Source organism: Mytilus californianus, unplaced genomic scaffold (assembly GCF_021869535.1).
Source record: "Mytilus californianus isolate M0D057914Y unplaced genomic scaffold, xbMytCali1.0.p SCAF_51, whole genome shotgun sequence".
In the NCBI taxonomy this organism is placed as follows: domain Eukaryota; kingdom Metazoa; phylum Mollusca; class Bivalvia; order Mytilida; family Mytilidae; genus Mytilus; species Mytilus californianus.
This window is the reverse complement of record NW_026262703.1, coordinates 785727-908793: the sequence shown is the minus strand read 5'-3', so window position 1 is coordinate 908793 and position 123067 is coordinate 785727. Positions and strand designations below refer to the sequence as shown.

General features: G+C 32.0%; 1 protein-coding gene and 2 long non-coding RNA genes across 7 annotated transcripts; 1 reads left to right on the top strand and 2 right to left on the bottom strand.

Moving 5' to 3' along the window:
* The first annotated feature begins 4975 nt into the window (after nt 1–4975).
* LOC127703822 (protein spinster homolog 1-like) lies at nt 4976–44572 on the top strand. Of its 4 annotated transcripts, none has more exons than XM_052207897.1 (12): nt 4976–5333; nt 8154–8356; nt 9297–9448; nt 13760–13826; nt 28084–28220; nt 30912–31040; nt 32085–32280; nt 33260–33325; nt 37139–37237; nt 37916–38096; nt 38486–38576; nt 41120–44572. In XM_052207897.1, the coding sequence occupies exons 1-12, from the start codon at nt 5078–5080 to the stop codon at nt 41133–41135; spliced, it is 1593 nt and encodes a 530-aa protein (XP_052063857.1). In that variant the 5' UTR covers nt 4976–5077; the 3' UTR covers nt 41136–44572. The 4 variants fall into 4 exon arrangements, with proteins under 4 accessions (XP_052063857.1, XP_052063859.1, XP_052063860.1 ...); XM_052207899.1 differs by having other exon boundaries at nt 38486–38587; XM_052207900.1 differs by having other exon boundaries at nt 38486–38594.
* Nucleotides 44573–72581: 28009 nt separating this feature from the next.
* Nucleotides 72582–74667, bottom strand: LOC127703795 (uncharacterized). Its single transcript, XR_007983046.1, has 2 exons — nt 74586–74667; nt 72582–73486 (listed from the first exon to the last, which is right to left on the bottom strand). It is a non-coding gene; the product is annotated as an uncharacterized LOC127703795 (long non-coding RNA).
* A 25771-nt stretch (nt 74668–100438) lies between these two features.
* Nucleotides 100439–112027, bottom strand: LOC127703810 (uncharacterized). Of its 2 annotated transcripts, XR_007983057.1 has the most exons (6): nt 111947–112027; nt 107624–107929; nt 106907–107013; nt 104669–104858; nt 104199–104303; nt 100439–100932 (listed from the first exon to the last, which is right to left on the bottom strand). It is a non-coding gene; the product is annotated as an uncharacterized LOC127703810 (long non-coding RNA). The 2 variants fall into 2 exon arrangements; XR_007983056.1 differs by having other exon boundaries at nt 104669–107013.
* Nucleotides 112028–123067: the final 11040 nt, after the last annotated feature.

Below are 123067 nucleotides of genomic sequence, written 5' to 3'. Positions count from 1 at the left end.
TTTTAACGTGTGAAAAAAAGTGGACTGGTAAAAATGTAGGGGTGGGCGTCATTGACTCAGGGGTTCACGCATATATATTAATTGATGTTTTAGTTTTTCGGAATACCGGAAATGGTTAGGAGTTTTTAAGATTTTAAAACTGAGCCATTTTAGCGAAATTAAAAAAAAGTCCGTTTATGCAGTAATTAAAGAGTTTTTTTTTAAAAAAAATTCCTATTTTAAACAGCAAAAAACGGAATTATTATAATCTTATTATTTAATTGCTAAAATATTGGAACAAAATATATTTTATCGTTATCAAAATACAAATTGAAATAAAAAGAAAATAAATTAGAGAAAAACAAACTGAACCTTAAAGAATCGTTGAGATGTGTGATATGCAGATATGAGATATTTCATTTTTGATAAATATTTAACTTATTAAAATATTTGGATTGTTTTACATTTGTCATTTCGGGGCATTTTGTAGCTTACTATGCGGTATGGGTTTTGTTCATTGTTAATTAAAGGCCATACGTGTTGAAGGCCGTACCTTGACCTATAATGGTTTACTTTTATAAATTGTTACTTGGGTGGAGAGTTGTCTCATTGGCACTCATACCACATCTTCCTACATCTACATACGGTGACCTATAGTTGTTAATTTCTGTGTCATTTGGTCTCTTGTGGAGAATTGTCTCATTGGCAATCATAATCATACCACATCTTCTTCTTTTTTTTTATATAAAGAAACCATACTTAATCTTATTGCAAAATACTAGTCAACCCTGGAATTTATGACGAAATTTAAAGGCACCTTTTAGGTGTGTTAAATGCAGAAATTATATGTCATATCGAAACAGTTCATAAATGAATATGCGTTTGAGTCCTTAAAATAATTCTATAGATATGAAATGATTCACAGACACTGAGTGATATTCTATGGAATTGAGGTGATGAATCTCTATTTATTTAGAACGTATGGTCTATGAAATAAAAAAATGAAGTCTGATATATTCCTCGGTGTTTGGATAGAAAAATATTATACTTAAGTTACTAACGATATGTGATTGCGAAAATATTAGCAATTGTCCAAAGAATTATAATAACAGGAAGAGGAATATTATCTATTCCAGATTATTTTATAGAATTAGAGATGAGTATGTTAATTTTTTATAGGAAAATGTGCGAGTTTTCCAAAGCACGTGTGTCGACTACTCTCTCCAAAAAATATAGTTATAAATGGCATAGTCAATTCTTTTGTTTTTGGTATGTGACCCCTCCCCCGCAAAAAAAAATAAAATAAAAAAATCAGATTTAAAGTTGAAGCAGATGGTGCACAACTTCATGTCCACCCTAAAAAAGAATCAGTGCAAGTTTCTGGGAATTCCGTCAATTTGTTTTCAAGAAGTCGAGGCAATCTGTATTCATAAGCGAATTTAGAGTGTCTAGTTGACAGAGGCCTACAGCGTTTTAGGCGACAAAATAGGACGATATAATAACAAATTAGACAATACAAAAACGTTTGTATTCATAAGAAAAAATAGCACAACTTTGTAACAAATGATTTTTTCTTAAAATCAATATCCGTATTCAACGATGATTTTTAAATTGCGTACTGGATATGAGCTATACTGAATTGGCACAATTATTCCTGCTTCCCTCTGTCTATCTCACACTCGTATAAAAACAACAAATTAACAACTTTATTATATTTTGGCTAATTTACAAAAGGACATGTTATGAAGTGAAAATGTGAGATTTGTTTGAACAAACTGATTTATGTATAAAGTTGAGGTTTCAAACTGTTTCTACTCTAAATACCTGTTTGGAGTTAGTTGAAGAAATGACGTAAAATCATGCATCTTTATAAAACAATTATCTGATCTTTCAATCCAAACAGGCATTTAGGTTCACGGTTGCATTTCTTTTTTTAAAGAAAACAACTTGTTTTGTTTTTTGCATACTAGCATACCATGTCGTGTAGCATCTCAGTATCCCACTATATATGTCATTTGATCATATGTTAGATGGGAAAGCAGTACTGTAATGTTATAGTTTAAACTGCAGTCAGAAAAAAATTTGAATTTATAAAAATGTGCAGTTCAAAAGATATGCAAATTGTGTGGAATTTAATAATGTAGTCTTTATAAAATATCTCTGTAGCTAAATCGCTTTGTGGGAGTTTTAGTTACTGAATTTGCCCCACACCGCCAACCACACTCGACCAAGAAATCAGTTAACTTTGAAAAGATGACACTTGTCACGATAACTCTCGGTAACCGTTTATATTTTTCATATTGCATCATTATGACCCCTACATTAAAGTTGCATGGGAAAGACAAATAATACTAATTAGCACCATTTGAAATTTTGGTGCCTTTATATTTCTTAGAATTATTGTCTGTTTGGTTGCCATGGCGAATTAAGGAATGTTACCGGTAAATAAAACACTTAGACAATTCTAGGCCGGGCAGACTAGAAATTTACAGAAGCTGAAGACTAATAACATAGAAGCTATGCATTTTCAATATCCAAAAGTTAAAGGTCTAAGGTACATGGTGTATTTGTACTTCTGACGTAGATTGTTATAGTAAATTTTACTGATGATAATGTTGAAATATGCCTGCATTTTACTTCGATGTAGTGTCAAAGAAAAAAAAAATCGCGCGAAAAAGAAGTGAACTTACATTTTAAACAATTATATCAGCAAAGGTTTATTTTCTTAATAAAGTACTCCAACTCTGTTATCACTACCCATTACAAAGGTATTTCACTTGACCTAAAATTTTGATTTTCTAGAAAATAAAATGTGAATTTTGAATGTTATGATATTTTTAAAATATAAAATAATGGAATCTGAATCAAGCGAGATAATATACCCCATGTGTTTTATGTTTTATACACATATAAGAACCAAGTATTGGACTTAAAATCAAACTTAATATCATTTTTATATACATATGCACATTCATGGCGCTACAATCTGTCGATACCTGTATCTTGGCATTGCACAAGGTCATGTTTTTCTCCGACTGTTTATGTTTCTCGTTTCTCAGTTTTATATAGATTAGACCGTTGGTTTTTCCGTTTGAATGGTTTTACACTAGTAATTTTTTGGGGCCCTTTATATATAGCTTGCTGTTCGGTGTGAGCCAATGCTCCGTGTTGAAGGCCGTACCTTGACCTATAATGGTTTACTTTTATAAATTGTAATTTGGATGGAGAGTTGTCTCATTGGCACTCATACCACATCTTCCTATATCTACTTACACTAAATCCATTGGATGTTGGATTTGCACTGATTGATAATTTAGTATTTGATGCAAGATTTTTTTTATTAGTTGCTATTGGCTTTGAACTAGCTGTCAGTAACTGCGAGTAATCTCTCAGATCTGTACTTAGTGTTTTTTTGTTGTTGGGATGTATAAGTACCCGTCCACGTCCACATTGTGTTTTTGTTAGATGTATTTCTATTTGTATCAATCTGATGAACCTTTTCAACTGATTTTTATAGTTTGTTCTTATGTTGTACTGTTGCACCACTGTCCCAGGTTAGGGGAGGGTTAGCTCCTTCAAACTAGTTTAACCCCGCCACATTAATTCTGTATGTGCCTGTCCCAAGTCAGGAGCCTGTAATTCAGTGGTTGTCGTTTAATTGTTGATGTGTTACATTTTGTTTTTCTTTCATTATTTTGTACATAAATTAGGCCGTTAGTGTTCTCGTTTGAATTGTTTTACATTTGTCATTTCGGGCCTTTTATAGCTAAATATGCGGTATGGGCTTTGTTCATAGTTGAAGGCCGTACGATGACCTATAGTTGTCAATTTCTGTGACATTTGGTCTCTTGTGGAGAGTTGTCTCATTGGCAATCATACCACATCTTCTTTTTATATCAAACACGATTTACCCAACTTTCTCTTCACAGAAAGGATGTTACCTAGTCCAAAAAAATTTTGTTTACCTCAAAATACTGTTGCTGGGGCAGAGATGCAAATGGACAGACCAATATCTTATCTTTAAGCGGATTTCTTCAAAGGAATTTATCGAAATGCACCTTCAAGATCCAAAAGCATTCGCACATGCCAAAAAAATCATGAATGTTGTTTTGTGACTATTTGTCCCTAATTAAAAATTAAATTGAGAATAGAAATGGGGAATGCGTCAAAGCAGGAACATATATAGATATACTGTTCCCAGGTCAAAGAGACAACAACCCGACCAAAAAGCCCAAGGCCACCAATGGGTCTTCAACACAGCCGAGAAAATCCGGATGCAATGCATTACATCTTTTAGCTCCATAATGTAACTTGATAAGCACATTTTTAAACAGAAATGCAATTCAGTTGCGAGACTAAATTTAAAGTGAAGAACGCAAGATGGTTTTATTTTATTATTTCGACCACAGGCACTTGTCCCTGAAAATAAAATCCTACAAAACCTTTTTTTTACATAAAGGTATAAAGGATTTTTTTTTTCAGAGACAAGTTGCCTGTGATTTCGACTATTTTCACAAGTTCGGAATATGTTTCGATTGGTTAAATTGTTTAAACTTGAGTTTAATTAGGGAGGTAACTGAGAACCTGTATATTCTATATAGGAATGTTTAGTATTTCTCTTTTTTTGTATTATAACAGGGAAAAGAAAAGTATGCATGCAGTGACCCCACTTTTTCTTTTAGTTTCTCCGAGGCCTATTGTAAAAGCAATTCTGTCATTTATAGTTTTCTTTCTATTCACATACAAATGCCCACCCCCTCTAAATTTTTACAAAGTGGGTAAATTTTTCACAATTTGTAGGTTAAAGAGGTGACCTATTTTTTTGTATAAACCAGATTAAAATCTGCCCATACTAATACTAGACACCAAATTGAAAATTTTAAGTAATCAGTTGATATCAATTATCATTCTCAAGTGCCAATCTCAAGTGGTCAACATTTAATTGTGATCCGTATTTCAGGATACTACCGTCATTTGTTTTTACTGCTACATAGGATCTACCTACTTCCTGGTCATTCACGCAAAAAAAATCAGTTGACTTCTTTTGAACTGTCACAAACCAATGAATCACCAAACTTTTGTAAACATTAATAGATAAATGAGTTTAGTAATTACACCAATTGACGATACATTTCAGCTCGATGCTATGCCTGTTGATGTTTCAGATACAGAGCCGATAGTCCAGAACAACACGATAAACGAAGATGACAGGATCCCAAACGTGACAACCACACCAGAACCGACCATCCAGTCGGGGACAACATCTGACATAAGTAAAGGACGAGCTTTTGTCACAGTGGCAATACTTCTCACCATTAATTTGTTGAATTATATGGACAGATATACTGTTGCAGGTAAATGAAGATTCAAGAAGGTGTTTTATTAAACAGGTTGGGACCAAACCCCCTATATGCCATAATATGGTCACAATACACCTTATCGCTATTCCCACTTGACTCTGTCCCGCTCGAACTTTTGAAGTCATACAACAATCACTTTTCCATTGTGGTGTCAGATGTTTTCTATTATGACGTCAAAATTGTACAGGAACTTGTGTGATGTCCAGTAATGGCAGAAAATAGCGATAAGGTGTACATGTATACCTGCATAGAGTGATTACCTATCTACTGTTCTACAGAGGGATATATTTGTTTTAGACTTGATTTAAAGCAGGAAGATGTCAAAAGTGCATTTTCCAGTTATATTGGCTATAATCTATAGCATTATACTAGGCATTAATTATTGCACTTCATTAAAAATTGGGATGCCCAGTTTTCTGCCAAAGTGACAGAGCTTGCAATCTATTGTGTACCTATATAAACACCTGATCAACAAGGCAGTGTCTGCATGAGTGCAAGTAGCCAATTTGGCCTTTGTAGGCTATGCGTACCTGCATCTGGTTTATGAAAAAATATCATCGGATCGGGAATGAAACGTGAAATATACATAGAAATTATCTGTAATTTGCGGATTTTGTGAATTCAGTGAAGTGAATTGCAACTAATTTTTTTTAATTTATATAATTTATTAGTTAAAATATATATATGATAAACATTGCAAATTAGACAATGTTAGAAGCCCATTAAAGGAATAAAACTACAGTCCCTGTAAAAGAAAACATGATAAAAATTAGAAATTAAATGTAAATGCACATTTAAAGAATAAAATTATACTGAATTTGAAAAAAGCTATGTGAAAACTCGTGTGAAAATAATTTTCTAGTAAAATGCCAAACAGAAACCAAAATCTACTTTTCTCTAAAGCCACAATTGATTCGGAGTTTCTTTAATACAATTGTATGTAGTTATTTGATTGGTACTTTTGAACATATGTTTTCCCCACACATATGTCACATTCTTCCATTTTAAGACTTCATTAACTGAGAAAAGCTGTTCACTTGCTATATAAATATTAATAAAACTTCTGAGTTGTACTGATGTACTTTTCAATTTATTCACTAATTGCGATAATTTCACCATATATTTAACGTTTCATTGATCTGATGACATTTTTTTATAAACTGGAAGGGGGTACTCGTAGCCTACATGTAGGAATGCCAATTTGGCTAGTCGTCCCTGATGTAGGGTAGTGCAGACACTGCCGATCAACAACAACAGGGACAGTCGACTTTTAAATTTTAGGTTAAATCTAACTGTAGAAATCTGTTCATTGAGGCATAACTAGACGGAATTTACCTGATCATCACAGCTTTCAATTATGATGAACAATAGATTGTATATTCAGTCAGTTGAGCAGTAAACAAGACGTGCATATTAAATTAAGTACATCAATTCATTCATCCAATGTTGCAGGTTACTATTATAAGTAGAAAATGCACATTTGCCATGTTTTGCTATAAATCCAGTCTAAACAAATATACTCTTCTATAAAGGGATAAAATTATAGGGACAGAATAGTAACCCTTTTGGGAGAGTAAGGGACAAATATTTACGTTATCTTATCTATGTTAGGTCATGTCTTGTTTCAAAAGATTTTAAAATGCAGATGTCATACTGTAAATTCAGAAATTTTTGTGTGCATTTTTTATTGGGATTTCAACATGACAGACTAGAATTTGAGAATAATTATTGCAATTACCATGATTACAAGAAAACCTGCATACAAATATGTGTGACAGATTTAAGATTGTGAGTTCTTATTATTGCAAATACTCACCAAGTTATAATATTCACAATAATAAAAACCGTTCAATAAGTACATGTCAAGAATGAGAGCATATCAACGTGAAACAAGAAGTCTGTATACCACTTAATGGATTGCTTGGAAGCTTGTATTTTATCCTCAACACATAGTTCCCTTTTGCACTAACTTTTGTATTTTTATTTGATTATTATAGGGTTAACCCCGGTTTTTCCTTATCAAACCTCACTTCCCCCAAAATATATATTTTACCATATTAGCAAATAAGGTGTACTACATTTAATACCCAATTATTTTTTGGAAAGATTAGAACTATTGTTCCAAGTTTTTAATAAGGCACCAGCCTCCCTTACAAGAAGTAGAACAGGTTAGCTACTAAATCTACAAAATGTGTACACACTGAAATATAGTTCCCTATGATTCTCATGTCTGTGTACATATGCACATTTAGCTCTTTTTATCTACTGAAAAAGTGCTTATCCTTCTAAAGACATATAGTTAATGCAATTGTCAGCAATAGTGCTATATTAATGTTCTTTTTTGTACACACCATACCTAAATATGATTTGAGTTTATTCAAACTACTTTTCCAATCTTTCCATAAAGGCAACAGTAGTATACCGCTGTTCGAAACTCATAAATCGATAGAGATAAAAACAAATCTGGGTTACAAACTAAAACTCAGGGAAACGCATCAAATATATATACTTATCTTCTACCATGAGTGATTCCAATCACTTTGATTATTTTGAACTGATTGATTTGTTGGATTTGCTTTAAAGGTAGCAAAACAGATTCTAAATGAATAACATTCTCAGAAACAGGGGTATTTATCATGTTTATAAATATGTGACGTCTGCTCAGAGCATGTTAAGTTGGTCCATAGCTGTACCAGTTGAACCTTTAGCAAAATGTATATTCAATTGTTAACAGCTTTTCATTGCAATTTTAACAAGAGAATCGTATAACACAAAATGCCAATATTTTATTCTAGAAAATGAAATACTTTTTAGGTGTGCTTAACCAGATACAGAACTACTACAACTTAGGCAGTGCAAGTGATGGCCTGCTACAAACAGTATTTATTGGAACCTACATGATTTTCTCCCCTATTTTTGGTTACCTTGGTGACAGATATACAAGAAAATACATCATGGCAGGAGGCATATTTTTCTGGTCATGTGTTACTTTAGCAGGATCATTTGTTGACAAGGAGGTAATTAGATATATTATATATGAAGATGCACATATATGCATGATATGTATAGTAACATGTAACTACTTTAATTGAAAATATACAGGCTACCTTTTAGTCCGAAGCACCAAGTACAGACATGCATTATCTAAAAAAATATATCAATAAGTGGAAACAAATTCCAAATTAAATATTTAAGTCTTAATTTAAACAGTTTACATTACAAAAAAGGATAGCAGGGAATAAGGTATGTAACTTATTTTAACAACTGGCACTGCATTAGTGTTTTTTCTTTTCCTGTTTTTAGCTACAGAGAACATTTATAAAACTGGAATTTTTGTTTCAGTGAAATAGATTACTGTCTCATTGCCAAATAAACACAGCATATTTTGGTACATAATGTTTTATGTTATGGAGATAGTCTCATTTTCATTTGTTTGAAGATTTTCAGCTAAGTCATTCTTTAGTTTATAAAAAAAATTGTTTAAAATTCAACAAGTATGAGTGCAGCTACCTCTTTTCTCAACACTTAAGTTGCAGTTTCAAATAGTGGTACCCATTTCCATCATTTTGTCCTACTGAAATAGAACAATTGTCTGACCTTTTTTGTTATGCCTGCAGATATTGATCTGATTACAAGATTGAGCTTCAGGAACCCAACCAAAAATCAGGTGGTTAACTAAGGTGCTCTGGAAGGGTCAGAAGTTCCTGTTCCACTGTTGAAACTGGTCCCAACTTAGTGATTATGAATCATTTAAGCACAATTGTCAGTATGTTGTTGAATAAAAAAAAAAGAAAAGGAAAATGCACAATTGTGAATGTCATCTATAAAACATAAAAACTACTGTTAGTAACAGTTGTGAAGTTAGTTACTGTTGTCAATATATACTGTTAAAATTTTAGACCACAAGCATGATTAACAGATTGATTTTCAGTTTATATTTGTAATAATTTTTTCTAGCATAAGTTATGGTTCTTTGTTTTACGAGCTGCAGTTGGAGTTGGAGAAGCTAGCTACTCAACCATTGCCCCTACATTGATAGCTGATTTATTTGTGGGAGATCTTAGAACCAGAATGTTAATGATATTTTATTTTGCCATACCTGTTGGCAGGTTTGTACTGATTAAAGATATAGCTATAGAAACTTCGTTTTTACTCCATCTTTTTCAGGAAATATTCTGTTTTCACCTCTTTTCACCTAAAATGAATTTAAAGGCCTACAGAACAGGAAATACACTGTCTTGGATACCTTAAATTCAGAAATTTTTGCAATGTTTTTACTAAATTGCAAAAAATTTGAATGGGATAGGTTTCACAAAATATAAAAAGTCCCATTTTAAATTTTATCAGCATTATTTGAATGCATCATTTTCTGAAATTGCTGTGATAACTATCAGATTTGAGTTCATTGCTTAAGGAATTTCGCTTGTCTTGTTTTTGACTTTTTGTCAGATTTTCGGAAGACTTTGGTTTTGTCCATGTGGTGCCAATAACAAATTTTGCCCGCTAACCCCTACTTTTCTTTTCATAATTTTATTACATATAGATTAAAAATCCATTTTTGAAAATTGTATAAAATCCTTATTTTTTCATAGCTTTTGAAAGAAAAGAAGGTACTTATGTTAAATGTATGAAAAATCTAGAGAGAATCATTTCCCGTCAAAGTTTTAATTGCTTATATCTCAAAAACAAGGACACTGACCCTTCATTTTTTTCTGATTTTTAAGTTCCGTTATTTATATACTATTAATTGGTAACAGCCTTTTAAAAAGCTTATTATTATGAAGCAGAGGAGTAAACATCCTTTAACATGTTTAACAGTAAAAATAGATGCACACAAAAATTTCTTAATTTACACCATAGATTTTTATTTGTACACAAATCAGGATAGTTTCTATTCAAGCCTTTTAAAATAGATTATATATCTGTAAACTGTGTATGGTTATTCTCTGTTTCCAGATATAAATAAGTGACATGATACAAGAAGTATCTTTATGCAAAAGATTGAAATTTATTTTTACGAATTGAGAAAAAAACAACTAAACTGGTTAAAAGTTCAAAATACATTCCAGAACTTGCTTAGATACTAGGTTTAGAAAAAAAAAAAACATTTACAATCACATCCTCTGATTGACATTTTTTATACGACCGCAAAAATTTTTTGCAGTCGTTTATTGGTATGACGTTGGCGTCGTCGTCGTCCAGCGTCACATTGGTTTTCGCACTCTAACTTTAGTTTAAGTGAATGGATCTCTCTGAAATTTTACCATTATGTTCAATACCACAAAAGGAAGGTTGGGATTGATTTTGGGGGTTATGGTACCAACAGTTAAGGAATTAGGGGCCAAAAAGGGGCCAAAAATAAGCATTTTTGTAACTTCCAGACATAACTTGTGTGTTAATGTATGGATCTCTCTGACATTGTACCACAAGGTTCCATATCACACAGGGAATGCTGGGATTGATTTTGGGGGTAATTGCCTCAAAATATTAGGAAAAAGGGGCAAAAAACAAGCATTTTTCTAGTTTCATGACAAAAACTTGTGTGTAAGTGTATTTATCTTTCTGAAATTGTACTACAAGGTTCCATATCACAAAGGGAAAGCTGGAATTGAGTTTGGGGGTAATTGCCCAAAACGTTTAGGAATAAGGGGCCAAAAAGGGGTAAAAAATAAGCATTTTTCTAGTTTCCAACCAATAACTTGTGTTCAAGCGTATGGATCTCTCTGAAATTGTACCACCAGGTTCCATATCACACAGGGAATGCTGGGATTGATTTTGGGGGTAATTGCCTCAAAAAATTAGGAATTAGGGGCCAAAAAAGGGGCAAAAAACAAGCATTTTTCTAGTTTCATGATAATAACTTGTGTGTAAGTGTATGGATCTTTCTGAAATTGTACTACAAGGTTCCATATCACAAAGGGAAAGCTGGTTGGGGGTAATTGCCCAAAACGTTTAGGAATAAGGGGCCAAAAAGGGGCCAAAAATAAGCATTTTTCTAGTATCCAGACAATAACTTGTGTTCAAGTGTATGGATCTCTCTGAAATTGTACTGCAAGGTACCATACCACAAAGGGAAGGCTGGGATTGAGTTTGGGGGTGATGAATCATAAGGGGGTTCAAAAAATTTGGGGGGGGGGAATTTTTTTTTTTTTCCTTATTTTTCTTTTTTTCCTTTTTTTTTTCTTTTAAAATTTTCCATTTTAAGTTGGTTATTTTCTGTTTTATATTTAAAAGCAAATAACAATGATATGGTAGGAGATACACACCAAACAGGATGTGTAAATTATTATATAATAAGTATTGTGCAATAGCAAGAAATTTTCAATTGCACAGTATTGCACAATAGCAAGAATTCTTCAATTGCACAGTATTGGGCAATAGCAAGAAATCTTCAATTGCACAGTATTGTGCAATAGCAAGAAATATCCAATAGCACAATATTGCGCAATAGCAAGAAATTGTCAATTGCACAGTATTGCGCAATAGCAAGAAATATTCAATTGCACTGTATTGTGCAAAAGAAGATACTTCGTATAAATTGCTTATTTCTTGGGGTTTTATTCTTGAATTCTTGGGGTTCTTTAATATGCTGATTCTAACCGTGTATTAAGTTTTTGGATTTTGGGCCCCGTTTTTAAATTGGTCCACATTGAGGTCCAAAGGGTCCAAAATTAAACTTTGTTTGATTTCATCAAAAATTGAATTATTGGGGTTCTTTGATATGCCGAATCTAACCGTGTATTTAGATTCTTAATTTTTGGTTCTGTTTTCAAATTGGTCTTCATTAAGGTCCAAAGGGTCCAAAATTAAACTTAGTTTGATTCTAACAAAAATTGAATTCTTAGGGTTCTTTGATATGCTGAATCTAAACGTGTATTTAGATTTTTGATTATGGGCCCAGTTTTCAAGTTGATCCAAATCGGGGTCCAAAATTAAACTTTGTTTGATTTCAACAAAAATTGAATATATGGGGTTCTTTGATATGATGAATCTAACCATGTATTTAGATTTTTGATATTTGGGCCCCATTATCAACTTTGTCCACATTGAGGTCAAAAGGGTCCAAAATTAAACTTTGTTTGATTTCATCAAAAATTGAATTCTTGGGGTTCTTTGATATGCTGAATCTAACCATGTATTTAGATTTTGGATATTGGACCATAAAAGGTGAATGTCCAATTTAAAATTTTCAAGTTCTTAGACCACATTCATTCTGTGTCAGAAACCTATGCTGTGTCAAATATTTAATCAAAATCCAAATTCAGAGCTGTATCAAGCTTGAATGTTGTGTCCATACTTGCCCCAACTTTTCAGGGTTCGACCTCTGCGGTCGTATCAAGCTGCGCCCTGCGGAGCATTTTATTATATGTTGCTAGTTAAAGCATGGAAATAAAATAGAAACATACACATTTGCTATGTGGCTGTAATGTTAAAAATTTGAAAGATTTGTCAAGCACTTCACAAAAGCCTGTTAAAGTTGATTAATTAATATAAGTCAAGGTATATTGCTTTCACCTTGTACTCTGTCCATCCCTTCAACAAATAAATAAGTTCATCCCACATTTCTCAAGTACATTAATGAACAGAATTACTTCACATTTGGACAACAGCTGGACAGTGATGAGTTGTAATGAGTCCTTTTCATAATCATATATAACCAACACCTACTTCCTGTTTGCTGATGCTTTGAATATTTCAAAATGGGAAAAGAACTCAAGATTTTTTGTCGCACATCTCTCAAGTACTGCAGAACTGAATAACTTCATATTTGGTCAGTAATTTATAAGGTATGATTCTTTTCAGATCTGTTGTACTCAACATTTCACACCCTACTGCTTTTGTGTGGTGACTGTCTTTTTTGTCTCAAATATTAATATTGTCAATTCCAAAAATTGGAAATTTGGAGGGATAAGTTTCCAAAAATAAAACCTTGTTTTTAAAATTTTTATAGCATTATTTGTATGTACCATTTCCTAAGATTACAACACTTAAATCTCGCATTTGTGTCTGTTGTTCAAAGATCGCAGTAATAAATGTACACACAAACTATTCAGAACAACAAAACTACTCAAAAAGTGTAAGAGGAAGACGACAAAGTGGATAAATATGTAATAGAGAATTCTACTTGCTATAAATACACAAGATGATACCAACACATACAGCCTTTGGGTTATCTTTCTTTTTACAGAAATCTCACTTTAAGTAAACCAGTATGAATTTTGACTTCACACTTGAGGTACCTGAATTTAGTATTTCAAGAAGAAAATTCTCATTATATTTATCCTAATGAAGGGAAAGAGAACAGGAAGCATGTTGATCTATAAATAATTCATACCTGCAATCCTTTGAAGTGTTGTGCCCTTACTAAGTTTTCATTTATCATGTACATGCTATGTCATTGTTTATATTTTCTTTTTCAGTGGTATGGGTTACATTGTAGGATCTAACATTGCAGAGGCATTTGGTCACTGGCAGTGGGCATTAAGGGTAAGGCCTTTTTTAAATCCTGTTATAATTGTGCTATATTTTGAGATAGATATTTTATCTTTCTAAAGAATTACAAGTATATGTTTCTCCACCAATCACCAATGAAAGATTGATTGTTGGTTTATAACGCCACTTTCAGCACTGTTGGCTATATCGTGGCAGTCAGCTTTTATTGTTGGAGGAAGCCTGAGAGAATCACGACCTTCAGCAGGAAAACTGACAATCCTAGTCAATTAAGTCAAATGCACCTGTCACATGCTGGGTTTGAACTCCCAACCCTAGTAATGACAGGCTAATGATACAGTAGATGAACCTTTTTTTTCTTTTGATACTTAGACCACTTGGCCACCGAGGCCCCTCTCAATGGAAGACTAAAATATGGTTTGAATTTATGCACACAATTTTTCCTATCTTTCTGACAGTGATTTCAATCACTTTGGTTATGATTTCTTTGGTAGTGATTGTAATAAAATTGAGAATGGAAATGGGGAATGTGTCAAAGAGACAACAACCCGACCATAGAGCAGACAACAGCCGAAGGCCACCAATGGGTCTTCAATGCAGCGAGAAACTCTGTATACTAGTTCAGTGATAATGGACGTCATACTAAACTCCAAATTATACACAAGAAACTAAAATTAAAAATGATACAAGACTAACAAAGGCCAGAGGCTCCTATTTATATGTTGTCATTAACATATTTACAATGGGTTATAGGTAAAAGATAACAATATCCTATTGTAGTAGTTCAGATAAATAGTAAAACAAGACTGCCTTGTGTCCGTTTATGCTGTAACACATTTACATGTATATTTCGAAATAAGCACAAACTGCAAAATCTTGAAATTGTATTGTGTTACATGTATCATCAGCATTTGTGTGTATAAAGGATAACTACCATAGAAACACCACCTTGTGTCACATCATATACTGTAGATCTCAAATTTAAAAATTGTGTTCATATTTCAAAAAAAACCAAACTGTTAAATCTTGAACTTTGTTGTAGTAAATTAACCATTTATAAGACTGGCCTTCTTCAATCTCTGTTATCTGTTCACGACAATATGGTCTACAGATAATTTTACTTTTCAAAAGGTATTTAGAAGTTAATAAGAAAGAAACTGGAGAAAACAAGTGGTCTTAACATCTTATAAATTGTCTGTTTACTACAATAACGAAAAGTAAGTTCCTTTGTGGAATTTCTACACCAGAATCTAGAACTAGAACTTGCAATAATCGTGATTCAAATCGTTGTTTTCCTCCATCAAAATATTTGGTTTTAGACGATGTTATAAAGTGTCCTTGGTACGTTTTTTGGGCATTAAATTTATGGCAGTATGTTGAGTAAAGGAAAAATATCTGAATTGTGCTGATTTTCATATCACAATTCGATAAATGGGATAAATGATACAATTGACATATTTCTGTAGGTTGGTTTCAATAAAATACAAAAAACAGAGATGCTTGATCAATTTCAAAGCATGCAAAATGGGCTGGTCAGTTTAAGGATGCAGGGACCCAGTTTGCCCAAAAAATGTGTAAATGATGCAAAAATTCAGGGTATAGTAAAAGAGTTTTTCTGTTAATGGAAATCATATGAAAGAATATATTGTATGGTAATATCATCCTTTGTGTTGATATCTTTTGTTCCACCAAAACAGCAAAATACACCCGTTGAGAATGAAAGAATTGTGTTAACAGATTCAAATGATGACAAAAAGTTATGTGCTATTAAAGTGGATAAATGTTTTCAATTTCATTACGATTTAAGGTACATAACAATATTTGAACCTGTGTGTTGAAGGTACACATATTTCATGTAAAACAACCTTCTGAAGATCATTGGACACAATGTATTCAATATGATGTTACTGAGGCCTCATTGTACAACTGTGATAGTCTTTGAAGAATATAAGATGAATTGCAGCACTTAAAGTTTCTTAATTGGTTTTTATGATGTTGCTGTTTAATCAATTGATACTGTGACATGTACGTTTAAGCCATGTCTCTTTATGTAGAACTCCAGGTACCTTATCCATACTTTTTCACAGTGTCCAGTAAAATAAATTTGATATATTGACATATTTTATAGACACCTGTCTTTTCTTGAAGACTGTATGATGACCTAGATGTCTGTTGGTAATTTGTATCACAAAATCACAACTTAAATACAAAATGAATTGCACATATGTTTATTCAACAATTTTAAAACTGTTAGATTTTGAAACCAGTGAATGTAGACCAAAAATCACCATACATATATTTCTCTGTTCCATAAGTTTTTATGTTAACTTCATCCTTTGCTGCCAGTTGTAGAACTATACTCTGTGTTGCTGTCATCTGCTCTGTAGTTACTCCTCTGGCTCCGGCATGATTGCCTGCAATAGTTTTTCCATTGTGCATAATATTAGTAATGAAGTGTTTGCTTGCTAGGGTAAGTGTTGTCCATGAAAAGAAATAGAGACCTTCATAGGAGGCAACAAAGTGTCCATTACTAGCATCATAACCACTGCCAGTATTAGTGATGACTGTATCGTAGACCACATCTCCATTGAAATTCTGTATTGCTTTAGAACATCTAACCAGAAATGCAACCATTTTATCTCTGTCTAAAAAATGAAATAGTCACATTGTAAGAATAGCCATGGAAATTATCATCGCTGAATAAATTTGTCATAAAAAATTATAGTCAGACCAGTCCTGTAAAATTTATTCTATGCCGGTAAGTGATGGTAAATCTGAACATTTTCTTAAGAATTTTCCTAATTTACTAATAACCTTTGACCTTGAATATATGTGATGGTGGAGCTCATCTACAGGTTTTTCTCACCATTTGTAATCGTTACTGTTCAAAACAAGGAATCAGATGTTCAGGTTTGTCATTGTTTAAGGTACGCGTATCAGGCACCATAATCAAAATGTCAGTCAAATATTTAACCCTTAAGGGGTAACAAACACCAAAGGGAGTTAACTCTTTAAAAATCAGCTAAGTAAAGAAACATTGAGCTTCTAAATGACCAAAATTAGTGTTTGTCAAACTGCTATATATCCAAGAAATTATTCCAGTAAATTGTGTGGTTCAAATTTCTTGAATTTTTATATTTTTGTCAACAGGTCAAAGTAAATATTTTGTCAAAATTTCATATATTAAATGTGCCAAATCTATTTTAGTCAAAGTGTTGGGTACCCCCTTAAAAAGCATTATTCAAACCAAAAGTTAGCCTTGTATATAATCTTTTGCATTTGACTTATGGGCTTCCTTAAGATGTTCTCAGTACAGGGTGAAAAGCTTTAGTTGTTTGTTTGTTTGCTTTACTCACTTTGTTTGAGATTTGGTCTTTGGATTAAGACAGTTTTTAAGATTCTCTTTTTCAGAATATCAGTTCAAGAGTTTATCTTATTAAAAGCCATAATCATATGTATTTCTTCATTTCAAATTTACAGAATGTAAAGTTTACTGTAATCTAAATGCTAAAAAAATATTGCTTCTTTTTAGAAGAATAAGCCATAAGGTGATAGTAAATTTTAAAAATGGAGAAATTACACAAAGACAGTTTCACAAAAACACACAATGAAATAACATAAAACAAAATCCTGAAAACCATGTTTCAAAAAGAAAAATGATATAGAACATTTATTTTGATTATATTGTTCCCCCCGACCAAAATTAAATATAAAATTTATTTAGTGTATTTTATTATCTCATTGACTGGCATAAGATATTTTGTTTGATGAATATGGTCTATTTTAATTTTGCTAATATGCTGTTGAAAAGGTCCATTTTTGTAAACTTCTTGGAAATCTCCATAATAACCTTATGATTCACCGTTGTCAGAGTCAAATTGATACAATGGAATTAATATTTACATTTTCTAAAAGCCTTTTGCCTTAATATTATCATATCATTCACATTTCAAGTAAGAGAAATACATACCTGCATAAGCCCTAAGGTATATTTTCTCTTTTAAGCTATTAAATCTTTAAACAATATTCAAAACAGATTGAGATTGAAATGGGAAGATTTGCAATTTAAAAAAAAAACGGATTTAATCTCACCATATATTCTTGTGCTGGTCTTAAATCAGGAATGTCAGTCCTTTAGTTATTTGGAGATTTTTGTGTTGATGGTATTTAAAGATCTTTATTTTGACTCCAGATGATTGAGAACATTTTGACTCAGGACGATTTTGAACATTTAGACTTAAGATGATTTAGTAAAAGTCATATTTATATATATATATATATATATATATAAACAAGTCTAAATTGAAAACAACGTTCAAACCTATGATTGCGTTGGATAAAAACCGCAATTTTTATACGTGTGCATGCAAAACAAATTTCTTGTTAGAGGGGTCTAAATACAGCACAAACAACATTTTCCAAAAGACCAAAAAGGTGAAAAAGTATATTTTAACAAAATGCATTTGACTAACAGGTCGAACAACAAATGTTCTTAAACCCTGCTGACTGCCATTGGCGATTGCCAAATAAACGGATCACCGATGTAATAAATGGATCTTAATTTTAAATTTAATACTAAACAGAAAACAATAAACTTGCGGAGAAGATGATATATATATATATACATGTTGTGTACAAGTTTTTAGTATTTGTAGTTGTACAAAGTCAGGAACATGGCAGTTTTTCACTTGTTTAGTTGATTGATAGCGATTTAGTCTGTCAGTTTTTATGGACTTCCCCTTTTTTATTTTGCCTTAGAGTTCAGTATTTAGCTTTGGCATATCTCGTTACCATGGAGAATTTTTGGCCCTGGACCTTCAGTCATGGTTCCTTGACTTTAGCTGTTTTGCATAGTTCACATGTTAAAGTATTGTCATTTTGATATCAACATTTCCATTTTACTATCACAATTACACACAGGCAAGACATATCACTGTGTCAACAGTTTATATTATTTGGTTGCTGTTTTCTTGGTGTACACCCCACATCCTCTTTTACTTGTACTTAGGAAAGAAGTACAAAATGTAGCTGGTAGACAGTGTCCAAATTCTAGTTTAAGAGAAAATAAATGGTAGAACACATACCTTTAAAATTACACTGTATCTCTATAGGCAAGTGTAGATATTTAATAACTTACTCAAATCTTTGGATCCACAGTCACATCTTCCCTCAGAACTCTCAAGATGTTCAGTCAGCTGTGTATAACATTTTGTAATATGATTTTTTGTCGAGCCTTCGACTTTTGTTGAAAAAGCGAGACATAGCGATCCTACATTCCCTTGGCGTCAACGTCGTCGTCCGCAGCGGCGTCCACAAATATTCACTCTGTGGTTAAAGTTTTTGAAATTTTAATAACTTTCTTAAAATATCCTGGATTTCTACCAAACTTGGACAGAGGCTTGTTTATGATCATAAGATAGTATCCAGAAGTAAATTTTGTAAAAAAAAATTCCAGTTTTTCCATATTTTACTTATAAATGGACTTAGTTTTTCTTCCAGTTAACATTACATTCACTCTGTGGTTAAAGTTTTTTAAAATTTTAATAACTTTCTTAAACTATCCAGGAACTTTACCAAACTTGGACAGAAGCTTGTTTATGATCAAAAGCTAGTATCTAGAAGGAAATTTTGTAAAAATTTATTTCCTGTTTTTCCGTATATTACTTATAAATGGACTTAGTTTTTCTTCCAGTTAACATTACATACAGTCTGCAGTTAAAGTTTTTAAAACATTTATTAGATTCATAAACCATCCTGGATTTTTACCAAACTTGGACAGAAGCTTCTTACAATCAAAAGATAGTATCTAGAGGAAAAGTTTTAATAATTTTTTCCCCATTTTTGTTGACATAGCGATCCTACATTCCGTCTTCGTCTGAATTAAGGGATAAATCATCAAACAATGTAAAAATTATCTTCTTTATCATTTGTTCATTCAATCAATTTATGTTTCAACTCTTTTATAAATCTATAGATTTGATTCCATACTGTATTCATTTTTACAAGCATAACTTTTTTCATACATTTCAAAAGTTTTATTTCATTAACTGTAAATCTATTATGTGCATTCCCCTATCACACTGGAAACATAGATAACAGCAAAAGTAGGCGAGACACTGGGTTCCGCGGAACCCTTACGAATTTTTTTAACCAACTGCTGAAATGAAACGATCATGACAGACAAGTCATTATAGTGCAGAGTGGTTTTTTGTCTCGCCTTGACGGAGTCAAAAAGCGAGACATAGGTATGCTGTTTTTGGCGTCTGCTGGCGGCGGCGACTGCGTCAACAATGTATTAGTTTGTGATTAGGTCTAGTTCATGGTGAACCACTAGTGGTAGGTCAATGATATTTGGTATGCAGTTGTATTAGCATTAGCACATCTCATTACCATGGAGATTATTTGGCCCTGCTCCCTCAGTCAAGGTCTATTGACTTTGAAACTTTTCATAGTTTACATGTATTAGTTTGTGATTAGGTCAATTTATGGGGAACCACTAGTGGTAGGTCAATGATATTTGGTATGCAGTTGTATAAGCATTGGCATATCTCATTTCCATGGAGATTATTTGGCTCCACCCCCTTAGTCATGGTCTATAGACTTTGAAAATTTTGCTAAGTTAACATGTATTAGTTTGTGATTAGGTCAGTTCAAGGGGAACCATTAGTGGTAGGCCAATGTTAATTGGTGTTCAGTTGTATAAGCATTAGCACATCTCATTTCCATGGAGAATATTTGGCCCCGCCCCCTCAGTCATGGTCTATTTACTTTGAAACTTTTGCTTAGTTTACATGTATTAGTTTGTGATTAGATCAGTTTAAGATGAACTGCTAATGTTAAGTCAATGATATTTGGTATGCAAATTTATTGGCATTTGCAAGTATCGTTTCCATGGAGATTATATAGCCCTACCCCTGATCATGGTTCATTGACTTTGAAACTTTTACAAAGTTTACAAATTAAAGTTTGTGTTTAGGTTTGTTTAAAGGGAACGACTTATAATAAGTCAATGGTATGCAGTTGTATAAGCATTGGCACATCTCATTCCATGGAGATTGTTTAGCCATGTACCTTCAGTCATGGTTCATTGACTTTGAATATTTGCATAACTTACATGTTAAAGTATTGCTATTTTAATTTCAACATTTGCATTATCAAAATTACAAAAAGGCGAGACATATCTCTGTGATAACAGTTTATTTTCAGCAATTGGTTAAAATTTATGACAAGCAGAACAGTTTGATTTGATAAAACAAAATGCAACTTGGTCAGAATTTTTAATGAACTGCAATAGGTGGAGAGCAACACTTACAATCAAGTCACAGTAAATTTCTATTTAATAGAAAATTATTTTAAGTAATGAACTTCCTAAAAGAGCAAACATTAAGAAAGAAGAAAATATACATTATTGACTGCTACCTATATTAGTATTAATTATTATACAATTTGTAAAATTAGAAATAATACTTCCCTACCTCATGGTTGCACTTTTATGTTATGTTAACGTTTTGATACAGGTTCTGAAACTGTTGTCAGATCTGAAATTTTCAGGTTATTTTATATGTTTGCTGTGTAACATGAAACACCAGTTGACATGGTTGAGACATGCAAGTTTTCCATTAGTGATATTCAATACTTCTGTAGAACTCCTTGTCCAATTCTTGGAAATGATAACATTTTCATTCTGTAAATTTGATTACATATTTTTTTGAAATTCTGATAGTTTTTATTGTCTTGCCTGCAATGAAAGACGCAGTATGGGAGACATGTATAAGTATTACTATCTGGCTGTGTCATCCGAAGGTAGAAGACCTGGATGCTTCATACCTTGTATGCAGATACCTAACATGATAAAGTTTCCGTCTGTCTATTGTCCTTGACCTCATTTTCATGGTTCAGCGACTGCTTGAAAAAAAATTGTAGTTTTTTGTCATGTAAATTTCTCACTTATTTTGAGTAATAGGATAACTATATTTGGTATTTATATGTTCCTTGCAACTCCAACATGTCCGTCAGACCTCAACCTCATTTTATGGATCAGTGATCAAGGTTAAAGTTACATGATTAGGATTGTTTCTCAGATACTATAAGCAGTAGGTCAACTTTGTTCGGTGTATGGAATGATTAATAGGTTAACATGTCTGTCTGGCATGTATCATCTGACCTTGACCTCATTTTCATTGTTCAGTGGTCAATCTTCAGTTTTTATATGATCGCAAAAAATTATTCTGTTGTCGGTGTCGTTGTCGTCGTCGTCTGAAGACACATTGGTTTTCGCACTATAACGTTAGTTTAAGTGAATGGATCTCTATGAAATTTTACCATAAGGTTAAATACCACAAAAGGAAGGTTGGGATTGATTTTGGGGGTTATGGTACCTACAGTTAAGGAATTAGGGGCCAAATTGGGGCCAAAAATAAGCATTTTCTAGTTTCCAGACAATAACTTGTGGAACGGTGTATGGATCTCTCTGAAATTATACCGCAAGTTTCCATACCACAAAGGGATGGTTAGGATTTGCTTTGGGAGGTTATGGCTCAAACCGTTTAGGAATTAGGGGAAAAAAAGGGGGAAAAACAAGGTTGTCCTGGTTAATGGACAAATACTCTAGTACAAAACATAATTTAAGCAGTTAAAGGGAGATAAATCAAATACATCATTTGAATTACCTCCCTTACACTGCTTTTAAATTATGTATAAAGTAATGGTTAATAAACAATTAAGACAATTTTAAAGCAGTGTAAGGGAGGTAATCCAAATACAACGTTTTGATTACTTCCCTTACACTGCTTTTAAATTATGTTTAAAGAAATGCATATTTATAAAGGAAGACCAGTAAAAATATCTGCAAATGCTGCATCTTTTTTTTTTACAAAAAAATCCATATGAAAGATTTGACACCATATTTTAAATTCTATTATAAAATAGATTAAGTTAGCACTATGGTAAATTTAAATGGGTAATTATGGTTGCCAACTCCATTGGAAATTTTACTTGAGATTATGACCATATCTTGAGGGAAAGAATTTTTTGGGGGAAAAAGGGGATGTGGGGGTAAAAAGAAATTGTGGTGTGTCAATCTTTTCTCATTTCAGATTTCAGAAATTAAAAAGAATTATTCTTCAAATATTATTTTTTTTTCAAATTTCAAATATTGAAAAATTTCAAGAAGTAATCTTTAATTGCACAGTATGGCGCATTTCATTTGTAAAATCTTTGACCACATTTATTTCTTTGTTATGCCGAAACCAACTGTGTATTTATATTTTTAATTTTGGTCCAGTATTCAAATTGGTCTACATTAAGGTCCAAAGGGTCCCAAAATTAAACTTAGTTTGATTTTAACAAAAAATGAATATATGGGGTTCTTTGATATGCTGAATCTAAACATGTATTTAGATTTTTGATTTTGGGCCCAGTTTTCAAGTTGGTCCAAATTGGGGTCCAAAATTTAACTTTTTTTTTTGTTTGATTTCAACAAAAATTGAATATATGGGGTTCTTTAATATGCTGAATCTAACCATGTATTTAGATTTTTTATTTGTGGGCCCCGCTATCAAATTGGTTCATATTGAGGTCAAAAGGGTCCAAAATTAAACTTTGTTTGATTTCATCAAAAATTGAATTATTGGGGTTCTTTGATATGCCAAATCTAACCGTGTATTTAGATTTTTAATTTTGGGTCCTGTTTTTTAAATTGGTCTACATTAAGGTCCAAAGGGTCCAAAATTAAACTCAGTTTGATTTTAACAAAAATGGAATTCTTGGGGTTCTTTGATATGCTGAATCTAAGCATGTGTTTAGATTTTTATACGACCGCAAAAAAATTTTGTGGTCGTATATTGGTATGACAGTGGCGTCGTCGTCGTCGTTGTCGTCGTCGTCCGGCGTCGTCGTCCGAATACATATTGGTTTTCGCACTCTAACTTTAGTTTAAGTGAATGGATCTTTTTGAAATTTGACCATAAGGTTAAATACCACAAAAGGAAGGTTGGGATTGATTTTGGGGGTTATGGTACCAACAGTTAAGGAATTAGGGGCCAAAAAGGGGCCAAAAATGAGCATTTTCTAGTTTCCAGACAATAACTGTGGAACGGTGTATGGATCTCTCTGAAATTATACTACAAGTTTCCATACCACAAAGGGATGGTTAGGATTTGCTTTGGGGGGTTATGGCTCAAACCGTTTAGGAATTAGGGGCAAAAAAGGGGGAAAAACAAGGTTGTCCTGGTTAATGGACAAATACTTTAGTACAAAACATAATTTAAAGCAGTGTAAGGGAGATAAATCAAATACATCATTGAAATTATCTCCCTTACACTGCTTTTAAATTATGTATAAAGTAATGGTTAATGAACAATAAAGATAATCTAAAACAGTGTAAGGGAGGTAATCCAAATACAACGTTTTGGTTACTTCCCTTACACTGCTTTTAAATTATGTTTAAAGAAATGCATATTTATAAAGGAAGACCAGTAAAATTATCTGCAAATGTTTTCATCTTTTTTTTTTACAAAAAAATCCATATGAAAGATTTGACACTATATTTTTATTAATTCTATTATAAAATAGATTAAGTTAGCACTATGGTAAATTTAAATGGGTAATTATGGTTGCCAACTCCATTGGAAATTTGAATTGAGATTATGACCATATCTTGAGGGAAAGAATTTTTTTGGGGGAAAAAGGGGGGGGGGGGATAAAAAGAAATTGTGGGGGGCCAATTTTTTCTCATTTCAGATTTCAGAAATTAAAAAGAATTATTCTTCAAATATTATTTTTTTTTCAAATTTCAAATATTGAAAAATTTCAAGAAGTAATCTTTAATTGCACAGTATGGCGCATTAGATTTGTAAAATCTTTGATCACATTTATTTATTTGTTATGCCGAATCTAACAGTGTATTTAGATTTTTAATTTTGGGTCCAGTTTTCAAATTGGTCTACATTAATGTCCAAAGGGTCCAAAATTAAACTTTGTTTGATTTTAGCAAAAATTGAATATATGAGGTTCTTTGATATGCTGAATCTAAACATGTATTTAGATTTTTGATTTTTGGCCCAGTTTTCAAGTTGGTCCAAATTGGGGTCCAAAATTAAACTTTGTTTGATTTCAACAAAAACTGAATATATGGGGTTCTTTGATATGCTGAATCTAACCATGTATTTAGATTTTTTATTTGTGGACCCCGTTATCTAATTGGTTCATATTGAGGTCAAAAGGGTCCAAAATTAAACTTTGTTTGATTTCATCTAAAATTGAATTATTGGGGTTCTTTGATATTCCAAATCTAACCGTGTATTTAGGTTTTTAATTTTAGGTCCTGTTTTTTAAATTGGTCTACATTGAGGTCCAAAGGGTCCAAATTAAACTTAGTTTGATTTTAACAAAAATTGAATTCTTGGGGTTCTTTGATTTGCTGAATCTAAACATGTGTTTAGATTTTTGATTATGGGCCCAGTTTTCAAGTTGGTCAAAGATAGGTTCCAGTATTTAAACTTTGTTTGATTTCAACAAAAATTGAATATATGGGGTTCTTTGATATGCTGAATCTAAACATGTATTTAGATTTTTGATTATGGGCCCAGTTTTCAAGTTGGTCCAAATTGGGGTCCAAAATTAAACTTTGTTTGATTTCAACAAAAATTGAATATATGAGGTTCTTTGATATGCTGAATCTAACCATATATTTAGATTTTTTATTTGTAGGCCCCGCTATCAAATTGGTTCATATTGAGGTCAAAAGGGTCCAAAATTAAACTTTGTTTGATTTCATCGAAAATTGAATTATTGGGGTTCTTTGATATGCCAAATCTAACCGTGTTTTTAGATTTTTAATTTGGGTCCCGTTTTTTAAATTGGTCTTCATTGAGGTCCAAAGGGTCCAAAATTAAACTTAGTTTGATTTTAACAAAAATTGAATTCTTGGGGTTCTTTGATATGCTGAATCTAAACATGTGTTTAGATTTTTGATTATGGGCCCAGTTTTCAAGTTGGTCCAAGTTGGGGTCCAAAATTATATTTTTTTTGATTTCAACAAAAATTGAATATATGGGGTTCTTTGATATGCTGAATCTAACCATGAACTTAGATTTTTTATTTGTGGGCCCCGCTATCAAATTGGTTCATATTGACGTCAAAAGGGTCCAAAATTAAACTTTGTTTGATTTCATCAAAAATTGAATTATTGGGGTTTTTTGATATTCCAAATCTAACCGTGTATTTAAATTTTTAATTTTAAGTCCCGTTTTTTAAATTGGTCTACATTAAGGTCCAAAGGGTCCAAAATTAAACTTAGTTTGATTTTAGCAAAAATTGAATTCTTGGGGTTCTTTGATATGCTGAATCTAAACATGTGTTTAGATTTTTGATTATGGGCCCAGTTTTCAAGTTTGTCCAAGTTGGGGTCCAATATTAAACTTTGTTTGATTTTAACAAAAATTGAATATATGGGGTTCTTTGATATGCTGAATCTAACCATGTATTTTGATTTTGGACATTGGACCATAATAGGTAAATTAAAAAAATTCAAGTTCTTAGACCACATTCTTTCTGTGTCAGAAACCTATGCTGTGTCAAATATTTAATAACAATCCAAATTCAGAGCTGTATCAAGCTTGAATGTTGTGTCCATACTTGCCCCAACTGTTCAGGGTTCGACCTCTGCGGTCGTATCAAGCTGCGCCCCAGCGAAGCATTTTATTGATTATGGGCCCAGTTTTCAAGTTGGTCCAAGTTGGGGTCCAAAATTAAACTTTGTTTGATTTCAACAAAAATTGAATATATGGGGTTCTTTGATATGCTAAATCTAACCATGTATTTTGATTTTTGGGCCCTGTTATCAAATTGGTCCACATTGAGGTCAAAAGGGTCCAAAATTAAACTTTGTTTGATTTCATCAAAAATTGAATTCTTTGGATTCTTTGATATGTTGAATCTAATAAAATTGAGAATGGAAATGGGGAATGTGTCAAAGAGACAACAACCCGACCATAGAACAGACAACAGCAGAAGGTCACCAACAGGTCTTCAATGCAGCGAGAAATTCCCGCACCCGGAGGCATCATTCAGCTGGCCCCTAAACAAATATATATACTAGTTCAGTGATAATGAACGCCATACTAAACTCCAAATTGTACACAAGAAACTAAAATTAAAAATAATACAAGACTAACAAAGGCTAGAGGCTCCTGACTTGGGACAGGCGCAAAAATGCGGCGGGGTTAAACATGTTTATGAGATCTCAACCCTCCCCCTATACCTCTAGCCAATGTAGAAAAGTAAACGCATAACAATACGCACATTAAAATTCAGTTCAAGAGAAGTCCGAGTCTGATGTCAGAAGATGTAACCAAAGAAAATAAACAAAATGACAATAATACATAAATAACAACAGACTACTAGCAGTTAACTGACATGCCAGCTCCAGACTTCAATTAAACTGATTGAAAGATTATGTCTTCATCATATGAATATCAGGCACAATCCTTCCCGTTAGGGGTTTAGTATCATACCATCATAACATATATGAGAAGAACATAACCCGTGTCATGCCAACAACTGGTTTTTAAATAAATGTGTTTAGTGCCGATGCAAAGACCCTATAAGTGAATCAATATTAACGCCAAAATATGCAATCTTTAATGACCTGACAACAGTATCGTAACTATATCCTTTCTTAATAAGTCTATTTATAGGTTTTGTTAGCTTCAAAGGTGAATACTGACATTTTTGTGCTTTATAAAGAATATTTCCATAAAAAAATGGATGTGAAATACCTGAACGTATAAGAAGTAAGAAGAAACCATGTATTTAGATTTTGGATATTGTGTCAGAAACCTATGCTGTGTCAAATATTTAATCACAATCCAAATTCAGAGCTGTATCAAGCTTGAATGTTGTGTCCATACTTGCCCCAACTGTTCAGGGTTCAGCTCTGCGATCGTATCAAGCTGCGCCAAGCGGGGCATTTTATTGTGTTTTGATCTGTTTTCACTTTTAGTTACCATAAGCAATACGTCAACTATATTTGGTTTATGGAAAAATTGTAAGGTATATGTGTCTGTCTGACAGGATTTATCTGACCTTGACCTCATTGTCAGAGATCTTTAAAAATATTAAGTTTATGTGATACTTGTAGTAAAACCTTCATATTTAAGACTTTCAACATAAAATCAATGGTGAGTAAAGCAGGCAAGGCATTATAGCATGTGCACTCTTGTTTAATCCCTGTTGTCGAAATATGATTTAAAATTTTTGCATTTACCAATATGTTTTATATTTCTGTTTTCAGTTTACACCTACATTAGGTATGGTATGTGTGATATTAATTGTGTTTGTCTTAAAAGAGCCTCAGAGAGGACATTCTGAGGGAGGGAGAAATCTACATAATACTACATTCTTAAGTGATCTCATGTATTTATTTAAAAAGTAAGTAAACAGTTTTAAAGAGTTTATTGGTGAATTTCAGTTAAGCATCTTGCCTTTACAACTGTGTGAAACATCTCTTTAAATTCAAAATAATTAATAGTGAATATTCTGTCTTTTAATTTCCCTTCATGTACTCAGCCATTACAAAGTATTGACATATTGAGGCACTTTGTTCCTTAAAAAGATATACAATAGTAAAAACAAAAGAAAGAACTATATAATAGATAAAAAATAAATTTTTGAAGTACATGTATATATAAACTCACATTGATGAATCAATTGATTCTTAAACATTTAAAAAGACCTATATTTAGCTCACCTGGCCCTTTGAGGGCCATATGAACTTATGCCATCACTTGGTGCCCGTCGTCGTCTGTCGTCGTCGTAAATTTTTTCAAGAATCTTCTCCTCTGAAACTACATGGCAAAATACCTTCAAACTTTAACTGAATGTTCCTTAGGGTATCTAGTTTATAAATTGTATCCGAAGTTTTGATCCATCAACAAACATGGCCGCCATGGCTAAAGATAGAACATAGGGATCAAATGCAGTTTTTGGCTTTCATCTCAAAAACTAAACCATTTAGAGCAAATCTGACAGGGTAAAAATGTTCAATAGGTCAAGATCTATCAGCCCTGAAATTTTCAGACGAACCGAACAACCCATTGTTGGCTTGCTGCCACTAAATTGGTAATTTTAAGGAAATTTTGCAGTTTATGGTTATTATCTTGAATATTATTGAAGATACAGATAAACTGTAAACAGCAAAAATGTTCAGCAAAGTAAGATCTACAAAAAAGTTAATATGACCAAAATTGTCAATTGACCCCTTAAGGAATTATTGCCCTTTAAAGACAATTTTACACAATTTGTTCATCATGTTTGCTAACATTTAAAAATCTTCTCCTCTGCAACTACTGGGCCTAATACTTCTAAACTTTAACTGAATGTTCCTTAGGGTAACTGGTTTATAAACTGTATCCGAAGTTTTGATCCATTAACAAACATGGCCGCCATGGCTAAAAATGGAACATAGGGGTCAAATGCAGTTTTTGGCTTTTATCTCAAAAACTATAGCAGTTAGAGCAAAAGTGACACGGAGTTAAAGTGTTGAATAAATCAAGATCTATCTGCTATGAAATTTTCAGACCAATTGGACAACCATTGTAGGGTTACTGTCCGAAATAGTTTATTTTTATGAAATTTTACTGTTTTTGGTTATTATCTTTAATATTATAATAGATAGAGAGAAAGTGTAAATGGCAAAAATGTTCAGCTAAGTAGGATCTACAAATAAGCCAAATGATCAAAATAGTCAATTGACTCCTTAAGGAGTTATTGCCCTTGAAATGTTTATTTTTTACAATTTTTCGAGCATGTCTATTACTTTTTCAAAAATCTTTTTCTCTGAAACTACTGGGCCAAATACTTCCAAACTTTAACTGAATGTTCCTTAGGGTGTCTAGTTTATAAATTGTATACAAAGTTTTGATCCATCTACAAACATGGCCGCCATGGCTAAAAATAGAACATAGGGGACAAAAGCAGTTTTGGGCTTATATCTCAAAAACTACAGCAGTAAGGGCAAAAGTGAAAGGGAGTTAAAGTGATAAATGGGTCATTATCTATCTGTTATGAAATTTTCAGACAAGTTCGACAACCCATTGTTGGGTTACTGTTGGAAATAGTTTATTTTTATTAAATTTTACTGTTTTTGGTTATTTTCTTTTAATATTATAAAAGATAGAGAGAAAGTGTAAATGGCAATAAATGTTCAGCTAAGTAAGATCTACAAATAATCAACATGATCAAAATAGTCAATTGACCCCTTAAGGAGTTATTGCCCTTAAAACAGTTTTTTTTTGACATTTTTTGTGAAAGTCTAATTACTTTTTCAAAAATCTTCTTCTCTGAAACTACTTGGCCAAATACTTAAAAACTTTAATTGAATGTTCCTTAAGATATCTAGTTTATAGATTGTATCCAGGGATTTGATCCATTCAAAAACATGGCAGCAGTTTCTAAAAATAGAACATAGGGGTCAAAAGAAGTTTTTGGCTTTCATCTCAAAAACTAAAGCAGTAAGAGCAAAACTGACATAGGTGAAAGTGTTAAACAAGTTTAGATCTACCTGTCAAGTAAACTTCAGACCAATAGGACAACTTATTGTTGGGTTGCTGTCCAGAAATAGTTAATTTTTAGGAAATTTTACAGTTTTGGGTTATGTATTATCTTTAATATTATTATAGAAAGAGAGAAAGTGTAAATGACAAAATTGTTTAGCAAAGTAAGATCTACAAATAAGTCAAATGCCTGAAACTGAAATTACAGGTGAGCGATATCAGGCTCTCATGAGCCTCTTGTTTAATTATGCCCCCGCTGCTATTCAATTTTACCCTTGTCCGTCTGTACGTACATACATAAGTCCAGAAATTGGTTTTTGTTCTCATTCAAATGTTATGAAACTTATTATATGCAATGCTTATTACCACCACAAATAGATCAATTTCAGATTTGGGTGACATTACTTTCACCATTCTCCATTTATGTCCCTTTAAAAATGGAAAATTGCTGAATTTGCTGTATATTTATAAGCGGGGGCATCTGTGTCCCATGGACACTTTCTTCTTTTATTTTATTTTATTTCAAAATTTTCATACAATATTATCATTAATAATTTTTACATTTCAGTAAAAGTTTTATGTTATCCACATTTGGATTTACTTGTGTAGCTTTTGTAACAGGAGCTCTGGCTCTGTGGGCCCCACTGTACATGCAGCGTTCTATCAGTGTTCAGGGCGGATATCAAAAAGAAAGCATGTAAGTATCAGTGTCAGTCAATTTTTGTGTACTGTGGGATACCAATTTTTATTGATTTTTATTGTACAGCTGAACCTTCAATTTAAATGTTCAAATAATTTCTAAAAATTTGAATGGTTTGTATGCAGAATTTTGAAAAACCATGAAATCAATTATCCATGAAAATGCAAGTTTTCCTCAATCCACGAAATTTGTGTCCACAAAGTTAAATGAATCCACAGTATTTTTATATAAGTCATATAAATTTAGACTATTCCTATTTATCTTTTTATTTTGATTCATACAATACCTTGCTCTGTTGCAAATATGAATATTGTCAACACACTTTAAGATATCATGAGTTTTCTCCCTTTCCTCACTTAATAAATATGTTAAGTTAAAAATGTCTGTAGATTCTGTGAAATGGTTTATTGATTCCTTTCTTTTGAGATCTTTCAATATAAGTCTACATAAGAGTTTTTTTTGCAAGTTTGAGCTATTTTTTTATCTTTACTAAATCTTTCTCCTTAAAATCAGTTAGCTAATAAGAAATGCACTTGACATTAATTATATCCTGGGTATTTGATAAAAAACTGTTATGGTGTTATTAAAATGCTATTGAAGAAGTTAGACAAAGTCAAGAATAATAGGGTAGTTTTCTTAATACATATTGTTAAACCTTTATCTTAAATGCTGTCAACATATAATTCAGATAAAATCAACTGAGCAAACAAGACAGTTAAGCATGCCTATAAGTAACGAAAAATTAATATTCGACGATTAATTGTCTTCAACACTGAGTATGCTCTAACATTTGGAAAACAAGATTAAAAAGGACCTCATGTGGACCATTGGTAAAGGGTACCTTTTTTTTTTTGACACAAGTAGCTTAAAACTCATGTTAGAAAAAGAATGACAAAAAACAGTACAAGAAAACATGAAGGTTAAATAGGGGGCAATAAAACAGTAACAATAAAAAGAGTCTGACAATGTACAACGACAGGATTTTTAGAATGTTTGTAAATTTTTAAGCTTTGTAATTTGAGATTTATGTTAATATTTCAGAGTGAGTTTGACCTTTGGAGGGATAACTATAGCTGCAGGTTTCATCGGTGTGTTTTTAGGCGCCGAATCTTCACGGCGATACAAACGACTGAATCCCAGAGCTGATCCATTGATATGTGCCTTTGGGTTGTTATCTTGTACTCCATTCCTATTCTTTGCATTAGTAGTATCAAAATATAATACAACAGCTACATGGGTAAGTAAAAAGACTGGAGCATAATAAATGTTCTTATTTCCAAGGTCATTTTTATTTGCAAAATTTAGAAAAACCAAAATATAAAATTAATGGAAAATGAATGTTATATTCCTGACTTGATATTAACTTTTATTTACAATTCAATTTGAATAATAGAAGGAGTGTGGTATATGTCAATTAGAAAATAACACAAAAGACACCTCAAGGTCAATATATGGTCCTTAACAACAGACTAACAAATATCTGTCATTAACTCTATTTAAAAAAAAAAAGACTAAAATCAAAGCGTTGTTACATGTTAAAATAAGGAGCTTACATCTAAAAAGGGGAAACATTTTTAATTGCATCTCCACAGCAGCAGAGACAAACAATCATTAAGCATGTATATTGCAATAAGCTATTAAAATGCATGAGACCAAAAAAATCTAAAAAAAATAATTGGAAATTGTCAGTATATCAAAGGCAGTGCTTTTATTTTATATTTTTGTTCTTCATTTGAGCAGATAGCAGTTGTTTAAAGGTCTTTGACTGTAAAGTAATAATATTGGACATTGTAGGAACATTTATGAGGGGCGGAAGGACCCTTTTCAAGACTGAGCCTTTATTTTTGCAGGAATTGGGGATTGGGCTTTTATTTTCGTGGTAATTTGGGATTTCTACCTATCAACTCTGGAATTAATGATATATTCTTAAGATCTGGGAAAGAATACTTTATTTTTTAGGGAGTTCGGGATGACACCCCCTTCTTCCGCCCCTCATTTATGTTTTTGTCCGTTGCTGGTATGGAAAAATACTGTCTGTCTGATGACATATTTTACTTCATATTATTCAATCAAGTGCACCCTTATGATATAAATATATTACACTCATAATATAAACTATAGTATGCTCTCTGTTGTGTTCAACCCTTTTTGTATAAAAAATAGGTGATTGTGAGGGAAATTTTGTCATTTACTTGCTCTTTTTTTCTGTATTTTAGATACTTATATTCCTGGGAGAAGTATGTTTATGTTTAAACTGGTCAATAGTAGCAGATATGTTATTGGTTAGTATTATAATGGAAAGCAGTTCATAGAATTTACGACCGTCACAGGAACGTGCCTGGAACATAGATTTACTTTTGCCTCTACATACTTCCATCCATCTTCATTTTTAGGTGTAATACCACCATTTATTTTCCCCTATTAGTCCTTGTTAAATTTGCACTTTTCAAAAAATTGTGCAGAATTTATCTTTGTTTTAAATAAAGAAATACTTGGCATGAGTAAAGTTTTATCGTGTCCAGTACTATAGAAAAAATTTCACATAACATTTCATTGCATATAAGAAAATAACCATCACTGGAAGTTAACCAATCAAATTTCCCCCCTTTTTTAACCTGTGTACAAGCTTTAGTAACCATGTAACCTCTAGTTTCCAAAATATTCTATAGAAACCCCAAATAAAAAAATAATGGTGCTTTGAAATACCCAAGATATATGTTTATGACACAGAAATACATTATTGCAATGAAATGTAGGATCAATTACCTACAACTGTCAAATTCAAGGGAATATTTTTTTTCGACCTTTTTTCGTATGCAACCGGATGTGACGTACTATGATTTGGTGGTATTACACCTAAAGAAGGCTTTTTTGTTAAATAAACTGAATGTGACTTTTTTCCTTTGTAATACTGGTTATTTCAAGCATTCCTGTCAAGTTTTGTCATAATCAGTTCAATAGTTTGAGAAAAATCTAGTATAATGTAAGACGACATCTACAGCGATTCAAGCAAAATTTCTTCGAAAAATCCAAACCAAGCCGCATCATGATAGAATATAGTGTGGACCAATAAATGATCAAATATTTATCTCATCTGCCTACAAACAGTTGAATATGATACACAAGATGACTTTAGGATGATAAATACTACTAATGGACCTCTTTGTCTTCCCTATAAGGTCTCTTTTGGTCCATTTATACCTCTCATTTCATCCAAATTTCTACTTTTTAGGCCAATAAATAAAAATTTTGGGGTAACTTTCACTCATTTATGATAGAAATGTTATAATAAATGATTAATTGAAGTATTCAAGCTGAATGAACTATCCGTATAAAAGTATTGTCTCCAAGGAGATTTCAATAAGTCCTTACGTAAAACTTAAATTTATGCCACATTCCAGAGAGGGACATAAAAAGCTTCTCTTTTGGTGAATAATTTGTTGTTACTGCTTTAAAAATGATTTCATTTACTTAAAACTATATATTTATTAAAGTATTTCTTTGGAAAATTTTTCTAGTATAGCAGAATATAAGAAATAAGGAGAAAAAGCTCCCCAAAACTCTAAGTATGGCTTGTTCTGTCAACTAATATTCATGGTAAAGTCCTATTTCAAGGAAATTTTCCCATAAAATGTGTTTTGGAGACTCAATCCACTCAGAATATTTCATTATTTGTAATATTTCACTTAAATAGCAAGAAATTTTAACACATGAGAGTACTTACAAGGTCAAAGCAGGGCTTCCAAAATTATTTTTAGCCAGCCGGACATTTTATATATTATCCCGATTTTAATCCCTTAAGACTAAATAAATAAAAGGCAATTATGGTAATCAGTTGCCGAGTTGGCCATCCCAATGATTGATATTTTAAAAAAACGATATTAAACTTTCTTTGATTCAAATTCGAAGTTCTGACGTAAACTGTTAAATTGGCAGTGCATCATCCGAAGTGTGAAACATCAGCGTACTTATATCTGCCTTAGACTCTTAATTTGTGCAAAATAACGTTGTCAAAAACTTTACTTTTGTTTTTAAATCTGAAACCGAATGTTATCTTGACAATGGTAAAACATGGACCAGAGACGGATACGTAAATTCCGTGTACGTTTGCAAAGCATGAATGAGTGTAAGTAGCTCATTCTACGTTAACCCGAATAATTCAGTCGTTATATTCCACTGCTCTACGATGGCTACATTAATGCCCGAAGGCCTTGTCAATAAAAAATCGTCAAATAATCATTCGGAATTAGCTCGGGATTTACCTATCTCGATAACATTGAGCTATTAGCTGATTGGCTCTCTCTCACAGAGAGCACCAATCAAAATCATGGATTCGTGACGCGTTTTTATTGTATAAAGAATTCAGGCCCTCGCGAGTGGGAGAGTCGATCACGGGGAGGGACTGAATTATTCGGGTTAATTCTACATTATTTCTTCAAGAAAATATTCGAAATAAACGTGAGATTAAGGTATCAATGACAATTTTAAAAATTTTTGAAGAAATTAGGATGCATAATTAAATTTCACACCTGCACACATGCAAATGCGCACACATGTACTAGTTCAAACAGAGACATGTCTCTGGTTCAAAAAACGTGGTTATGACGATTTTTCATTTTCACCTCTTTAATTTATTCATCAAATTTTATTTGTAAATGTATTTCTGATAATTTAAATCTTTTTGACTAAATTAATTAGATGCAAACCGGTGAAATGTAGTAAAATAACTTTGAATAGACCGATCAATGTCCGGTACAAAATAGTTTACCTGTCACCTGAACAGGTAAATTTCAGCTGTTTGACGACTAATTAGCCTTGATTAAAATGAGAAGGTATTAAAGAAGGGGTTGTTTTGATAGTACTTAATGATCATGTCACTTTTATGACCGGAAATGTGTGGCTGTTAAAGGCAAAAGGTTGGGTCAAAAAGATCGTGAATTATGTTAAAATGACCGTCTCTTAAGAAAGCCTTGAAATCTAAAAAGTAGATGACCGTTTCGTGCTTTTCCCAGCCGGACTTTTATCGGACATTATACAAATGTCCGGAATATATGACCGTTTTGGAAGCCTTGGGTCAAAGGTGCATGTACAGCTTCCCATATTAGGTGTAATACCACCATTGATTTTCCCCTATTAGTCTTTGTTAAATTTGCACTTTTCAAAAAATTGTGCAGAATTTATCTTTGTTTTAAATAAAGAAATACTTGGCATGAGTAAAGTTTTATCCTGTCCAGTACTATAGAAAAAAATTCACATTACATTTCATTGCATATAAGAAAATAACCATCACTGGAAGTTAACCAATCAAATTTCCCCCTTTTTTAACCTGTGTACAAGCTTTAGTAACCATGTAACCTCAAGTTTCCAAAATATTCTATAGAAACCCCAAATAAAAAAATAATGGTGCTTTGAAATACCAAAGACATATGTTTATGACACAGAAATGTTTTACTGCAATGAAATGTAGAATCAATTACCTACAACTGTCAAATTCAAGGGAATATTTTCTTCGACCTATTTTCGTATGCAACCGGATGTGACGTACTATGATTTGGTGGTATTACACCTTTTAGCTCACCTGGCATAAAAGGGAAATTATAAAAAAACAAAGACCCAATTAGATCTACAAATAAGTCACCATTGCAAAGTTGTAAAAATCTTAGGTTTGGGAATCCTAGATAATTTAGGTTAAGATTCAATTCTGAGATGGAATTTTTAGTCATCATGTTAAATCTTGAATGTTGAAAATCTTAAATGTGACTACTTTGCTTGGAGAAATATTGTAACTAATAGCAACAGGAGGATGAATAATTTCACTAAATAACTCCTTTTATGAGTAATTGCCGCTGAAAGATTAAATTTTTATTTGAAATCTTAATTATCAGACCATGCCACTTGGCAGGGGTCAGGATGGGGTGGAGATGAAGAAATCATATTAAATGATGTAGTTAAAGGAATTGTCTGCAAGCCAAATTGAAAAGATAACAGACAACAGTCTCAAAATGTACAAGGGATGGAAAGTTTGTAGATTGTCACTGTATATATAAAAGATAGAATATATTTACATTATTCTTCATGTCAATTTTGTGTTTCAGTATTGTGTCATACCTACAAGACGTTCAGCAGCCGAAGCAGTACAGATTTTAATGTCCCATGCTTTAGGTGATGCTGGTAGTCCTTACCTTATAGGCCTTGTGAGTATATGGTCCATTTGATTTTGAGAAAATGTTTAGAGGTTTTATTAAATAGTAATAAGCCTTGTTAAAGGAATCAATACCATATTTAGTTGTTAAACGGACCAGAACATTATTATAAATTTGCAGCAAATCTCCTTGGCAAACTTTAGCAAAAGCATATTACTGATACAGTGGGACATATTGTTAGGACTATTTCATAAATACATACATGGGACCCATGGAATCTTATTATGGGTGGGTGTCAAGTACAGTGAAAACATAAATAAAATAGGTGCACGTGGTAACTCCATTGAAAATGCCTTTGCCTGGTTACCATGTATGTTTAAATGGAATAGCTTTTATGAATACTATAGTTTTTTTTTGCATTGAAGTATATTAATAAATATTGTCAAGAGAAGAATGATATATTTCTTCAGCTTGCAAGTGGAATTATTTTTCTAAGAGAAATAATAATATTTACCTAAATTACATTAATAATTATATTACATGTCAAACGTAACCAAAATTTATCTTTCTATATTGACCCTTATTACTTGAAATGACCAGTTTAGTTGACAAAGAGCATCCATATCCAATAAACACTATCTTATTGCATTATTTATTATGATGACTTACTAATAAGAATAAGATAAGAATTTTCAAAAGTGTCAAAAGTATGTTTGAATGATATTTCAGATAAGTGATGCTTTAGCTAAGAAGTACAAAGACCCACCCAAGACACCAAGTGTACAGTTTGCTACCTTACAGAGTGCTCTGTATATGACGCCCTTTATATGTGTAGTAGGAGGAGGATTCTTCTTAGCTACAGCTTTATTTATAGAAAAGGACAGAAAAGAAGCAGAGAAAATTACTAAAGGTTAGCTTTATTAAATACATATTTTTGTAAGAACTTAAATTGATAAAAAATGGTATGGAATTTATTAAAAAAAAAAGTGCATGGTGTGCAGAGCAGTAAGATCTAAGGTTGGGGAATCATGGATAACTTAGCGTAAGATTAAAGTCTGAAATGGAATTTTTTAGTCGTCATGTTAAATTTTGCATGTTGAAAGTCTAAAATTTGACTACTTTGCGTGGAGAAATATTGTAACCAATAGCAACAGGAGGATGAATAATTTTACATAATTTTGCATTATAAAAAAGAAGTGCATTTTTGTATATTTTTACATTTTTTAAATTTTAATGATATGATCTTGCATTATCATAGGTACATTTTGTAAATTGATTTACATTTTTAAAACTTTAAAGGATATAGCGAGATCAACGTAGATTCAGGGGATGATGCAGATTTTGACGATGTTAACCAGCTATTAGATGATGACGATGATGGACTACTACCGTATGCGTAAAGTGTGTTGTATGTTCATTTCACTAACAACTAATCATTTTCTGTTTACTTTTTAGTGCTGCATGGGCTTGTCATAGCTTTTTTCATTTTAATTCAAGCTATCTAGCAATAATTGTTTTTGCGAAAAAATAAGAAATAGAAATCAACATAAAGTCCAACTGAATAGGGGCATGGATGTTACCTTTTAGGGGGGGGGGGGGGGGGGGGGGGTTGACATTGTGTATGTATGAAAAATTTTGGAATGATTTTGCAAGGAAAAATATATTGAGTGGGAATCAGAATTCCTTTTTACTTACATCCTTATCTGGAATTTTGAAGAAAAAAAATTAATGAATATGATTTTCAAATATATCAGGTATGTTTGGGGAGAAAATCATTAAATATTGTAGATGTTTTTGCTATTTAACTCAACAAATTTTATGCAGAAAATGTTACAACCATATTAAGATTTTTGAAGAAAAAAATATGGAATTTTATTTTCAAATATTTCGTGTATGTGAAGTAATTGATGTTTTCTGCAGAAAATGTTGCTGGGGTGAAGCTCAATGGAATGAATCATAAAACTGCTTTGGGAAAACAGGATATTCATTTTCTTTTTAACTTTATTGTTTGTGTTCCAGACTATCATAGTAACATTATGTCCTTTGGATGTTTCTATGTAATTTTATTAAATTTCTGACAAATTTGATATTTTTTAATTCAATGTCTCTGTTTAAACACAAAAGACAATTCAGTTTGAAGTGATAAAAAGAAACAATATTTAATTTTAAGAAAATCAAGCAATACACAATAATTGTTCAAAGTCAATAACAGTTATCTCCCCTTGACCAATTTGTTACATTAGAAATAACTTAATTTGTTGATGAACTAAAAGTTATAACAATTTTATTGATGCAGATGAAAATATTTAAATGAGATAAGTTTCCTAAGTTATATTTCCCAATACATCTGGTAATCATGGTAATACAGAAATTATAAACATAAAATTAATTAATATGTAGAATATTACTGCTAATACATTTTCTTCAAACTCATGGCAAGTTATTTTAGATCATTTTGATACCAGAATTCACTCAAAGACACTGGATATTCCACATATTATTTTGTTTTAGGAGATAATAAATTAAAATGAAGCGGAAAGAAACAACAGAATGGACATTATTTTATTTTAAAATTGACATTTGAACAAACTCCTTGTCTCTTAAGCCTGTGTTGAAATATGCTATTAATAGTCTGGGACATGAATACATTATTTCTTTATGCTTGTTTTGTTTGAATATAGTACTAACAATTAACAATTTTTTCTTCATTAACTTTTTAGAACTGCATGGATTTCATTTAACCATATTATTTTATTTTATCATTAGAACCATTTTGTTCACATTTTATTGTATTGTGTTTACTCTTTTCATATGGCCGCTCAATTGACAACAACACTTAAATAAACTGCAACTTTTATTGGTCGACATGTTTCGCCAATTAGATTTGCCTCTTCAGGACAAAGTATACAAAATTAGAATCCCTGAATACCCTGTGGTTGCTTTGGACAAAAGTTGTCGTAGAAGATATAAAACAAACATTGTTTTCTGCACACTTTCATAGACAACATTTTCTGCCAAAAAACATGTGATTTTATGTAGATTTTGTCCCTGATAGATCATAAATCATATTTTACCATTTTCATTAAATTTTAATATAATGTATGAAATTCTTTATTGCAACAGGTAGGACAGTCAGTAAATTACGCTATTGTCTATTATAACTTCCAAAACTATTCCTTCAGTCATTTTACTGACACCATCAAGAGTTGGTTGACTGTTATTAAATATCTGTTTCACATTGTTGTATTCAGAATCCTGTCCTCTTTTCCTGGAATGTTACATCACTACACTTTTACTTACATGAGCAAAACAAAAGTTGATACATGTGGAGAGGGATTTGCATACCATTCGGTAGCACCTGAGATCACCCCTGGTTTTTTGGTGGGGTTCGTTTTCCTCATTTTATTATCATATTATTTTTGTCTTTTAGCTTTTTAGTAACTTTTTAGACAGGACCATGTAGTTAATATATCTTTACAACTATAGGTAAATGATGCGTAGACTAACAATTTCATGTAGATTTTGTCCTGAACTTGTTACTTTTCTTGCTTAAATTGTATATAAATGTTTATATAATATAGTGGTTTTGTAAATATTTCCTACTTACTAATGAAATGGCTAAAAGTATTGGTTTTCTATCCACTTTATTAATCAGATGGAAATACAGGTAGGTTGAAATTTGATTTTACTTCAAAATGTAACGTTACAATTCACTGATGCTAGATTATAGATTGTTTAGAGAGTACTGCCAACTACCCATGCTAATATAAAGACTGACCACCTCTTATATTGATAAAAATGTTTCTTCAAAATAGCAGCAACGGTATTTCATACATTTTGCATGAAATATTTGCCGCTGGACATTAAGCAACCAACAATTAATTAATCATTTTTTATTTCCCACATTTCAACTTTGGTATCATATATTTGCAGACATGGTGGTAACTGATGAAACAAAAGGAATAGAAAATCCTGTCTTGGAAGGAGAAGATATAACAGTTACAGTGGCAACTCCACAGAAAAGTCAGCCACTGTGACCTACTTATCTGACACAATAACTTCAGGGATATGTCTATGAAATGAAAACTCATCAAAATTTACAATACTAATGATTTTGTTACATTTTTTTATTTGATTGTTTTTTATACTAGTCAACACTGTAAATGTACTAATGCACAGTTGTGATCAAGAAACATGTTGACTGGTGTATGCTATGTTTACTGGTGTTTTTGGTACACATAAGATCTTTCTTCTTACTGAAAAAAAGCACAAACACCAACACGAGTGATACATAACTTAATTACCTTGGGTGTACTGTATTATACTGATGATGAATTGAGGTTAAATATGCCTGGGTATTAATAAAATAAAAAATTGTTTATAAATGACATTAAAGATGTCACATGATCAATTTTATCTATATCATTTTTTGTCAATTTTATGATTAGATACTGCAATAAAAAGTTTTGAAAAAAGCTGTGTGTAGAACATTTTTTGAAAGTTGTGTAAAATTTTGAAGCACTGCCATTTGCATGATAAATTAAAATGTTTTTTTTTCAGCAATGGACACATCCTGATATTTTCTCTTATTTGACAATAACTATAAACTATGAAATTATTTAAGTTGGGCAGAGCTTTAGAAAGTTAAGATAATTGTATTTAAGTGATATTTGATAGTTGGCATGGATTTTAAAATCAAAGAGTCTGTCCTGCTTCAGGTTGAAGTTTTTGGTCAAGTCAGGTTAAAGTTTTTGGTCAAGATAGTTTTTGCTGAAGTTGAATTCCAATCAACTTGAAACTTAGTACACATGTTCCCCATGATATGATCTTTCTTATTTTAATGTCAAATTAGAGTTTTGACCCCAATTTCACGGTCCACTGAACGTAGAAAATTATAGTGCGAGTGGGGCATCTGTGTACTATGGACACATTCTTGTTTTCTATGTGATATGATTATGTTCTTGTTAATTTTTTTACTCATCTGTCCAATCATTATTTACTAGTAGGAAGTGAGTATATTTTCATTTGTGTATAAAAATTAAACTAACAAATTTAAAAGACTGTCAATAGCTAAAAATAAATTTCAGTTACCAACTTGACAAATTTACATATTGTTTTCCTCAGTTGAGCTTAATTCAATTTATGAACAACGTTGGTTGAGCCAGGGCAGGTATGCAAAATTCAAGTGGCCAGCATTCAGGACTTAGGAACTAAAGTTATCTCCCCTTAACATATTATCTTTGGTTTCAGCTACGGCCTATAGATCACTTTTTTGTGCCTACAAAATGGAAATTATGTCACAAAATTCAATGTATAATTAAATATAAGTAGATTTTGAGTATTTGTCAATGAGAGAGCAGAGGTGGATGATGGATCAAGCCAATTTTAAAAGGGGGTTCCAACCATATGTCCCCATTCAAAAGCATTGATTGTCAAAAAAATACGGGGGGGGGGGGGGTCCGGGTTGGAACCCCCCTTGTAGACAAGTCATGTAAAAGATCTGTAGGTCAACATACTTTTTTCAGCAAAACACAAACTTCTATAAAATTGAGAATGGAAATGGGGAATGTGTCAAAGAGACAACAACCCGACCATAGAACAGACAACAGCAGAAGGTCACCAACAGGTCTTCAATGCAGCGAGATAATTGATTTTTTTTGGCATATTGATATCATAAAAAAGCCTCCGGGCTGCAATGTTTTGGCGAGTTAGTGCAGTGAAAGAGTAAAAATAGAATTAGATGTGTGATGTGTTTTTTTTTTGGTAGATGGCCCTGATTTATACATTTGTAAGAAGTGTTTATTTAAAGTAATTTGGAAGTGGGACACATGTATAATACTCATTTATGTAATTTATCATATTTAAGAAAACAGAATTAATATTATGATACAAGAAATATATTATAACAATGTCATGATAATCTTTATAGATTTTAATGATCAAGACAAATTGTAAAGATAAAAAAAAAAAAAATAAACTGCTCACTGACATAGGTCACATACAAACGTAAGATGAAGCAAAGATGGCTTTGTATTTGCAAAGTTATTAAAAAGAATGAGTGGATGAAGAGAATTTTGATGTTTTTGTAAAGCTATGATTGAAGATTATATTTTTTTCTGTCTTTGAATTTGGCCATAAGTAGATAAGTTTTTAACATTGTTTTGTGGGCAGAAGTTCGCAGGTTGGAGGCTAGAATAATTTGAATGATGATATGACACCTGGTTGGTTAATTTTCCCATGCCATCATATCTTAGTGATCAGAAGTAAATGAGCTTAAAAGCAAAGATGTGATAAGAAATGATGACAATTAGACAAAAACCTTAATCTAACCATAAAAATTAAATTAAAATCGACATATTATAAGAAAGCATGGCAGATAAAAAAGTACAATTTCCATTTTCCAATAGGTGATATGTTTTGTTGACATTATGATGAGTTTATATAAATTGGTGCATGTCTATGTAACCTAAGTACGAAAAGTGCTGTTTTCTATACTATCTTGACCATTTTATTATGGTTTCTAAAGCTTGATTAGTAAGTACTTCCTTGAGAAAACTTTATTTTCATGTTAAATTTTGTATGTTTATAAAACTACTTTGTTTGGGGAAAATGATGCAGCAATGTTTTGAAAGTACTTGCTGGGCTTGATCATAAGCTAGCACGGAAAGGTCTCTTTTGCATTTTAGTGCTACCTCTAGAAAACAATATTTTTTTTAAATAAATAAATTACGAAATATTGATTGTAATTAGTATTAAATGTTTCATGATTTTTTTTATTTATATTTATGAAGTACTTATGCAGTGACTGATGTTTCTCGTGTTTCACAGGCTCATTCCTTCACAACTATTTGATGTGCTATGTTATTTATATTATTGAAAATATGGACTGCATTTCACAAATGTCAATTAACATTAAAAGTTGTCTACATTTTTTAAGTGTCAATTGAATAATTAAATTTAATGAACATTTAAAAAATTTAAATGACATTTTACTTTATAAACATACATTTATGCAACCCAGTCCAAATATATATTTCAGTTTGTTACAATACTTGTAAACTTATATGTTTCATCATTGCTGACAGGAATGTCGATCAGACAAAAACAAAAAATATCGGCCGATAGTTCTTATGTAACGGCTATTTATACTTGAACAGTGTATTGGTATTGTTTTCCTCAAATATAAGCCATTCATAAAGTTAAATGATGCCTTCTATAAAAAATGAAAGATTTAATTTTTTCATTTGTAAATAATTCATTTGCTGGTAGATATTTATAGATAATTTTGTTATGAATCAAGGTAGCTTATAAAGACTGTCAAAATCCATTCATTGTGTAATACCATAACATCACAGGTTTTTCTAATAAAATTTGTTAATCCTTTAATTTAGATTTTACTGTTTTTATTTATTATAAAAGACTTGAAAAATATACAAGTTCAAGGATTCTGCTTCATATTACTATGGATTTGTATTTTCTTGGGAACTAAGTTTCGTGGATTGAGGAAATTTGTATATTTTTTTTATATTTGATTGCATGTGTTTTGCCAGTCAGCATACAAGCCAATAGAAATGTGTACTTTGTTGAACATTTTCATTTGTGGTAAACACTTATCCACGAATTCCACGAAAAATGGTACCCCACGAATAATAATGAGTTGATGAATCCACAGTAGTAGGTAAAGAAAATTATTTCAGAATGTGTTGTTTAATTCATTAGACATACATCAGCCCACTGAAGTCACAGTGTGTCATGACTGATGTGTCTGTTCTTTCATCCTTCTTTGCTTTGGAACCAAAACTCTTCCTAAAGTATAGACTTGCTGGATTTTAATGAAACTTCAATTAAATCCTTAACATAAACCAGGAGGCACTTTGTGTACCTCCTTCAGTGGCGGATCCAGGGGTGGGAGTTCTGGGGATTGAAACCTTTATTTTTTTTGACGATCAATGCTTTTGAATGGGGATATATGGTTGGAACCCCCCCCCCCCCCCCTTTATCCTGGGTTGGAACCCCCCATTTAAAAATGGCTGGATCACCATGTTACTTTTAACCTATAAGCACAGTATAAGTACAGACTTCTATAGTCTAATGTTATAAAATTAATGTTCTCCTTAAAATGATGTTGGAGTCATCGTGATCTCTTATAAAGCATCTTTGTAAATCTTAGGTCATTTTTCTCCTGTATGTATTTTTTTGCCCATATTATTTTCTATTCTCTATATTATAGCACCCCATTATTCTCTATTTTTATTTGTTTGCCCAATTTTACTCTATTCTTTATATTTTAGCACCCTATTATTCTCTATTTTTATTTGTTTGCCCTATTTTACTCTATTCTTCTTTTTTGGGGGGGGGGGGAGTGTCCATTTTCCTGTAGATTTTGGCTCATTATTCTCTATTTTGTAAACCTCATCATTTCTTGCAAGATGAAGATAATCTAAATTTTCCACAGTCCATTGTAAATTCATAAGTGTTTCTGATGACTACCTTATTGATATAACCTACTAGTAAGGTTAACGTATCTTGCTTTTCAAGTCGCCTCTAATAGGTGTATGGTAGACACAAGAGTTATAGTCTTGGCTTAATTAAGTTTTGTTTGAAAGTGTTTTGTAGATTGTTGATCGTCTTTTCGTCGTTTTCTTTTGACAATAGTGTTATACAAACAAAAAAATGTGGTATGATTGCCAATGAGACAACTATACATAAAAGTGACTAAAGACAAACTAACAAAGATGTAAGCAATTATTAGTCACTGTACGGCGTAAACAAAGAGCACAACCCATACCGTATAGTAAGCTTTAAGAGCACCGACATTACAGAATGTAAAACAATTCAAACGAGAAAACCAACGACTTGATCCATGTACAAAAATAAACGAAAAACTTTTCGATTTAATGGTTTTAATTGTTCCTTTGGTATCTCCTCTCGCTGCTGTTCTTTATTTCTGGTCTTCAACATAGGTGCTTAAACACATGATTCTTATACCGCATGTAGATCATTGTGGTTCGTTTTGAAAGCGTTTACAAAGCGTAATACCAGAGACATTATAATACACACATTTGTCTCTATTTACTACACCAATGGGGTCTTTTTACAGTTTCATATGATCACACGGCTGTATTACCTTAAATAGGACATAAGAGATAATAAGATTCGCATCAACATTATAATAACATGAACAGTACAAATTTAACTGCACCAGATGCGCATTTCCACAATTTATTTCTCATTAGTGAAGCTCGAAGCCATTCAATTTGAAAGTCCAAAACCTAGTACAACCGTTGATGAGCTGATAAAACCCAAAAAGAAAGCAAAACCTGAACAAGGAATCAACACGAAAACATATAAATGGAAAAGGTGTAAGACTCGGAAAAAAAACTTCGCCACTCATAAAAAAAGCTCGTCCTGAATATGCATGAAATATTTGACACTGGACGTTAAGCAACCAACAATCAATCAATCAATCATATCTATAAATAATACGGTGCTAAAAAATCAAAGAGTGTAAAATAAAACTATAAAGTATAAAGTATAAGTAACTTAATTTTATTTTTACACAGAAGATATACACAAGACAGTCTTGTGTATATCTGACAGCAAAGCTACATCATCTCTAAGAGGGCTAATAAGAATTGAGAGAATCTACTGCAGATTACTAACGACACAATTATTTCGAAATTTGAAATAACAGACTATAAACGTATAATTATCCTTTGCGCTCATCATTTGATTGATTTGAATTAACGTTTGCATAGTTAAATTACCAATCTTTATACATGTATAATTAAACCTTTATAACTATCGGAAAGCATTTCTGTTATTTCAGTGGTATACACAAATTATCCACTTAATATTCACAGTTCTGTGTTACCCATTATAAAGCGCTTACATTTGTGCGGAGAAGTTTATTGATTATTGATTGCCTAATGTACAGTGTCAAATATTTCATGCATATCAGGACATGAGCGAATTAAGGGCATACGTAACAGTTTTGATCCCACGGTGATTTTTTTACGAAAATTTGCATACAAGCTATTTTTCACCTAGTCAATGCATATATGTAATAAAAAAATATACCTTCATGTGCTACTTTAAGAGATAAATGGGGATCGAAATTTTAGACATTTACTCAAAATTTCGTGTATTGGAACATTTCTATCCTTTGGATAGACATACCTAACTTTTTTGTTTCAAAAGATAAACACAATAGGATTTATGTAAAAAACATTTGGAAAATCTCTTTTACATAAGTATGCTCTGAATTTTTATAACAATTCTTTGGAAATAATTAATTTTTATCAAAGTTTCAGGATTTTAGGAAAAAAACGTAATTTTTTGCTGTATACTTATAAAATTTTAAGAAATCTCATCGGTGACTTTTTCATAAAAAAATGGTACAAATAATCTTCATACGTAATCAACCCTAATGTCATTTTAAGAAAGAGAGGTCCACGAACTCGTTTTCAAGTTATATCAGTCTGGATGATACAAATAAGTCGAAAAATGCATCTTTTCTCGATATGTTGCAGTTTGACGTCGCGAAAAATAACATTTTACGTTGCCAACGTCATAACCTCCCCTGTAACTGTATCGTTTGCCCTTAACCGAAAACTGTCCGTCCCTTACGTATAGTAAAAGTCACAGGGTATGTAGTACTAGTATATTGATCTCAAATTAATCGAAATATCAGATTTCATGAAAATCACGTACTGTATCGTTAATATTTCGTCAAACTTATTATAAACGACGATCTTCAAAGAAGGATCTTCAGTGTTCGGACATCTCTCGGCAAAGTCTGGACAAGGCTATTCATTGTGACGTCGTCCTTTATGACGTTGATCTAATAATGTGAAAATGTCATTGACAACAGCTACATGGCGGAAGCCGAGTCATGTAGTCCCGCGATGACCGAAAATGTGTCATTCGTATTTGAAACACGTTATATAACACAGAATGTCAATCAAAAACTTGCGATATCTGGATCACTAGAAATATTGGGTAACTGGTCGGTAGAGACAGCTGTGATTGCCGAAGAAACACCCGTGAACTCCGGAAGATGGCGTGCGAATGTAGAAATTCCAAGGAACACATCGTTTGAATGGAAATGGGTGGTTATTGAAAACGACAGATCGAGGGTTTACAGATGGGAAGAAAGGCCAAATAGAAGTTTGTCGAGCGGAACGATCCCAGCACATGTCCGATCTGCATGGAATCTTGGAGAAGAAGTAGAAATTCCGTTAAAGTATAAATTCAAGCGGAAAGGTAAACTTAAGAAAGTGATTTGAATTAAAATTAAAGACGGACTACAAGGCAATCGCAATTTCCCTAAATGATCATTTGACCCTGTACAGAGATCGGTAAAAATTATAATATGTTTGCAAGCGGTGTTTTTGTTGTATCATGTTCTGTGATATTTGTTTCCCCGCCAAAAGCAGCATAAATTATGTTGAAACTATGTCACAGATTTTGGTAAAATTTTGCATACAGCAATAGCTCGATGAACTATAACCGGAAATCGATAATATATTCATCACTATTTTATTCTGAAATATTACTGTTTGAATTCTTTCAAAATAGGTGAAAATTTATAGAGAACGCACATTAAATCGGCGGGAAAAATCTCATATTTCTAATCTATTTAAGAGTGATAATTTTTTTCCAAAGTTGATTTCAAAATTTCACCAAAATCTGTGACATAGCTTATTTACTGTATATCATAAACGTTTAAACTTGACAAATAAGAAACACATATATTTGAGAAGTCTAATACTCACTTTATTTTCACTAAATGTTTTCTACTAATTTTATTCGGTTTTAATACTGGCAGTATCATGAGTATTATTCAAACAATTTCACAGACATTTTTTTAATCCAACACGGATTTTGTTTTCATATCAGCACATGTTAAAACGCTGTTATTAAACAAGGAAGACATTCTCTCGCATTCCCTGTTGTCCTTATAAATATTTTTTTCATAATTGTGACTTAAAACTTACATCTACATTCAAAATTTTAGTAGTGTTAATTAGCTAAAATGATAGAACTCCACCAATATATGAGCAATTAATCGGTTATAATTTAGATAATAAAAATTTGAAATGAAAACTAACGATTCTGGACGAGAAATGAATATGCAGTACAGCCACTTATATTAGAGTACATGTAGGACACCATGGTTTCATTTAGTTGGTTAAATACTTAAGAATGTACTTAGGTGAAATTTGAAAAATCAAGAATTTAGAATTGATACTATAAGTTGAAAGACCATTAGTTAAGGAACAAAATGAGCTAAAAATATTGATAGATTATCGTGCTCCTTTTTGAAATATTTGAGGTTTAAAAAATGGCGGGAAAAGGCTGACTCTGACTTTTACCTTATATTTGCATTGGTATTATTTTGGTCTCAAAACAAAAGAAATCTAGAATCTACTTAAATTTTGATAAATGACCTTTAATGAGCTAATGAAGTCTTATATGAAAGAAAAATGGGTGTTATGGGGCAAAATATTTTACCCTGTATCGTAGGAAAAAATCCAAGGAGTCCGAACATCTAACACAAATTCCAAAACTTCACCTAAGTACATCCTTAAAGCATACTCTCAGTAACTGCAAGCATTTAGTAATATCTTGTTTGTAACCATAATTATTTAAATATTCACTTGTTATCCATATTTCGTTATTTTGGTTTAAAAGAAAATTAGTGATTTAAAATAAACTATAGTTTAACACATTAACACAATAATTTTCCTATCGCAAGTTAGGAACATCGTTTGTGGTTTTCGTATTTAGTTACTTTGTATATCTTAATTGTGTTTGTTATTTCATGATACGTTTGTAATAAATGATTTTTTTGGGAGATTCTTGAATGCTGGCTGCCGTTTACATCGTTCACGGCTTTCTTAGATTCGGGTCGATTTTTGGACTTAAATTTTTCTATAGACACCTGTATATATCTTAACTGTATATACACCTTTATTGACGGGTGACACATGTGGCGCGGGGTCTGTTAATCCCTCCGGGGCACCTAATATCACCCCCATTTTTTCGTATATTTAAGTTTTTAGTTTTCCATGTTGTGTTTTGCATACTCTTGTTTAACTTTTGGTGTTTCCTTTTATGCCATGACGTTTTCGACTTGCAACTTTGACAAGCCCGTTGGTTACTATCACAACCGTTTTATGCGTCTTTTGATATTATGTTGCGCTTGGTTTCTGTGTAGCCTAACGAAGCATACCCAATATATCCTTTAATACATATTTGTTTATTCTTCCAATATAATTTTTAGTTTAGAGTTTAAACTTTTTAAATATGTTAACTGTTTACTGAAATTTGAACCGGAAATTTGTTAAAACTCACTAGTGCAAGATTTTACTATTTGCAGTGAGTAAGAGAGGATTAGAGAGGAGGTGATAAAAAGTAAATAAATAGCGTTTAGATCTGTCTTGAGCTTTCTTTGGGTATACAACCAAGTGTGTATAGATCAAATCATAATGAAGGTCTTTATCATGAGACATATGCAAGAATGAAAGACACATAAGTATACGATTTATCAACATTCAAATTTACAATTCGCCTTGTGTTTTCTCTGCATTAAAATCATATACTGTGGATTCATTTATTTTCGTCGGTACCAATTTTCGTGGACATTTGATTTCGTGGTTTTGTTAAAGTCTGCATATTAACTTATAGATAAATTGTCATTCGTTGAACACTTAATTTCGTGTTTCACCTGTTCCCACGAAATCCACGAAATTTGAATCCTCAGTAGTCACTTCGTTTTATTAAACAGAGTATCTTATGATTGACATTGACGTTTTAAAAATACTTTACAGGTACCACCAACAGTTGCAGTGAAGAGGAAGAAGAATGGAGTTATCTCCCTTCTGAAGAAATTTTACAGAGGCTGGGCAAAGCAACCGATGGCGTTACAGACAATGCAATTACTAATACATGTAATTCACCTCAGAATGGAAATCGAAACTGTTTTAGTGGAAACCAATCGGAAGATAGCGAAAAACTACTTGGACCAGAAGAAAATAATGACCAAAATTTTGTAATGAATGACTCTTTGGACCCCAAAAATGAACCAACAAATTTGAGTACAAACATTGATGAAAGTGTGAAAGAAGAACAAAGTGAGATGTTTGACCCATCTTCAAAGTCATTACTTACTCGAGTCACAAAATGGTTTTGTACAATATTATAAATAAAACCTGATCTATAATAAACTAATATAACTCCTATGAAGTCTTCTTATATAATGAAAAAGGATTTATGGTAGATATATACATTCTGGAAGTATGATGAGATGATAAAAGCTGTAAATGTTTTCCTTGCCAACATACTGTACGTTTCAGCAATAAAATATGTCGACATTTTGTAGGTATTCCTATAGGCACATTTGAGCATACTTGTCCATGTACTGTCGTGAATCACAGTTAATGGCCAAACTCAGTAAAGACCAGTCGAAATTCCATTTGATTGATAAAATTCTACAACACTTACCGTTGTCTTGCATGATGATATTTTTTGTTAAATAATCTAATTGTACTGCCGAAATGTACATTATTGAACTTGCAATAAACAAATCAAATATAAACAGTAGTAACTGTTCTATTGATAATTTCCATTTTTTGGATGTGGGATGTCCCTTTGGCACCATCGAACAGGTTTAAATATCCCAACTCGTTAGCTATACCCGTGTTTGTAGTGACGTTTTAGATTTCAATGAACGTAATCTATTTATTACTGGTAAATTGTTGAGTCAAGTAATTCTCTATCACAAATTACTTAAAACATTTACTAAAATCTTTCATAGATAAAAGAGAATTTTAACTTATTACAAGCGGGAAAGGACATCCCAATTTTTACGATGATGTTCTTTACCAAGCCCGTTGATTAAGATACGGTCAGGGTAAACTTATCGATCCTTCAAATAAATTTATTGTAAAAAGTTACCAATTTAGTACTGTTATTAGATCTTTGAATACTGTTTTATTGTTATGAATATTGATTGTGTTATCAAAAAACTACATATTATTGTTATTCATTTATGAACATTCACGGTCCACTCCTTCAATCAGTCGATGCATTTATTTTGGCATTGCACAAGGTCATGTCTTTCTCTGACTGTTAATAACGTCTTTGCAATAAATCCATAGGCAATTGGATATCTACTGATTGATATTTAAGTCATAGATGCATGATCTTTTTATTAGTTGTTATTCGCTTTGAACAAGCTTTCAGTAAAAAAAGAGTACTCTCAGATCTCTACTTAGTGTACTTGTGTTTTTGTTAGTTGTTTTTCTGCTTTGTAACAATCTGTAAACACGGTTAAGGCCTTTCCAACTGCATTTTTTTTATTCAAAAGAGACTTTCAAAAAAGGTCATATAGTGTTCCCAAATCAATAACAAAATTACCCAATTACTTATAGCTAGGCACTATTTTGTTTAAGATATAAACTAGCTGTCAGTAACTGTGAGTACTCTCAGATCTGTACTAAATGTCTTTTTGTTGTGGAGCTGTATAAGTACCCTGCCACGTCCTCTCTTCGTTTTTGGTAGATGTTTTTTTGCATTTTTATCGATCTGATGAGTAAAGCCTTCTTTACATACTTTTTTTCTTATGCTGTGCTGTTACACCAATGTCCCAGGTTAGGGGAGGGTTAGCGCACCTACAAACATGTTTAACCTCTCAAAATTCTGTATTTTCCTGTTCCAAGTTAGGAGCATGTAAATGAGTTGTTGTCGTTTGTTGCTGTTTCTTGTTTGACTTGTTTTACATTTGTCATTTCGGGGCCTTTTATTGCTTGCTTTGAGGTATGAGTTCCATATCGTTCGCATCCAACGTTTTTTTACAGAAAAAAATCCGAGAAAAAACTTTGAAAGGAACGATATGGACCTATTAAAGGAATAAGTACTCGCTAAATCTTTAATTTGATGATGATATTTTCAATGCTAATTTTTTACGGAATTTATTATTATAATATTGCTATATTTTGCTGTGTTTTTACAATTGAATGCTGGTATTACAAAACGGCAGAATGAACGACAAGTTCGGCTTAGAATTATATGTTTGCAACTCTATGATTATGACTGCGAAAAATTTAATCATTATGAGTCATTGTTATTCAAAGAAAGTTAAAAACAAGGCATTTCAGGCTTACTGAAATCTTTTATTTTCTGCAGAGGCGAATTTTAGGGAAAAAATTGGTTGATTATATACAGAACCACTGAAGCATGAGTAAAGTGGTCCTCTCCTTATGAATATTTCTGGATCCGCCACTGTTCTGTGACTTCTATATCTCACATAAACCTTCTGGATATCCATACGAGATTTAGTAAACTAACAATAACTGTCGTGGCGATCTCGTTATATCTTTTTAGCCTCATAAGACCACGGCAGTTCCTGTAGGTCCCTCAAAATCAAATAAAACATTAAAAAATATGTGTTTGTTGATTCTCTGTCTATCACACGGCTTTGTTGGGGTTTGTATTAATTCTACCCGCACTGCTACAGCATTTTCATTCACATTGTACAGTCACCTCATCGGTTGTCTCGGGGTAGCGTGTTCGACCCGAATGCGGGAGGTTGTGGTTTCGAACCCCGGACAGGTCAAACAAAAGACGCGGCATTACGGAGTAAGAGCAAAGACTGGTCGACTTGGAGTTATAATATTGTGTTCTGGTAAGGTGACATGTCTTCCTGCGGACTGTTACCTTGTGAACTAGCACGTTACAAATCCGACTCAAGCGTCGTAGGAGTAAGAGCAAAGACTGGTCGGCTTGGAGTCAGAATATTGTTTCCTGGTAAGGTGACATGTCTTCCTGTGGACTGTTACCTTGTGAACTAGCACGTTACAAATCTGACTGAAGCGTGTCGGTCTAGTACAAAGCAGGCTAAATATTCAAATTACATTAAAATGTTCTCGTCTTAAATATGCATATTTTAAAATTTGCTGCTGAACGTTAAGCAGCCATCTATCTTCATCATCATTGTTCGGTCGTCAAACGAGTATTCCCTTCACACTTTTCTTAGGAACTACTAAACATATAGTCAGCAGCCTGAGAGTAAATAGTTGAAACTCGGGCTCAATTTTAAATACCTACTTCCTATGAAATAATAATATTATTCAGATTCAATATATTACAAAGTGATGTTGATATTAATGGACGATTTTTTCCATTGACAGCATATATTCTGTTTTTTGAACAAAAGTTCAAAGTTAGCCATTTTTTTTTTGCCGACTTGCACCTTTAAGTGTATGAAAATAACCTCTTATCAACTTTTCATAACCACAATCCTATATCTTCGAATGCTATATATCACCGATTCAGCAAATGCATGTTAATTTTTCTACCATGAACTACACAAATGGATCCACTAGTGTAGTAGGATTTTCTGTTTTGTTTTAAATGGTTCGTATAATGTCTTTGCCTTAGTTTTCTGTGTTGCATTTTGTGCTATTGCATTTTTCAATGTCTGAATTGTATTGATTAGTAAAAAGTGAAATAACAAAATAATTTACTCTAAGGAAAATTCAAAACGGAATGTCCTTTATAAAATGGTAAAACCAAAGGCTCAAACACATCAAACGAAAGGAAAACAAATGTCATATATCGGACCTGGTACGGTATACAGGCATTTCATTAACTAGAAAATGATGTATTAATCATGGTTTTATAGCTAGCTAAACCTCTCACTTTTTATGACAGTCGCATAGAATTCAATCATGACAACAATGTGAGAGCAAAACAAACAGACATAATAGGTAAAAATGTCAAAAATTGGGGAACAGCAGTCAGCATTGACATTTTATCTTAATCACTATAAAAACAATTATTTAGTTAAAAAAACCACGATGGCATAATATAGAAACTATATAGACAAAGTACATAAGCAATAATGAAATACAAGAATACAAAAGTATCAAAAGCACAATAACACAATGGCGGGATGTATAAGTACCGTGCCACGCCAAACATGATATTTTACAATACTGGATTCAACAATAAAGTTTTAAAACTGACATTGATTTGTCAGTATTTCAGAATTGTTTAAGAACTTCTAGATATATTATCAAAATCAAATTTCTATGGTTTTAGAAGAAATCACACATTTGCACCTGAAGATTCGAAAAATAATCAAGTATACCTAATCTGTTTTCTATTAAAATATCCGATAGTTAAATTCTGTGGTACAACCCGATTCAATGTTTGCTAGTTTTTATTGTTTCTACTTAGTCGTTAGTAATATATTTTTAATGTGCACAGCTGATTTCTATTTTAGGTCCCAATTTCGACTTACACCCTAACAAAAAACCGGCTATTCTTTTTTTTTCTTACACGTACATGTGCTAAACATAAAAACTGAATACGGAAAACTCTCGTATTTATATAGAAAGGAATTCTTTTCATAGAATTAAACTTAATGCCGGCTTGTTAGTCAAAATTTATTGGTTTTTAAAGTTATTTTGTTCTTCGAAATATAACGTGTCGCTCGGGTGTCAGATTTTGCGTCTGAAGGGTTGGGTCTTCTATCAAAACAAGGATAGATCTTCCTATGATTCAGTCTTTATCTGATATTTTGTAATTCAAGCAAACCTACTCTGCTCTGATGACTCATTACAAACTCCAAGTATTTCATTTTGCTCATATTCTTTTTTAGTAATCATGTTAGAAAAAGAGAAAAAGCCTCATAATGTATTGTTTTGTACTTGAACATGATTTGTTCCCCTTTTCACATAATATCATGGGTAAAAGAAGAAGTCACGACTATGGCTTAATGTTCCAAAACTTGGACCAAATCACAGAGCAGTCCTCTGTACAAGATTAACTCAAAGCTACACTTAAATTTCATCAAACTTCTTCACTAGTTTCCTCTACAAAGCACATGTGCACGCTGCAAAAAGGGATTACTTTGAAACAAATCGCTTACTCACTCCACAGCAATACTCAACGGCATCAATATTTATCAATGACAATAAAGTTTCATGTCTAACATAGCCAACATTCCGTATCTAGCGTTCTACAAGGGGTATACATTAATTTCAATAATATCAAATTGAAATGAATTCATGAGTTATATGTTTCAATAGAGGGCAGTACGTTTCGACAGTAGGAGGAGTACTGATTCAATTCGGCAGGTTTTTAATTTGAACTTTATTTGCTTTGCCGATTTTAAACAGTCAAAAAATTTAGCAAATAACCTTCCTTTAATATTAACCTAAAAATCTAATACAAAATGTGAAACAACTTATCAAAGATACGAGGCTTAGATTTTTGTTAACACCAGACGGACGTTTCGTATAAAAAAGACTCATTAATCTTGCTCGAATGAAAGCAGTTGGAAAGACCCAAATGGGCACGGAACGAAAGGACAATCTGGACTCAAAATTCCCATGATTCCGACAGGTAAAAGTACGTGAGCATATGCATGTTGCACTATTCGCCATACAACTCATTTAACATTCTTCAATTAAACATTGTGAAGATCGGATGGGTCCATATCCATTTAGTATAGAATTTAAACTGAAAACTAAAGTGAGGACTAAACATCCTGTGATACAGTGCTTTTTGTCCGCAATTTGCGTTTTGTCCGCTTTTGCTTTTTGTCCGATAATTTTGCTTTTTGTCCGACACTTTTGCTTTTTGTCCGTTGCTTTTTGTCCGTTTAGCTTTTTGTCCGATAATTTTGCTTTTTGTCCGACACTTTTGCTTTTTGTCCGTTGCTTTTTGTCCGTTTTGCTATTTGTCCGATAATTTTGCTTTTTGTCCGACACTTTTGCTTTTTGTCCGTCGCTTTTTGTCCGTTTTGCTTTTTAGCTCACCTGGACCAGAGGGCTAAGTGAGCTTTTCTCATCACTTGGCATCCGTCGTCGTCGTTAACTTTTACAAAAATCTTCTCCTCTGAAACTCTTGGCAAAATTAAAGCGGATATGGCCAAAATCATCCTTAGGGTATCTAGTTTCAAAAAAGTATCCGATGACCCCGCCCAATAATCAAGAGGGTCGCCTTGTATATAAATAGGACATTGGGGTAAAATGTAGACTTTGGCTTATATCTCTGAAACTAAAGCATTTAGAGCCAATCTGACAGGGGTAAAAATGTTCATCAGGTCAAGATCTATCTGCCCGAAATTTTTCAGACACATCAGACTACGCGTTTTGGGGTTGCTGCCCCTGAATTGGTAATTTTAAGGAAAATTAGCAGTTCTTGGTTTTTATTTGATTTGAGTTTTATTTGTAAGTCGTTGTAACGACAAAGCTTTCTTGTTATAACGACAAAGCTTACTTGTTATAACGACTTAGCTAACAACTTAAACTTGTTTTAACGACTTAACTAACTCGTTTAAACAACTTAACTAACTTGTTTTTCTTAAAAACTACTTATTGTAAATACAGAAATCAATGCGTGCATTTTTCATTTAAAGATAAGAATGAAACAGACACAATGTTTCAACCTGTCGTCCAAAAAAATTCTGGAAAAAAAGGGTTAACTTTTAAACTGTCGACTAAAGGAAGTGTCGGAAAAATAGGCTGTTTGACAAATAGGGAAGTATGACTTGTGGACTATCAGAATATAGCTACCCACCCTTCTCAGATCAATCTAACCATCACGTCATCAGGTGGCAGATAGGGGATGTCTTATTTAAAATTAGACTGACATATACGTTCAACTAACTTCGAACCGATAAGTAACAACCTGTTTTTTAACAATGTTGACTTTCCAACCTTTTTGGTGCCTTTATTTTCAGAATTGAAGGGAAAAAACAAATATCAAACCCTTATCTGCATTTGGTCCTGGTAACAATTCCCTATACATCAAGTAAATCAATCCACTGAAACCTCAAAGGATAAGGGTCATCAGAGGACCTTTTTCGTCCCAGCATTTTACAAACATTTGAAGCTCATCTTTCCAAGGTGCTAGAGATATATTGACAGGGCTTAAACATAAATTATCATGAAAAGGACATATTTGTGTAGATGTCTTGAAGAACCAAGACTATAACTAAACATTTAAATGAAGGAATCAGATTAAAAGTCAATGTTTGTCTGCTTTTATTTATTGTTTGACAAACCTATATCCGGTAAACATCGAGCGCACAACAAATACAACTTCGTATTTAAAAGAAATGTATATTGTGGAATCATAACTAACTTATGATACTTATGTTGTACTGTTACACCAGGTTAGGGGAGGATTTGGATCTCGCTAACATGTTTAACCCCGTCACATTCTGTATGTATGTGCCTGTCCCAAGTCAGGAGCCTGTAATTCAGTGGTTGTCGTTTGTTTATGTGTTAATTTTTGTTTTTCGTTCATTGTTTGTACATAAATTAGGCCGTTAGTTATCTCGTTTGAATTGTTTTACATTGTCATTTCGGGGCCTTTTATAGCTGACTATGCGGTATGGGCTTTGCTCATTGTTGAAGGCCGTACGGTGACCTATAGTTGTCAATTTTTGTGTCATTTGGTCTCTTGTGGAGAGTTGTCTCATTGGCAATCATACCACATCTTCTTTTTTATAACATGTTAAAATATTTAGTTGTGGTGTGCCATTGCTTTATACCCAGATGGTATACGAATACGAATACGAATACGAAAGTTTTTTGATTCGGTTCACATATAACAATACAAACATAAGCTTTTTACCGAATATTTGTTACGTATTGTAAAGCTGTTGTTAATTCGTTGGATTGATCAAGGTTCCCAAGTCCGGACAATGCACTTTGGTTGCTGAACTAGTTCTTAATGAGGAATTTCCTTTATGATTCGGTTGAAATTGTCAGGTCAAGAAAATCTGCAAGGTTTATTTTGTCAATCTCTGCAAAGTTTTCCAAAGCACACAACACATCTTCATTCTCACATGGAGTCCGGTACTAAAAAGATATCCATGATATCTGGTTTTACTTAACCAAACATTGCTTCTTAAAACATAACTCAGTCTAGTTCAATTTAACCATAAAAGATTTAAAGTTGTGCGCACAAGATTAAAAAAGTTGTGCGCACATGTGCGCACAAGTTTAAAAATGTTGTGTACACAAGTTTGAAAACGTTGTGCGCACAAGTATTAAAAAGTTGTGCGCACAAGATTTAAAGTCGCGCGTACAAATATTCTAAATTTAATCTTTGGCACTTAAGGGACTCCGTAGATATCAACAAAAATGTTTCTTTATCATTTTTCGGCTACAATGGGTATATGAAACATGCAATGTCAAATTATAAGAAATAGAGTCCTAACAAAGAATGTTTCTGTCATGTTGTGCAACGAAATCTCTACAGCACATGGTAGTGACAACACTATATGTTTAATAGGATCCCGCAAAAAGCCATACTTTGGTCCGCGAAGGTAGCAAATTGTCTGTGTGACCATCACTGACGACTTTGGTACACATAAGATGGTTTTTGGTTAACAAATATTTTTGTACGCCGGACGGCCATTAAAATATCACCAAGGAAAGGTCGCCGTGCTCTCATTAATTTCCACGCAAACTGATATAACTCCAAAGGTTTAACATGAACACCAATAGATACTCGTGCCAATTAGAAATCCACGCGGAATCAATATCAGAGATGTTTAAGACAAATGCATCGGTCCTGTCGGGCGTTTGTTGCTTTATGTCTCCCTGGACATGGTTTATCATTAAAAGATCCCTTTTGCGGAATTTGTGGATAATTTGGTCTACTGTAGACGGTAAATACAGTCTACGAGCAATTGCATCCTGGGAAAAGCCTCTTTAAATTACGCCCCAAATTGTTTGCCACTTGTTGTCAAAAAGACCTGGCATATAGTCTGCTGTTTATTGAAGTTTCTTTACAATAAGGGCGTTAAATTCATGACATAAGTTAAACTTTACATGTCGAAAGTAAAAGCAAGAAAGTCATACTTGAGTTAGAAAACGTTCGAACTCGAATTACGTCCGTTCAAATAACCCTGCACTCCACATCTATTCGACATTGGCCTTAAAAGTCATTTTTAACCAACTATACATAGTTCTAATAATAATAAACTAGAGGCTCTAAAGAGCCTTTGTGATTACCTTGGTCTATGTGCATATTCAACAAAGGACACTCTCCAACATTGTAAACAAAAATATAACTCATGACAAAATCTGTTTTGTTGATCTTGTATTGCTGATTATGTGCTGTTTAATTTTCTTCTATCTTCTTTAGTTTTGCTCAAAACACAAAAGAGGATAAAAAATTCTCATTTAAGGACAATAACTCCTATAAAGAGTCACAGTCTTCTTAACTATGTCGGCAAAATTTGACTTGTTAGTAGATCTTGACTTGCTGATCATTTTTGTGATTTAAAATGTAACTTTCTATAATATATGACAAAACGCTAAAAAAAAAGGTGAAAATCGTCTTTAAGGTGGTATGGGAGTATAGATTACAAATGACAGAATTTGTTCAGTCTTTGCCAAAACGTAGTATATATTGTGAAATGTTCAAAAATATAATAAATATGATAGGTCACCCAGCATTTTCTCAAGCTACAGGTTGTGACAAAATGACACATTTTGTATGGATTATACGGGAAAAAAACAGCATTATGTGATCAGAAGCTAAACTAAATGATAGAATTGAAAACAAAATGCGAGAAGATAGCTTTTAGAAAATGCACTGAGAATATTAATAGATAAGATAGGGTCAGCGTGCGTTTTTTCCTGCTAAAATTTAAATTAGCAAAAGTTTATGTAGACTCTTTCAGAAAATGCACTATTTCAGAGTTATCTCCCCTAAAAATGCCGATTTTAAAGCATTAAGAATAAAAGAAAATAAAATCTACGCTTGTAAAAATATTAATATTTATATGTTCAAATCTCATAAATATGTTCTTTTAAATGAAATTCACATTAGTTATCTGCATTTCTGCATCAAATTTTGCTACATTGATTAAAAATTGGTTCTCTGTTAATTACAATCCAAGAATGCGAAAGACATTACATTAAAGGGCAATAACTCCAATAAGAAGTCGCCTTCGTATTGTCTTTATTGTAGATTTAAGATATAAGGCAAAAAATGCCAAACAAAATGGTCAAAATCATCATCAAAGGACATTAACTGTAATAAGGATTCGATTAGCGATTTCGACCATGTTGTCTCATTTGTAGAACTGATTTTCAAATGAGTAGTACTACACAAGTACAAATGCAAACATAACTGTGTAGAGTAAGAAGGAGGACTGACTTCCACTGTTATAATTCCTATAATCTAATAAGTTTTTCAAGAATGATAATTATGGTTATTTCAGCTCATTTATTGCTTGAATTTGTTAAATTTAGGACTCATGCATTGATGTAGCAACAGCTTTTTCCACTCTTGTGTGAGAGCACTACATGATATAAGATACATGTATAGTGAAATTCGTCACAGATATCAGCAGCATCATAAAGATGACACAGCCTTTCATTTCAATCAGTCTAATTTGCCCCGAAAACCGGGACAGAATTACAACAGAACAACCACTGAACGAACTTTAAAAATCAGTGTAACAGGGGTTTGCCTCGTCAGTAAATAGCACAAAAAAATCAAAGAAGACATAAAGTACCAGTATAAATTCTGCACGCATATACATGTTGTACTAACACAGTTTTAAGTTTTTAAGAACTTCATATAATATACTGCTGAATAAAAAAAAAATCTGCAGTATGGATTTCATTTGGAACATAAAAAAATATATATGATAGAGAGAGACAGCTCTTGTCATTCGTCAGGTATTGATTTATTTCTTTTGACAGTTGCTTTAACATATTGTTTGTCATATATTATATCGTCATTACTTAACAGAAAACAACATCTTTTTCACCAGCACAGTAATGTTTACGTGCAGTGAACAGCTTGGGCGTTGAATGAAACAAAAATGAATTTCATCTTCACCAGAATATTTACATGAATACTATCTAAGATAATTACCCCTCCTCTCAAATGTCGTAATTAAAGTCAGTAAGGGAATGACAACTGTTTTCTTTTTTTACATTTTTGGGGAAGAGAATTTTAAAAATGGATGGATTTGTATGTCCGTAATGGAACAAAAATAACTGAGCCCATCTTCATGTCAACATTAAGATAACTAGTCTGTCCTCCAAACTACAGGACAATTCAGGATTTAGTTATGAAATGAAAATTATCCAAGCAACCACAACCCTTATCGATAATCCTGAGGTCGTCTCTAATAACATTAACGGTACCAATTTTATTGCACCAGCCATTTAAGCAATTAATATCTCTTCAGTGATGTTGGAAAAAATCTGATAAAAATGTTGAATAGCTGAGTCATAAAGGACGTCAACTTGAGCTAAACCGACCAAGGTAGAAATGTATTCTTTTCTAATGCAAATTTCAATCAAACAAAATTTCCATTCCAGTACTGTCCTTGCTATTTCCGTCAAGTTTTTTTGTTATCGTCTTGAAAGTACGCTTTTTAAAACATTTTCGAAATTTCTCTCTGACCATTTATGTTTTCAAGATTAGCAACAACAAAAAAAAAAACAAAAACAAAAAAAAAACCAAACACAAATCAAATAGTTTCAGTTATAGGCAATAGCTCTAATATTAAAAGAGTCGTCCGATAGTTTAAGTAAGACGTTCTTCACATTCTTAACACTTAATCTCTGTCAGATATTATTTTCTTAATCAAAATTTCTAATTTTAAGGGTTTTGATATACAAATAAGTTTAAATTGTATTTTACGACTTTGTATTCTATGTTAACCATTGCAGTCATCCTGGCGACCGGTGAGTTCATCGGAATCCTTCTTGCTTCCAGATTCTCAGTATTAAAGGATAATGTGGCCAAATTTACTATGATATTGGGCTGGTAGTTTCAGTGGGATAATTGTAACGTTATATATATATGGTGATCGATCATTTCATTTTCGGGTCGTGGTAGGTGGGTGTATGGGTCATGCGAATTTATTTTCGAATGGAATATTCATTGTTTTTTTTTTTAGCAAATTTTCCTTTTCAAGTTACTACCATGTATTATATCATTCATTTTCAAATCCTCCGAGGCCCCCCTCCTATCCATTCATAAAGTGAGTATGGTCTGTATTTAACTCCATAAAGGGCATGGTGTTTCGAAGTTCAAAATGAAACCTGCAAATAATATACACATTTTTATATCGTACTGTGACCTATAATGGTTTACTTTTATAAATTTTGACTTGGATGGAGAGTTGTCTCATTGGCACTCATACCACATCTTCTTATATCTATAAAGCAACATCAGTGGACAAAAAGCAAAACGGACCAAAAGCAACGGACAAAAAGCAAAAGTGTCGGACAAAAAGCAAAATTATCGGACAAAAAGCAAAACGGACAAAAAGCAACGGACAAAAAGCAAAAGTGTCGGACAAAAAGCAAAATTATCGGACAAAAAGCAAAACGGACAAAAAGCAAAAGTGTCGGACAAAAAGCAAAATTATCGGACAAAAGCAAAAGCGGACAAAAAGCAAATTGCGGACAAAAAGCACCGTATCAATCCTGCAACAGTGAAATAGACCCTATTGTTGTAAAACTTTGTATAATCTAACACTTCAAGTGCGCCTTTCATCCACTAAAGACTTACCAGTTGTTTTCAATGAAAACATTTAACGTACATCCACAGTAAATTACGGGAAATGACGCAATAAATGATATTTTATGTCTGTTATACTTAAGAACTGACTATTATATTCATGATACTTTCGGGAACGAAACGTCCACCAGCAGTGGTATCGAACCGATAATTTAAAAATTATACACTAGTTTGTCACACATGATTCACTGTTTTATATTGAAATTATGTTAATTCTTTTTGGTAATAATAAGAATGATATAATCGGAATATATCACCTGTTATATCACTATAACATCATCTAAGAGGCAACAGTAGATTATCGAAACTCGTAAAGCCATATTTGATATACAAACCAAAGAAAACACATATCATGATCTCTACACGGAGGGATACCGATTTATTTACAAATTAATTTCACCCTGTTGTTCCTGTACTACCCGCGATACCATTCATTACACATTAGAGTACAGGACAAGGCAGTAACAGCAGTAAATTTACAGACGTGACGTTTGAAAATATCTAGGGCCGCGATAACATGTGAATTGAGACATGAACATATTATATTGGTCAACCGATTGGTTTCGCCCATTAAACACGTGTAGTGCCGATCTCAGTCATTCTGTTTCATAACTCTGCTTGTGCAGACGTTACTAAAGAAAACGACTTAAATTTTGTCCACATAACAATGTGAAAAGTAACCATAATTAAGTATCGTTTACTGCCTATTACGACTTTTTCAGCATCATAAAGGTTATAACTTCCTTGGGTTGTTGGATTATCATTAAAAAGTATGTTTCTATTTCAATATCTGGCAACCCATATAGCCTCGGACAAAACCGACTGAGATACTTAAACTGTAGTTTAATTTAAGGTGGTATGGATGTCTTTCGTCATCTTGGATTGCAAAAAAACAGAGAACCTAAGGTCCAGATTTTCAATCAAGTTAGCAAAGTTTGATGCAGGAAAGCAGATAACTAATGTGAATTTTCATTTAAAAGAACAAATTTATAAGATTATAACTTATAAATATTAATATTTTTACGAGAGAAGATTATTTTTGATCGATTTTTAATGTTTTTAAATTGGCATTTTAGGGGGAGGTAACTCTGAAATAGTGCATTTTCTGTAGGAATCTACATTGAATTTTCCTATTTTGTATTTTTAGCCGGAAAAAACGTACGGTGACCCTATCTTTTCTTTAGATTTTCTCAAAGCATTTTCAAAAAGCTATCTTGTATTTTATTTTACAATTCTATCATTTAGTTTAGATTCTAATAACATGATTATGTTTATTTTCTTGTATAATCCATACAAAATGTGTCATTTTTTCACAACCTGTAGCTTGAGAAAATGCGCGGTGACCTATCATTTTTATTATATTTTTGAACATATAGCAATATATACTACGTTTTGGCAAAGTATGAACAAATTCTATCATTTTTAATTTAGACTCCCATACCACCTTTACCTGTTATCGTTGATTCATAAACAACAACAGAATCACCCATGGAATTTAGGTAAGTGTTTGATATACAAATAATACGCTATGTTCGTGCATGTTAGCATGATACAGATTTCCTCAACATGGATGTCCTCCTGACACAAACACTGTCCGAATAGATTCAAGGGGAAGAGTGATTGAAATTGACGCTTCATAAGTTTAACGGTTTCCTTCACAAATTGGTTGACCAATGCGCTGGGTCTGCGTCTTAACCTTACGCGACATCACTAGTACAACAATTTTAATGTAAAACGGTAATTTTGATCAAAATAACTCTTAAAAACGGAACAATACTTTTTTGTATTATTTCAGACTTATGCACTGCGGAGAATTCAGTACTGTTCAGAAATTTTCTTGCAGTCGATTAATAATTGGTCAGTCTACGTTTGGACAGTTCGGTATCAAAGTCAAACTTAATAATGAATTGTCTGGAAAGCTACCGAACAGTGATGAATTGACTGCAATCGAATTGTCTGAACAGTACTGAATTGATCAGAGTAGATAAGTATGACACTTGACTGAACGACAGAAAATGACACAATAATGTATTGTTCAATAAATAAAGGCAACAGTAGTATACCGCTGTTCAAAAGTCATAAATCGATTGAGAAAAAACAAATCCGGGATACAAACTAAAACTGAGGGAAACACATCAAATATAAGAGGAAAACAACGAAACAACAGAAACACTAAAGTGCAACAAAAAACCAAACGACAATGCAACACACACATAAACGAATTATAAGATAACAATTGCAATTTTTCTGACTTGGTACAGGACATTTTAAACTTTTCATTAGGCGTTAGTTTTCTCGTTAGAATTGTTTTACATTTTTCATTTGTCATTTCGGGCCTTTTATAGATGACTATGCGGCATGAGCTTTGTAGAATCTCAATATTGAAGGCAGTACGCTGACGTATAGTTGTAAATTTCGGTGTCAATTGGTATCTTGTGGATAGTTGGCACATTGACAATCATACTGCATCTTCTTATTTTCATATTTTCAGACCAAAATGACCGTTTAAGACTAGAATTAATTTACAAGTGCATGGTGTTGCTCTCTGATCTTTTGATAACAGAATAGTCGTATGAGGTGTAACTTTAACGATATTGCCTATTCCGATTTTTACGTTTTAACTCAATGTTGTTTTGCATTGTGGTGATATATGAACAAAAGGAGACACTTAACCTGTCGACTCTTTCAGTCTAGCTACAGTTGGAGTTGACGCAATTCCCTTAATTTATTCTGTACTTTGATTTGTATCTCCTCACTGGATTCATGAGTTTTGATTATCGAGTCAAACAAGAACGACACACAAAATGTTAATTTTTAATACAAAGATAAATGTGTAGACTTTCTATAATTCCTTGAGAAGAAACATAATTCTCAAGTCCACGTGTCGGACTACACATATCTTGTTTTTAACTAGTTAAGTAGGTAAATACCAATGCATGCTGAATCAAAGATAAATGGTCTTTGGAATTATATAACGAGAGTAAACTAGCCAGGCAAAATTACATTTGAAATGCTATTGCCACGCTCAGTCGATTTATATTATAGTGTAACCAGCACTAAGGTATTGTCTTGGAGCGGGTTTTAACTATAAACATTTTGCGCACGTTGTTGTGCACCGGTCTTCCTCTAGGTTAATATTTTCTAATTGCGTTTTTCTGGTACAGCTTTTTGCGACGACATATGGTATTGCGTTTGATAAAGATATAGTTGCATGATTCTGTTTGGATCAAATTCACCACGAAGATGGCGATAAACAGTATTTTGTCGTACTAAAACATACATTGCCTCTAAAAAAAGTACCTTTTCCTTTTCTGATGTTTTTGACACATATCGAAGACAGAAATGTTGCCTCATAATTTTTGAAATCCTGATCTATTCTATTTGACACTGATTGAACAAATTCAAGAAGTTGTATGATATTTTCGGGATTGATCTTTAGGTAGATAGGGTGTCTTCCTCCATCTTGGATTTTGAAAAAGCAGATAACAATCGGTCTAGATCTTTAATGAAATGTGCAAATTTCGAGAGAAGTTTGTAATTGATGTGTAAGACTTTTCATCTTAATATAGAAAATTATGTGTTTTTTTCATATTTACGACTATATTTTACAAAGATCAGATTATTTTTCTTTCTTTCATTCATTTTTTTAAATTTTGCCATATAAGGGTAGATAACTCAGATACAAAGGAAGATAACTCGATAAAGTTACTTTTGTAATAGAATGTGTTGTGAATTTACCTATTTTATTATGTAGCAAGAAAACGAGTCCCGTGACCCCATTATTTCTTTTTCTTATCTGAAAGCGTATTATTAGAGCTATATTCTCATATTTTATCTTAAAATTCTATGGTGTAGTTTTCTTTTTATCACCCAAATTTGGGTTTTCGATGCATAATCTATTCAAAATCTGACAATTTTGCTCAACCCGTAGCGTGATAAAAATCACGGTGACCCATGCTTTTTATTATATTTTTGAAAAATGCATGATATAAACTTCATGTGGACAAATTATCAAAGAATTCTATGGATTTAAATTAAGACCCCCCCATCTACCTTAACAAACCTGACAAGAACAAGGCACATTGAAAGCTACTTAAATATCAAATGTACTAAGTCAAGCATCTAGACACACTTTTTTTTTAAAGTAAGCCAGGAAGTATTACAATTTAATTATTTCTATCAAACAGCAGATCATGAGTCGGGGTGGAATTCAGAAAGAATCGCAAAATGAATTACTAATGTAAAAAATAATAACAGTAAAACGGATATATGGATTATATGCTGATTTATTTTGTCAAACTAATATACAAATATATAACCTTTAGAGCGTTTATTGTTCTCTTATTTTCGCTGTACAAAATCGAGCAAGGATGTAATAAGTTAAATATACTTTGACTCACAGTAAAATACAAGAAAGTGCCACATGCCAATGTAAAATCGTTCAAATAATTTGGGATGTTTTTTCATATGATTTTAAGTTTGCTTTTAAATCGACAAAGCAACAGTATTTTCTGATTTTAAGTCTTATAAATCGAATGTCAACAAAAACTCTGAATTCCATAAACTCCAAAAGGATCAAGATCGGATGTGTCAACAGGATGATCGAACACCTCCTGTTATACATGCATACATAAAAACGGATAAACATTGGTTGTTACAGTTTTCTACAAATTGTTGCTGAAAGAATTATTTAGTATTTAATTATGACTGTTTCCAAATTAGATAGTAAAACCAAAATTATCAGTGTTCATCAACTTCAGGTATAAAATCATAATAAATGGTAACTCTATTTTTAGGTGGATCTTAGACCGTGAGGCTCTTAAAATACTCGATTATTTGTATTTACTTCTTTCACTGCAATTAAAAGCCCTTAAAATATTATTGTCAAAAGGTGTTTGAAAAAAGATATTCATTTAGATATGCACGTAAAATGGTGTAAACATCTGTTTCCTGACATAAGATTAATTTATATAGGATAATTTCTGACCCTGATCAACTTGTTGTTGAGATTTTTCATTGGCACCGATTTATTCATAAAGGGATAAAATAATTTACAGATTTAAGCACCAGTTAAGGTGGCAGAAACCAGTTATTTTACAATAAATCTTTAGAATTTCATGGATTTATGATTTTATTTTCTTGACAATTCATTCAAGCTTATATACAAATAAAATGTATGGTTTTCAGTAACTAAGATGTGTGCGTGCTTATGTGAATATATATAGAAAACCTTTAAATTTGGGTGTCTGTCCAGCATGGAGATTTTAAAATTTATAAATGCACTGCAAATAAGGCAAAAAATGTGATGCTCTGATACAAATCTACTCCTCACCTGCAGAATCCTGCTAAAAGCCGAAAAGAATTTTAGGCAAGATTCAAGAGATAAATGATATTCAGTGAATTAGAGCCTTGTCCGAACCTATCCTTACCATCAAAATCTCAAGATATTTTTGTTTACATAAAACTGAATTTTTTCTCCACTTTGATTGGATGCCGTCAAGTGAGGAGACCACAATTTTGACTTCTGATTGAACCCATTTGTGAAGGAAATCCCCAACCTGTGTATGCAACTACTTACTTGTGTAGTACAATACTGTAAATTTAGAAATTATTGCGTGCATTTATTATTGCGATTTTGTCATTTTAGACTAAAATGCGATTTTAATTTTTGCGATATAAATAAAAATACTGTTTAAATCATATAGAAAATTTCATAAAGCGAGTTTAAATTATTGCGATTATAACCCTGTCGCATTTTTAGCAATTATAAAAACACCGCAATAATTTCTGAATTTACAGTAGCCTAGAATTTACATTCATTTATTTTTTCAGTCCACATGATGCAATTATATACCTCAATGTTTAACTATAACCAAATTTCTGCGTTGGACACATGTTCTGGTACACTAAAACTGGTACCTGCCACCTTTAACCACTTATTAAAAAGAATATATTTCCATTTTTTTAGTCTGATTGAGTTCTGTAGTCATTTACCATTAAAAATACATGCAGTGCATATGGTTACGAGCAGGGACGTTAAGGGCGTTTCAAGAAATATCCCATTTTTATACACAGGAAAATTCATATTGAACTCAAAGTTAGTTTTCTTTGCTTAAAGGTTAAAATGCACATCAAAAGCGTAAAGAGGGAAAAGGGTCTATTCTGAATCACATTCCAAACTTTTATTTATAGAAAAATATAAATACACTAGTGTCACGTGACTTCAAACTGAAAGTTAGGACATTTCCTAAAAAAGTCAAAAGGGCAGGTGCAAGATGAAATCCGATCGCCCTGGTTTTTGGCTCCCTGTAATCAGGATAACTTATTTTACTGGAAAATTGATGTGCCTAGTTTTTAATAGAGGTGTTGTAATAAAAAAACAATAAAACGTGGAGAATTTTTTTCGATTTATTGACTTTTTGGCACTTCGGGTTGTGAAATTTCTTTTACACGAACGCTATATAACTAGGCACAGCACTTTTTGAAAAATTTGAAATGTGGCCTTTCTACCAATACCAAAATCAAGTGGGTTGGTATAGCTCTTGCACCTGCCCTTTTCAATTAATTTAGCATGAAGTAGCATTATCGCCTTGAAATGCGAAAGAAAAACGTTTGAATGACCCTGCAGTAGTCGGATCGGCTGACGGAAAAACTCAGTGTATTTTTTGTACTCACCGTGAAGCGTTTCATATAATAACGTCATGTTGGAGCGAATAAACAAATATTCTCTTATTGCTTGCTTAATTTATTGAGGCTTCCTATTCAGTATTGGTTTTTTTCAGGGAATTTTTATTACGACAGGCTGGACTTTCATAAAATAGAATATTTACATCTTCTTGCATTCCGCCTCTTGTGTATATCACCGCAAATGGCTGAAATGGCAGAGGCGGATTCAGGTGGGCTCTGACCCCTTGTGTATCAACCAATTTATGGTTAATGTATACACTTCTTATATGTCCATAACTTCGATTAGTGTTTGGACACGCAGCCCCCCCCCCCCCCCTTTTTTGTCAAAATCCGGAATCCGAATCTGGGGTCATAGTGCAGTTCTCATTTTTGCAAATGCAAGTTCATTATATAATTAATAGAATATTATAAAGTCTCTTCTAGTGCTTGTATATTGAGAACCATTAAAATTTTAATGAAAAAAGTTGCATTTTCATACAGAACTTTATACCAAAATTCATGATTTTTTTGTTTGCTCTTTGTCATTGACAATGTTTAAATCATAAATATTAACTCCTACCTGCATATAAATATTCACATTTTACTAGTTGAATATCTCCTGTATCTCAAGTGTGACTGGTATCAATTTGTAAATCATGATTGGGAGGTCTTTTTGAATTTTATTCAGGAGGGGTAGGGTAATTCTTTTTCCTATGAATGAATATGAATTTTCACCAGTTACCAGGCCAGTATTTTGTATGGCTTGCTTTTTTTTATACCCCATACTTCAAAAAAATGTACCTTGAGCTCTCATGATGTATGCTTACACTATATCATAAAGCGATAACCAGTTCGACAAATATCGGATGCATATATATACACACGACTAATTTTAATCGCATCTGTGAAAAAAAACCCACATCCAATTAGTTTCAGATACATGTACATGTACCTATGATTCAATCAACAACCTTGTCATATATATCATCTTAATTTCTCAACCTTATAGTTTACATTTATACCATGAAGTTGGAAATAGTGACCTATTTTTTTTCTGCTGCTCATGTCATATTAAATCCCTGCCTACCAGTGTTCACCAATACAAACGGACAACCAAGAAATAGCCAAAAGTGCTTATAAGGCATTCAGCACAATCAATCAATTGTTTTTTCATTATCAAGTGCCATAATATTTTAAGGTTCATCTCAAACATGTCAAAATCAGAAAACTTATTTCCCATCACCTGCTGAGATTGGAGGCAACTAAATGGTATTTCTTTTCTGTCAGAATAAAAGAAATTCTATGTACCATATATAATATAAATATACAGAAATGACTAACTCAATCACAATTTATACATATACACAATCCAAAAGTTTCAGGCAGTGTCAGGTGAATGAATCATGACAGCGGACAGGACAAACTAGTCAGCATGGAAATTAAAATGATGTGTAAATGCTTATAAAACTACTGCCTACAAATATCATTGACAAGGATACAATCAGCGGTTAATCTTTACCTGAACCAATCACAAGAGTAAAAAAATGACTTAACTGTAAATCAAAACTTCATTGGCAATTATAACAGATCATTTTTTTTATATCAAATTCTAGCTGTAATACAAAAATATGTGTGCAATTTCAAACTGAGAACAAAGCAATTTCTGTCTGTTTTGGGGATGCTGTCTCATTGCCATACATGTATACCCAACATCTTTTGCTAAACATGCTAGATATAAGAATCTCTAAAACAGTAACTGTGAAAATATTCCATCACAAGTTTCCAAGTTTATATATCCTTCAAAAAGACTCAGAATTTTTTCTGTAAATTTATTCCCAAGATAATTTTAATTATTGAACAATGTAAGGACAATTAAAAATGCGAGATTAATTATTGCAGTTTCAGAAAATCCTGGATACAAATAATACCATCATTTAAATAAATTTATATTATTTTTGCCAAACGTATACAATTGTATAACCAATTTTAATTTAGACAAGAAATGAAAAAAAATTCTGATTTCTAAGTATAGACAAATATATAAGTATAGATAATTTTTTTGTTCAAACATTCTGTGGCTGTTACTGAGGTCTTGCTCAGTATTGAAGGCCAACATCAATATGAGTTTAAGATGAACAACAACTGCAATTAAAACACTTTTTTATGCTTCTGAACTTTTTGTATACCTTTATTCTGTGTTAACTGTTATGAAATGAAATGAAATTGAAATATAAATCATGATAAAATATGATGTTCTTGTTCTCTGGTCATGCTGGTGGACAATATATAATATGACTATTTGTTCTCTGATGAAGAGTTGTTAATTTATTGGCAATCATATGTCATATTCTTAGTTTTATAATTACATGTAACTCCATTAGTGATGCATCAGTGAATTGTATGCCTACATGTTATGATAGTATATCTCATGTATATCAAGGTAGGATTAAAGTTTAAATCAATTACTATCTTTTCCCCGTAATTGCCATAAAAATAACAAAACACTCATATAAGTCTTATAAATGAATATCTCCTTCTTTACAGTTCAACTGAATATCATATGTCTATTTGTAGATCTCTCACTTGGTCAGATACAAATGTATTGCAGATTTTTCAAATATTTCATGAAAGAAACGACAAATTACATCCATGAAATATAATTTTGTTTAAAAAAATCCTTTTTTGAAACTCCAATTGTAAGAAAATTCACAAATCTCCAAACTATCCGTATTTAGAATTCATTTTAACTGAGGTAAAAGCTCTTTAAGATGGTAAACATCAACTTCAGTGATACATGATGATGAAAAAGAAGCTAAATTGTCCAGTTAATTTTCCTCTGTCTCTCAGCATCAAAACACTAAATTCCAATTCATTTGGTCTCGAAACAGTCAATGCTTCTGCTTAGTACATATATGTACATTATATAGATTGCTGTCTTTTTTTTACTTTTCATGGACATATTTGGTGGCTTTCTAAACAAATTTTAATCAGATCTTCCGTAATGGCCATGATGAGTTATAAGGAACTTTCTACTGCAGGTCATCATCCCTGAAATATGAAAATGCAAATATAATATATATTAAATGAAATTTTCAACATGTGAAAAGTAATCAAAAGTTAGCTAGTGCAAACATATTTCTTCAAGAAGTTACTGTTAAAATGCTTACAAAATAATTCCCCTGTCCTTATTTAATAATGTCTTCATTCATCATTTGAACAAGGATTTAATTTTCCACACACATTTTAATAAGATGCACTACATGTACTTTTATAAAACTTTAAAGTTAAATGAAAAACCCAGATGTGCCTATAAGATGTATTATGTAATAAATATTTAAATTTATGTATTTATGTTAATTTACTTTGTTTTGTATCTCCTTTTCCAAATGTAAACTATGACAGGAATACTTCAATATCAATATCAGTAATCCACAGCTAAAAAAATTTTGCTAGCAAGTTCAGTATATTATTGCATTAATATCTGTCATAGTTGTGTAAATAAATTTTATTGCTGGTACAGATACTTCATTAACATTGATTAAATTCAGAAATTATCATGATTATTGGGTACATTTATTTTTGCAATTTTTGAAGAATGGACAAAAATGTGAGATTTATAATTGCGATTTCAGAAAAATCTGCATACTTGTACAGTTATATGTATAGATTTCAGAATGTGAGTTCCTTTTATTGCGATATTCAAAGTTGCCTCATAAAAACATTGCAATAATTTCTGAGTTTACATCACACAATATTCTTACAATGTACATGATGTAAGAACAGAAATTTATTTGCATAAATTATAAAACAGGAAGAAAAGCCAGGCTCGCTAACATGTTTAACCCATCCACATTCTGTATGTACAATGTATGTTCCTGGAATTCAGTGGTTGTCGTTTGTTGCTGTGTTACATATTTCTTTTTCATTCATTTCTTTTTTACATAAATTAGACCATTAATTTTCTCCTTTGAAATGTTTTAAGTTTGTGATTTTGGGGCCTTTTATAGCCAAATATGCAGAATGGGCTTTACTCATTGTAGAAGGCCATTCAAAGACCCATAGTTGTTAATGTCTGTGTCATTTGGACTCTTGGGGAGAGTTGTCTCGTTGTACAATAGTTAGCTGATATCAGGATAAAACAATTTACCTGTCTATAATAATAAAGCTCTCCAAATCAAACCATTACTTTATTTCATCAAAGCTGGAATGGCATACTGTATCTTGTAATTAACAGGGGATCTAAAAAAAATAAGAGAAAGTAATTATTTAATTACATATAGGTACTTTTTTTAAAATAAGGAACATAAACATATGTATAATGATTCATATAATTTTTAAAATAAAGAAATTACGTCTGCCACACAACCCTAATTTGATATCAGGATTTCCTCCATAGATATAATGCCTATTTTTTCTTGGATTTCTAGAATTGCTGCATCCTATGCTAAATAAAGAGCTGTGCTAAAAAAAAGCCAGCCCCCCTCCCCCCAAAAAAAAAATCTAAAACAAACAAGTGAATCTATGAGCTACTAATATAGTAATACCCCCATACCCTTAAAGTAAAAGGTAAACAAAGGTTGTTGAGTGATGAATCTGGAAAAGCATCACACGGTATAGCTGACACATATAAACCCTGAAACCAATTTCAAAAATCCTTGTAATGTTCCTGAGAAAACAGTATACCCACCCCCACTTTTTTACGTTACATTTCAGCAAGTTTCATGGAAATGTGTTTAAGCGTTTTTGAGACATTGTCCGAAAAACGCGATAATTTCGACCCGTTATTATGAATAAAGTCCCATTACTGAAAAACCAGGTATCAAAAATATCTCATAGAAATGGAAAGGAAACTTATGTCAATAAATTTAAACAATTGACCAAAGTTTCATGAAGATTGGTGAAAGCTGTTTTGAGTTATCATCTGAATGATTCATCAGCAAGGCATTGCTCCAAATAAAAATATATTTCTTTCAAATAAGTGTGATAGCTGTTATTTAATTTATGATTATCAATTTTTGTTTAATTTGTGTTCATGGTGTCTGGTTCATTTTAACCGTTACGCTAGTTGGTCCATAACACTTGTACATGTCGTAATTTTTCTCTCTCAGCGGTTGGTGGTAGACTTACTTTCAGAGCAATAAGAATATGAGACCCCCTTAGTCTATGGGTTCCTACAGAGCTGTGACCTTTTCCTTTTATAAATTGATTATGTGATTTGCGTACTTTAGTGATTCCACAAACTGGTCTGTTGTCACAGAATAAACGACTTTATTACAAATGGGGCTTTTTTCTGCCTCTCTGACTAGTGGTCTCCGAAAGAAAATTTTATAAATGGGTCCCTTCTGTTTACCGGCGATATATCTTCGAGTAGTGGATTTAATTCCTGCCAACAGGGATACAGTTCAGATATTTTATGTAGTACTCTATTTTTAGAACGATGATGCATGCAGTGTTTTATTGAATTTGAATACTGTTTTACTTTCATATATATGTAGGACTCTAAAGTGAGATGGGGACGCTAAAACGCGATGGTCACGCTAAAGTGAGATGGTTTGATACGCTAAAGTGCCATAGTCTGTGCTATTTAATGGAACACGCTAAAGTCCGATGCCGCGATACGCTAAAGTGCGTTTGTTCGCGAAAGTATTGATGTTTGCAACGTTAAATCGCATTATGACGCTACAAGCCGTTTGTACAAACAAAAATGGACATGCCAGTAAACGAGAATGTTTGTGCAGATAAAGATTTTTTAATAGACAAGAAACAAATGATCCCAATCCGGAACATTTTTGGCCGGTGCTAGAAGAGTGTGTATGCGGAGGAGTTACTTCCCAAAAAAACATCCACAGTAACAGAATGCAAACCTTTGATCCCGCTGTGTCGGCGGGGACAAACATGATTCTGTCAGTATACTGGACAAAAAATACTTTTCATAAACATAGACTGAAAGCTACTATTTAACTTTCTAATTGAATAATTTTGTAAAAACAATTTTTTTAAAATACGGTTCGTCATGTCTGTAAAAGAGATGGATACTCGTCAACAAGACAGTAACATAACGACCAGAGGTGTAGTATCATAATATGATTGCCAATGCGACAAGTCGCTATCCAATGCTAAATGTCATTAATGTAATTAACTATAGGTTACCGTATGGCTAACCCCGCAGATAGTATTCTATAACGACCAAAGAGTATCAAAACGACCAGTGTATAACAATTCAAACGAGAAAGATAACGGACTGATTTATATACAAAATAAACAATAAACAAAAAACAGATAAGAAGATGTGGTGTAATTGTCAACGAACAAATATCCGCAAAAGACCAAATATCGTTGATGTATGCACCTCATAACGTTATGACCTTCAATGTGGAGCCTTGGTTTACGTCGCATAGAAAGCTTTACAGGATCACGAAATGACTTGTGTAAGACAATTCAAAAGAGAATAACAACGACATGATTTAGAAACAATACAATAAACGAAAAACTAATATGAACACAGCAAAAAACAAAAACCATCGCCTGAATCCCATTCCCGTTACACCATCGCACTTTAGCGTGTTAAACCAACGCACTTTAGCGTGTCATATACCATCGCACTTTAGAGTGTCAAACCATCGCACTTTAGCGTGTCATCTGATCGCACTTATAAAAACAAACAACCATCGCACTTTAGCATCTGACACCATTGCACTTTAGCGTAGATCATCACACTTTAGCGTGACCATCGCACTTTAGAGTCCTACATATATATAAAAAAAATATGTCAAAGTGGGCAGTCTTGATGAGCAAACAACATATTAATTAGTATAATAATATTGTGTCATGAAAAGCTTCTTCAATTTTTTTGCTGCGATTCCTTCCTAATAATGACGGTCATAGGAACATGAGGAAGGCGTCCCAGTTAATCATTAACAAAGCCTTCCAAGAAATTATGATATTATTTTAACTATGTTTTAAAAATTGTTCTATTTAGCAAGCAATTTAAGTACATAAACTTGCAATTGGTTATATTTCTGACTTGGTAATGATTTAAAAAATACTGGTTCACAGATAATAAGATAATTTATTCAAAGTGCACCGTCTAGGATATTTCCAAATAATTACCCAGATACTCAGCCTTTTGGATATTTCCAAATAATAACCCAGATACTCAGCCTTCTGCAGTCATTTTTAATGGACATAAAGATGTAATCATGTTGCTGTCACCTTTTAACTTCCTTAACAGCTTAAGTTGCATCTGATTTCAAAAAATTGTACAATTAAATGAGACTTACCTTAAGTCGAAATTTGATTGTAATTTTGTTGAACCTATTTATGCTGAGAGTTAACATGAGATGCGCACGCAGATCGTAGAGGTCACTTTTCAGAAAATGTAACAGAGCACATAAGCACATGATACACCAAAAGAAACTGGGTGGGAATACGAGTGATAGGGAGGGCATGTTAACTCTCAGCATAAATAGGTTCAACAAAATTAAAATCAAATTTCGACTTAAGGTAAGTCTCATTTAATTGTACAATTTTATTGAACCTATATGCTGAGAGTACCATGAGATTTCAGAGATATGTGATCTGTTACTCATTATTGTAATTTATTACAGCCTCAATTCATGATTTATATTTTCAGGCTTGAAAGAAACAAGATGTTGCATCAACTTTGTATTCTATCAAAGTACAAAAGTAAATTAAATCAAACACATACACATGTTATGTTAAACTTTTAAGTATCTATTCATACTAAATCTTACATATCTGTTATCATTATACATGAGACTCGTCAGAATTTGACAAGATATGACTTCTCAAAACCTTAACAACACTATAATTATCATCATAATTTTGTTTCGATACAGGTTTATTATAGAATTTCCTGAATGTTGATTCATTTGACCAACCTGCCGCTTTTAAAATTGTATCAACTGATGTAGCACACCGTACTGCTGCAGATGTACTGGCTGATCTAGTACTATGTGGTTTATATATAGTTATGTCTACACCAGCCATTTGCAAAACAATTTTAACCCAACGTCCAAGAGTGTCTTTAGACACATGAGAATATGGTTTTATACAGCTCAAAATTAATTTTTGAGTTTTCCGAAAACATGATGTTCTAACTAAATACTCTTTTAGAACAGTAACAATACACAGCCTATTGTCCTCAATAAAAGCTGGCAACTCTATTGGTTGTAAATGCCTCCCTGGCTTCGAACATTTCAATAAACTTCTCACATCTATATATATGTTACTATCTGTAACAGTTATATCATCTAAATCTAAGCTATGAATGGTTTGTAACCTTTGTCCTTTTAACAATAATAGCAGTGTAACTAGCTTATATGATAAAACACGTAAAGATAACATATAAACTGGTGTCAATGTCTTCAAATATTTTAGCACTACTTCAACGTCCAAGGTTCTTTGATATCTGGGTAATGATGGCTTAAGATTGAATATGCCTTTAAGAAATCGCTTCACCAATGGCCATTGACCAACAGTTTTCTCTTGATTTACAGACATAAAGGAAGATAACATACTTCTGGCAGTGTTAATAGCACTGTTACCTAAACCTTTTTTATATAACGAAGTTAAAAATTTTAAAACATTTAACTCAGAGGCCGTAAATGAATTAATTTTCCATTCACTGCAAAATAACAACCATCTTTTGCAATATGTCCAATATTGTTGTCGAGTAGCTGGTTTCCAAGATGCAATTAATGATGATTTCGGAAGACTCTTTTGATAATCCATAATTTTGCAAGATTTCCCCGATATTCTGAAAACTGCTAATCGTAATTTCACTAAATGATGTTCCTTTGTTGGATTCTGTGGATGATAAAGACGATTTTTTCCATTGTTTATTAAAAATGAATGTGCCACAATGCGATGAAGTATTTGTGGAAACCAGTTCTGAGTGTTCCACAATAGTGCAACTAATGTCATGTCCGCTTAATCCTTGTCCACTTTTTGCAGTATCTTCCCAATCAGACTGAAAGGTGAAAACCAATAGCAATTAATGTAACTCCACTTTACAGTAAAAGCATTTACTGCTTCAGCATGTTTATCAGGCAAATATGAAAAATAACGTGGTAATTCATGATTAAATTTTGCTGCAAACAAATCCACATCATGTGGTCCAAATAAACTATCAATAATATTGAAAACATCATCATGCAATTTCCACTCAATATCCACATGTATTGATCTCGACAGTCTATCTGCTTCTATATTAGCAACTCCTGGCAAATGACAAGCAGTAACCCAAATTTTCCATTGTATACACCAAATCCACAATTCCTTTGTCAAATTGTTTAACTTCACAATGCGGCCACCCATTTTATTTATATAATTCACTGCGACCATGTTATCTAGATATACTTTTACATGAATAATGTTTCTTGACGAACAAAACTAAATTAATGCTAATAATGCCGCCTTAAGCTCTAGAAAATTAATATGGTTTTTCTGTTCTTCATATGACCAAAACCCTTTGGTTTCGAGCAGTGTATCTTGCACAACTACACCCCAACCAGTGTTTGAACTATCAGTGTTAAGAATAAATTGCGGATCTGTTAAAGTCATTGGTTTGAAACTACATTTTATATTATTAACCCACCAATTTAAATCTGAAACATTTCCATCTGACAAAGTCATTTTGGCATCAAAATTTCCATAATTTTGTTTTAACAATATATCTTTTGTAATTTCTAAAGACTTTATATATAATGGGGCGTACTGTACACCTGGTTCTGTTGCTACTAATTTTCCAATTACTTGTGCAAACTCTCGTATTTGAATCTCTTTTTTGAGAATTAACCGACTACATAATTCAATTATATTGTCTGCCTTTTTTTCTGTTACTCTAATACACATTGTTATTGAATTAATCACAAAACCCAAAAAACACAATAATTTGAGTGGGTTGAAGTACAGATTTATCTGGATGTATGGTAAAACCAAGATGATCTAATAATTGTACTGTGTCAATTATATTGCTTTGACATCCAGAAAAGGTTTTGCTCACAAGTAAACTATCATCAATATATGGTGTGTTGCAATGTCCTTTACTTCTCAATTTGGAAAAAACAACTTTCAAAATTTTTGTGAAAATTCGTGGTGCTGTTGTTAATCCATTTGGCAAACAAGTATATTCATAAAAAACCTCATTCCAATAAAATCTAAGATATTTACTATCTTTTTCATTGATGCTAACATAATAATATGCATCTTTTAAATCAACAGACCCAAACCAGCGATTTTGTGTAATGTTAGTTATTGCTGTTTTAAAAGTTTCCATCTTAAAGTGTATTTGTTCAATATCGAGGTTTAACTGTTTTAAATTTAAAATAACTCAATAAGTGCCATCTTTCTTGGGTCTCACAAAAATATTTGAAACATACTGATCCTTAATTGGAGTAACAGGTTAAATAATTGATTTTGTAATAAACTTATCTATTTCTTTTTGAACATATTCATTTTCTTCAATGCTAAACACAAGTGGGTGTGGCTTTCGAAGCTGCGTAGGAATGTTTTCAAATTCTAACTGATAACCTTTAATAATATTTAAGATCCAATAGTCAGATGTTAATTCCTTCCATCGATGAAAAAACATTGAAATTTTCCCCCCAATAAAATTGTTAGGAATATTTTGTTTTATAGCAGTTATCTCAAGCAAGTGATCACTTGTACTTACACCACTGTCAGAACTTACATGATTTACTTTTTGTCTTTGTTTTTCTTCTTGTTAAATGTCTTGCTGCGATCTAAAAAACCATCATCATCGTATTGTTTTGTTCTTTTGATTGGTTTTCCTCCTTCAATATGGCGTTTTCTTTTCCCAAATGTATGAGGGAATCCACGCCCTCCATGGCCATGATGGCTACGTCCTCTGTTAGATGACTGATATGTGTTCTTATCATACATGTAATTATGGTCCTTCCCAACTTTTTTGCAAACACTATGTTCAGCATCTAACTCTTTAATTTTCTTTGATGTCATCACCAAATAGCATATCAGTGACTGGTGTGGTATCATCACATAGAGCATTATACTGCGGTTGAATTCCCCCTACGTCTAAATGTAATTTCACTATAACTAGCCTGAAATAACTGGTAGGTATCTCTACATGTAACTGCAGACGTCTGCAGTTCCTCTCTAGTCATTCCTTCCTTCTTAGAGGATTTATCAACAAACATATCCATCATGTACATCAATGGACATGCTGTTTTAGACAGACAATTTTGTAGTCTTTGTAATTTTACATCCACATCTTTATTTCGTGGTGTTATTTGTTTCCAAATACCTATAATTATAGTATTGACTTAGTATATTTACACTTAACATTTAGACAGTGTGTACATTATTATTCTAAATGATATTTTACACAATAATTCTATGTGTACATATTTCTCATAACTATTGCAAGTTTTTAAAACATATTATAACAGTATAATCTTTATTATTTATAACCATGTAAATTATGGTTTATATTATAATAATCATTGATTTGCAGAGACAATTGATTTTCACAATATATAAAATTTATTAAAATGCACATTTAACTGCATAAATCCTCACCTTTGTTGACTCGTGAGACTTTGAGACTGCTAACATTGGCAGGTTTATCGTACTTTTTTGTGAGCTCTTTGATTTTATCTTCATTTACTCTTGTCCTCAGTACCTGGTTCATATAGGTGGCTAAACCAGGATTAATTTTTGGACCTGTCTTTTCATCAGAACCAATGAAGTCTTTCATTGATTCCAAGACATTTTCATTTTCATTTTTTTCTTGATCTGCTTCATTTTCATCATGATCATTCTCAGAACAAACTTCATCATCGCTATCCTAACTTTGTTCGTCACTAGAAATCTCTGAATATTATTCAGACGGTGCAGATATGTTATTGTTCATATCAAACAAACTGTCCAGTTGCGATTGATAATTATCTTTTCTCGATTTATTTTGAATGACCTTTCTTGTCCGGCCATTGTTGCCGATTGTCTAGGATAAACCTTTGTGGAAGTTTTTGAATTCGTGTTTTTTTTCATCAAAGTTTGTATGTATAATTGATTCTGCAATAACATATTGTAAATATCTGGTATAGCGACTTCCGGCGTTTGACTGACATGAGAATTGCCCGTAGATCCGCCTCCTTCATTAATGTTTTCAATACTCGCTTGAAAAACACTATTATTGTCATATCAACCTGGCGAAATAAGTTGCATGTGGTCATTCATTATGCTAAAAATATTGTCACTTTTGGAACTAGTCTTGGCCGTGCCATAAAGTTCCGAATCCGAGTCAATGCTCGAATGTTCAGCCATTTCATTAACAAATGTTTGCTGACAACGTGACAATATTATCCTTCACAAGCTACATCGTTAGAATATTGATAAATCCAAAAACTATATCAAATCGTAAAGTTTGTATTCCAATTGTCACAAATAAATTAATTTCCAGTTAAAAACTTTTAAGATATCCATTATTTTCCAAAACCATAAGAGGGATAAATTCCATGATTTGACCTCATAAGACCAAATACGCTAGTGACCTCTACGATCTGCGTGCGCATCTCATGGTACTCTCAGCATATAGGTTCAATAAAATTATTATTTATAGTACATTTAAATTTGAAGTTCTTTATCACATACATGAACCATAAATATTCAATAGAATCTGGGACTATTATACTATAGTATAATAGTCCCAGATAGAATTGCAAAACTTTTTTGACAAGCATGAGAATAAATTGTACGACAGGAAATATGGAAATAAATAGGGGGAAACATGTAGCACGCACATCCAACCAAACACGAGATATTGAGAGGTCAAACGTCAAAACACAAAAACGAGTGAAATAAAATAGAAAACATTGCATAAAATTTACCCTTTACCGCCCTTTTAAATTCAAAGTTGATTAATACCAACAGCACTAAGCAGAAAATAATATAGTATGGACTTCACACTGATTAAATGGTGGGAGTAGAAGTTAGAAAGATGGGGAGGTGGGGTGGGTGGGGTGGTAGTCTAGATAATTATGACGTCTTGCAAGGCTCCCTTTTGAGCAAGTTTGTGTGCCCTGTGTTACAAATTAACAGCTCTATGGTTTGAAAGTAGGGGTCATGGCTCCAGCAATGTGGGTGCCGGAGAGAAGTAAACGGTGGAATCCCCCCTTTTCCCCGAATCAGTGAATGGCAGGTACCTGCTAAACGAAAATTAGAAACGAATTTCAGGGTAAATGTTGAGAATGGGCTCTCGGTATAATGGAGGGATCTTGTTTCATTCGATATTCTGTTCATTTATTGACGGGACTCGATAAATCATTCAAATTTCAGATATTTGTTGCAGTCTAGTTTCGTTTTGACCACCATGACCACTTGCCAACACTGAACTCGTTTTTATCTATAAGTATACAGTTTTTTTATTTCTGAAGCGAATGATAAACAAAACAAGCAACGTATGTTTCATAAATAATACATATTTGGAGGCTCACACTTACTTTTCTGGTTAGATTTTCACATAGAAGTGAAAATAATTTCGCTGCAAACATCTATTTGACGGCGATCGTTTGATTGGTTAATCTGCAAAAGGAGGCGGGGTCCACAAGCCGACAATCTCGTCAACAAATACAGCTATTGCAACTGTTTGCCATAATTATTAAAGCACAAACATACAATATTCGTGTTTCGATAAACAAATTACATCATATGAATACCCGTTTTTAGTTAACAGGCATGTATGTAATTTGATTTCATACAGTTTCATCGATAGACGCAGCTTACGGAATCTTCGCCATTAATGAATATATGAAAACAAAATGAGGTCCTTACGGGGTTATCTGCCCCTGACAAAATCTTATCGAAATTGCCTTAACATCGCTGCGCGGCACAAAATAAAACATTAATAGGCTTTGTAAGACCATATTTATTAAAGCAATATTTGTGTCTCTTGCCGTCAAACTGCTTTGAATGCAAAACAAATTGAAAAAAATGATTGTGTTCATATTTAATAAATTTTATTGTGTGCGTTTTCTGGTACAGTGTATGAATTATCCAACAGTTCTCAAAAATACTCTAGTTTATTGTTTCATGCATGATTTTAAACCGCTTACAACTGATCTCAAGAAGAATTTTTCCATTGTTTGAGGTATTGAATAGTCTCAATTCTTGTCACTATCACTGTTCTGTTGACTGCAGTGCTGAAAAAGGCTTAGTTATGAATAAACTAATATTTTTGGTACATATGTTTCACTTTGTATATCCATGATGCACTAAACTAAGTGTACATTTATTTGCAATCAGTCTCATATCTCTTCTCCACATTAGCTAGCTGTGTAGGTCGCATGTTGAAATTTTAGAATTGCCACAATATTGCTGATGAGAGAGACCAGTTTTCTTATTTCTGTAGCCTGTCCTACAGTATCAATTATGTAGTAGACCTATAAAAAAAGAATTCATATATTCATAGTTAAAAAGTAAATAAATAAGAAAATGTCCATATCATGTGAAATAAATCATTATAACAGGTAATATACAGTATAATCAGCTTTTTCTAGTGCTATGCTGAAACTTATTTTACTTTTTTCTCTCTTTGTAATTCTTATTTCTATATATTTTATGATATAAAATCATTGTTTGGTGAACATAATCATTTTAAAACTAATCAATTGAGTGTCATTGTTTGTATTGGGATACAGAGTTATCTGTCTTGATATTTGATAATTCTTAAAATCCATGTAAATCTATTTGCTTGCAAACAGACCTATACATTGACTGTGAATAAAAGAAATATAACACCACACACCTGTAGAACTCTTAAAAAGGCACATTTTGTGATATGTTAAAATCAAGTTTAGGCTCAAGGTGGCAGAAACCAGTTATTTTACAATAAATCTTTAGAATTTCATTGATTTATGATTTTATTTTCTTGAAAATTCATTCAAGCTTATATACAAATAAAATGTATGGTTTCAAGTAACTAAGATGTGTGCGTGCTTATGTGAATATATCGAAAACCTTTAAATTTGGGTGTCTGTCAAGCATGGAGATTTTAAAATTTACAAATGCACTGCAAATAAGGCAAAAAATGTGATGCTCTGATACAAATCTAATCCTCACCTGCCGAATCCTGCTAAAAGCCGACAAGAATTTTAGGCAAGATTCAAGAGATAAATGATATTCAGTGAATTAGAGCCTTGTCCGAACCTATCCTTACCATTTCTGCGTGGGACACAAGTTCTGGTATACCAAAACTGGTACCTGCCACCTAAACAATTAAGATATATACATATATCTATTAACCGGATGCGTAGGTGTAAAATTCGAGAGCATGGATAATCGAGACCTAATATAATTACTTCCTTTATCCTGACACCTGCAGTGTGACCTGATTATCAACTACATCGGGTTTTGTTTATAAACTGGTTTCAACCTTACATGGGTGTTGTCCCCGATGCACCTTATTTGCCATTTCATCATTGAGCAAACGGATTTTAACAGAGCAGTGTCAATGCAACTTATATAATTTGTGTCATTTGTTTGGTAAATACGGAAATATTGCATCAAGGATGTTTACAAAAAGGTGTATCAGTAAAAGGCGAAGGTCATTTGAACTGTGATTTTAACTTTAAAAGATTCATGGAATTTGAATTCTACACAGGATTTAATACATTTCTGCTTATTCATGAAGAATTTAGAACAAGTAATAACGGTAGGCTATAATTTTATTTTTTAATCTAATACTATGTATCAAGATTGTTCATTCGATAGTGCGTAATTAGATTTGTAATGGAATTTTACGATTACTCCACCTCAATTACGTTTAAAACATTTTATATAATGTTCCAAATAACCACTAAACTCACAAGGTTGTGCTTTTGCAATGTTTTTAGAAACAAGTTTTGTATGAGGTTATATAAAGTTGGTATACATAAATATTTCGTAACAATGGAAATCGTATGAATGAATTCAATATTTTACCCAACGAGAAACACACACCTTTATATATAGTTTTATATTCGTCTTTCTCTATACGTTGTCAAACACTAGTATTTTTTATATATATATATATATATACTATTGCACTTGAGATTTCCTACTTAGTATCACTTAATTATTTTGAATACCGGCATTTTAATTTTACAATTCTTGCAGAAGTATTAGGAGCCTGAAATGTTTTTTTTCTATTGTAACACAAGGAAACCTTGTATAAATGCAAACTTTCCTACATAGTTTGACATAAAGCTTATCTCCTTAGCAGGAGCGTTTGTCATATTATATAGCTTACAATACCCAACAATCATTTTGATTAGAAAATTGTAGATGGGGGGTATTTGAATTTGACCATTTGTTTAACATTTTAACAGAATGAGCTTTCTAACTATTTGATCTGGGAGTTTTCAGCTTTTAGGCCGACCAATTCGTGCTGGAATGACTTGGATGTTTACCTTTTCTACCTTTATAATGACATAATGTATATATTGAGTATGTAACTTCCATGTGATACACTTTGTCAATTCTTTGTTTTCCTGTGTTGATCTATTTACGAAGAAGCTTTTGCCAATCCATCATTTTGATTTTAACAACTATTGCAGGAGGGTATGACTTTGCAACAGAACAACACCCTTCATCAAAGACTGTTTAACAGAAAGCTTTCATACAAGTAAAGAAGTTTTTATCATTAAGTGTTGTATTGATTTTTATTGATTTTTAGTATATTGTCTGTTATAGACCGGACGCGCAAGTAGACACATATACGTCAAACTAAATATGATCAAAAGTTTATGTAATGTTTTGCTGTAGATGCAAGTATTCACCATACATAATTCATCGCTACGTGATGTGAAGTGGACTCGTTGTAGTTATTGAATCTTTAGTCTTTAGGTTTGATAATATTAGTATTTTTTAACCTTTTGATAATAAGTTTCCTGACACTTAAATTGATATAAACAGAGTAAGTTGTTCGGGTACAATACTTTTTTTTGGAACTCGTATTGGCCGGAGTACGTAACCATTTAATGATTTTATAATTTAGATTTATGTTACTTTCATGTTTCCATCACTCAGCCCATTACTGTAAAATCTCACTCCGATGAGGACTGTTATTTGCGATTCGTTTTAGATTTTATCATGCAGTACACAAAGTGTGTAAGAACAATGTGAATGCATTCGTATAATACATGGGCGTCATTTGTTGTGTAATTAAACTACTCGGTATGAAGGATATTAAAAAAGGAAAATCAATAATATGAGAAGGTCTATCGAATTGTGTTGTTGACTTTAAATAAGTGTGAAATGTGAATCTAACATCTGATATTATATTGTTATATTATTGAAAATACCTGAAGAGTATGGAAATGTATTATTCTATAAGGTAATATCTTAATGTTTTTCTTCTTCAAGTGAACCTATACTATTGAATAGGAATTCCAATTCGATAATGTGTAATTAGAACGTTTTTATATATTGTAAATAACTTCTTGTCTTACTGCCTGACAGGATTATTAAAAAAAAATATAAATTGAAATGGGGTATGCGTCAAACAGACAACAACCCAACCAAAGAGCAGAAAACAGCACAAGGCCACTAATGAGTCTGTAACACAGCGAGAAAATCCCGCATCCGGAGTCATGCTTTAGCCTGCCCCTGTGTACTAGTTTATAGTCAAAATGGACGTCATACTAAGTAAATATTTTTTTTTATATCATTTTGCTGTTTACAGGGTCTATCTCATTGGTTGATTCAAGATAAAAAAAAATATTCAGAAACATGATTGTCAACTCACATATGGAATCATCGTTCTGATCATCTGACAATTTTTTTTATTCTTACATAGTTATGTAATTTGAAAATTTAAGAATTGGAAAATCGGGATTTTACTTATATCATCTCAAGAGTTTTAGTATAGTTATATGAGAAAACCAAGAGTTATCTCTCCTTATAAAGTTATACACCACTCAAATCTGAGTATGCAGTAAATCATGTATATTCTTACTAATTTTCAGAGTATTGTGGAAGATTTCTAAATGTATTCGAAGCAGTTTTATTCTTATTATGACGCCTATATACCTGAATGAATAATGAATTATGGTAGACATAAATAAAGGCAACCGTAGTATACCGCTGTTCGAAAGTCATAAATCGATTGAGAGAAAACAAATCCGGGTTACAAACAAATGTTGATCCTGGCTTCCTAATATTTTACCACAGCAAATGTTCTCCAACTGTAGTGGTATTCAAATTATTAGTCAGGTATTTTTGCAGTTTACCATACTACTTTATATTGAGCTATTTTGCCATGTTGTTTGGTTTGCAGGGATAATAACACATCCTTTCATTAATATACATTAACTATCAAACAGGGAAAGTGTTGTTTATTCCGTATAATGGTTTTAGTGATATCACAACTTTTGTTTTTTTCTACGTTCTGCACTAGTGTGTCTCTTGAACATTTTAAATATGGAATGAATCGTCTCATCTAACAGAGAATTGGAATCGCAGATACAAAATGTCTTGTTTTAGGTCTTAAAATCTTTCTTTATAAAGAAGAACAATGATTAAAAAAAAAACACCGAGTATCAACAGACAGTCAGTATACCAATGGTTACTAATTGTACACCCCTACTGACCAACTGGCCTTGTACTTATATATATATATAAGTCTCAACTATAACAAAACCTTCTCGAAGCCAAAAGATAAATTATTTTAGAAATATTTTTAATTTCACGTATAGATATATGGATGATGTTCAGTTGGTGCTAGCATGTTATATACTACAGTAAACTGGTTATTAAGGATACGTCAAAAACGAGAAGGTCTGCTGCGTGTTTTGATATTTTAAAGTATATATACACAGATGAATGACTTCAAACAGGAATCAATAACAAACGTGACGATTCGAAATTTCAAATGGTCAATTTCCAGTTTCTATTTAGTAACGTCAAATGATGTATACATATCTCAAATGATAGATTCAGTTCGTGCATGTTCATGTTATTTGGACTTCGTGAGCAGGGGAATAGTTTTACATAAATACTGGCCCAATAGATATATGAGAAAAAAAAACGCATGAAATCGCCACTACATACGTTCTACGCTACACATCATGAATTATTTGACCGATATGATATAAATGTTCCAAATAACCAGCAACATGTTTTATATCTTATGATTCTAGAACAGTAATGTAGTCTGTTATTTAACCGATTGTATCATAATTCCGATTGTATCATTTTACTAGGTAGGGATTTGCAAAGCAGTATGTGCATTTAGAGCAGGAGACGTTTACCATGTCGACGCAACCTGTCTTTCTTTTTTTAAAGTTTATACAAATACTTCAGTTTTTGTTTGTTTAATGCCTTGATTTTTCGTGTGAATCATTTTATGAAATTTGGAACTCGGCAACCTACTTTTACATTCATCTAAATGCTCTTCCATTCGTATTCAAACGTTTTTTATTATTATAGCGACATTATTGTGTCATATGGAGACGAGACGCTCGTTTGCGTAACAAAAAAAGTCCGATATCGTTAATAATTTTGTTTTAAGAAAAAGACGAACATAGACAACCCTGTTCCTTTATTCGGAAAGACATGATTTTAGATAACTTTGAATATGAGATTTAAACGCATCAAAGATACCAGTCTTACAATTGTGAACGCCAGATGCGCGTCTACACAAGATTCACCATCGGTGCTCGAAACAAAACAGTTGGAAGCATAAATAAATTAGGCCGTTGACGTGAATTAAAACGTACATGCAGTGTTAGAATAACTAAACATCCTACAATACGTTATATTCATGTAGGTCATTTGGGTCAAGATGCGCGATTCATTTCTGGTATTTGGTTATGGTTACCCTTTCCGCAATTTCTATGCCCATATCGTACACTTGGATATGTATGATGGCTCGTTTCCGAGCTAATACATGTTTACATATTTAGTTAAATTTTCGGGCAACGAAGTATAATTCATATTTTTCCATCATTTAGCACACCCCGAAAAATCCCTTTGTGATTCGACTTCTCGAGGTAAAAAATCCATTTTTTTTTTCACACAATTTGTTCGCGAAAAATTTAGTTCTTTCCATTCATTTAATATCAGCATAGTTTTTACACCTTTATTATATGGTCGTCAGCTCTCAAAATCAGTACAAATGGTTAAGCTCAGTCATTTGTTAGAAATTAAAACATGCCAGACACCACTTCATCGATTTGTTTCTTTAATGCACTATTTTAAAGTTCTTAAACTTGAGGCGCATATGAGATACTGATCAATTTAGAATCTCAAGTTTCAACTCGATTGTAAATGGTAAGGTAAACGTGACTTACTTTTGTGGAACCTACTTTTTTCCGTTAGTTACAGTATTAAATCCATTAAACAGATGTAGGCATTTATCTCTGCGATCTGACCTTGGACGTTAACGACAGGAGTCATCGTGTCATTATATGCAAGTCACCAACCATTGAACTAGTAGTCATTTGTAATTAAATTGAAGAGATTGTAGTTAGTTGAAATTTTTGACACCTACTGTTTATTTGCTAGACCAGTTTTGCATTTACAAATAATAAAGGTATACTTTCAATTTGTCATTTGAGAAACATTTACAAAATGCATGTGTTATAGGTAAGGAAGCCGCAATTTATGAAGACTAAGAGTAAATTTCTAACACTCATCAGTGTATATTTCAATGTATGAATCCATTGACTATTCTTCATTCATTCAATCTATGCAATATCGAGGAAAAAAAACCATAAAACATATTTTACTCAGGAAAAAATGGTGCACCTATTGGATTACAAAATATCATGATTGTTGCAGACTGAACTTGCTTTCACTTCTTAGAAGCTAAAGGGTTATTAGGGAAATATCATACATTAAGACTACGATGAAAAAATAAAAAAGTTTATTCCATATTGATAGAACTTTAGTAGGTTTTTCTATATGAATGGGATTTTGAATAAATAAGCATATTCACCTGCGGAAAAAGTATATTCACCGCGCAAAACGTCGCGTGCTTTTACGTGTATAATAACGATACAATGTTTGACGTTTAGTTGGTTTTGGTAAATAACTGTTATTTTATACATATTTTTCTCGCTCGGAACATGGAATAAAACAATTACTGTCATTTGTTTCGGTAAATATGTGGTTTAATTGACTTTTGAAAAACCTAGTGACATTCACTTCGGCCGATGGCCTCAGTGAATATCAGTTTTTCAAAAGTCAATAAAACCACACATTTACCTCATCAAAAGACAGTAATTGTATAGTATTCGTCATTAGATTGCATTAAGAGATATAAGGAATATGGTCAAGAACTGGAACTATAGATACTACGATATACTTTACATGACTGTCTGTTATAAGTAGCAGACTGAAATGCTCACCAGTACTTATACTAGCATATTACCAGTGGTTAAGAGAAAAAAATTCGACGCAGCCTTAAGAGTTAATATAAATTTAAAAAAAATATGATTTCAAACAGTTATTTAAGTCAAGATCGTCGATAACTATGACAAATATGACTGATACATCCGGCCTTAACAGACGAAAAACGTGGAGACGTTGTATATTTCATATGGGATTAGTAGGCGTGGTTTATCTGTATACTATACACATATCGATTTAAAGCTCCGCCTACTGCCGGACTACGTTTGTGTATTGCTGTTGACGAGTGTTGTATGAACCTGTGTGACCTCAGAATATGTATTGCAGTCGCATTCCAATGACGTATTGCTTGACCTTTTGCGATCTATAGATTAATTTACGTTCTGTTTGTTTTCAAGCATTTCTTAAACCCATTTTCTGCAACAGACAAACATGAACAGCAGGATTAACTCCATTTTCTACGGCGCAAATTATTAAGTTCAAGACTTGAATGTGTACATGGTTAACACACAAAATCAACCATGAACCATGCAACCAGTCAATTTCAGCATGTTCAGTGAATGTCAAGCTCAGTTCAAAATTCTGAAGTGTAGGACAAATCATACACTTTTGTTTTAAATCGGACAATGTTTTGTTATTCATTTTTAGTGTTGAAATTAGTTGTTATGTTATAATGAATAATAATTTACTTTGAGCGATGTATTATTGTTGACCATTCTAGATTCTTTTCTGCGAACTCGTATTCAGCTGAATGTGCGATTTTCATATTACTACGCGGGCCTCAAAGGATTTTAAAGCAAAAATAAATGCAACAAATGTGAGTTTTTCTGTCTTTCAAAGCAAAAACAAAATACAAAATTAATTGCAGGATAAAGACAATAACTGTTTTGTGTCTTTAAATATCAGCTGTTTTTGTACTCGGCTCGAAACATGAGAAATGGCTCGCTGAAGCTAGCATTACACCTGTTTCTTAGCCTCGTACAAATACAGCTGATATTTTAAGACACTAAACAGTTATTGTCTATCTATTATCCATGCAACACAACGGGTGTTTTAGTCTTTCAGTTTCTACGCATAATTCCGGAAGACTGAAATCATTCCAGTTTTATGTGGTTCGTGTTGTTCCGGCTTTTGTGTTTTCTATTCATTGTATTGTCTCCTTTTTAACTTTAAATTTTCTGTTGAAAACGTTTGGAATTGTTATGAATTAAGCAATATTCTCCTTCATTCCCTCATGCATAGCTCTGATTTCTTGTACGGCTTTTGGTCCTCAATGCTCTTCAACTTTGTACTTGTTTGGCTTTATAACTATTTTGATCTGAGCGTCACTGATGAGTCTTATGTAGACGAAACGCGCGTCTGGCGTATTAAATTAAACTCCTGGTACCTTAGATAACAATTTGACAATATTTTTGTCCTCTTTTTGCTTATAAGCTCTTGATTTTTCAAATAAGATAGGAATTTTCTAGCATCACGGAAGACACATTAATTGTCGAAATGGGCATCTGGTGCGGAAGAATTGGAACCGTTGATGTAATTACTTCCACTTGGTGATACCTCTGATGATGCACCATTTGAACCCGAGTGTTTCACCAGCATAGAAGCCAGTACTTCGGTACAGGCATGAAAATACGGAAATTGTGTTATTGAAATTTGCTGTTGAAAACGTTATGTAATATATTATATAACAGAATATATCTCCCTCATGCAAATCTCTGATTCCTTGCCCGGCTTTGGCTAGTACTTTTTGTACTTTTTGGTTTAACTCTTCATTTTTTAAAAATTATTGGATTTTCAAATGTTTTGACCAAGAAAATCACTGTAGAGTCATTTATTGTCGCTATGTGCATCGGGTGCAGACACATGTTGCCGTTAATGTTATTTACAGATTTGGTATCTCCTACGGCTGTTACGACTTAGCTAATGTAATGTAAGAAATGTTGAAAACTTCTATAAAAAAGCCCAAACCACTGTTAAAGACCAACACACCAAGGCTTTATGGAATTATACATATACTATCAGAAATTAAGTATCACCAAATATATTTCATCTTCAGTCTTTCCCGGCAGTCAGTTCGTCTGTGTTGACATCAAATATCATTGATATCTATTTTAAGAATATCTTAAAATGATTTTATTTTATACTAGATTACAGTGCATCCTAAAATCATTTTTGCATACAATAAAATAATCTTGTGTTAAATGAATTAAGGGTACTCTAAATTCAATCTCAGTATACACTAAAATCGATATTTATGATCCTGATTCCGCACCACTATTGCCTTTATAGATATGCTAGATTAATGTAATTTATGGATTATAAAATATTATAGTTATTCTTAACACTAGACTTTTCTACCTCTTGCATAAATTGCATACGCCGCATTTGGTGCAGCTTTCAAAAGTTTAGGATTTTAATGCTTTTAAAGTTTGATTTTGCCTTTTGATTGTTTTTATTCGAGCTCCACTGATAATTTTTTTGTAGATGAACCGGTTGTCTTAGGATCAGAATTAAAAACCTGTTATCGTTTGTTAAGTTGTACAACCACCGCATCAATGTAATTGCTGGTGGACGGTTCGTTCCCGACTGTGTCAAAATGTCATTAGTCAGCATATATCATATATGTTTATTAGGTCTTTCCACTTTTCTGTGGAAAGACCTATTGTATTTGTTCTGATTATTAGGTCTTTCCACTTTTCTGTGGAAAGACCTATTGTATTTGTTCTGATTATTAGGTCTTTCCACTTTTCTGTGGAAAGACCTATTGTATTTGTTCTGATTATTAGGTCTTTCCGCTTTTCTGTGCAAAGACCTATTGTATTTGTTCTGATTATTATTATTATTAGGTCTTTCCACTTTTCTGTGGAAAGACCTTTTGTATTTGTTCTGATTATTATTATTATTATTATTATTATTATCATTATTTTTTTATTTTTCTTCCGCCAAATTTTGTTCTTGCGATTAATGTTTGTTTCGCAATATGTCGCTTAGATATTTCTCATATTGTATCGTATAGTTTATGCGCTTTTAAATTTCACCCTGCTAAGCCGAACCATTTTCTTTGTGAGAGTTATCTCCCTATTCACTGTTTATCATATGTTTGCATCTCCTTCGTAACAAAAAAAGATATCGACAAAATTTCTTTTACAAATTGTTTGTTACATCCTCAGGAATTTTTGGCTAATTTGAATCAAAGCGATTCAATGAAATTTTATATGAGTTATCTACCTTAACGAAATAAATTTATCGGTATGTGTTATTAACTTATAAACCGTTAACCGTATAACCCTGGAATGTTTTTATTTAAGGCCCCATGGTCCTTACTGAAGTCAAGGTTAAAGTTCAAGGTCAAGTTCTCAATTGTGACTTTTCCTTGTTTTTACGTTTTCTCCAACACTTTAAAAGATATGTATAAAAGAACAAGTGCAAAATGATTGCTTTATGGTAATGAAGATATGTTACATTTGGTCTGATACAATATAATGGCATCTTATAGGAGTTAGTGCCCCTGAAATGTCTAACTATAAGGTTAATTGATTATTACTTCAACTTGGTTCATAATAAAGCCATATGACCTTTTACAAAAGGTTGGGTAACATATGACCTTGAAAAATGTCAACCGGAAGTGACCTTTAGAAAACCGGAAGTAGCCTTTTTTGCACTTTTTTCATGCATAATTAATAGGAATCCATATATTTTGTAATTTAGATACATTAAATTATCACTTAAGACTAGAAGTGACTTTCGATAAACCGGAAGTGGCCAATTATCTCCTGGTTTACAGGCAAAGTATATAGAAACTATATATTTTTGGAATCAGTGTGAAAGAAGCTATCATATGAGACCGGAAGTGACATTTACTTCAGTGGAAGTAGCACATTATCTACCTTATTTCACTCAAAAGTAAAAAGAAACCACTTATTTCTCATATCAGTATGAAGAAACTTATGATTGGATGCCAATTTTGAACTAGCTTCTTTTCAATAACTTTGAAAATTGATGTGGAAAGACTTTCAATTGTTCTCTGAACAATTGGTATTTAATTATTATTTTTTTTTTCTTCCGCCAAATTTTGTTATTGCGATAAATATTTGTTTCGCAATATGTCGCTTAAATATTTCTTACATTGTATCGTACAGTGTATGCGCTTTTAAATTTCACCTGCTAAGCCAAACAATTATCTTTGTAAGAGTTATCTCCCTATTCACTGTTTATCAAGTGTGTGCATCTCCTTCTTAACAAAAAAAGATATCGACAAAATTCTTTTTCTAAATTGTTCGTTACATCCTTAGGAATTTTTGGCTAATTTGGATCGAACCGATTCGATGAAAATTTATAGAAGTTATCCACCTTTACGAAAAAAAATTGTTGGTATGTTTTTTTAACTCATAAACCTTTAACCGTATAACCCTGGAATCTTTTTATTTGAGGCCCTAACTTAGAAAATGAAGTCATTAACTTATCACTAAAGACCAGAAGTGACTTTCGATAAACCCGAAGTGGCCAATTATCTCCTGTTTTACACGCAAAAGTATATAGAAACTATATATTTTTGGAATCAGTGTAAAAGAAGCTATCAAATGAAACCGGAAGTGACGTTAATTTCACCGATAGTAGCACATTATCTCCCTTATTTCACTCAAAAGTATATAGAAACCATTCATTTATCGCATCAGTTTGAAAAAACTTATGATTGGATACCAATTTTAACTTTGAGTAAACCGGAACTAGCTTATTTTCAATAACTTTGAAAATTGATGTGGAAAGACCTTCAATTGTTCTCTGAACAATTGGTTTTTAATTTTTTTTTTCTTCCGCCAAATTTTGTTCTTGCGATAAATTTTTGTTTCGCAATATGTCGTTTAGATATTTCTCGTATTGTATCGTATAGTTTATGCGCTTTTAAAATTCACCCTGCTAAGCCAAACAATTTTCTTTGTAAGAGTTATCTCCCTATTCACTGTTTATCATGTGATTGCATCTCCTTCGTAACAAATAAAGATATTGACAAAATATTTTTTTCTAAATTGTTCGTTACATCCTCAGGAATTTTTTCCTAATTTGGATCGAAGCGATTCGATGAAATTTTTTAGGAGTTATCTACCTTTACCAAAAAAAATTTGTCGGTATGTTTTTTTAACTCATAAACTTTTAACCGTATAACCCTTGAATAATTTTATTTGAGCTCCTAGGTCCTAACTTAGAAAATGAAGTCAAGGTCAAAGGTCAAGGTCAAGTTCTAAATTTTGACTTTTCCTTGTTTTTGCATTTTCTCCAACACTTTTAAAGATATATTTAAAAGAACAAGTGCAAACTGTTTGCTTTATTGTAATGAAGATATGTTATATTTGGTCTGAAACAATCTAATGACATCTTATAGGAGATAGTGCCCCTGAAATGTCTAATTATAAGGTTAATTGATCTTTACTTCAACTTGGTTCATTATAAAGCCATATGACCTTTTATAAAAGGTTGGGTGACATATGACCTTGAAAAATGACAACCGGAAGTGACCTTGAGAAAAGTGAAAGTAGCCATTTTTGCACTTTTTTCATGGAAAAGAATCCATATATTTTGTAATATAAATACATAAACTTATCACTAAAGACTAGAAATGACTTTCGATATACCGGAAGTGGCCAATTATCTCCTGGTTTACAGGCAAAAGTATATAGAAACTATATTTTTGGAATCAGTGTGAAAGAAACTATCGTATGAGACCAGAATAGACATTTACTTCACCGAGAGAATTATTTCCCTTATTTCACTCAGAAGTATATAGAAACCTCTTATTTATCGCATCAGTATGAAGAAACTGATAAGATGCCAATTTAAACTTTGAGTAAACAAGAACTAGCTTCTATTCAATAAATTTGAAAATTAATGTGGAAAGACCTTCAATTTTTCTCTGACCAATTGGTTTTTAATTTTCTCTAAATTTATTATTTATATTGAAAATTTATCTTTTCGAAATACTATGTTTTTTTTGCAATCAGCCATATATTGCCTTAGACGTACACATCTTGCATACCAAATTATAAGCCTGGTATCTGTGATTACTTTACGGCCCTTCTTATATTCGTCGATTTTCTATGTATTACAGTTTTATTAGAGAAAATAAATAACAAGGTTTTAGAACCATAAATCTGAACATAATATTTGTCATTGAAATGAGTGAAACAGTAATGATCGTAGATTGATCTTTGTGTTGGTTGAAACACCATATCCATGAATCATTTCGAAGCCCAATTCCACAATTAACCTAAATAACATATCAAGACCAACAACCAATTGATGCAGAAGATTGCACGATCGTTGACTTTTCAAATGTTACCTTAAAAATTTCTCAAACTCCAGTTGTGGTGTGAATCGAATGTGAATACCATAATATTCTAAAGATATGTTACCGTATACACAGTTTCCTCTTGACTCACTACTAGTATTGTATAAAACATGCTGTTGATTTGTCTTAGAAGACAAAAAGGAAACAAGGAATGTGTTAAAGCGACAACAATCCGACTAAAGAGCAAAATACAGCCTTGCATAGAAGGAGACCCTTACCCTAGCGACGAAATCTGTCTCCCGCCTTTAGAGTGCATGTTATTCTCACAGTCTTTACTTTAGCCATGATTTGTACATAAAAAGTAATATAACAAAAATATCAAATTGTAAAATCAAAAGCTCAAAGACATCAAACGAATGGAAACAACTGTCATACTCATGACTTGGTACAGGCATTTCCTTTTGCTGGAAATGATGTATTAAACCTGGTTTTATAGCTAGAGAAACCTCTCACTTGTATGGCAGTCGCATATATGCAAAATGTCAGTATTCACCTCTGAAACTAACAAAACCTTTAAATAGACTTATTAAGAAGGGATATAGTTACGATACTGTTGTCAGGTCATTAAAGATTGCATATTTTGGCGTTAATATTGATTCACTTATAGGGTCTTTGCATCGGCACTAAACACATTTATTTAAAAACCAGTTGTTGGCATGACACGGGTTATGTTCTTCTCATATATGTTATGATGGTATGATACTAAACCCCTAACGGGAAGGATTGTGCCTGATATTCATATGATGAAGACATAATCTTTCAATCAGTTTAATTGAAGTCTGGAGCTGGCATGTCAGTTAACTGCTAGTAGTCTGTTGTTATTTATGTATTATTGTCATTTTGTTTATTTTCTTTGGTTACATCTTCTGACATCAGACTCGGACTTCTCTTGAACTGAATTTTAATGTGCGTATTGTTATGCGTTTACTTTTCTACATTGGCTAGAGGTATAGGGGGAGGGTTGAGATCTCATAAACATGTTTAACCCCGCCGCATTTTTGCGCCTGTCCCAAGTCAGGAGCCTCTAGCCTTTGTTAGTCTTGTATTATTTTTAATTTTAGTTTCTTGTGTACAATTTGGAGTTTAGTATGGCGTTCATTATCACTGAACTAGTATATATATTTGTTTAGGGGCCAGCTGAAGGACGCCTCCGGGTGCGGGAATTTCTCGCTGCATTGAAGACCTGTTGGTGGCCTTCTGCTGTTGTCTGTTCTGTGGTCGGGTTGTTGTCTCTTTGACACATTCCCCATTTCCATTCTCAATTTTATACATGTTGTAGTCTCTAATTAATCTACCTTTTACACAAGTTTTCCTCATTTATAACTGTAAGACATACGAAAAAAATAGTTAACCTTTAACAGTTAAAAAAACCCAAAACAATTGTATATGAAGAGAACAATGTCATGTTTTAGAAAAGTACACAACATTCTCTCTAAAAATCCAAAAAACTCTGAAACTGACACATTGAACATAATGACACTACTTCAACAGTCAGTGGACTTTAACAAGACCCTGCTGTGCTCTTCTACTTGTTGATTTTTGTTTGTTTGTATTGGACAGATACTTTACATGAACTTCTAGAAAAAATGAAAACAATTTCGCATTACATGTATTCTTATTGTTCAACTTTATATTCCGTTATATACAGTGTTCCCTCTCACTGAATAGTTCAACCATTGTTGACTTAGTTTATTGCAACAATCCCTGTAAACGTGGAATAAAGGATACCACATATATGTCTGTTTCATGTCTGGAGTAAAGTCTATGAATTAAGAATGATAAGTAGAAGTGACTGAAAACTTAAGTTAAATTCTAATACAGAAGTGATTTTTTAAAATTTTCAAATTGTAAACTTTCAATTGATGTGCATCATTAATGCGAGATGATGAAATCAATATTGTTATGAACCCTGGTCTTGTTTAAAACCGAAAGATGTTGTATCTGAGTAAAATCTAAACAGCAATTATAAGTTTTCGTTTTTGTATTGCTCCCGTGCACAGGAACAACTCGTTTGAAAGAATTTATTCATATGATAATATTATTTTTTTTATTTTCATTTTTCCGCATTTAGCAATAGCAATTTTCTGAAAAAGAAATTTCACAAACTGTTATTTGTCATGCTCATTAAAATGCAGACGTCATAACAGTTTTGTATCTGAATTAGTGATTACCTTAACAGAACTAAACTATTTTAGATGAACATTGTGTCAAAAAGAGGTATGTACACTGCAATAAAGCATCTTGTAAAATCTACTAAGAATATAAACTTATTCAGTGGTAATATTTTTAAAAAATGACAACATTAAACTGAAAATTTACTAAATTAGCAAAAAAAGAGTGCAAACTAATACTTTCAACAAATTGACATTCTATTAATATTATGTATATATCACCAGAATCGATTTTATCATTCCAAAAATAAAAATTCGGTGCCTATTAGTATTCCTATACTCAACTAATACAACCACTAGTCCAATGTTATTTTAAAATGTATCTCTACTTTTCCGATTATAGAATTCTCTTATTTTCCTCATTGATAAAATATCTACTAAGGCTGATGATCTTAACTAGTAAATATGTACCAATGTTCGCTTTACTTCTTAATCTCTCCTGTTATGCGGAATTCTTTATTTTTATTTCTTTGTACTTATGTTGAACTGTGATAGCGAGAACTCCCTTTTCTATGTTCCATGAGTGAACACGACTTCTTTCCTCTTTGTCAGTTAATGTCGAAAGAATCTGTTGTTGTTCCTTCTCCTCCCTATAACATATTAATTTGATACAATGGAACGGTTATAATTGCCCAGATCATGGTGATTCCCGGTCAGAAGGGTTTTGCATTTTAACTATTCCAAACGAAATATGAGGTTGAGAACGGGTTATCAAAAAATCTCAACGAAGCCTTGCTGATTTTTAGATTTTGTATATTGTCTATGAGGATATGTTACCAATATTGCATCCTTTTTGTTTTGATAAATAGAAATATATATATAGTTTGTTTCTTGAGATGACTGCACTGATGAAAAGGGATTGAATTCTATAGGGATGTTGATGCTTGTAGATACTTAAAAGTTATTTTCAAAATAGATTAGAGTGATTTCCATGTAAAACATATAAATTATCTGAATAATCATTTTGGTTATATTGGTCTTGACGTTTTTAGGTTAAAACAATCTTCCCGTTCAAATATGTGTTTAAGATCGTTTCCGGTGAAGGTAAATCCAGAAAAGTGCTTCGGACAAACGAAATTAATAAAGTGGTGTTTTCATTTTGGATAGTTAATGATATCATATTTCTATCATTTGACAGTATAATTCGGAAATTATGGTCCTGAATGCTCTTTAACTTCGTACTTCATTTTACCCTTTTAACTTGTTTGATTTAAGCGTCCCTGATGAGTCTTTTGCAGACGAAGCGCAAGTCTGGCGAATAAAATGTTAATCCAGGCCTTGCGTTCATAAAACATTGGAGTATAATTTTTGTACTCAGACTCAGAAATCAACCTATCAAAATGCTGGATTTGGTGTTTCGAGCACAAATGTTGTACTCCGAGTACTGAGTAAAGAAAGTTGTATGACATAGAGTCCCTGCATCTTTAAGTTAATTATAGTATATTTTTTAATGTTGATATTGAAAACTTGATTTTCATACATGATTTTATAGTACAGTCATCAAAAGTACCTTTTCCCAGGAAGCAAGTGTGCAACAAAAATGTATCTGCACAGCCATTTCGGATCAGCCTCAAAAACATTTTAGCATTAATGCTTTCCAATTGATATTTATAAGAACTACGAAGACAAGTTCGTTGCAGTGCAAGAAATAAGATATTGAAATGACTATAAGAATAATGAAAATAATAATCAAAATAACAATTTTAAGTTTTGTTAGGGTTTTAAAATGAATTGAGAAAAATCCCTACCCAAAACAAAAAATATACTAAACAGTCCAAAAAGTTTTTTAGAAGCCTTTCAACGTAGGTGTCATTTTTGAAATATTTTGACATCAAGCATTACTGACGAGACATGACCAAAATAAGAATCTGAAGCAGTAAAATTTGAACCGTTTATGTTATTACTACCATTTGGTCGACACCGCTGCTGATGGACTGTCAGTACCAAGTCTACTGTGGAACTAAACTTTTGGTAATCATTTCAATTGAGGAATCTTTTATGCAAAGATCTGATTCCTTGAACAAATTTGGCTATACTATATGTCCTGTTTGGTTTAATCAGCTCTTCGTTTGTAAACATTTCCAGTTTTTAAATATGTTGACCACGAGCATGGCTAAGGAGACATTTACTGTCAAGGACGCATCTGGTACAGTAAAAGTTGCACATTTGATGTTATTTGTTCTAAGAAATCATAATATATCTTGGAAAGCCAAGGATGTATAAAAATCGACACAGTTGGAAGAGATATTTATATATAATTATTTGAAGAGTTATTGATATATAATCAGTTGGACAGCTATTAAGGTGGTATCCAACATCTTGACTAATATCAATTTGGCTCGTTTAATTTTCATAAAAATTTGACAAAATGTTTACTTAGACCCTTTGACAAAAATATAAAAATTTCAAAAAATTTGAACCAATTACTTTATCAGAAAAATTTCATTAGTTACATAGTAGTTTGGCAAACACTAATTTTGATCATTGAGAAGCTTAATATTTCCTTAACAATACAACGTTATTAAAACGTTTAGCTGATTTTTACAGAGTTATCTCCCTGTAGTGTAAGGTACCACCTTAATATTATATATATTTAACTGTTTTGGTTCTTATACATCATTGGCTTTCAATTATTTGGCTTTGAGCGTTCCTGATGCACGTATTATAGAGGAAAATGTTTTTTTCAATTCTCAGTTTTATTGCACTTTCTGTTGCACAAAAGAGGTTTTTTTAATCCACTCTACAATTACGTTTGCCAGTTAAGAATCAGTAAAAGTAAGCTGGTCAATGGCTGTCTTTCGTTATATTTAAATTGTTTTGTTTATGTAGGATATTAAAGGAGTTGATGGACTTGGTTTAAGTTATTTTCAAATTTTGGAGACTTTCTAAAGCTTGACATATTGCATTATTGTTGGAAACAATAGAATGCAGTCCTTTTTGGTTTGTGCGTCTTTGTGTTTCATAGACGTTAACCCCACAATTATTTCTTCTAATTTATATCAGAAGAAATCAGCAAAAAAATGAAAACCAAAAAAACATATGAATGCATAAAAATGAAAAGGTTAAAATTAATACAGTAAACTCAGTAAATATTTTAATCCCGGTTATCAAGGTCGCGTTTTTCTCTTTGTTGCGATTTGATAGGTTTATGATACTATTTACTAATTGAAGAAGTAGTTGTACTGTACCGTCTTTCTATAACAAAATTTATATCCAAATCATCATTGAATACCTTGTTTAAAAAATGACATGTAATCTTTATCTGAATGATCTCATGGCACTAAGATGCAAATTTTGCATCAAACTAGTATCCAACAACAAAAACAAACACACAAAGAAGAAAAGAAAAAGTATTTATTTAACGTTTATTAGAAATAATAAAAATAAAAACAAGGAAAAAAGGGTCAATCTCAGCTTGACGGATTCAGTGTTTTAGGATTGTGTCCTTTGACTCTCCTTACTGAGTGAGGTCATTGCTACTCATAACATGATATTATGCAAGCGTTATTTTCTCTTTATAGTCATAATTCTGTTACAAACTCAAAGATATTGATGTTTCAATGTCAATATTTTGTATCAATGGATCAAACAGAATAAGCCAATTATTCTAGAATTTATCATAGTAAACACGTAACAGCAATTCCGTATTTTGTGCTCAGGCATAACATAAATGTAAGTTACGGAAAAGTCTTATGTTTGTTTGCCTGTACACTTGTTTTGTTACTTTTGATTTTTTAGTAGTTCTTGTATTTTACTCCAAAAACAGATTTTTTTTCTTGAACCAGCTAGTTGAACTATTTAAGTTCTTAAATTGCATAAACTGCACATGATTAAATATAACAGATAGTCAACTTACATCGTATAACACATATCACGATGATTACTGCAACAACACCGGAAACGATTCCAAATATTGCCCCAACATGGTTGCTGCTTTGAACATATGGATGATCTGGATGATCTATATATAGCATGAGTTTCATATATAAGTAGATGTGCTATATAATTGCCGAAAGAGCAATAATTCATCTAATAAAATATCCATATAATGTTAAAATATTTTTTGCATTCACTTGGAAATCAAAATTGCACTGAAGTATCAGAGTGTATGAAAACTCGATTCATGCACAAAAATTCAACTTGTTCACTTCGTTACTTTTGAAGTAATTTTTTTCTATTTCGTACAAATATTCAGAGAAATATTTTTATTTTGTTTAATTCCAGCTTTGAATGTTATAAAAGGTTTAAAATAATTTTTTTCACTTTTTCTTATATTATGTTGATGCTATTCTTACGGTTGAAATTATGTTTATTTGTAAAAATTACCTTTGCATAGGTCAAGTCTCTGTTGAAGCAGATGGTACTCAAATGACCTAACTTTACATGACAGACTAAGATTTGCTTCACAGTTCTGGTACTCCACGTTTAAAGTATATTTTAATGTGATTTTATACAATTTTAATCCAACTTCCGTTTGTACATCCAGTAATTTTGTGTCTACAGGTAAAACAATTTTCTAAAAGGATATAAATAAGCAGCAAACTACAATTATTTTGACTTGTAGTTAGATAAACCAGATATAGTCTAATTAACTGTTTACAAAACTTTTGAATTTTTGAAATACTTAGGCTTTTCTACTTCAGAAAAAGATTACCATAGCTGTATTTGGCAAAACTTTTTGGAATTTTGGTGCTCAATGCTCTTCAACTTCGTACTTTGTTTGGCCTTTTTAACTTTTTTGGATTCGAGCGTCACTGATGAGTCTTTTGTAGACGAAACGGGCGTCTGGCGTCAATACAAAATTTAATCCTGGTATCTATGATGAGTATATATATACAATAGAAATACATAGTACAAAATTACGTCAGTATTCTACGGTTACACTTTTTAATTAGTTACTGGTATAACTGTTAGTACTATGAAATCAGTTTTTGAAATTCCCTTTGGTCTTAAAAGATATATGTTATCAATATCGATATGATTTAATTATGGATGTAACGCTTCTTCTGATTGGCTGATAGTGTTTTATCTATCAGCTAAAAGACATAATTTAGTCATGTGACCGTGACGTCATCAACGTTTTTTCATGATATACTCCGGATTAAAATGGAATTTAGAATTAAATTATAAGGAATGACTGAAATATTTTTTCTGTCTTTTCGAAAAAAAACATAAAAAATGTGGTGCACACTTTGAAAAAACCCGCTACGCTGGTTATTCAGTGTGCACCACATTTTTATGTTATTTCTTCATAGACAGAAAAAATATTACAGTCATTCCTTAAATAGATTCTATTGTTGTCTGAGGTCTCCCGTTTGTTATCGTTTTTCAATACTTTACAATTCCTATAATATGACAGATACTAACAACAAATGCTTTACAATTTTCTTTGTGTTTATATTATATTAAAAACGTCATTACCATGTACATTTTTTCGTTACATGTTATATATCATTTTTCATTTTTTAAAAGATTAACCGTACTTTATTTAATTCAAAGATTATTTTTTCAACCTCAACACTTTTGTCAGATATTGACATTCGTGTATTTTATCAATTTGTTGTTGTTTGAATCATTCTTCAACAATTAAACTCTGTATTCATGAAAATCAATTCATTATAACCTCAATATGTATTTAGATTAAATCATATTAATAAAGTAAACAAAAAGACGATTGATATTGCATAATTATGGGTTTTAGTTTTACCACGGTAGTTTTAATTTCATGCAATTACCCAATCGTGCCCTTACCTGAATTTTCAGATAGAAACGCCAACTAGAATATTGAATACAGCAACCAGAAACGCACCAGTGGATTTTACCCTCTTGAAACCGTTTCGTTTTAATTTTCTATTTTAAAGTTACGAGCACAACGTATTGTGACATACTATTTCAATAACCAAACAACTTAAGATCCAACAAAACAGTTCCTCGACTAGCATTTTAATACGCAATTTAAATATTTCATTATAATCTAAAATAATGCCATTACAATTGAAATGCATAATACTAAATGGATACTATTACTGCAATAAAAAGTTAACTTTGAAGGTTTTACTTCTAACTCAATGTCATAATATGAAAAAGGGAATTTCAATCATCATAAGAATCTACACTACCATAGTTACATTTTGCTTGATTAAAAAACCATTGAAATTCTTAATTAAGGAACTATTGTAATGAAGTCGAAATCTATAATTTAGGCGGATAATGCTTATAAAAAGAACATAGATAATGTCACTGTTAAATATAGTCACAATTTATCAAGTGTTCGTCATGAATCTGTAGATCGCGATCGTCAATAAAGGAAAACAATATGTGAATTATGTTTATAAACATATACATATTCATTCGGATAAAGTACAAAACAGTGTTACGTCTACTTGTCACCTGATGGAAAGATAATTTCTTAATACAAACAGTTATACAGCTAAACAATCTGAGTCCATTAAAAAAACAATCGATTATATCTTCATTTATGATAAGAGATATTACTATATCATTTTTTTATAAAATTTGAACACATTGTAGTGTATACATTTGTCTACAATCTATTATACATACCTCATAGAAAATGGTACAATGCGGTAAGGGATAAACCTTCATTGATATTTCTATATAAAATTTGCCGTCTTTCTGTTTTGTTTTTGTTAGCTCTTTATTTAATGGATCTTCAGGGGACAAAAAAAGGAAAGCAGTATAATCGTTATAAATTGATGTGAAATCGGGTTAACTGGTTGCCATAAACGGCATATAATAATTGATTTAAAAAAAATATAAAAGCAGTAGAACCAGTAACCACATCTTGATATATTGTTAAGGTTAATGAAGATTGAAGAGTTGACTTATAAGTTAAGTTAGATATATTTGTACTGTCGTGCATTCTACTTTGACTAGTTGAACTCACATTGAAAGTAGAAATTTTCTTTACTATCTGACCCTTGGGAATTATACCGACTTCAGTGTGTATGGGACATATTTTCAAAACTTTCTTCGTTAGGAACGTCGGACGCACAAACTAATTAAAGTGTCATATTCATATCATATTTTCTTGAATACAAATGGAATGTAGTAAAGATAATTGCACTTATATTTTAAAAACTACTTAAAACAAACGTTATAAGTATGTTCCTCTGAAAATGATGTTTTTATTATGTACACACAGTGATGAACATATATTGAGTTGGAAGCCGAATCTTTGCAAAAGATTCTTTTTAATGGAAAACAATGCTTCTATTTCACACTAAAATGACTAAAGGATTTTCGTCTTTTATAACTTACATATAAAGTCGATTTCATCCATTTGCAGCATATGCGTGTATTGATTAAATCCACATGCGCATGTATAAGTACAGTTTGCATCGGTGAAATTGAAGCGTTTTATCATTAGGTCAAAGGAAGGTTTTGATTTATTGTACATTAGTTGATATTTTGCTTGATTTGAACAATAATCATTGAAGCATAATACACCATTTGTTGGTCCTCCTATCCATTTTCTTATGCTTAATGGCGTACAGCCATTACCATTACAAGAAAGCGTTGCACTTTGTCCATACATAACAGTTGCTGTTTTGATATCCCATCTAACTGTAAAAAAATGCATGAACATATATTCATAATAAGTCAACAGAAAAACACGAGGCAGAAGTTAATAAGCTTCGAAAACTATGACAATGGAAAATAAAAATTAAAACACTTGATTACTAGTAACATATTACATTTCTTGCAAAAGGATTTTCTATTTTCAAAATAACCATACTATTATTTAAATGCGAAACGTATTTTGAAACATAAACACCGTATTGAATCTCTCTCTTGTTCTTTCTAAAGCGGATTTAAAGGAAAGGAAATATATGAAAAACACGTCAACCAATATTCGGTTTTGGCACGTTTCTTTTAAATTGATCTAGCTATATATAAAACATAAGAAGATATTGTAAGATTGCCAATGAAACAACTCTTCAATAGAGACCAACTGAAATAGGTCATATTCATACCATATCATATCGTATACTATTTTCAGACATTTAACTTATTTTTATGAAGTGAATCATGATGGTTTCAAACTTTAAAAAATGGTTTTTTTTCTGGAAGAAAAAATCTATATAATAGTTTACAACCTCCGCCAAAGGTATATTCAGTTTCAAAATAGTTCACAAAAGAACTCATGCACTTATTTAACCAAATTAGTTTTTATATTTTTAAGAAGATGAAAAAACAAGAAAGAAGGAACTGCATCTGTAAATTATCGTAATCCTTAAAGAGACACTAGCTGTAAAATTCATGTTCACCGATTTGACTCAAGTTCTCATTTGATTTATAACCATGTAAAACATTTATCCAAATTATAACAAGTCTAAAATAAACAATTTACAAGGCATGTGCTCTATAATATGTCTCGTGTTTCGTGTGTATTTTAGTCTAGACGCCATCTAATGAACCATCAAGTTGACCTCCGAATACTGCCGATGGTCATATAAGCGATATAAACATAAATATAGATATAAATAGAAAAGAAAGTCGTGCATTTGTATTTTTCTAGGTCTATTTAATTTTAATATTATAGATTAATAATATAGGGTAATCATCGTTTTTACCTGTACAAGAATGATTTTTTGTGGATGAATTCAGTCAATCAAATGATTTACCCTTGTTTCACTTTCACGTGACATTCTTTTCCTTTAAATAACCGACCACGCACAGTGCATGCGTTATCCATCTCTAGCTAAGGGGTTAAATTGAAGTTCACATGAATACGGATTCAATGAGGTCGAATTATTCACTTCATCAATGTTTTAAAGCTTAATTTGACAAAATTAAATCATACTGGCTGCTAAAAGTAAATTATTATTTTACTTTCATTAAGGATTGAACAAAAAAAAAATCATACTTTAGATTTTTTATATATCTCGTAGCTAGTGCCCCTTTAATCAAATTTCACACAATGCCTGTATACAATATCGCAGGTCACATCCTAGCAATTTTAAAAATATAGATAAAAAAATTAAACGTTTCCTATATTATAATAACTGAGTATTTCAATCAATTAAAAGTAGAAAATATTTATATTGTATCTTCTACTTGAAGCTGTCTTGGCCCAAATGGACAGTATGATAATGTTACTCAGTCCCCGACATTTGTCTGAAGTTAATAAATTCTAACCCGACCCATATAGGCCTGTTTGTACTAAAGGTTGTTAGCGAAGTGACACTTCTTTTAAGGTATTTTTTAATTGCATGACATTTAATCTAAATTTTCGTTGGGTTTAAAAATACATCAGGATAAAAATGTGTTGAGTATAAAAATTTGAAAATCAATTGCTACCTTAATTTAGTAAATGATATATACATTTGACAAACATTCAATAGTCTAAAAACCATGAAGGACATGTGATTCTAAACTTTCATTTTTTACAGATATAATATTAGCATTAACGACTAAAGGCCATGCAATTGCTTTCAATCTATAGTTAAATGATACATTTATATGAATAGTAATTCTGATAAATGATATGGAATCAAATGAAATATTGATAACATCGTGTATTGTATAAACAAGATTGCAGGATACAATCATATATAAGCCCCCTAATAAAAAAAATAATAGATGGCTAGTTGCTAGTAGACTTATAACCAAAGTACATATATTTTCTTATCCAGTTTTGAAAACGGTCTCATTCACTTCTGTAAGCACAAAATGTTACAGAAAACTCTTAAAATTTAAAATAATAAAAAATGGGATCAATTTGCAATTAACTGTTTTATTGCTTTCTTTTTGTGCTCAACTGACAAATAGGGCCAGCGTGAGCCTTTCCAATCAAGTGTCGTCCGTCGTCCTCCGAAACTACTGATGCAAATTTAACCAAATTTAGCTAAATTATCATTGGGGTATCTAGTTTTAAAATATGTACGATGACTCCGTCAGCAGGTCTACAATTAATTTCATTCGCTGAAATTTTCAGTTGACTCGTATTGTAGCTATTGCCCTGAAATGACGAGTTTTATCAATTTTGTGATTTTTTGTTTAATATTTTTTATCAAACCTATAAAAGATGAAAGTAAACATGATCATCAAGATCAGATCTGCAAATAAGTCAAATTTCGATGGAGTCGTTTTTGCGACTTTTTTTTTAAAGTAATGACCCTTATTCGACTTTAGTTTTTAGATTTTGTGTGTTGTGGGCAAACATCAATATAGAAAGAAGCTGTAAAAAAATGTTCGAACAAAAAGAAGATTTTTTTTCATGAATTATGTTCCAGTCTGCAATGTCGGAGAGTGTCACGTTATGAAAATACACATAGACCAAGGTGAGGGACACAGGCTTTTTAGAACATCCTGGTAGCTCCTGGTAGATTTAGTAACGAATAACTCTTATCGCCTAAAGACGTTCACCTGGCGTTTATCAATACTATAGATAATAATTTTTTAAATATATTTAAGAACTACTTCTATTGCCTTCCAATCGTCTTCGATCATTACTTATATAATCATTTGGACAAAAATTGCATATGAAAAAGAAAGATTTGAAAAAATAATTTGAAGGAATTATTGTACTGAAAATCGGTCAAATGGTGATCCATTTTAAGGTTAATATTCTAAGATATTTTTTTAGCTAGCTGGTTTTATTAATAAATATAACGAATATAAAAAGGGACAAGGAATCAACAACCTATTCTTAACGACCATGTACCTAATTTGCAGTGTTATGTATAAATGCATCAACACGGATTTTAATTTTAAAAGACCGCAAATCATCCAAATCTAATCTAATATATAGCTCACAATCAAAAGGAAGTTAACGTATCTGTATGCAATTGAACTTACTTTCGAAATAAAAAAGCTGCTTAGAACTTTCGATTTTACGATTCTAAAACATTTGTTAACTAATGTTTAATTGTTCAAGTGAAATCAAGTTGTTCGATTACAGCAATTTAAAAAAATTAACACAATTAACTATATTTATTGAAACAATTGTAAAAAAATATATCCCCCTTAAAAAATTATGCGAAGAATGAGAATTGTCAATTATTTGACATGAGCTTTCTTTTTAAAACAATGTTATATATATTCATTATGTTAGAAGATTTTAAACTTTCTTCTTTTTTTCATTTTTTAAAACTTTTTTGTTTGGTAAGAAATATTTTTAGTTGTTCTTTTTCTCCTCATAGAAGAAAAAATATACACTGGCTATCCGATTTTGAATTCCAGTAGTTTCTCAAATCAAATTAATTTCAATCTGATTTCGTTTATCATCTCATGAAATGTATTGTTTTAATATGTTCAGTTCGTGAAGCATTTAAACCTCTTTGTTGCTGGGGTTTTCACTTGGATTTGTTTTGTATCTATCAGTTTTGGATAAAGTATACGCCCACCTAAGATGATGCATGCGTGGATTCACTAAGCTAGAATTAGATGAACTTATTTCAAAACACTACTTTTCACATACGGTGATTTTAATCTTAGACAATTACATAAACTCAGGAATAACTGTTTGATCAATGGTTGTTGTGTGCAGGCCAATGAGTTTTGCGAAAAATGAGATACTGACACGTTTTGTTAGAACTATTGGATGACATACAATAAAAGCTTAATAGTTGTACCTACATGAAGACTGAGATACAATAAAATATCCATACAAAACCATCGCTTTGTAAATGTTGTTTATAGCCATCAACATTCAAATCCTGTAATTACAAAAAAAGATGACTACAAATTATTTTAAAATCACAGTATAACAAAACAGAATGGAAAACACAACTGAAGCAATGACATGTGGCTAACGCTTCAGAAGAGTCTAGTAATTCTTGACAGCTCAAAATATGTTTTGGGCTACAGATTACAGTAACAGGTCTATCGTACAATTTTTACATTTACATATCTATAAAATGCTATTTTTAGTCGAGCCTGCGGCGTTAGATCACTTCTTGAAAGTTTTGTATTTTTAAAGATGGAACACCTGGATGCTTCATATTTTGTAAATAGACGCCGTATGTTACGAAGTTTCAGTCTGTCCTATGTCTATTGTCCCTGACCTCATTTTCATGGTTCAGTGACCACTTGAAAAAAAAGTTAATATTTTTTGGAATGTTAATTTTTTTTTTTTTTTTATTATGAGCAATAGGTTAACTATATTTATTATTTGAGTACCTTACAAGGTCCTCGTGCCCACCAGAGAGTTTTCATTTGACCTCGACCTCATTCTATTGATCAGTGAACAAGGTTACGTTTTGGTGGTCAAGTCCATATATCAGATATTATAAGCAAAATGTCTTCTTTATTTGGTGTATGGAATGATTGTAAGATGTACATGTCCAACTGACGTTGACCTCATTTACATGGTTCAGTGGTCAAAGTTAAGTTTTTGTGTTTTGATCTTTTTTGTCATACTATATGCAATAGACCAACTATATTTGGTGTATGTAAATATTTTATGATGAACACGTCAGTCTTGGATGTTTTTTTTTTACCTTGACCTCATTTTCACGGTTCATCGCTCAGTGTTAAGTTTTTGTGATTTCGTCTGTTTTGATTAAACAATAAGCAATAGGTCAACTATATTTCTTGTATGAAATGATTGTAAGGTATATATGTCTGTCTGGAAGGCTTCATCTGACCTTGACCTCATTTTCATGGTTCACTGGTCAATGTTTAGTTTCCTGGTTAAGTTTGTTTCTTAGATACTATAAACAATAGGTCAACTTTATTTAATGCATATATTGATTATAAGGTGTATATGTCTGTCTGGCATGATTCATCTGACCTTGAACTAATTTTTCATGGTTCATTGGTCAATGTTTAGTTTTCTGGGTTGTCTATTTCTTAGAAACTATAAACCAGAGGTCAACTATATTTGGAGTATTGAATGATTGTTATTTCTTATTTGGTTTATCTGACCTTGGCCTCATTTTCTTGGATCATGTTAATTTCATGTGATACTAGTAGTAAAGTTTTATAATTAGGACTATCAACATACAATTAATGGTTAAGAAAGAAGGCGAGACATTTCAGCGTGTGCACTCTTTTGTTGTTTTTGAAGGAAATATCTTGCAAACAGTGATACAAATATAAATATTATTGCATTAAAATTTTGGACAGTTTTCATCAAACATAAACACATTTAACTTGAATTATTTTCATATAAGATAGGGAGTATTTCCTCATGCGCATGACATACCGCAAACAATCATCATATTTCGTACGAATCTTGCCACTAGTCATGCTGTTACTCTTCCCTAACTTAAAAAAAAAAAAAAAACAAAAAAAAGATAAAATACCAACAAAAAAGACAGGTCCAATCAAATGAAAAGAAAGTAAGTCCGAAGACAATTAGGAATGTCTATATAAAATAACTCAGACTGTCGTTGTTCATGTATATCATAAATATTTTATTCCTCAATTGTGTTGAATAAAAATGTTTAACAAAAAATACCGAACCCAAAAGCTAATTGAAAAACGGGGAGTTCATTAAAACTAATAAATATTAATCAACAGAACAAGTAAATAAACCAGCTGCCATATTCCTGACTTGGTACAGGTTTTTTGCAAAAGAAAATGTTGGATTTAACCTGGTGTTAAAGCTAACCAAACCTCCCACTTGTATGCCAGTTGTTTATAGTTCTGTTATAATGACAAAATTGGGTGAGCAAATAAATTCATAATAGATGTCAGGATTCAAAGTTAAATAATTCTTCAGTGTCGCTCGTTCAAAAGAGTTAAAAAGGCAAAATAAAGTACAAAGTTGAAGAGCATCGAGGAACCAAACAGACATGATAGGTTAATGTGATAACAACTGGGATCCAATAGCAAATACTGTGTAAACATACATTACATACACACTGCAATATTCAAACAAACATATAAACTAATTCAACAAAGACAGTAAATTTTTAAATTTGACAATGACGTGAACAATAAAAAGTTTTAAGCGTTTATAGTACAAACCACAAATCACAAATACCACATATAGTATATACACTTTCTCGATAAATTAAAAATTGAGTAAAGTATGCCTTTACTTTTCTGAACATATATACGAAAACCACGGAAATGTAGACTCCTAATTTGGGACAGACACAAACAAGATGTGGGCAGGTTTAACGTGTTTCTGAACATTAATCTTCTACTTTTATACGGTTAAGTGGTCAAACAACAATACAGTAAAATTGACTGCAAAATTCAGTTTGAAAGACCGATATGAATCACATTTAGGAATGTCAAAAAAGAGTTGGCGGAAATTTGGTTTCGTCAATTTATACATATCACAGTAAGCGTGGTTGACAAAGATCACACTGAATATATGTAATTACTATTAAAAAGAATTTTATCATTTGACAGAGGCGGGATTATAATGTTACTCATTAGGACAATATGACAATTATATTTGCTGCAACTGATTTAAAACCGTCCTCTCTAATAGGAATGGTAAATATGCTAGATACTCTTACTGGATGTGTGATTGATTGATTGAAGCTTTTAATTTTCTCCTTGATAATATTTAAGTACATTTCAGCAATAAAGTTTATCAACAGGTTGTAGACATTCTTATGGCTACCAATTGCGCCCCTTTAATATGAGACTTACCCCTGTATTGTTATGAATCACAGTTTATGACCAAACTCATTTGATACCCGTCTAAATTGCAATAAATTGATAAATTCAAAACAGTTACCGTTATGTTGATATTTTTTCGTTCAGTACTTAGTAATCAAGAATTTCTAAATATACTGCAGAAATTTACCCTAAAAGAACTTACTTAAATTAAATCAAGTGTAAACGGTAATAACTGTCTTTTCCTTGATATATTTATTTTTACATGGGAAACTATACAGTAAAATTTACTACAAAAGGAAAGTTTTTTCGCTCCCTATTGTTTATTAACTTTTTTGGACGGTAATGTTTCTTTGTCAACATCTTAAGGTGTTTATATATCACAACTCGTTCGCTATGCCCGTGTCTGTTGTAACGTTATGGATTTTAATGAATGTAACCTATGCATTTCTGGTAAAAGAGGGACGAAAGATACCAGAGGGACAGTCAAACTCATAGATCGAAAACAAACTGACAACGCCATGGCCAAAAAGAAAAAGACAAATAATAGCACAGATGACACAACATAGAAAACTAAAGACTAAGCAACACGAACCCCACCAAAAACTGGGAGTGATCTCAGGTGCTCCGGAAGGGTAAGCAGATCCTGCTCCATATGTGGCACCCGTCGTGTTGCTTAATACAAATCCGGTAAACAGTCTAATTCGGTAGGTCACATTCGTGAAAAGGGAAGGGTATTGTAGTTACGACATAAGGAACATATCTGATATCATCTGTGAAACGGTTATTCCATAACGGTCAACCAACTCGTGATGGCGTCCGTAAAATTTACGAAGGGATGATTTCAACCATTTGGAAGTCAGTCTCATAATAATAAAGAAACAAGTCGGCAAGAAGAGGGGCACAATTGGTTCCCATTGGAATTCCGACATTCTGTTGAAAAAGACGTCCTCCAAACGTAACAAATATGTTGTCAATCAAGAAATCAAGCATCTTGATAATGTCAGTTTCAGAGAATTTTTTGTTTGAATCAGAGTGATTCTTTACATAGTAGGATTTATCCTTCTCCAAGACAAGATACTTGTATCTACGTTTGCCATTCTTTTTAATGAAACAAAGTAATACCAACTCTTTCAATTTGTCTTTTAGTTTGGAATGGGGAATACTTGTGTAAAGTGTAGAAAAATCAAATGTTTTAATACTATTGCAAGATGAGAGAGTCTTAGATTGTATGTACTCTAAAAGATATTTGGAATTTTTTTAGTATCCACATCTGATTCACGCCACCTCTAGAATAGGCAGTTTCACAATAACTTTGGAGCCTGGTTTTGATTGCTGATAAAATAGATGTTAATAATTTAGAAAGAGGTTTCGTGGAGCACTTGGAAAACCCAGCAATATACCGTTGTTTGTAAGGACACTTATGTAGTTTAGGTATCCAATACAGTGATGGAAGATCCAGTTCTTCATCTTTGGTTGAAATTCCAAAGGAACATAGAGCAGACCTATGATTATCCCGGATTTCCTCTTTGGTAAGTGTCGTGAGGGTATATGTTAAGTTTCCAAATGAATTGTCAATACCTTATTCTTTTATCAAGCAGTTTATGTAAATGACTACGTCATGGATTTTGTTACCACAAGTTACTAAGAAACCTTTACCATATTCCTGCATAGATAAACAGATTTGGTTTAAGGTATGGCAGTACCTGTAAAAAACTTATTTCAAACGGGATAGCGCATCCTTATTCTTACAGAGATGTTGTTAACCGAGCACGGAAATTTGGAAACGATCTGGGGTAAATGATCCATCATTAGAATAAACTTATTCTAACAAGTTACCAATTAAACACTGTAATTAGATCTTGAATATTTGTTTAAAAGATGTGGTATGATTGCCAATGAGACAACTCTCCACAAGAGACCAAACGACACAGAAATTATGTCTTTTTGTTTTGGTCACAAATCGTTGTCAATATAATGAAAGGAGTAGGGGCAATAAGGCCCTTATTTGGCCCAAATATTACTTCAAATTTAAAAGTAATCATACATATTCATAAATCTGTCCAAACTAGACCAAGGTACAAGGTATTCAGAAAATAGATACAAATTTCTCATTGAACGAGTTACCATTGCAACAAACCATGACAAAATTTGCATATTTTGTAAAATTTCTTGATTTTCCTGGTTTTTTATCAAATTTTAAGTATAATTTTGATTGGAAAAGTATGTGCGCACCCAAGAAACAACTATATATTTGGTGAAATACGTCAATAGTTATAAAAAAGCTTTTCTTAAATTATTTTGTTGTTTTTAGCTGCGCAGGATGTTTCCACAATGGAAATAATAACAGAAAACTGCATAAATTCTGTATTTTTCATTGTTTTTGTGAAAACGATACATATTATGACGTAATTTTGACGTCATCAGATAAAAATCTTTATGTTTTTTTCATTTATATTTCATTACCCAATGCATTTCCAAATATAATGTGCCAATTTGAAATAGTTGTCAAACATTTTATTTTCTTGGGCCAAAACCGGGCCTTATTGCCCCTACTATGCAACTGTTATACACGTGAGATGTTCAGCTAGCCATAAAACCAAGTTTAATCCACCATTTTCTACATAAGAAAATGCCTGTTCATGTCAAGAATATGACAGTTGTTATCCATTCGTTTGATGTGTTTGAGCTGTTGATTTTACCATTTGCTGAGCGACTTTCCGTTAAAATTTTCCTCACAATTTGGTATTTTTGTTATTTTACTTGTATAAGAACAGAAGCTAACCTGGTAATAATGTTTCGAAGGTTGAATTTTGCAAATAACAATTAGAGAAAAAATATTTACTATGTTTATTATAATTTATAGAAAAAACATTGAACTAAATTCAATTAAATTTATATAACAAAATAACAAAGTATAGCAATGTATAATCTAACATAATACAATAGTAGATGTATCAACACGGGGGCCTCTTACTATAAAGATGTCATACCAACAAATCAAAGTACGTCACATCTCGCTGCATATGACAAATGGTCGAAAAAAATATTCCCTTGAATTTGAGAGGTGTTAGTAATTAATTCTACATTTCATTGCACAATTTGAAAGTTATAAAAGGTGTCAAGTTAACAAAGACTAATATGGAAAAACAATGATGGTTTTATTCCGTAATATTTATACACGGTCGTACCGCTGGTATGGGTCACTTTCTGGAATGTCAAATATATCAATGGGGTGCAAATTCACTAATGTTATATATCAATGGATAGGAATTTGTCATGGGTCATCTTCTGTCTGTCTGTAATTATTGTGTTCTTATCTTTTCATATAATAACATGAATGATCCCATGTGGTTAACGTCTATATACTATTTTATGATAACTTGGAAAATATATATAAATGGGTTGCGATTTTCCAATGAAATATGTAAATTGATTGGCATGTTCGCGTAAATCAATATATTAAAGAGGGATACACCCCCAGCGGGACGTCTGTACCTAAATTTGTATGTTGAGACCCCCTCTCGTGTGAATAAATATTGTCACGGGGTGTAAATTATACAAAAAAATAGTTCTATACAAAAAAGTACGCGTGTCATAATGATTTCTTAACACATGCTTCACCAGAACATACGCAAATTTGATTTTTTCACAACTTGAACTAACATCAAAATTGTGTCAATATCTATACTCTGTACCCAGTACAAAAATTGTGAACTAAACGAAAGACTAATTGAGGGGAATTATAATTCAACCTTTTATTGAATAAAAGAAGTAACTGTTACTATTATATATATATGTACCTAATTGTGTTTTCTTTGAATGTTTACCAGCTGGTTTGAATCGTATTTAGTTGTAAATAGGATATTTCTACGTGGAGGTAACTTATCTACAGATTCTTTTAAGTCTAAACCCTTTAAGATGTAAAGAGATTAAGATTTAAATGCTTTTTATATGACATTATGAGCATGTAAAGAAAAAAAGTTGTGATATCATTATTTAGATATCAGAATATACTACCATGAAAAATCCTTAACACCAAAAGCAAATTTAGTATTGAAATTAGGAGATTGAAAATATCACTGACTGTCCATTAAAAAGCAAAGGAAGGATAGAGCCTTGTTTTGAGCTCTGAAAGGTTATAATGTGACATTTGGTTTTTTAAAACTTAAACATTATTTTTTTTAAATGTTTGATTCAATAAATGAATCCCGACTCTTAAAAGTGCAAAAGTTGCTTGTTGTGTTACAAAGATATCATGACCATCTTGGAAGTGCCATTGTCATTTTACACATGGTTAATGTGAAAATAATTTGGAATCAGCAGCCAAAATTGTAAAAAATACATCACAGACATAAAATACAACTGATTGAAAAGGACGCTTATAATATTGATAAATTTTAAGACAAAAAAACACTAAAAGAAAAAAAGTATCTGGCCAATTATATATACTCTAGAGATTCTAAAACGGATGGGTAAATATTTAAACAGGCTAGGTTGGTAAACAACATTCTTCTCATGCATTCTTTTGAATTTTATCTATCGTCCAGTAATTTGGAACTACTGTAGCGAAAACAATTCTTTTAAAATGGAAAACAAATCAAGAAAGAGCTCTTAGATTCATCAATGAAGATCATGATAGTTCATACGAAAAACTGCTAGAAAAGTCATTCTTTAAAATTAAAAAGAATAAAAACTATTGCAACAAAAACTTTTAAAATAATTCTCCAAAAAATCCAAACTACCATTTTTTTTCCCATACTGTGCTTATTAACTTTTTTATGTCATCTATGGTATCCTACTAATCACCGTATGTTTCAGATTGTGTTGTTATTATGATTTTTGCATGTTTATATATATTTTATTATTCAGTCGATTTGAAAAACTCACTAGAGCTGGTGTTTTTGTAGTTTGTTGAATATCGACTTTAACATGTTTAAGTAAAACTTTGAATATTTCAATATTTGAATATACAAATATATAGTAAACAATGACATAAATTGTCAGTCGTCTCATGAAAGGAGATTTTCCCTATAAGATGATGTTTGCATAACATTCATAAAACTTGAATATACTAAAATTCTGAATAGCAAAAAATGATCAACAACCAAAAACCTAAAAATTAGTAAAAAATGATAATTTGTTATTTTTTGAAGCTGTAAAATATATTAGATATTTTATCGAAAATAAAATTATTTAGTAAATAATTATGGTATAACTTATTTTATGCTTGAATAACCATCATGTAATAAAATAAAAATAAAACGGCGAGTGCTACCCGTTACCATTACGAAATAGTTTACACAGATCTGGTCCGGAAACATAAACGAATATAGTCCCTAATGTGTACAGTGTGTTTATACCCCTTCCAAATTTATTTATTCATGTTTTAAACCTCAAATAGCAAGTAGGGAGATGAAATTGCACTTTTTAAAAATTTGGGTATGGAATTTTAAAGTAAAGTAGGTGGGATTTTTAAAATTTCCATTTATTGTCTAAATGAAATGCACTATTAAATAACAGTGATCTCGGGCCAAAAAACTCATTGCAGCAACTAATATAAGTTGAAAGTATACTTATCATGTCAGGTTCAAATTCAAAATGTTAACCATTTATCCAATCAGATCACAGAAACGATATGATTGTAGAAGAGGGTAGTAATTGACAAACATCATTTTGTGTTATTGACTTTGCGTTTAGCCCTATATAATATGAAAGCGTATTTATCATTTAATTACAGGTTGAGAATGTGTATGAATAGTTCGGTGTTTATAGCCCAGACTATAAAACCATAATGGATAAAAAATTGAAAATTATACAGAATCTTACATTATACAGGTTAGAGCTTTCTAAAAAGCTGTAGACTACTCCGCTCTATGAGAGTGTGCGTTATACACTCATGCTTTTAAAATGTTGTTCCCTCTACTTGTTGAAAATTAAAACATTTACAAATCGACACGACTCTGGAGATGTGCCCCTCTGGATGTGTGCCTAGATTGGCAGAAGTTATAAAATACATATAATGCATTTTGTAAACATTGTATATGAACATTGTTCAGCAAACATGTTGTGCATATTGCAGATTAAAAAGGTAAATTAACACGTATTAATAATTGATATTTCAATATTGAATACAAATTATGCATAATAAAACGAATAAATCTTGATCTGAACTGAAATGCACATATTTAATTTTCCGGCATTTGATGTCTTATCCTGAGACGAGAAAAGTCTGTTCCTCTTTATCTAATTTAAGCTGATATAACTCTAGCTGTATCTTAGCCGCATCATAAATCAACCAAGTAATTATTTCAAGATGGCGTGTATATCAACAGAAACTAATAGCTCCGCATCGTGATGCGAAGCAAAAATACAATCAATAAATCATGGATTCTCAGACTGAAACATAATAAAACAACTACGGGTCTTACGCGTTTGGGTTTGGGTTTAAATTAAAAGTTATAAAACTATATTAAATGTTTACCCGTTTTTTATTCAAGAATACTAAGAGGAACATGTAAATTGAAGTTTGATTATATAATTTCTTTATAAAACAGTAAACCAATCAATATCTATATGTGATCAGTAGTTATTTCAAGATTGCGTGTATATCAGCTAAAACTAATATCTCCGCACCGTGATGCGACGCAATAACAAAATCAATAAATTATGGATTATCAGACTGAAACATGATACGCGTTTGGGTTTGGGTTTAAATTAAAAGTTATTAACTATATTAAATTTTTACCCTTTTTGTTTTAGAGGAACTTGTAAATTGAAGTTTGATTATATAATTTCTTTATAAAACGGTTGAATTTAGCGAATATATTTAAATGCACTTGTAACATAATCATATTCCTACCTGTAATAAAGGCAAGCCTACATTGATATTGATTGTAGAATGTTTAACATTTTGTTGATGATAATCAGATAATAAGGTGTTTTTTGTTAGTTGACTGGTTTGTCAATCAAAATTTCAATCTAGTAGAAAAATAGTGTTCTATGCAATTCAAGATCTGTTCTTACAAAATATGTGTGGTTTGACATTTTGTCAATTTAAATGTCGTGAAGCAATGAAGTATTACAGATCATATTTCAGGGCGGTTCTTTGGAAGATCTCTAAATTACATCATCCCAAAAAAAGGAAGGACAATCTTATGTTAGATTTGACTTGTGAAAATGGCAAAGATTGCTTCATACTTTGACTGAAAATCTTTCTGTATGTTTCCTTTAAAGGAGCAGCTCATGTGTTTGTAAATATATTATTATTCAATTTAGACCTGTGTTTTAATACTTCAAATGGAGTTATTTAATCTGATTTTGGTTAGTATAAATGACAAAATGGAGTTCATTTGAATTCCCAAAGCTGTATTTGGTTTCTTTTTGTTCACTGTTTTGAATAATTTTCATGTGTGACACACTTCACAGTTGTGAAACACAGTTGTGAATATCTCAAAGTATAGTTAAAGTTTTCTATATTGATTTTGTTTACCTTTCAATTTTTCAAACGGAATACATGTATATTTAATAAAGATACTAAGTATATGATAGTCTATAGAATGGACCAACCAGCAAAGGTACTTGGTCGTCTATAATATACCTTTAGTTATACACTACAAGTTATTGTCTTGTAACCTCTTCTTCCCACGTTGTACATTTAGAAATTTCATTGAATGTTGCTCAATACTATGCCATGGACAATTTATTCAAACAGATAATAACAAAACCAGGGTTTCGATGGTCGAGTGATCTAAGTAATCGAACTACTGTATCACCAGTCTGACAAAACATGGGTCGTGAGTTCTAAATCTACACGTTGCAAGTGCGGTTGACATCAATCTTAATTGACTATAATGGTCAGTTGTCCTACCGAAGAGTATGGTTCTCAATGAACACTTCGGCTTCCTCCACTAATAAAAATTGATCACCACAAATAGCACTATAGTACTTAAAGTGTCTTTAAACACGAATCAATCAATTAATGTAACAATACCATCTTCCCCAATTCGATTACAAGTGTCACAATATTCTAAATCAGGAAAACACTTGATTTACCAAAATATATTGAATAAACTACTGGGAGATTTAAAACAAAATGACATTGACTTGTCTAACATAAAAGGTCTTTTTAATTTATAAAAATTGGCTTAAAATGAAGGTTCTTCCATTCTCGTGTGT

Coding starts and splice junctions, on each gene's coding strand:
- LOC127703822 (XM_052207897.1), top strand. CDS start 5,078: ATGAGTTTAGTAATTACACCAATTGACGATACATTTCAGCTCGATGCT. Junction 28,221..30,911: donor CTCATGTATTTATTTAAAAA/GTAAGTAAACAG, acceptor TTTACATTTCAG/TAAAAGTTTTATGTTATCCA. Junction 31,041..32,084: donor GGATATCAAAAAGAAAGCAT/GTAAGTATCAGT, acceptor TTAATATTTCAG/AGTGAGTTTGACCTTTGGAG.